The sequence below is a fragment of the Tiliqua scincoides genome, chromosome 2 (genome assembly GCF_035046505.1).
Source record: "Tiliqua scincoides isolate rTilSci1 chromosome 2, rTilSci1.hap2, whole genome shotgun sequence".
Classification (NCBI taxonomy): Eukaryota; Metazoa; Chordata; class Lepidosauria; order Squamata; family Scincidae; genus Tiliqua; species Tiliqua scincoides.
In genome coordinates, this window is record NC_089822.1 from 166,644,489 (window position 1) to 166,787,182 (window position 142,694).

At 46.1% G+C, this 142,694-nt stretch overlaps 2 protein-coding genes across 7 annotated transcripts in view; both read left to right on the forward strand.

The window, feature by feature from the left end:
* Positions 1–6,134: 6,134 nt before the first annotated feature.
* Positions 6,135–73,200, forward strand: NOTCH3 (notch receptor 3). 2 transcript variants are annotated; one of them, XM_066613334.1, is made up of 34 exons: positions 6,135–6,329; positions 25,377–25,458; positions 35,627–35,769; positions 35,980–36,315; positions 36,863–36,985; positions 37,453–37,686; positions 37,947–38,102; positions 38,345–38,530; positions 42,631–42,744; positions 43,963–44,076; positions 45,447–45,680; positions 45,948–46,058; positions 46,340–46,532; positions 46,744–46,889; positions 47,296–47,409; positions 48,436–48,555; positions 48,799–48,951; positions 49,752–49,980; positions 51,623–51,824; positions 52,118–52,271; positions 52,928–53,112; positions 57,180–57,312; positions 58,126–58,377; positions 60,421–60,533; positions 61,162–61,703; positions 62,088–62,408; positions 64,108–64,256; positions 66,614–66,827; positions 67,051–67,135; positions 67,393–67,555; positions 67,800–68,104; positions 68,400–68,547; positions 69,095–69,192; positions 69,756–73,200. In XM_066613334.1, the coding sequence occupies exons 1-34, from the start codon at positions 6,248–6,250 to the stop codon at positions 70,998–71,000; spliced, it is 7,179 nt and encodes a 2,392-aa protein (XP_066469431.1). In that variant the 5' UTR covers positions 6,135–6,247; the 3' UTR covers positions 71,001–73,200. The 2 variants fall into 2 exon arrangements, with proteins under 2 accessions (XP_066469431.1, XP_066469432.1); XM_066613335.1 differs by lacking the exons at positions 66,614–66,827; positions 67,051–67,135; positions 67,393–67,555; ... (2 more) ...; positions 69,095–69,192; positions 69,756–73,200 and adding an exon at positions 65,786–65,888.
* Positions 73,201–101,823: 28,623 nt separating this feature from the next.
* CAMSAP3 (calmodulin regulated spectrin associated protein family member 3) overlaps positions 101,824–142,694 on the forward strand; it is a 44,301-nt gene continuing 3,430 nt past the window's right edge. Inside the window, exons 1-16 of one of the 5 annotated variants that reach the window (XM_066615193.1) lie at positions 101,824–102,204; positions 121,098–121,363; positions 126,530–126,664; positions 127,100–127,198; positions 127,839–127,871; positions 128,834–128,881; positions 130,421–130,559; positions 130,686–130,825; positions 131,346–131,439; positions 132,920–132,971; positions 134,524–134,600; positions 135,143–135,215; positions 137,158–138,880; positions 140,106–140,242; positions 142,238–142,464; positions 142,666–142,694. The exon at positions 142,666–142,694 is cut by the window's right edge and continues 68 nt beyond it. In XM_066615193.1, the coding sequence (XP_066471290.1) occupies positions 102,057–102,204; positions 121,098–121,363; positions 126,530–126,664; positions 127,100–127,198; positions 127,839–127,871; positions 128,834–128,881; positions 130,421–130,559; positions 130,686–130,825; positions 131,346–131,439; positions 132,920–132,971; positions 134,524–134,600; positions 135,143–135,215; positions 137,158–138,880; positions 140,106–140,242; positions 142,238–142,464; positions 142,666–142,694 (3,420 nt within the window). In that variant the 5' untranslated portion in view covers positions 101,824–102,056. The remainder of the gene's footprint in view (positions 102,205–121,097; positions 121,364–126,529; positions 126,665–127,099; positions 127,199–127,838; positions 127,872–128,833; positions 128,882–130,420; positions 130,560–130,685; positions 130,826–131,345; positions 131,440–132,919; positions 132,972–134,523; positions 134,601–135,142; positions 135,216–137,157; positions 138,881–140,105; positions 140,243–142,237; positions 142,465–142,665) is intronic. The other 4 variants (XM_066615194.1, XM_066615189.1, XM_066615190.1 and 1 more) reach the window with 4 other exon arrangements.

Sequence of the window (142,694 nt, forward strand, 5' to 3'; positions counted from 1 at the left end):
CCCACTCAGCTGTGAAGCTTCCTGGGTAATCTTGGACCAGTCACTATCTCTCAGCCTAACCTATCTCATAGGGTTGTTGTGAGTTCAAAAGGAGGGAATTAATGTAAGTACAGCACTCTGAGCTCCTTGGAGGAAGGACAATGTAAAAATTTGAAAATCAGTTTCAATATGGTGCCAATTCTGAAACATCATCAGCTTCCTGTTGGTTCTCTACCCAATTCAAAGGGTTTTTCTTGACCTTTAATGCCCTAAGCAGACTTGGAGGACCTGGTATGATGTATCTGTTTAAGATCTTCTCTGAAGATCCAGCTTCAAGTCCCTCTGCCATCTGACCACTGGTGGGAGGGCCTGAAATTTGTTTTCAAGAGGAAATACATTCTCATTCACTGCTGGGTGCAAGGAAAAACAGTTGTTTCAGGAGGTATCTGCTGCCCTCTGAGTGTTTGGTCTAACTAGGGGATCCTTGTTTTGCTGGTTTTAGTGTTGCTTTTAGTTGCTGCATTTTGGTTTTTTTTATGTTAAACAAGGTGGTTGATTGGTTGGTCAATCTGTCTGTTTTCAGACAGACACTCTCTTATTTTTCCCTTGCACTTTACTAGCAGACACAAACAAGTGGCCGTGTGCATGCTTGTGGTAGACTTACACAGAGGTTACACAAGCTAAGTCACAGTAAAGCCAGGGAGTCTGACACCTAGCTCACAAACTAAAACCTGGCCTCAGTGACTTCACCAGTGCTGACGTATGACTTGCATACCTTTCTTAAGAAGCTATTCTCACATGGTTCTTTGGTTTTGGGAATGGGTTTCTATGGCCAGGACTTGAATGCATTCTGCAATTTCTTGCAAGATGGAATCAGAATGTAGGAGTCAAATGTACCCAAATCCAATTAGTTTTTTTTAATTGCATATTTACATTATACTGTATGTATTTTAAAGCTGATTGTTAGCCTCTTCAAATGGAGAGGCAGGATGAAAATAATTTAAACAAATATACATATTTCACAGCACTATTATCGACACACTTTCAAATTTAGATGTCGGGTGAAGAATTTAGTTATGGTCAGGCTCAGCCCAAGCTGTTTTGGTGCCAGGTTGCTGTGGCTGTTCTGCTTCTCCTCTGTGCCTCTCTCTTAACGGTTTTTTTTTTTTTTTTTTGCCCCTTGTCATGCTTACTACACTGCATCCAGGGCCCCTTCATGGCTTTCATCCCCCCTGACCTCTCCCCCATCCCTTAATGGGTGTTGTCTGCTTTGCCTGGTGTCCAACACTGTAATGTTGACCTGCGGAGCCTGAGATGGTCACTCTGATTTGCCATTCCCAAGGGACACCTCTGTTGGTAAAGCAATCATTCATTTGCTAGGGTCCCAGGGCATGATCTGAGGACACATGATACAGCCCCCTTGCTGAAGCTAATCCAGTCTAGGTTCCGTCAGTGCCTAAATGAGTGACCACCTGAGAATCTCATGTAAACCACCTGGAGGTCCATGACAGAAGAAAGGTGGTAAATAAATGTCATAAATAAAGACTGCATCATGAATCGAAAGTCAGCCTGGATGCAAACAGCACAGATTCTTTCTATGCAGGGTTCTGCTTGCCTTTGTGTGCTGTAAAACCTTTGCATGTTGTTGGCACAAAAATGTACATGATAAATGATGGTAGTAGCAGCAATATGCACTCAGCTCTCATTTTGGTCTTAAGAATCATCAGTCCAAAGAAGTGCTGCTGCTATTGGCGAGGAACAGAACATGGGGTAAAGGGAGTGGTGGCACCCTGTAGTATAGCATGCTGGGCTTTGGAAGGGCTAAGGTCTTACTTAGAGGGTCTTGGAGGTCAGAAGTCCCTGCTCTGAAGAAAGATGGTGTGATCTGAGTCTCTTCCCCTCTGAGAGCCTTGGCAAAGGATGAGTGGGAACCTTGTGTGCAGAGTGGCAGCCTGAACATTCTTGAAAGTCCCTGGCCCCGGCTCTCTCTTCATTCCTATGGAAGGCAGCCAGGCAGCCAGATGTGAGTTGCTTGCCTGCAGCAAAGACTGGGCCTGGCTCATACCAGTTCCACTACTCAGACCTGAGCACCAAGGAGGAGAAAGGAGCCTTTCTCCTGTCATTGGCCCACTGGCACGGGCATTTCTGCAGGCAGAGAAAATGAAACTACGTAAAGCTGCAAGTTTTTAAATTTTATAAGCAGAAATGAAGCACAATACAGTGCCTTTATTAGGACCATCCAAGATTCATGCCCTACAAGCTTTCAGGTTTCACAGAACTCTTTCTTAGGCATGACATTAAACAAAACTCATCTTGCAGGAGGAAGAGTTCTGTGAAAGCTTGCAGGGTATGAATCTTGCTTGGTCCTAATAAAGCTATTGTGCTTTTTTGTTCCCACTTCATTTTTTTCCTAATGGACTTAGGGCCCAATCCTATCCAACTTTCCAGTGCCGCAGCTGCACTGCAGCCCCGAGGAAGGGGAACAAATATTCCCTTATCTGGAGGACTCCATGATTGCCCTCTTACTAAAGGATACAACACATGCCCCCAGTGGCACTGCAGTACCAGCACTGGAAAACTGGATAGGATTTGGCCCCAAAGTGTCTTTTCTGGTGGTTTGCTGCCTTGCCATTCTGGCACTCTGGTATTTCTGGATATACTGTACTTGTCCTCATGCTTATTGCAAGGCAAAGCAGGGACTATTTTCATGGCCAAAATATGGAAGAGTAGGGCCAGACAAGCTGAGTGATTAACATGAGGTCACATTGTGAGTAGGTGGCAGAGATCAAGGAGCCAAGCTCCCTCTTGAAACTCAGACATGCCTGAGTCATCTAATATAATCAAACTCCTCATAAAGCGGTAAAAAAGAAGCTGACTTTTTATGTATCCAATCCCACCCAAGATCAGGGCAGTGTTCCCCATTCCACACCCATTGTTTGGGTGGATAGGACATTCTCCTGGTGAGAGGATCTATAGTCAGTTCTCTTTATATGCGAATTTGCTATCTGGGAATTTGCTTATCTGCAAGGGGCAGAATTGTCAGCTACTCCTGAGACTGTGGTTATCCACAAATACTGTGCTAATGCACTCAGAGTGGGTGGGTGGCTCTTTGAGCAGGCAGGTGGGGTGAGGTTTCGAGAGTAAGAGGACAGTGACCTCCTCATGAGCAGAAGGCAGCACTGGTGCTGTGCAGGGGGAAGGGGCATCTATACAGTATGCAGCTGATGGGGGAGAGGGTTGCAGTAATCATGTCTGGCCAATTATACTCCTTGTTTTTAGAAATTGTCTGGATTTGGTCAATTTTCCGCATCAAATGGTCATTGGTATTGGCCCATGGAGATTGTCAGACACATCTGTGTCTGCTTCCAGACTTGCCCCACCATCTCGGGCACCATCTGAGGAATTCCAGCTGAACCTTCACAACCCTGGTGATGATGAGAGGCCGATGATGATAGGTCTCTGGAAGGCTGCCTGAGAGCTGCTCTGGGGCTAGGGCAAGCCCAGGGAAGGTGCCAAGAGACAGGTGGAGGAGGGTGAGGGGTTCAACTCCCTTCCCACTGCTGTACTCCCAAGGCCTTGTTGTTGGGCCAGCAACCTTCAATGAGTCGAGGGATAGCCAGCATGAAGAAATCATCAACACCACGACCTTCAACACATCAGGGGATATCCAGCACAGAGGAGGAAGCATTAAATGCCGGAGATGTTGATGAGCCCTTACTTTCATCCAGCACCATAGACTTCAAGTTAAGATTCAGATTCATAAAGTTCATAGAATATATGGTGATCCCCTGGAACCTAACCCCATTTTTCCCATAGAGTCAATAATTCAGTATCTGCTAATTCAGTATCCACTAGGTTTTCCAGGAACCTAACCTAACAGATAATGAGAACTGACTGTATGTAGAACAGGAAGCTCAAACCAGTGGCGGACCTGTCCTCATGTCGCCCTTGGGCAAAGGTCCATGATTGCCCCCCCCCCCCACTTACCTGGATCACCACAAAGCCTCACGCAGCACTGAGGAAGCATTCTGAAGCTTCCCCACAATCTTAAACTGTGCTTCCGGCAAACCAGAAGCACAGGTTTCAACCACGTTGGGAGCCTCAAAAGGCTTCCTAAGCAGTCCTAGAGTTGTGCGAGGCTCTACACTCGGGACATGTGCCCCATTCTATCTCTGGTAGGTCCACAAACTTGTTTCATACAAATGGCAGAGGTTAGCTTTTGAGCTGCCTCCTGAGGGCCAGAAGTGACATCATTAAGCAGAAATAAGCATTTTGTTCTCACACAGAAGAGACTCATCAGCTACAAATGACAGAAGAGAAAATGTGCAAATCTTGTTCATAATTTCAAGAAACGAGAGAGCCCAATTATCACACTGGGAGAGCCCAATTACAATGGAGGGGGTAGATAAATTGTTTCCGGGGACTGCATTCAGCCTGTGGGCCTTATGTTTGCCACCCCTGTTCTAAAGTTTTAGCTACTGGCTTGCTTATTTCTTCTCACATGACCCATATGCTGTGGCATGAGTTCAAGTGTTCAGGTGTGTGAAAAATTTAATTTTAAATTTTTGTTATCCACCTTCTTTTTGAAAATTGTTGTTACCAGAATTTAACTCATGACCCAGGGTAGTAAGGCATGCCACCAGTTTAGCTGGCAACATTATGTTTCCCTGTTCTCCCCATTTCACAACAATTTCCTAATTACCCATAATGATCTGTGAACTTTTAGAAATGACAACCTCACATTATTGAACTTGAAGTGAATTGCCACAGATTACCCTAATTTCTGGAATGCTTTGTGATATCCAAAGTTCAGCAGCCTGTCATATTACATCCCCTCTCCCCCTTCGCAGTTAGCACTTTGTTCAGATGAACTTAATATTCGTTATGAATCAGTATAACAAATATTCACCTAGACTGTTGAAAAATTCAGAAACGGATGTGCAGCCCATTCCTAAGCAAGCTACTCATAAGTAGGTTCCACCGTTTTCAGTTGGACTTATTCCCATGTAAATGTGCACTGTATTGCAGTCTTAGGGCCCAATCCTATGCAGGCCTTCTCAAAGTAACACCTGTGGAATTCTATGGTGCTTACTCCCAGGGATGTGCGCAAAGGACTGCAGACTGATGGCCCAATCCTATGCATGTCTACTCAGAAGTAAGTCCCATTGGAGTCAATGGGGCTTACTCCCAGGAAAGCATAGATAGGATTGGCCTGTTAGACTGCCATCCTATCCACACTTACCTGGGAGTAAGCCCCATTGACTACAATGCGATTTACTTCTGAGTAGACCTGCATAGGATTGGGCTCTTAAACCGCAGTCCAAAGGACAGTTACTCGGGAGCAAGCTCCATGAAGGGCACAGGGAATTCCGTTCGGGGCAAGCCTGCCTGGGATGGCGTCCTGTGACCTCCCTTTGCGCCTCCCCGACCCCGGTGCAGCTCCTAGCCGGCCTCAGGGCCGCTGGAAAGAGCAGACGTTGCTCTCTCTGGGCTGCTGCCTCTGCATGGGGGGGGGGGGATGGAAACTTTTTCTCTCCGCGGGGAATTTGGATGTTCAGGAAACAGCCACTTTTTTGGTCACGTCTGGAGACTTTGCTGATCACGTGTGGGAAAAGGCAGGGCGGCCTGGCTGGTGGCTGCGGGTGACGGTGCGAGCCGAGCAAGCCCACTTCCCGGGCCTCGGCCATGCCTCGCCCGCGACCACGCTTGCCCCTCCAGCGGCCTTGATCGCCCTGCCCCAAGTAAGTCTCCCTGCCGGACTGAACTGCCCGCCCCACGCTGGCCCCGGCAGAGAAGCTGCCCAAAGCCCCCCGCGCCTCCCTGTAGGCGTCCAGATGTGCGCAAAGGGGGGCAACTTCTGGGGGTCGCCTTTGGACCCCACTGAGAAGGGGGAGACGGAGAGGAGCCCGCTTCGTGCGCCCCCCGTCCCCGGCTGCGCGCACACTCGCCCCCCGCGTCCAACTCGCGAAGGCGGTGGGGGGAAGTGGGGAGAGACCCGGAGCAGCGCGGGAGCGGCGAGGGAGGGAAGGAGGGAGGGAGCGTGGGAGCCGAGCCGAGCCAGGCCAGGCGGGCTGGGTGCGGACCCCGCCCCCGGGCAGCGGGGTCGCCCCGCCCCGCTCCGCTCTCGCTCCGAAAAGTTTCCCAGGGTCCGGGAGCAAGGAGAAGGAGGCGCCGCCGCGCTCTCGGTATCTTGGCGTCTGGCTGGAGCTCCAGCGCGGCCCTTTTCATGGATCTATAGGGTGGCAGCGGCAGTAGCAGGACCGGGGGCATGGGCTGGGGGTCCCGGCTCGGGGGCCCGTGGCGGGCATGGCTGGGCATCGTGCTGCTGGGGCGGCTGGCACTGGGCGCAGGTAAGGCACCGGGGGCGGCGGCTGCAGCGGGGGGGACGGGACGGGACGTGCGGGCTTTCAGGAAGCCCCCGGGTGCGCCGCAGGGCTGGCCCGGCCTCCTCGTTCCTCTTTCGCAAACTTCAGCAAAACTTCGCCCGAGCCCTTCCTCGGCTCTCCGGGGCGTCCGGAGATTCCCAGCCCGGGGCGGGGGGGCGCTGGAAGCCCTTTCTCTTGTTCCGCGCTCGTTCTCTGCTCCCCCCCCCCGGGAGGGGAGGCAAAAGGGTGACTGCACCGCAGTCCGGCCACAAAGACAATAAATGATCATTGTTTAGTTCTCCGTGGAGGGGAGGAGGCGCCGATGAGAGCGGACCCGAGTGCCGGGGGGGGGGGTCAGCTGTGATTCCCCGGCACTGATTTGAGCTGCAGGGGAAACAATCTTGCGCTTTTTATTTACTTGGAGCAAACTTTCTTCGCCAGCCAGTTCCAGCTCCCCAGCTCGTGGCTGCTGGAAAACCTGGACGCTGGATCGCGGAGTGGGCTTCTCCCCCTTTCGGTCTCTCTCTTCTCAGCCAGGCTGGAAAAAGCTCGTATTTCCATTTTGTCCTGCCCCCGTTGTGGTTTCGTGAGCGTGTGTATGGCGGGGTTTGCTGGTGTGTGTGTGTCTGCACACACGAGTACAGTACAGAGGATAAAGGAGGGAATGGGCATTTGGCAAACTGTGCATTCAGAGCATCATGTACTTGTGCAAGTGCTATGCATATTGCGAGCATCGTGCACACACGTCCATGCGCACCTTTTAGTGTTTAGGAGGAAAGTGCTTCTCTGTGCTCAAGGCATGCTCGTGTGTGGTTATGTAGTAGCTTGGTTGGTCATTGACTGCATTCTGGAGGTGTGTATGTGGATACCGGTTTGATTGTGTAACAGGCTTGTGTGTGGTTGAGTTATTGTGTGTCTAGTTGTGTTGGAGACTGTGATGGATAGAGGGTGCTGCACACAGGCCCTTTTTTCTTTTGAGAGTGTCACGAAATGGCTTCCTTGCAAGAGCAACACTTGAGTTGTCATTGAATTTGGTAGTGCTTTTGTTGTGGCACATTGTATGTGTGGGATAGCAAGAAAGGGGTGTTGATTATCTGGACAGATGTAGCAGCAGCTGTCAGCCCTCTGCCCCCCTCCTTCACATTCTGTTGGATGTACAAAGTTTTATTGTTGTTGTGACTCCAAAGAAATTGCCTATTAATGCCCGTGCTGTAGCCCAAGCATGACTGCTTCAGATCCAAAGGAATACAATTTCTGGCTGGTCTGGAAGTTGCAGATCCCTGGCTTTGGAACTGGAAATGTGTCTTGGAGCCCTGCTAGGGAGTGCACAGCTCAACAACTGGGCCAGCCAGTTCCCAGGCTTCTGGGGAGTCAGAGAGGCTCATCTGCTATGAATGCCGCTTCCCCCCTCCCAGCTTGCTTTTTCCCATTTGTGGTGCTGGGAATAAACTATGATGCAAACAGGAGATAAGATGATTTAATTGGGTGTCATGCAGCGACTTGCTTTGCCCTATGAAACGTGTAGTAGTATGCCAGGGAAGAGATAATTGCTGCAAAAGGTAAATAGAACGTAGGGCTATTATTCAGCAGGGGTTTCACTCTCCCATGAAGCCACCTGACTGGTTTAGGGAAGCCGGCCTTGCTTATTAGACTGTTCCCAGCCAGCTGGTTTGGCGGTGCGTGGGAATGTGTGGCGGGTCCTATGCATGAGGCTGGGCCGCTGTGGATTGTGGATGCCCGGGAATATGAATCCCCTCCTCCTCTCCTCGCCAGCTTGCTGCTTGGCTGGACATAGACAGGGCATTGTTCTTGGTTGAGCAATTCCACCGCAGGGCTGCCGAAGGCCTGGCAGTCTCAAGCCAGACAGGGGCTCAAAGCTGCTGCTTCAAACCACATTTGGACATTTTTAAGGACACAGAAGAACTCAAAATAGTGCTAAGTGATCAGGATCGGGTGGGTGGGAATGCCCTCACTTCTGCGCTGCATGCAGAGGGCCTCAAGGACTGGGTGATTCAATGCAAAACGCCAAATCTGGCACAACTGCAAGAGCTTGCATTGGCGGGATGAGGTTCTTTTTGGTGTGGGCTGTGCTAGATGAGGGTCATACAAGGGTTGCAAGTCTGTCTAGTGGGAAGGGCATTGTGTGGGAGGGCAAACAGACCTGGGTTCAGTTGCTGTTTCTACTATATTGTGCACATAAAACTTGGGACCAGACATTTAGGCCTCATCCAGATTAATGTCTGCAAACCAGACATCTTGTCTCTCCCAGGGCTGCTCTCTCTTTTCTGTCTAGCTGCACTGATAACAATGTGATGATCTGGAGTGGAGTGCCTCATTTGTTGGAGCCCTCATCTGTGGCTTGCTTAACATGATTGGATTCACAGGAGTTTTTCCACTGTAGTTTGGCCATGGCTTCCCTACAAAGTACGCTGTATGCCCATGCTCTGAAACCCATGCACCAGGAGTCATTGCGTATGTGTGTTGCGTTCTAATTCCTTCTGTACAGGAATGTTATACCTTACGAAGAATCTCTTAAGTGTGGTCCAGGCTTTTCCCTCTAAAATGTCTGTAATCCAATGAAAGAACATAAACCCGGGGTGTGTGTGTGTGTGTGTGTGTGTGTGTGTGTGTGTGTGTGTGTGTGTTTTAATCAGTCTTGGGTTGTTCTTGAGTTTGTATGACACAGACCTCCATCCCTCTCCTACATCGACCTGAAATTCTTTCCTTGTTTTTTCATCTCTTAGGGCTAAAAGAGGGGAAGCACTCCAAGAGTGCAAATCTGGGCATTTTATTCTTTCTAGATCTGACAACATGCCAGCTTGTCTTTTGGTGGTCTCGCTTGATACCCTATCAAGGGTTTCGGTTGATGTTATTTTCCAGGGTTTTTTGAACTGAGCTGTGTTTGAGGAAGGGAGAATCCTGGTTCTTCTAGGTACTGAGCCCTGATCTGAGTGAGCAAATGGGATGTATCTAGTTGTGCTGTTTTCTACGTGCTTCTTCCTGGTCACATTAAAGAACTCCCCTGCCCAGATTATGTGAGTTGAAATTGTCTGTACACAGAGGAGAGATCTGTTGAAATACAGCAGCTGCCTCCCTGCTGCAGCCCCTCCAGATGCAATAGTGGGCCAGCCGGCTGGTCATTCAATTCCCTGCCCCTTTATTCTGCCCACATTGCTAGTTAGTTAACAAAGGCAATGCAGGAGCAGCTGGAGGAAACCCCTACACAGCTCTGGGGCATGCTGTCACTTCAGGAGCTTATTTTTTTTAGTATGCAGTTGCTTGGGTTGAATGTGCCTGCACTGAGAGTACTGTAGTCTGGAAACTACAGTGGGCTTATGGATTCTGGGTTATCATGCTGCCGCATGGAACTTCTGGACCCATAAGTAGGAGCTTTGTGAAACCAGAGCTGGTGCATATTCCCAGATGTTGAATGGCATTATCATACATTCATTTAGTCTGGATTGATGGAGTCAGAATAGATTTTTAAAGATGGTAAAACATGTTCTTTTGATTTTGGGTTAGAGCCATAGTAAACTCTTGTCATTACAGTGCCTTGCAGAGAGTTGTGGCCTAGGGTGGCTGATGCCTTTGGGAGGGAAAGGAGGTACATTTCTGTCCTTTCCCTTTCAGATACAGTCCTGGTGGCACAGCCCCTATCTCCAGGGTGCATGTAGGCTGTACAGAGTGGTGACTCCCTTGTAATTGAGAATCTTATTCTCTCCTGTCTGGTGCTGGGACTTGGTGCTGCTGTCTCCAGATGCTGTATAATGAGGCTGTGTATAGTATGTGAATGCACTTTGCAAGCGCACAAATTGTTAGTGGGTGCAGAATTCTATACTCAAGCAGAATCTTGGCTTTCATTTTTAAAAATAGGTTTCTACTTCTTAGGCCAACAAAGATTGCCTAGAAAATGTAACTTAGGTCTGAGGAAAGTCCAGTGAAATTTCAAGACCCAGTGGTCAGGAAGCTTTGGTGCCTTGTATAGAGGTGTATCCCTCCCATGAGTAGGAGTAAATTGTGCAAGAAGGGCAAGCATATGCAAATGTGCTCATTTTGCATACTTATGTACAAGTCATAGTGTTCAGCTTTTCTTGGCTTAGAATTTAGTGTACTTTGGCACGGAATTTTAATTTTTTTTTTTTTTGCACAGAGTATATGCAGCCTGACTTACACAAGCCTGCCAAAAAGGGCCTGAAATCACTCAACCACACCCTACATGGTAACCAAAATCTGTGGGTGGTACACATATCCCGTGCTGTCTGAGCATTCAGGGAAGATTGGGAATTATGGAAGTTTTTCCATAGACTTCTTTCTTTCCCTCTGGGGATATTTGTTTTTTGTGTTATATTTTTTATTTGTACTTTAAATGTTCCTGTGTAAGCCTTTACATCTCTTCAAAGAGGCAGACAGTGCAATGGATGCTTTTGCAGTAGGTCAGTGGTTTTCAAAGTTTTTGCCTTTAAGACATTCTTTCCGGACCAATGTGTTTGTTGAGGAATCCCCATGTATCTGTCATGGAACCTCTGCATGCTGCAAGGGATTCAGTGGGGTGTCCTGGGGTGCACAATATATTTGCATGGGGGGCATTGGGTAAGCCTGTTGAGCCTCATCATTTTGCATCAATTGGGACTATATTGTAGATCACACTCAATACTCCCTTTGTAATGAGCAATTGTAGGGATAATTGGTAGCAGTGTGCACAGTGGCTTTCAGAAAAGCATTACCGATCTACTTAGTGAGGATTCTCTAGGCCAGGGGTGCCCAAACCCCGGCCCTGGGGCCACTTGCGGCCCTTGAGGCCTCTCAATGCGGCCCTCAGGGAGCCCACAGTCTCCAATGAGACTCTGGCCCTCTGGAGATTTGTTGGAGCCCACACTGGCTGACACAACTGCTCTCACTGTGAGTGTGGCTGTTTGACCTCTCACGTGAGCTGTGGGATCTTTCCACTGCTTCTTGTTTCACATCTGTGATGCAGTAGCAGCAGCAAAGGAAAGGCCAGCCTTGCTTTGTGCAAGGCCTTTTATAGGCCTTGAGCTAGGTATTGGTATTGGCAACCTTCAGTCTCGAAATGCGCTCTGAAAGGTGGTTCTGGCACAGCGTCTAGTGTGGGTGAAAAGGCCAATCCGGGAGTGACAATCCCTTCCACACCGAGAGCAAGTGCAGTCTGTCCCTGGTCTGTCTCCCCGGCTATGGGCCTTCCTTCTTTGCCTCTTAGCCTCAGACTGTTGGCAAAGTGTCTCTTCAAACTGGGAAAGGCCATGCTGCTCTTCAAACTGGGAAAGGCCTTGAGCTATTCATTCATTAATATAAGTTCATCTTTAATATATTCATTTATGTAAACTTATGTAAATTTATTCAAATTTTAAATGTAAATTAATTCTTTTTTTCTCTGGCCCCCGACACAGCGTCAGAGAGATGATGTGTCCCTCCTGCCAAAAACTTTGGACACCCCTGCTCTAGACTTATCTGGAAGTAATAGAATTTAAAAACCACTGTAGCAGAGTCTTGAATGATATGGGCCAAAAAGGTTGTTTAATGTTGTCACTAGAATGGGGAACCACTGTGTCTCCTCTTCTGGATCCCTATGTTGTAGCCAGGTGATATGTCTTTGGAGAGTCTTTGATTTTCTTGTAGCTTGTGTTAGGATGAGCTGTGTAGAATTATGGCACTCTCTGAGAATTATACTCCCATTTTTCTCCATTGTACCATATCTCATGCAGGTGAACATCGTTCCCTCCTGCTGGTGATTCTGGCTTGAAATACATTTACTTTAGTAGCAGTTGTGTCACTCAGAAGTAATCAAGACAGGGAAATGTTTTCTTTTTGCAAGTGTCGAGGAAATGGCTCCTTGCTTCAGATAGCAAGGATGCATTTACAAGCGTTCTTCCAAGTTGGAAGATCTGTGGGGAAAGAGGTGTTCTTGCTTCAGGAGTGGCCTGTACAGTGACTGAAGATTGGAATAAATTACCAGAGTTCTGGCTCATAGTTTCTGCCACCCCCAGTGTTAGACAGAACCTGTGAGTCCTGGCTTCCAAATCAGATTCAGTTGGTCCCTGGGAGCTTTGCCAAACAAGGGATTCTGATAGGTTTTGTTCATAGTTTCATTTGAAAGGAAAAGAAGCAATTACATTCCACGTGTGTTATTCAAAGTGTTATTGTATTGCCAACTGGTAAGGTCAAAGTACCATTGTCAAATGTGCCTTTTTCCAGAAGCATGGTTGTCCCTCCACAGTCTTCTTCCTGTTGATGACCTCCTACCCCTGGAGTACACATGTTACATGCCTGTGCTGCTGTTACTGCTAGATGATGCAAACTTCATTATAGAACCTAGCCATCCTTGAAGATTGTTCTGGCCTCCACTGGTGTCTGAAATCATAGTAGTGTCTCTTGCCAAGAATACAAGAATTGACCATCCCTTTTCAAAGCCAAAAGCTTCAGGGAAAACATGGGTTTTGAGTAATGAATTGCTATTGTAGGAGGGACAGGATAAAAATGTTTTGCTCCTTTTGAATACCAGGTTCTGACTGTACATTGAATCCTGGCATTACTGAAGGTATCACTATGTGGGAGGCTTTATTTCTGAGCCGTTTGGTGGAAATCTTTTTCTGTGAGGGACGAAACCCTAAGATGTGGAAAGTCAGATGTGAAAAAGTTGCAAAAGCCGTGGTGGGTCATCAGGGACAAGGAACATTTTAAGGAAACTACAGTACTAGGTTTTGATGTAATATAACTCCTAAATGACTTACTGCCCAGTCCTAAGCTGACTGGCACAGCCAGGCTGCATGACCTGTGCTGCATCCAGTGCAGTTTAGGAGCAGTCTGGAGGTCTCCCTTACCTCTAGTAAAACCTCAGCTGTCCCAAATAGGTTTCTTGGATGAGCGTCAGCTGTATAGCTGGCCCAAATCTGGGAAGCTCTGTGTAGGGCTGCCTGCCTGGAGAAGGGGGTTTGGATGCAGTGTGTGCCACTGCTGCTGAACCCACCCCCTCCTGGGTCTGATCCTCTCCCTGTTCCACCCCTCTACTTCTGAACCACCCTTCCGCCACCCCCTGCGCCACCTGGTGCAAACGTACCAGTACTAGCTTGTATGGGATGCAGCTCTGCTGAACTGGCATGGGACTTCATGCCAGCCCAGCCGACTGTCAAATAGCCACAACCATGCCTTATGGCACATATGCAACACTCTTGAGCTGGTGTGGTTGCTGCCACACCTGCTCAGCTCTAGGTTTAGATCACTCTTTTACTTGTCAGGTGCAGGGTTCTGATCCTAATAGAGTACTTTGGGCCTGCTTTTTGTGTGTGTCTTCCTTTACCTCTTTTGCTTTACGCCCCTGTCTAGATTAAAGAGCTCATGATGGCCTTCTAAATGAGAGGTCTTTACCTAGTCATCCTCTGTTTTAGGGGTAGGGGCAGGTCTCCAGCTCAATAAAAACTACTTTACATGGTTGGGGGTTTACTGCTTGTCTTACCGTGAGCACCATGGTGTGAATTGGTGTGAGATCTGTTTGTAAATATACGGGAGACACAGTGGACATGCCCTGGGATAATTGTGAATGGCTGCATCTCTTTAATATGAGTTTTCAAAGGCTTATGAGTCTCTTTCTAGCATTATGATGTTCTCTATTTGTATCCATAATGGAGACTCTGGAAATATGTCCTCCGCATTAAAACATGAAGTGGTCCCAAAAGAATGTTTGGTGGCTTGACACTTATGCAAAGAGGTTTTACAAGCTATAGGAAACACATTCATTCCTAAGGCAAGGACCAATGTGAAATGGCTCAAAGATAGATAGATCTGCATGGTTATGACTTTTCTGCATAAACTGCCTGTCTAAGCAGTGTCTTCTCTAGCAAAAAAAAAAAAGGTCCCAATTAAGGAGTATCTTAGAATGATCAAAGGTTACTACAGAGTTTTTTGGAGGCGCCTATTGATATGACCATACTAGCTATGATGAAACCATCATGGCAGATCCAACTGAAAACAGCCTTTGGAGCTACACTGGATAACTGGGTTGTAGAGTACATGTGCAATGCTCCTTTTGTTTGTTTGCATATTGAGAAGATGAGTTAATTTCTGGTGTTGCTCAACGGTGAAGCAGAGGAACAGAGAAGTTTGGAATATAAGCAGCTTTTTGGGGGGTACATTTTAATGCCTCCCTTCCTCCAAGAGCTCAGGGTGATGTACATAGTTCCTTCATTCCTTTTGTTCTCACAACAAGCCTGTGACGTAGGTTATGCCGAGGGATAGTGACTGGGCCAAAGTCACCCAGGAAGCTTCATGGCTGAATGGGCTTTTGAACTTGGTCCATCCAGGTCTAAGTCTAATATCATCACTATACTTGCTCTCTTTTGAACGTGGGAAAGATTTTTCTGCAACTCCTTTAGGGATCTGGTCATTTTAGAGAATTGAGAGAATTTAGAGCAGTGTTTCCTCAAACAGTGGGTCGGGACCCACTAGGTGGGTCGCGAGCCAATTTCAGGTGGGTCCCCATTCATTTCAATATTTCATTTTGAATATATTAGACTTCATGCTACCATGGTATGTGGCTGCATTTGGGGAAATTTCCCCTGGGGGCTGGGGATAAGAATAGGCCCTCAGTTTGGCTGTACTTGTCGTAAGAGGCAACTAAACAGCCACCGGGTAGATGGGGCTTGTCAGCTTGGGAAGGCAGCTCATCTGTGAGAAGGAAAACTCTGATCCCAAACCTCCACTGCCTTGTGGCTACATCCAGTTATGGGAAAGGCTTCAGGAGTCAACCTCGAGGCAAAATCCGGAGCCGGAGTCCCTGAGGCAGTTCATGGCTGAACACAGTCACGTTCTGGCAACTCCTGCGACGCCACTGGAACCAGCCGTATTGGCCTTTGCCTTTCCATTGGACCATTTCAGCGACGTGGAGAGGGGGGATTTGCTGCATGGGTAACAGCCTATCCTCCATACCTACTTTACCCAGGCTTCGCGCACTGGAGAGGACACTCTGTTCCAGAACCACCATTCAGTGCGTGACACCATAGTCTTCCAAGACTGAAGGATGCCAACAATGAAGATGCTTTAAACAATGATAGTCAATGGGACTTACTCCTGGGTCAGTGCGTGTAGGATTGCAGCCTAGGATTGTTAAAAATAATCCTGCTTGATGATGTTGCCTCCTGTCATGACATCACTTACGGTGGGTCCTCACAGGTTCTCATTCTAAAAAGTCGGTCCCAGTGCTAAATGTGTGAGAACCACTGATTTAGAGAATTATGAGAACCTGTCACATAGCTGGTGTCACTTTAGCCAACTTTGGAAGTGGCCAGTGGATCTTTGATTTTGTGAACTATACTAAAATAACCCATTCCTGCCTATTTGTTTCTGCCACTACAAATGCCTAATGTGCAAAGTGAATGGTTACATCCAAAATATGTTTAGTTATTGGTATCTGATTCCTCTGGGGGCTGGGGATAAGAATAGGCCCTCAGTTTGGCTGTACTTGTCGTAAGAGGCAACTAAACAGCCACCGGGTAGATGGGACTCATCAGCCTGGGAAGGCAGCTCATCTGAGAGAAGGAAAACTCTGATCCCAAACCTCCACTGCCTTGTGGCTACATCCAGTTATGGAAAAGGCTTCAGGAGTCAACCTCGAGGCAAAATCCGGAGCCGGAGTCCCTGAGGCAGTTCATGGCTGAACACAGTCACGTTCTAGCAACTCCTGCGACGCCGCTGGAACCAACCGTATTGGCCTCTGCCTTTCCATTGGACCATTTCAGCGAGGTAGAGAGGAGGGATTTGCTGCATGGGTAACAGCCTATCCTCCATACCTACTTTACCCAGGCTTCACGAACTGGAGAGGACACTCTGTTCCAGAACCACCATTCAGAGCGTGATACTATAGTCTTCCGAGACTGAAGGATGCCAACAAAAATTGGTATCTGAACAGCAAGTTATTGTGAAGAGCAAAATGGAAAGCTAGATTGCTGTTGTAGAGAATTATATACCCTTAAAGAAAATCTTTGACAAAGGAAAATACATAAAATATTATGTGAACATAAGAAGACCCCCGCTGGACCAGGCCAAAGGCCCATCTAGTACAGCTTCCAGTATCTCACAGTGGCCCACCAAATGCTTCAAGGAGCACACAAGACAAGAAGACACCACCTGCATCCTGGTGCCCTCCCCTGCATCTGTCATTCTGAGGTAACCTACTTCTAAAATCAGGAGCTTGCACATACCTACAAGGACTTGTAACTCGTGATGGACTTTTGCCCAGAAATTTGTCTAATCCCCTCCTAAAGGCATCAAGGCGAGATGCCATCAACACTTCTGTGACAGGGAGTTCCACAGACTAATTACACGCTGGGTAAAGAAATATTTTCTTTTGTCTGTCTTAATTCTTCCAACAGTCAATTTTGGCAGATGTCCTCTGATTCTGGTGTTATGTGAAAGGGAAAAGAGCATCCCACTGCTCTATCCATCTCCTGCATAATTTTGTATGTCTCAATCATGTCTCCCCTCAGGTGCCTCTTTTCTAGACTGAAGAGCCCCAAATGCTTTAACCTTTCTTCATAAGGGAGGTGCCCCAGCCCAGTAATCATTTTGGTTGCTCTCTTCTGCAGCTCTTCCATTTCCACTACAGGTCCAGCCTATTTATACATGGATTTTTTATACACTGATTTGACTCAACATGAATGTCCCCTGCAAATGAGAAGGAATGTGCTGATCCCTGGAGAAGGGGAAAAATGCATCCCTTTAAAATCAGTTTTAAAAACTGAACAGTCATTTAACAATAGACTCCTTAATATGAGAGAGAGAGAGAGAGAGAGAGAGAGAGAGAGAGAGAGAGAAGGCAGCTGGGTGACAATCTATCAGTCCTTCTCTCTCCAGGCAACCCCTCCCTTCTCCCTGAGCACATGAAAGAAAGGTGATCACTTTGTATTGGTGAAGGGAGGGGCTGAGTGAAGTTGCTTTCTAAGCTCTTGGAGGAGTACTGATAGATGAATTGTCTTCTTAATGACTCTTATCACATCACAAAGGTCAGCAAGGCTGTTTTTAAATCACCAGAGCAACAAAACTTTGTTTTTTAAATTGATTTGTTATAGTGCCCATCCAGGTGAGTGCTTGGAATGGAACCCAAGCGAATAATGATGCTCAACCTGTATATCTTTTGAAATGTGGCAACCAGAACTGGGCACAATACTCCAGGTGTGGCCTTACCATCCATTTGTACAATGACATTGTAATATTAGCCATCTTATTCTCAATACCTTTTCTAATGATCCCAAGCATGGAATAAACCTTCTTTACTGCCGCTGCACATTGGATCAATTCTTTCATTGAACTGTCCACCAGCACTTCAAAATCTCTCCCCTGATCGATACAGGCAACTCAGAACCCATTAGTTTAGTCTATATGTAAAGTTTTGATTCTTTGCCCCAATGTGCATGACTTCACATTTACTTATATTGAAACACATGTGCTGTTTTGCTGCCCATTCTCCCAGTTTGGAGAGATTTTTCTGGAGCTCTTTGCAATCTTTTCTGGTCTTCACCACTCAGAAAAGTTTGTTGTTGACCGCAAACTTGGCCACCTTGCTGCTTAGCCCTGTCTCCAGGTCATTTATGAACAGGTTGAACATTTATGAACATGACTGGTCCCTGGACAGGTCCTTGGGGCACACCACTTTTCATCTCTCTCCATTGTGAAAATTGCCCATCGACACATACTCTCTGCTCTCTGGTCCTCAGCCAGTTCCTAATCCAGGAGATGACCTGCCCTCTAATTCCCTGACTGTGGGGTTTCCTCAGCAGCCTTTGGTGACGGACCGTATCAGATGCGTTCTGAAAGTCCAGATAGATAATATCCACAGGTTCTACTGCATCCACATGCCTGTTGACCTTTTCAAAGAATTCTGAAAGGTTCATGAGGCAAGACTTACCGTTACAGAAGCCATGCTGATTCTACCTCAGCAAGGCTTGTTCATCTATGTGTTTTAAGATTTTCTGTTTGATGAGGCATTCTACCGTCTTACCCGGGGCAGACATTAGGCTGACCTGCCTATAGTTTCCCAGGTCCCTCTCCTTCCTTTTTAAAAGAGGGGTGTGGCATTTGCTATCCTCCAATCCTCTGGCATCATGGCTGTTTTAAGGAGCAAGTTGCATATTTTAATCAAGAGATTGGCTACTACTTATTCTACTTGCTCAGAATAAGCTTAGAGTACAACCCAGGAGCTACAGAAGGAGGCAAGGGAAATGGAGGACATTCAGGCAGAAGCATTTTCTTTTACAGAGTGTCAAGAAAGGGTCTAAAATACTTTCAACCACAAGGATGCATTTATTTATTTAGAATATTTCTGTACCCTTTCTAACCAAAAATTGTCACAAAGTGGTTTACGTTCCTGAATGAATGAATGAATAAACGGGTTCCAAAAGGCTCACAATTGAATTACCAAAAAGGATTCAGAAGAAACAGCTGCCCCTCTTGATCCCACAACAGCATATCTTCTAGTGACTGTACCATTAGAAAAGATGCTATGCTGAGGTGAAGAGGGATAGTTACTCTCCTCCTGCTAAATGTATGAGGAGAACCACTTTAAAAGGCACCTCTTTCCCAAGTGAACTGGGGTAGATGCCTTTTTGAAAGAAAAGGGGGGAGAGTAATTTTTTCCTTATTTATTTATTTATTTTTAACACACACAGACATACAAACATATAACATACATTTAGGAATGCTAAAATACCATATACCATTACTCATTAATCATACTGTATCTCCTAATCTACTACTAATCTGCTTCTGCCTCTTATTAGTTTATCCATTATATAATATATACTAAATTTTCCCTAATGCCCTGTACTATATTTTCTAAATTTTCAACTTTCTATCAAACATCAACTTACTTCAATTATTAATATTAAAACAAAATAATCTACTTACCTTGTATTGGCAACCTTCAGTCTCGAAAGACTATGGTATCGCGTTCTGAAAGGTGGTTCTGGCACAGCGTCTAGTGTGGCTGAAAAGGCCAATCCGGGAGTGACAATCCCTTCCACACCGGGAGCAAGTGCAGTCTGTCCCTGGTCTGTCTCCCTGGCTATGGGCCTTCCTTCTTTGCCTCTTAGCCTCAGACTGTTGGCAAAGTGTCTCTTCAAACTGGGAAAGGCCATGCTGCACAGCCTGCCTCCAAGCGGGCCGCTCAGAGGCCAGGGTTTCCCACTTGTTGAGGTCCATCCCTAAGGCCTTCAGATCCCTCTTGCAGATGTCCTTGTATCGCAGCTGTGGTCTACCTGTAGGGCGCTTTCCTTGCACGAGTTCTCCATAGAGGAGATTCTTTGGGATCCGGCCATCATCCATTCTCACGACATGACCAAGCCAACGCAGGCGTCTCTGTTTCAGCAGTGAATACATGCTAGGGATTCCAGCACGTTCCAGGACTGTGTTGTTTGGAACTTTGTCCTGCCAGGTGATGCCGATAATGCGTCGGAGGCAGCGCATGTGGAAAGCACTCAGTTTCCTCACAATTCTTCCACCTACTTCTAACTCTTCTACTCATTTATATATCAAATATAATAGATTTTTCCTAATTCCCTATAATATCTTTTCTAAATAATCACTTTTTGTCATCTCAACTAGTTCAATTACTCATTAATATCAAATAATAATAATCTAATTTCCAAATTGTAATAAAACCAACAATCTCTTATAATATGTTCTTTACCATTCTCCAATCTAATTCTCCAATCTGATTACATTTTTGTTTCTTTTAACATAATAACCACCTATAAAACAATTCATCCACACGCTAACATTTCCAGCTATTTTTTCTAATTCATTCTAATTCATATATATCAATTTCGTATATATTTGTTTTTTAAGTAAATTTAAACCAGTTATTAACTAAATAAAATCCTCCAATTTTCTTTAACCCTCAGGTTTCTTTATCTTTCTTTCCATTTTTTCTCCTGTAATAACTTTAATAATTTATCTCCATAACAGAATCCAATAAGCCCACACTTTCTTGTATAAAGTATGTTCATTCTTCCAATTAACTGGGATATGTTTTCTTCTTCTTGTTCCAACAAATTTTGTATTTTGTGCACCCGTGTTACTCTGTCCATCTTCTCTATTTCAATCTCCATCAGTGTCCCCTCTAAATCCTGTTGATTTTCCACTCTTCTAATTTCTGTATCCACTCTTCTGATGATGATTTCATCCCTCACCATCATCTTTTCCACTTTCTCCTTCTGTTTATCTTCTGTTTTCTTCACATCTTCCAATTGCTCCTTGCACACATCTATCTGTTGAGAGAGAGTCTTTAAACTGGCTTGAATCTGCAAGTACCAACTCAACTGCTGTCTTCTCATTGTGAGCAATTTTTCCAAATTTTTGAGGATCATTTGAGTCCAAATATCTGGAATGGGCTCCATCTTGCAATTTCTCTCTAACCCACAAGATGCCCACAGCGTATTATTCTCCTTACTTCTATCACATGTTTTTTTCAGTCAGGCATTCTTTGAATTTTTCTTACAGATAACAATGTAAAAAACAAAATGAAAGAAACAGTCTCAAGGAGACAAAACTCTTTCAAGTCTAATAATGTCCACAAGTAATTCTGGATTTTAGTCCACACACCAAATTATATTTATAATTATAATCCATGACCGATTTATTCCACTACAATGATAAAGAGCACTTTCAACATCCTTAAAAAGTTTCTCATTAACACCTTCAGTGTGTCCAGTGCTTTTAGCCAAATCAGTCAATCAAAACTGGGGACAATATTAACACATACTTATCTTAAATTTTCATCTTAAACTTTATGCTTCATGCTTTTTCTTCCATATGGTATCTTAGCATGGAGCCAGCAGCTTGATTGCAGACAGTGCACTTCCCCCAATACTGTCCCTGACTATTAGGTTTCCGAGAAGAAAGCCCCCCCCCCCAGGTCGGGCTTTCAAAATCTCTGGTACCTGCACTGTGGAAAGATCTTATCTCTCCTGATAAAGATCTTCAGATCCTCTTCAGACCTACAGTTTTGGGGGAAAACAGACTGTCTCTCAGGAGACCCTGGAGACATGTCTGTTCATCCACTGTTGCTCCTCCTTCTCCAAAAGGGGGGAGGGTAATGATGGGCACAGTCCTAACCCACTTTCCAGCACTGACATAATGGCAATGCAACTCTGAGGTCAGGGAACAAACATTCCCTTACTTTGAGGAAGTCTCCATGAGTACCACCGAACTGCAGGAATCAGCACACATCCCATTGGCACAGCTATGCCAGTGCTGGAAAGTTGGTTAGGGTATGGGCCGATGTCTGATAAAATTCTCTGAGAAAATATTGCACTTGTTCAAAAATCATCTAGTTGTAGCTGATCTAGTAATCAGTCCTTAATTACAGGGTCTGATACCTTTGGGTTAGATGCACTGAAAGGAGTGTGTGTGTGTGTGTGTGTGTGTGTGTGTGTGTGTGTGTGTGTGTGTGTGTGTGTGTGTTTTAAAGAAAAACACTAGGATTCTGTGCCAAGGCCAAATCCTGTGCCAGGAAAGCAGAATCCTGCTTGCATATTTACATACAGTAATCCATATTTGCATAAAGTTATATATTTTGCTGAGTTTTGGATAACTGTTCTATTATTTGTGCAGAGGAGCAAGGAAATAATGCAAGGCACTAAATACTGAATTTTGCAGACCAAATTCTTACCTTGAGTGGTACTTGCTCAGAGTGCTGGCCCAAGGAGCCTCAAATTTGTTTTTGAGGACATTTTAAATGGGTAGCTTATTCTACCCAAATCGTAGAATGGGATAAAAGTACCTATATCGCTATTTATAAAATCCTTATGTTTCTCTCACCTATTTTTATTTCTGCAAGGGTAGAGCAGGTGTTATACTTCTCTGGAAGATGGGAACTCTGTATCTCATAAAATCCTGGCCTCTATCTAGGTTCAGTTCTGGTCTTTGGATATAAGGTTCAGAGCCGACATTGAGTGCTGTGCTATAGAAGTGGTGCCGTCTGTGTTTGAGTGCTCCTGCAAGAATGCTGAAAAGCTTATATGTGATGGAATGTTGGCTGAAGAGATTGTTGAGTGTGTGCAGAGCTGTGAGTTTCAGGTTTTTGTGAGTGCAAAGGGATGCATTGTGAGAGCACATTCCACTGAATCAGACTTGATTCTTTGCGTTGGAAAGGAGGAAATTGTGGGATTATGCTGTATGTGTGTTAGGACTGTATTCAGCAGCTTACTAGCTGGTTGTATTGCGCTCTAGTGAAATTGTGTGTGCACATGCCCTTATGTAGCCTTTTGCTTTTGTAAGCAGGCTGATGTTCAGTTGCAAGGTGTGGTGCTTGTGTGTTTTGGAACTGAGCATACAATATAGGGCTGCGTAGGATCTCTGGCTTTGTGAGGTCCATGAGTATGCATGCTGCGCATGCAAGTGGGCTGGAAATACCAACCAATGCTGCTTCATATTGTACGTGATGAGAGATTTGTAGCAATTGCAGAAAGGTGCATGTGTGCACTCGCAGATACTAGAAGTCATTTTTCTGCAGCATTTGTTGGTTATGTTGTCAAAGTGGTGTGGATAGTGTACGCGACAGCACTGCAGGTTCATTCTGAGTGTAGGGTGTCTAATACAGTGTGTGTGCAAGGGGTTACTGGGAGCACATTTTGCTGCAGTACTGTTGCTGGCTTCAAGTGCCGACAGAGTAAGGGGCAGCGGGGGGGGGGGGAGGCATTGTTTGGGACTGATCTGTGTGCTGGGCACGCACTCTGTTACAAGTGGGTCTCTAGAAAATGGCTGAGAGTGAGTGAAACGCCTGGGCCCCAGCTCCTTCCATCTTCTCTCTGCTCTGAGCGGGGAGAGATTTCAGCCTGCATCCTCTTCCCCAGCTGCATTTCCCTCCTTATCTAGGACTGGAGCGCTAGTCGTGCCTCTTGAACCAGGCAAAGTTTCTTTGGGAAAGGCTGTCTCTTGTTTTTACTGTTTCAGAGGGTGCTCAAGCACCTCACTCATATGGCAGGCAGAGATGGGTGCCGTGGCTCTTTTCCCTAATCTAGGCCCCTCAGCTTAGCTAGGGTGATTTACTAATGGGTTCCTCCCACCCACTCATACCCACACATTTCAGGGATGTGATGGGCTACAGGCAGGAGTCTTCCCTCTTCTTTGTGCCAGTCCTGTTCTTCCATTGTGAGACGGGGGGGGGGGGAATCTGGTAACACTCTGCCTTTGCATATGTTCTTCTTAAATATTAGCCCCCCCCCTGTGCAGGACTGTGGAATCTGAAGCTGCCTTTAGCTAGCCTTTGTGGGGGGAGTCATTGGGGTGGATCTTCATATCCTCTGACTGTTGTGTATTGGGAGCTCTAGTAGGGAGAGAGTTTGGGAAGAGTATTCAGGGATCCTGCTTGACTGCTATAATCCCCAGATGCTTTTTGCCTTCATTGACATAGCCAGTGGTCCCATGAACTGCCACTGGTCTCCTGTGGACCTACGACATGAGGTCCCTGTCTATATAGTATTACGACAAGGTTTTGAACCAGGGTTTGTGTGTGTTTAGGCACTGAAATAGTAGACTTAACTGGTCTAGTAAGGGTTGGTAGAGATCAATTTTATAGATCAACCATGGCCAACTTTTTCAGCATGAGTTAGCTTGTCTTTAGAAACCTATTTGGAACTGAATTTCTTCCGCTTGATAGTGATGTTATGCTCCTGGGTAACTTAGGTGGGAAGGCTCTGGGAGCCTCGATAGAGCACAGTGAGGCCTCAGGCTATCTTCATGCACATGTGTGTGTCCATGTATGCAAATCTGACAGGAAAGAAGTGGTGCACTGGAGACTTAGGGAGTGGCAGGAACTCAGTGGTAGAATACCTGCTTTGCATGTAGGAAGGTCCCTGATGGAATTTCTGGCATCTCCAGGTAATGCTGAGAAAGACATCTGTCTTCCGTGCTAGAGACCTGTAGCCTGTCAGTGGAGTTAACTCAGAGGTACACGGAACAATGGTCATCTGGTACACGGCAGCTTCATAAGATCAGAAGGGTCCACCTGTGGTGGAAACAGGTGGCAGCTACCAGTTGCCCATCTGTAATGCTAACTGCTGATGAATGCAGGTTTAGCTTTGATGTTGCATATGTCTCTGCATTGATCCCTCTGTGTAATTGGTGATGCTTTTTCACGCAACTTGAGGTAAAGGACTAAGAGAAGAGACCACTTTCTACAACTCCAGAATTATGCAAAGTGTTCCCTCTCCCCCCCTCACTCTTGCTGGGGCTCCTCATACCTTTTGACCTTCAGCAGTGAAACCTGACAGTGGACATTGGGCCATGTAGAGTTATGCTCAAGCCAGAACTTGCGCTAAGCCAGTTTGGCCTCTGTGGCTTGTGAGAATACTGGCCAGTTCTTTCATCTGTAAGCGCCTGTTGCCTTATGCCCAAACTGCATCTCTTTAACTTACTGCCTGATGTGGCTTTACAGATTCCTCTGCGGCACATCAGTTGTCTTTCCAACTTTGGGGTGGTTATATGTTCTAGGGCCTAACAATAGTAACTATTAACTATACCACAGTTGATCTTTATTCCTTTTCTTTTAAAGAAAGATCTGTCATGGGCCTGTGGACAAAACTTGTGATGGCAAAGTCTGCCCTCAGTCTTTGCTGTGGTATTTTAAATACAGCACACTCGGGCTTTGCTGTGAAGCAGACCACAGGTCAACAGAAATCAGTGGGGGGGAATTGAAGTGAACAGAAAGGCAGAAGATACCGTTCTGATCTCTTTATTTGTGGGAAAGAGTTGGGCATGAAGGTAAAGCATAAGTATTGTTCATCTGAATCAGGCTGGTCTTGAACAGTGGCTAGATGCCTTTGGAAGCTCATGGCATGAAAATAGTCATTTCTTTATTACCTCTCCCCCAACCCCTGCCCTAACCCCAGCAGCTTGGTTACATGAAGGGTTTCATTGAGCTGTCGTGACTAATTGCTGTTGATAGATCTCTTCATCTTTGCTGGGGTGGTGTTATGCTGTTCTGACTGCTGTGCTGGCCCTAACCAATCTCCTTCTCTCTCCCTGCAGTCATACAGTGCTTGGATGGAGACAAGCCCTGTGAGAATGGTGGGACCTGTGTTGTTTACTCCAATGGGATTGCAGCCTGCATGTAAGTGATTTTTCTGTGCAACTTTGGGCTTGTGGTTTCAGCAACATTTTCTGCATTGGACCAGCTTGGGACATTGGAGGGTTGGATAACACAGGCCTACAAACCTGAGGGTCAGAAAAGTTTTTCCCAAACTTTATGATGGTTTGATATGAATTTGGGGTGCCGATTCCAAAAATGGCATCCGTTTTGCCCTATCACGTCTAGTTTTGGACACACCACATAGTCTCTTTAGCAAATGGTTCAAGCAGCTTCCTCATGAGGAAGCCATGGTGTAGGCTTCCTCATGAGGAAGCTGCTTGAACCATTTGCTAAAGAGACTATGTGGTGTGTCCAAAACTAGACGTGATAGGGCAAAACGGATGCCATTTTTGGAATCGGCACACCAAATATAGCCAGGAATTGGCGTAACTTTTAAGGAAGCAGAATGTGTGCTGGCCTGTGTAATTGCTCACAAAGGAAAGGCTAGTGCTGCAGCTTGGGAGTGGTAAAGCTGTAGTGAACTTTTTTGACTTGAATGCGAGAGAAATAAATTCTGTTTGTGGGGTTCTATGTAACATGGGGAAAACGGGGCATAGACACTTTATAAGCTGCAGTTTTGAGATCTTAGCAACTCTTTGGAAAAGGAATGCATATTGTTGTATTCTGGACAAGATTCTGTATCAGAGGCTGGAGGCCTCTTTCCAGTTCTTCCAGGTTAGGCCTGTTAGAACCAAAAGGTATTCCTGCTGACTGGTAGAAATGGGCTTCCATAATATTCTTCTGACAGCTCTTCAACAAGGACATTGTTTGCTACAGGGCATCTGAGTTATTTGATCGCCGCGTCAGACTGCAGCCTAGTGTAGTGGGTAGAGTGCTGGACTTGGAGTGGGGAAAGGGAAATGTGAATCCTTTAATTGTAAATTGTTTTAGGAGATCTTGGTCCAGCTCTAAACTGCCTCACAGGGTTGTTGTGGGAGGGAATGGAATAGGCACCCTTGACTCTTTGGAGGAAGAATGGGATCAAAATGGGATAAACATTTGTAATAGGGTCAAGAAAGGGAAGAACCAACTTCCTAGTCAAGAGTACAGCAGTACAGGCTTATCAGGTGTTAAGGACCAAGGATAGATGAGGTATAGATCTGTGATCAGAGCTCCCTATTTTTTCAGTTTTACCCAGAAGCAGCCACAAATTCTCCAAATTGAATCAGAAGTGGCACTGGGGATAAAAACAAAACAAAACCTTTTCCCCATGTTATTTCCCAGTCTATATTGTATGTCCCCTTGAAGTTGCTATCAGCCCCACAGCAAAAAAATGTACAGCTAATAAGAGCTGGGGCAGTATTAGATTGAGAATGGATTAATTCCCCCCCCCCCATAGCACTGCTGCACTGATCAAACTAGGAACTCCTTGGCAGCTGCTCTTAGGCAAAAATGGAAACATTGGGCGATTCTATTGTAGATTATCTACCTCTTGTGGGTACTGACTCAGTGAGAGATCCTTTGTGAGGTGGTACATGTGTCTTGTTGGGAAGTTGTAATGGGGAATGGTTAGTATGAATGCTGCTGGTCTCCATCAGTTTCAGAGCCACTAAGAGGTCTTGTCCCCTTGACAAAGTGGTGTTTTGACAGGCACCTTACTGAAGATAGAAGAGCACTCTTGATTCCAGGTTTGTTGTAGGTGAAACCAGTAGTGTTTAGAGCTGATTTGTCTTTACCTTTGCAGTGCAGTTACTGCTTTTCTGTGGTTGGGCCCCATGCTGTTTTGGTAACATTTGAAAGGGGGAGACTACCTAGGATCAGTGGATGTCCTGCTGTGGTTTCAGTAGGAGGCTGCATTTGTGCCTATGGCTTCCTGTTGCTAGCCTGGTCACATGGACTAAAGCTTTCTGGTTCTATAGACCTGGACTTGGCTGGACCAGGGATTCTGCTCTGGCCTCCTTCAGTTGCTTCTGCCAGTGGCAGGTGTAAGAGGGAGTGCAACAAGTTCCTTGCTTGGCCTGGTGCAGCCTGTGTTGGAATTCAGGACAGGTGGATCTGCCTGCAGCTGCCACGCCCAGAACAGGTGAATCACTGGGAGGCCCGACACCTGGCCTGGATCTCTGGATGGGATGAGATAGGACAAGGAAATGCAACCATCAGCTGTATGCCCTGATCTGGAGTCTGATGCCAGAGCTCCGCCATCCAACACTGCAGTGGGCATTTAGCCAAGGTCTCCAGGGTCCAGTGAAATTAGTGGGGTCTCTGGAGAGCGCTGCATGTGTTCTGCTGGGGGCTTAGGAGAGAAGAAGAAAAGGGAAGGGAGTTCTTGGCAGCATGGTTTGAAACCTGTTGGACAGGTTGGGTGGAGAGGCCTGGGAGTGCCCTGAGCTGAAGGGAAAATGCTCTCCTCCCCTTCCTCCTCTCCCCTAAACACCTGCAGAGGCCTCTTAAGGGGCGGTCACCTTTTGGCTTCTGTGGGTTCTGCTATGTCAAGTTGGGGAGAATGGACAATGGGTGGCTCTCATTCTGGTTTGGCCTCCCCCCCCCCCCCGTTTTGTGGCTTGTGTTTTAAAGAAGAAGGTGGGGCTTGGATTAGGGCTCTGTCACACTTGCTTCAAAAAAAGATGTGAATAAACCTGTTTGGGAAATGAAAGGTGTAGCTGCCATAAAGGGAGTACAAGAAGGAAAATAGAATGTTTCTGAAATTGGTGGTGGGGAGGGAAAACTGGGCTAGCATGGAAATGGCTTGGTCTGAGAGGTGGGAGGGGAGAAGACTGAAAATGTACACCGTTTTGTAATGTGGAAAGTACAGAACATAGCATCTATTAGTGGATTTGATCATTGTACACAAGATTGTGTAGTATGTACTTTAGTTCTTAAAAAGAGTATATGTTAAGGTGACCATATACAAAGTGGGACAGAACTCTTGAGATTTAACAGTTATGTGTAACTGCATAAAAAGAGTACTTTGACAAGTGCAGGAGTGATAGAAGCTGCACTTGCTAAAATTCTCTCTACTACCTCAAAGTACAGAAAACTTGTCTTTGTCTTGCATCCGGCTGCCTTAGTGTTTCTTATCCTCATGGAGGGAAACGGGAAAAAAACTCTGAAAATGGGGCCCCCATTTCTACTAAGTGCTTCAAAGTTGGGATTTGGATTTGTGCTCAGCACAACTTTCTCTGACAGCCTTTGGTACTTGTTTTCTTGTCCCTCTGTGTCTATTGCTTAACCAGTTCCAGTCACAAAGAGAAAATTCAATATTCTGGAGGGGGAAAAAAGCTTCTCGGGCTTGTTGCCAGAACAAACATGCCAATTTAATCTATGCAAACTGTGTATTTATTCTAATTGCCAAAATGAGGTTTGCCAGGTTTTGTAGTTCTGGATTTCTGTATCCCTTGTGATATATGACGGATAGTGTGCTGTACTCCAGTAACCTTTTACTGAAGATTTGCGTGAAGCATGAGAAGGCCTGGTTCTTAGGTTGCAATCCTTACACTTGCCTTTCTGAGAGTAAGCCTCATGGAACATAATAGGGATTCCTTCTGAGTAAGCATGTGTGGGGTTGCACTGTTAGGCTATGATGATGTCTTCTTTTTTAGAAGTAAATCCTACTCAGCTCAGTAGGGCTTGCTTCTAAGTAAGGTAGTCGCAGGTACAGGGGCTGTAGAATCTCATTAATTCACCTTTCTCCCAGGATAGGGGTCTGAACCCTTGTGTCTACAGCCTGTGGTTTCATGATACTGTCAGATCGTAGTATGTGACATTAATGCACTGTAGATTCTGGAATCGGTACAGTTTTTCTGTCAGTTTGACGATTTAGTGCTAATTCTTTGGGGAAATGCCTTTCATGCAGTTGTTTTTAATTGGGGCCTTTAGTTGGAATGTGTCTGTCTCACAAGCTAGAATATTTAGGTTCATGGTATTCTTGATCCTCTTGACTGTCTTATGTTGTTTATGAGCTAAAAATGTCCAGAATGGATTCCAGGTAACAATTGCATAGGAGTGTAATGTTTCATTTTACTTCTGCAGTCAACTTAAAGGGGGTTCATGTGATTAAAAGTCGAGTTCTAATATTCCCAGTATTCCTTTCTGCAACAAACCATAGCATCTTTCTTTGTATTGGAGCATGAGGAGACCTGTTCAGGACCAGATCTACCTTGGGATGTTGCTTTGTGGTTATGCTTTGATTTCCTGGGAGTCCATGCTTGTGTGGCTAATCCTGGGGCCAAATCAGATACAAGGGGTCATCATTCGCATCCCTTCCTCAGTTGCATTGAAGGTGCACTGAATCCCCCATCTTCTCATGCCTAATCTCCCCATAGTCCATTGCTCTAAACATTTTTGTCTCTTTGGTAGCTCAAAACTGAAAGTGAGATGGTAATGGGAGAAAAAATGGTTGGAGCAGCAATCTGAAAGGCGGAGGGGGAGGATTCAGCACTCCTGAATCATGTGCTCTTTTTAATGTTAAATGTTTTTTTTTTTTTTATAATGCTTGATGCTTAATGCTTTTTAATGTTAAAACAAGCCCATTGCTCTGCCCTCTTTTTTTAATATAAGAACAGGGTTGACATGGGAAAAGCAACCTGTCTCCAGCCAGCACTGTCATTTCTAGTTTGGTCCTTTACTGTCTCATTGGAATCCCAGTCCAGTGACTTGTATGGTGGTGGTCCTTTATTGTTGGAAACATTGTGTCGTTGTTGGCACTTCCCTGTTCTTCACTCTGTCAGGGTTGTTGGTACCCCAAGCTGACAGAGTCCCAGGCAGCGAGAGTACAGAGCAGTTTACTCCTTAGTTTCTGATGTTGCAGCCCAACTAGGGGTCATGATATTTGAAGGCTTAGTGCAGTTTCAGACATTGCACAGAAACCCAAGCAGGGAATGAGTCACTTGCCTGTCCTCTTGCTTGTGCTTCTTGTGTAACATGCAGAGGTTCACCCCCATGGTGAAAACCAGGAATCTCACACTTGTGGCAGAGCCTGCGCATCTCACAACAAGGCAGATGTGTAAATTCTCCCCCTGAGCATTAAGCACACACAAAGAATGTGAGAGGTACTTCTTTCTGAGTTTCCCTTATTTTGTTTGCTTCCTTTATTGGGAGCCTGGACATGTAGGGAGAGTTTGAGAAAGCATGAACGTTAGCTAGGAGCTCTTCAGCCCCTAGAAATGTTTAGAATCACAGTAGTGGGCTCTCTTGTGCACTCTATCTGTAGCAGAATCCTTATCTGCTTTGCAGTGGGTTATGGCAACAGCAGTGTTGGAGCAAGGTGTGTTGTTATTCCCATTGTTGGAATTATATTTCTAATGCCAGTCCTATAAGTGACTGCAGCTGCCTTTGAAATGGGAAGCAGGATAAGGGAATACAGCAGTGCCCTCCTCCCCAACACCTCAGTTGAGTTTCTGGAATAAACCCAGCAGCCCGTGGAAGAATGGGGTAGACTGGAAGAATTCCTGTGTTTGGTTCCTTTCTGCCCCACTTCTGCTCCTGCCATGCTGCTGACCTTATACAAGTTTTCTTTGGAGAACTGGGGTGGGAAAATTGGTAGTTTTCCCTGCTTGGGAGGGTGTGTGAGTATGTGCTGCCTGTAGGGCCCTGAGAAGGCCTCAGTCATTCAATTCTGGCATAGGGCAGCAGATCTGCGACTGCCACCCATGCAGCCCTGGGGTAAGGGCTGAGTCACAGAGTGTTGAGCGATGTGCGCAGACACAGTTGGTGATTCAGAGCCCCAGGGGAGAGGTATAGAAACCCAGCTCTCCTCCCCGGATGTGAGCAGGCAGGGACTTGGTGCCAGGGCTTGGCTCCCACTGCTGAGAGGCCTTTCTTCCTTGGGGCATCTAGCCACCCCAAGTTGGTGAGATTGTCCTCATATTGCCCCAGGGCAAGAAGGAGTGTTCAGTACATTAACAGGGCCCTACTTGTCAGTAAAGAGAGATGCTTTGTTGCAGGTCAGGGTTCTCTCTCTGTGCCTGTGGCAGTGGCCCACAATAAGACGCAAGACTCTGTCCAGCAACTACAGGTTCCTGCCACTTAGACAAATGGACTGAGACATGGAGAAATAAATTCAGGTTTGCTAGGCCTGAGATTTTATGTGGCTGTTTTTTACTATCTTTCTAAGGGTCAGGCGTTACCAGATCCTCCTGGGATAGCTTGTATTTAATTATGAGTGAATGAATTAAAGCTGCTTCATGGAATCGAAATTGTGGCTCATACTTCTGCCATAAAGCAGAAAAATGAACCTCCCAGCACTTCCCCCCACTTCATCTCTTCTTTAGCATAGAAAACTGCCAATCAAAAGACATCTTGCACTCACTAAGTCTTCCTTTCTGAGTGCTATAAACTTGGCCCATTTGGAAAAAGGCGTGCATGCTTGCTACAGTCTGTTAACAAATTAATAAGCACTTGGCTCATTGGATGCTTCTGAGTTCTGCCAGCCTGGTGCAGGATTTCATAGGCACACATGCATGTAGCTCTTGGCTGCCTGTGCACCTTGATGCATACTTGTCTCTATGTTGCCAGAAGCATGGACTGAGAAAGAAAGCTGAGAAATAGGCTCCTTTGTTGGTGATCTGTGAGAAGCTGTTGCTGTTCCATATACCTTGTGCACTTAACTTTGGGAGTTGAGGACACCCTGGGTCTGTGTGGGCCTGAAATGGCTTTGAATTGGGGACTAGGCCTACCATGGTTTGTGTGGGACATGAGGGAGCCACTGCAAAACTAAGGGTGCAATCCTACCCTGTGCTGGAACAGGCAAGCCAAGAGGCTTGAGCTGTATCCAGCGCAGGATGAGGGGCCCAAGATGGCTCAGCCAGAGGCAAGGGGAAACTTTCCCCTATGGGTCTTCTCTCTTTTCCCCTATGGGTCTTCTCAGACTTGTGCCACCTCCTGAGGGGTGGTACAAGTCAAAGGAGAGCGGAGTGACTTGAAGCTGCTCCGATCCCCCCCCCCCCCGGAACAGGGGTTGGGATCTGCATAACTGCTGGATCCCAGCCCTGCCTCCTGCTCCCCGCCCGCCTGCCCCTGGGGCCTCCCACTGCCCAGGAACACCTCCCTCCCGCCCGCTGCAGAGCCTTGCAGAGGAAGCCGCCATGGAGGCTGGATTCAGCCTCCGTGTGTTGGCACACCTCTGTGCACTGACGCGGCTTACTCCTGAGGAGGCACAAATGTACCTTATGGCACATTTGTGACCCTCTTGGGCAGGCGCAAGGGACTTGTGCCGACCCATGGGTGCTTCAGGATTGCGCCCTAAGCGGAGGAGCTGACATGGCTTGAAAATCAGACCCCTTTTGAGGGTGGAAACAAAGTTTGTTGAAGAAACAAACATATTTTGTTCCCAATGCTTGCTTGGGTGGATATTTGAATGTCGTAGCATGAGTTTTGGCCAGAAACCAATATGCCTCTGGATGCTTCTACAAACAGGGTTTAGCCTTATTTCAGAATTAAGCAACACAAAGTTTGAGTGACCAACACTTTTATAGTAATTCGGTTATTAAAGGACAAATGACTTGTGAGTTATGGCTATTGAGTAGTCATTGTTATTGACCAATTGATCTAAACATGCATACAATCTAAAAGTCCAGCATTTGACTCTTCAATCCTGCTGTTTCTCAGCTGTACTTTACTAGATTCCTGCACTTCCTGCCTGCCTCTGTATAGCTGGCCGGCTGCCTTTCTCATCGACTGCTGCAGGCTGGGAGGCAGCAGCCTCCACAGACTCTGCCAAAATCTTCTCAGCTTTCAGGCACAGCAGTCCACGTGTTTCAGACCACTCTTTCCTCTGTCCTCAGCTCCTAGTTTTCAATAGTCCCTTTTCTCTGAATTCTTGGGTTTCCATGGCAACTGGAACTAGTCAGCAGCCTAACTTTTAGTTGGCCACTCCTTATACAAGGTGGACTATGCATGCTTTAGATTTGGGCTGCAGAGAAGCTTTGGTCAGTTGACAAATCCCTGAGTGTGATGGGGGTTTGGACTGGCCGACTGTCTTTCTCATAGGACAGTAAGTAGGTTCTATGCAGTTGGTTTGAATGTTCCCTGTCTGATCCCTCTTTGGACTGGAAGGCCCCGACTGTTGTCTCAGCTGGTGCCCAGGACTTGCTGTTCAGGCTCGGGCAGAAGAACAAACAAGCTTTCTGTGTTGCCATGACAGTGGCAAGTGGGGGTGGGGGAAGAGGGGTCTGGGGAGATTGCATTTACAGGGCGGACCTTCGAGTCTGGATCAGGAGGCCCCTTGACAGACTCTAAGATGGCCAGGGATTAGGGAAGGGAGCTATGCGATCCCCACACCAGCTCTACTTGTGGAACATCACCTTCCTGTCACACTTGGAACCAAGTTCGCAGAGAGCCTCTGTTTGCAGTAGGCTGCTGGATCCTGCCTGAGTGAACTTGAGATTTGAAAGCTGAAGAGAGACAAGGGAAAAGTTCACCTGAATTTCTCTCTGTCCTTTCTTCTCTCATGTCCAGGTGGTTTCAATCTTACTGCATTTCAGATTGGATTATTCTTCTGTTGGTGCTAAGTGACCACTGTCATTACTATGTTACTGGGCCCCCTTTGTTTGGGGGCCCATAGAAAATTCTCCCCACTTTTCTTAGAGTATTGTGTGTGTGTGTGTGTGTGTGTGTGTGTGTGTGTGTGTTGCTCTCAAACAGTTGAGTGAGAGCAGGATGGAGCAAATGGCTGTTTGGGCAACCAGAAGGGTGCCCCAAATTCCCACTCAGTCTAATTGTTAGCAGACTGCTAACCCTTGTTCATTCAGTGTGGCTTGGCTTAACATTTTGGGCTGGCATTGAGAAAGTTGGGGCCTGAGGAACATGAAATTAGAGGCAATTGCAACCCTCTGACAATTTGAATTTCTGATTTAGATTAAACCGTTTATACTTTTATCCAGAACTGTGATTTAACAAATAAAAACAAGAAGTTGAACAATTAAAATCTTGAGATTATCAGGATTCTCTGAGAACTGCCAGATTTAGTATACATAGACATGCTGCAGTTTTTGGTGTGCAAAGAATTTGTGTCTGCTCTAACCTTGCATTCTGCCTCTTAACAATACTATATGTAACAAAAGAAGCCATCAGGAGTAATTATAGATAAACTGGGCACCTTGACTGTCTCACTTCAGTGTCACTCTGACTTGAGCTCTGCTTCAGAGCCATATGAATGACTTTCAACATTTTGGCCTTGCCTGATGAAGTAGAGCTGAATTGCTTGCCATCAGAACCATCCTTAAGCCAGATTCAATTTGCAACTTTCACCAGTGTTTTGCAACAAGCTCTGCTGACGAAATCATATACTGGGTGGAGAAAAAAGTCTTTTCTTAGATCTGCCTGGAATTTGCTGGTAAGAGGAAATGGTTAGTTGGAACCTGACAGAAAGCCAATGTTTAAGATATCTATTTTCAGCCTGGCAGAGGGTGAATGTGGGCAGATTTCAAACTTTGCAGATGACATGTAGAAGGGTTAGTCCGAGGAAGTGGTCTTCACAGGATTGTTGCCTAGTGGAGGGAAAAGTTGGGTTCATGCTGAGACACTGCATAGAGCTTCTCAGTTACTCAGGTGGGGATTCCTGATTCCCAAAAGACTTGGTGGAATAGTGGAATTGAAAGTATGTGGTCTGGTGAAAGAGAGACCTAATGGTTCCTTAGATTAATTCAGAAGAGTGTGTGCATTGGTCCTTGCATCAAGAAACAACTAGGGGTTTAGCCCTCTATTCCGGAACAATGGAGTATTCAGAGTTTACTGTGACTCATTTTGTTTAGAAATGGTGATTCTGACTGCAGCTTCAGGTAGAAGACCATGCCTCTCTAAAGAAAACTCCTACTCTTGTGAACTTGCTATCCAGATCTTCTCTTCTTACTCTTTAACATCATATTAGTGTGTGACAATTTATATTTGCTTACTCACTTGTAGAGAGAAATATAGACAGGGGAAACTTGAATGAAGATGCTCTGAGTTTTAGACTGATCCTTGAACATATTCCTCTCTGAGATTCCCAGCACTACATGTTCCTCTGAGACTACCAGTGCCAACTACTGCCCCCAATTTTTTTTTTTTACTTAACATCCCTAGGTTGTGTTTTCTCATCTTGTTGCCAACATATCCTTTCTCACATCCTGTCTGATTGCTGTAGGGTTTGGAACTTTGGCCACCAACATAAGACTTGGGGCACAATATGCTTAGGATGTCATCTGATAAACTCTGTCTCTGTCTTCTCTACCAGATGCCAGCCTGGACTGATTGGAGAGCACTGCCAGTTTCAGGACCCTTGTCACCAATCGCCCTGTGCCAATGGGGGCTCATGTGAGAGCACCCTGCGTGATGGCACTGTACACTACCAATGCACCTGTCCCAAGGGCTTCCGAGGTGAGGGCATACAGTGTGGTGGAATAAGGAGACATGGCTGTCTGTTCTAGGACTCTTTTTCTCCTAATGGAAAACTGTGCTGAAATGAAAATGCAGGTCTTGATTTTCGAGGAGGATGTGTCCACAGATGATAAATAGGCTTTCTGGGGAAGAACCATGCCTCCTTTCTTCCAGGCTCAAGGGTCACTTGGTATTTTATTTCCTGTTCAGGTCAAGATTGTTCTGTGCTTGATGCCTGTGCCAGCAAGCCATGTGCCAATGATGGCCGCTGCACCAACTGGAATGGCCGCTTCAATTGTACCTGTCTACCGGGATACCAGGGCCGTACCTGTCGGAACGATGTAGATGAATGCCGGGTGCCCGGTCTATGCCAGCATGGGGGTACTTGCCTCAACACGCCTGGCTCCTTCCGCTGCCAATGCCAGGCTGGCTACACTGGACAGCTCTGTGAGAGCATATCCACACCCTGTGCTCCCTCTCAGTGTCTCAATGGGGGCACTTGTCGCCAGACAGGGGACCTCAGCTATGAGTGTGCTTGCTTGCCTGGTGAGTGAAACTTGCATAGTTTGTTGCTTAGCTTTATTGTAAGGGAGTGAAATCTTGGGCAGGTAGATTTGAGGTGAGAAGATCCCTCAGGACAGTTAGGTGGTGTGGAGATGCACTTGGAACTCAGGCCTACACCTTTTACTGGGATTGACTGTGTTGTTTCAATGTTCTCCTGTCAGGAAGCTCATGGGAAGCTATTGAAGGCTTTGGTGGAGCAGGAAGGAAGCAATATAAGGGGAGGCGTGCCGAGTTGGCAGACAGCAGCAGTGACTGTTGAAGCTGCAGCTCTGGCTGTGTCAGCTAGAATACAGTGGCAGTCTTGGCTAACACTTCCTCCTTGTTCTAGTTTGAAGTTTGGCATGTGACCGGTGCCTAGTTCTTAGGGGTTCAGCCCCACATTTTGTATTATGCAGTTGCTGCAGTCCCTGGTCAAAGATGGAAATGTAATCCACTAGTTGAACATTATGAATGGAATGGAGTGGGGGAACTTTAAAGGGGTCTAAACCATGTACGAGCCAGGCTAAATGCTACTTTTCTCCCTCCTCAGGCTTCGAGGGACACAACTGCGAGATCAACATTGATGACTGTCCAGATCACTCATGCATGAATGGAGGCACCTGTGTAGATGGTGTCAACACTTACAATTGCCAGTGTCCTCCTGAGTGGACAGGTACTGGGATATTGTTCAGAACCAGAACTTGATTAGGGGATTTTAGGGGACTTTGTAAAGAGTGGGGCTCATGATGGGTTTGAGTAGGGGCGAGACATTTCCTTTTCTCTGTTATATAAAAGCTGATTACAGTAAATAAAGTTCTCCAGTTCAAGCTGTTATAGAAAACAGGCTATGGAGTCTTTCCTTAGCCAGTGTTTTCCAAAACTGAAGTTTGTCCTGGTACAGAGAATGGAAGCTCATGTCCTCCATAGAAAGGCCAAGAGATTCACTGCAAACCTTAGCAGGGCAGCCATTCCTTTGGGGAAAGCCATTTGTATTTATCTAGGTCTCAGGTTTGGAAGGCAAGGAAGAGCAGGGGCAACTCAGGGCTGGCAGCAGGAGAAGAAGATGTTGTGGCTGTTGGGCCATCTCTCCTTTTGGAGAACACTTTGCAAAATTTATCCCTCTCCCCTTCTGCCCCCTAGGCCAGTTCTGCACTGAAGATGTGGATGAATGCCAACTGCAGCCCAATGCCTGTCACAATGGGGGCACTTGCTTCAATACTAATGGAGGCCATTCGTGTGTCTGTGTCAACGGCTGGACGGGGGAGAGCTGTAGTGAGAATATTGACGACTGTCAGACAGCTGTCTGCTTTAATGGTGCTACCTGTCATGATCGAGTGGCCTCCTTCTACTGTGCGTGCCCTATGGGCAAGACAGGTAATTGACTACCACCTTGCATATTTTTATTTTGTTCAGGAAACTTGGGATAGAATTCCTGGAGGATGTGGGTAGTGTTGTGAAATGGCTACGGTTGGTTAGTGGAATATTGAGTAAGAGGGACAGGGTGTCTGTCTTGAAAGGGACGATTGTTCTGGGCAAGGTTTAGTGCTCTTTGTCCCAGAATTCCAAACCAGCCCTGTCTCTTCTTTCTAGATACTGTTGTCTTGTGGTTGCCTTTCATGGCCTTTCTCTTCTAGGTCTCCTCTGTCACTTGGATGATGCCTGTGTCAGCAACCCTTGTCACGAAGATGCCATCTGTGACACCAACCCAATGAATGGCCGTGCCATCTGCACCTGCCCACCAGGCTTCACTGGAGGAGCCTGTGACCAGGATGTGGATGAATGCTCCATTGGTGAGAGTTGCACCTTTTTAATCTCATGAACCTTAAGGGGGAAGGGAGGCAGATTCCCTCTCCAACGTGTTATTGAAAATGGCCATTAGCTAGGTCTTCGGTTGGGATACTGACAAAGAAGCTGTTTGTGAAAATGCCTGTGCTGTTATGCCTTTGTTTGGGTTTCTCCTTGAACTAAGCAATGGAGGGAGTATCACTTTGGTCTATCCATGTTCACTCTGTGTGCCTTTTGCCATCTCCAGGAGCCAATCCATGTGAGCACTTTGGCAAATGTGTGAATACCCAAGGCTCCTTCCAATGCCAGTGTGGGCGTGGCTACACAGGTCCACGTTGTGAGACAGACATCAACGAATGCCTCTCCATGCCTTGCCAGAATGATGCCACATGCCTTGACCGCATTGGGGAGTTTACCTGCATCTGCATGTCAGGTGAGTTCTTTGGCCATAACTGATCAGCTCCTGGAAAAGAATTCTGCAAGTTGCAGCCTTGATAGAGTGGGCAGTCTGAAGTGGGGGGGGGGGGGGAAGAAGGTGAAACTGGCCCAGGAAGAGAAGAGTAAGTAGGCAACTGCCTTGTGGAAGCAGTGGAGTAAAATCTTGCCACTGGATAGGCTTAGGCAGGTCCCTTCCTTGGTTCAGGACACTACCTTAAAAGTGAAAATTCCAACAACACATGTGAGTTGTTGTAAAGCGCTCTCTCTCTCTCTGTCCGTCCGTCCGTCTGTGTGCGTGTGTGTGTGAGTAAATGATATAGAACAATATTTGCTTTTAGAGTGACTGATGCTCCTTGGCCTTGCTTGCCAATTAGTAAGCGTATCCTACTAATTGCCCTGAAATGCAAAGAACTGCTTGTTTGAAGAAGCGTCTATCTTTTACACTTTGTGCATTTCAAGCACTAGAGCAGGAGGTGTATCTTACTAGACTATGATGCTCTTGTATCTCACTTGCTGTGCCTACTCTCTATGGTGTATAGAATCAGGAGGTTGTTCTTTTCATAATGTTTGGTCCCTCCTAGGTCTGAGCTGGATTTTTCAATGAGTGGGTGGTATTCTCCAACCTATGGGATGCTGGAGAAAACACAATGGATATGCAGATCGGCATAGCAATGGCTGTGGTGTATTGAGGTGGGGGGGGAGGGTCTAACCTCAGCCTTTCCCCTCACTCTCCAGTTTGTTAGCTTTCAGATTCTATGTTCTTTGCACAGCAAGAGTGTAGTTGTATTTGCCATCTGTATTGAATGTACCAGTTGGTCTAGGAGAGCCTCTGAGGTAGGGTTGTATGTGTAGCAAACTAGCATTGTGAGCACCAGGGCCATCATAAAGGGCTGAGGCTTAGTATAGTGTTGTTTCCCTCCATCTCACTGTTGTGGCATTGCAGTGCAGGCGGGTTAGGGTAAAGAACATACAGAGGTCGTTGAAGGCAACTGTTGGACTTGGGCAAGCAGCAAGGTGTACATGGAGTGATCCTTGGGAAGTAAGGGATAACTATACAGCTGTCCTTCCTCCCATTGCAATGGTGCTGTAGGACTGGGGTGCAGGGCAAAGGAGTACAATGTTCATACAGACAGTGGAGTGCAGCATTGTGCTTGGAATATTAATGGTGGAGCTGGCCTGGTGGGTACTGTGAATTGGCTGTTCTTTGTGCTTCCGTTACCCCATATAGGGAGAAACAGTCTCCTTTCTTGCTCACCCATTGGCTAATGCTTGCCTTTTGTGAAAAGCAGGGGGAGGGGAGGCCCTGCTAGCTGGGAATGACTTTGGATGAGGGGATAGAAAATTTGATTCAGTGTTGCAATTCTGTACTAACCCAATATTGCCATATCCTGAAGCCACTCCTCTTGGGTTCAGGACGCCGTGAGAGGTTTGGAGCACCCAGCCTAGATCCTTGGCAAGCAACTCTAGAAATTAGGGTCTAACGTGCAGTGGCATTCCAACATTTTTCTCCCTTCCCGCAATCATAAACAGGCACTCTTCAAAAGTTTTTGATTGGGAAGTTAGGCATTAGGATTCCTGTTGCAGCGCTCCTCTAAAACTGTTTGAGTAACACGCTCCTTTCCAGATACTCCCCCTTTCCATTCCTCAAAATCCACATTACAGCATGCCATATTGCTTTAACTTGGACTTTTATTCTCCTGTTCTGTTAATTTTCCATCTCTGCTCTGCTCATCAGGACAGACCAAAATGCCATACATCTGTGACCAGGCTTTCCCAAGATCCTGTACGTGGCTTCAATTCCCCTCCTCTTTCACTGGTGCGAATCTCAGTCTTGTGTGACCTCCTTGGCTCTTCACATGCCACCACCTCACTGTGCCATTGCAACCTTCTGTCACAATTCCCAGCTTTGTTCATTTTATTGATGGGAAAAGTAGGGCCGCCTTTCTTTTTCCCTCCCATTCCTGCCAAGGGCTTCAGTGTCTTCTCCCCTCTTTCCCCAGAGGTTGCAAGGGGCTGAAGGTGCAAAGGATGTGGGGTGAGATACCTTTATAGTAAAAAGATTATCTGTGGGGGGGGGGGCAGGCGAGCTGCATACTGCACAGGAATGCATCATTCCCATATGCCTAGGTCTTTTCCCCAGTATCCCTAGGAATTTGGGAAATGAGACCCTGGTGGGCTAGAACAAGTAGAGACTGCTGCACACATACCATTCTTTTTTCTGTCTCCACTTCCATGGTAGCTATCGCCCTTCTCCTTTCCTGTGTTGGAATGAAACGTAGGAGTGGTATCTTCGTCTCTGAGGGAAGATTAAGAATGCGCAGTGTGTTTGATTTTCTTCCTGACGTTGATCAAATGCCCATTTAAGTGCCATCTTCCAAGTCAGCAAGTTCTGTTCTTTCTTCCTCTTCACTCTGGCAGATGTAGGCAGACAAAGTAGCTTTTTCATGGAATAGCAGTGGTGTTCTTTCCAGAAGCAGATCCTATAAGACCATAACCATTCCAAACTTTCATGAGGCAGTGGGAGTTGGGCCTCAGTGACTTCCTTAGTGTTTCTTGCCAGCATCATTCATATTCATATGGGAAGCAGATTTGGCTTTTTTATGGTAGTGGGGAAGGGCAGGAACATTCCATGTGACTTTTTACAGCAGCAGGGGTTTCTATGCTTATTCCTGTCGCTTGGGAGCAGCCCAGATGTGATGGGTACATTTGCAACAAAACCTGGGATCTGCTGAGACCCTTCCAGCCTTGAATACACAGGTTTGCCACTCCCCTATTGTCTGGAGCCTGGTTATCTGGTTATCTTCTTCAGTTACCCTGTGCTATCCTAACGTGTCTAGTGCTGCTTTCTTTTGACCCTTGCCCCTTTCTGGATTACAGTTTCCTTCCGCATTTTCATAGTGTACCCCCTTCCCTAAAAGAGGAGAGAGGCTTATAGTTCAGAGGTAGAGCACATGCTTTGCATGCATGTTCAGTCCCTAGTAGCGCCAACTAAAAAGGGATGTTAACAGGATTGGGGAAGACCTTAGGGAACTACTGTGGTTGGGGAGGTGAGCCAGCGCTCTGGCTCATGCTCCAGTGCAACATTGTGTTTGCATGTGTATCACCATCCCAGGCTGTACTAAAAAGTTCAGCTTATTTATTTTATTTATTTACTGTATTTCTATCCCTCCTTTCTCCCAGAAGGGACCCAAGTTTAGTTTCTTTTTATACCAGTGGCTGCAACAGTTGGAAGATACTGTATTTTTCACTGTTTATTTGATTGTATTCCTGAACTTCTTTTAAAAGAGCATGAACAGATTACTGCAAATTTGAAATGTAAGTTATGCAACTCAGAAAGTCAAATTTGATTTGAAAATAGAATAAACTAAGTGATTACACAATTTATGCAAACATAATTTTTGATTAGCTGATTTAATAAGTTGATCAGATGTGATGCATTAGATATCACTTCTCCCAATGATGAATGAAGTTGTAACAATTTCCTGGAAATAGTTCACCAGTGTTGATTGTTCCGCCCTGATTGCAAAATGGGGATGTGGTGAAGTATGTGTTTCAGAGTTTGTGACCCACTTTTTTCCCGAAGGACCCACGGAGACCAACAGCATATTTAAAAAGGGGGAAAAGAAACTACAATAACAAGATAAAAACAGTGAAACTATATTAGAGAGGGAGGAATGGAACCAGTGGCTGTTGGGGGCGCTAGGGACAAGAATGGTGGGACTGAAGTTCATGGCAAAGGACCAAGTTGTAAAATAGAAAGAGAAACCATCTACTGGGTATCCTTGGCAGAATTTTCTGATGGTGAGAACTGTATGACAGTTTTAAACCCCCCCCCCCCACGCAACAATGAGAGCTAGTCACTCCTATGTTCTTGTTTATTAAGACAAAAATCCTGAATTTTCAGGGTTTTTACGAATGCCCTGGATGCTGCACTAGAAGTGAAATTCCATGATTTTTGGTGTATCTGGTCCTATAGTAAACTACTATTCCTGAACATGAACCTGCCAGGATGGGATGGGCCTACATAGTGTTTTTACTATGTAAGGCTCATGGTGAGGCTTGGCTTTGTAACACAAATGGTTCCTCTTGTTGCAGGTTTCAGTGGCACTTACTGTGAGATCAACATCAATGAGTGTGAGAGCAATCCCTGTGTCAATGGTGGTGTCTGCAAGGATATTGTCAATGGATTCAGCTGCACCTGCCCCTCAGGTAATCCTAGACTTTTGTCAGCATAGTAGGGTTCGTTCTCTCCTCTCTCTCATCATCATCATTGTCATCACCATACCAGCTTTTCACTGGGAGTGGAGTGAAGTTGGATCATTCTCTTCCTTATCCATCTTTTCCTTCATAGCACTGGAGATTATATGCCCCATGGGTAGCCTTGAACCCATTCCCTACAGGGTTCATACTCTATTCATGTGAAAATGCTGTGTGCGTGCAAGTATACACGAATGCAGCCAGTTCCCACTTTAAGAAGGCTGGGGAACATCTGCCCTTTTTGGAGGAGCTCTTGTTTCCAGCCCTTTTACCCATCATTTCTTCTTCCAGTGGTAGTCTGTCCCTTGCATGAATTCACCTGCCAAATCTGAGTCTTGTAATGGCGTTCTGCAGGTGCTTTTTGCGAGCTCACACTGCCCCTTGTGCTTCCTCTCATCCCTTGCAGTGTGGGGCAGTTTGCATCGAAATCCCTTGCTAGGAACCTGGCTCAGGCAGTTGCATGATCAGTGTCTGAGACACAACTGCAGCGCTAGCGAGGTGCTTTCAGCTCATTCCCCAGGCCCTGCCTAGCCTCTCTGCTACTGAGCGAGTGGGGGGCCCTGTCCTCCATTCAGTTGCTTCTAGGGTTGATTGACAGACAGGCCTATAGCTTGCTGTGTGGGAGCCAGGACAATGGCATCTTTGTTCCCCCAGCCTGTTGCACAGGCCCCTGAACCCAATTTACATGTGGGGCAGACACTGCAAAGCCCCCTGTGGAGAAGAGGGAGAGACATTAAGAAGTTTTGCTATAGGCCTCTGGTGGTAGGGCTTTGCTTTGCAATCAGACTGGTGTTGGAAGAGCTCTGTTTTGCAGATTTTTTCCTTCCATTGCAAGCCTATTTCTCCTGTCTTGAAGTGTTCAAATTGTTAATTTAGACCTGTTTGGAGCCCAGCTGGGCAACAGAGGCACTATTTGGGCAGTATTTCTTATCATCCGAGTGCAGGACTGGCTCTTCACTTGCTTACTAATTATTTTGTATAGATGCTAGTGCAAGTTTCCTATGCCTCAGGAGCAATAAGAATGAGTGGTAAATCTGTGTTTGGTGGGATGATGGCCCTTGTATTTGTTTTTACAGGGCACGTATGTAAATGTTGCCAAGTTAGATGCACACTCTGTGTTTCATTGGTCCATCTGGTCTCTGACCCCTTTCTCTCTCTTTCTGGCCTCAGGTTTCTCAGGCTCCATGTGTCAGATTGACATTGATGAATGTGCCAGCACACCCTGCCAGAACGGTGCCAAGTGTGTGGACCGGCCCAATGCCTACGAGTGCCGTTGCACAGAAGGTGATTGGTCTTTGATCTGCTGCTGCTGTGTTGCAGGGGTGGAGTGGGCTGCTGGGGTCATTGGCTTGTTTGTAGTGGTGTTTGTGGAAGGGTTATTGAGTGCTTCCCAAAGTGTGCTCCTAGGAGCCCTGGGGTTCCCTGAAACCCCTTCATGAGCACATCATAAGTGGCCACTGTATGCTTGGCATTGCGTCACTCCACACATGTGTAGGTGCTCTGGGGCTCCCTGAGATTCTGCACTTGTGCCAGCAAGGCTCCATTTAGGGGTATGAAGGGCTCCAGAGAACTCCAGAACATTTGAGAACTGTTGGGCTTTTAGAACCTGGCACAGCAGAGAGAAATAGTCCTTGACGTCTGCCTGTCTTGGATGTGAGCCTTCTCCCCAATCCTTCCCTCACATCTGTGAGCAACTTTCAGAGGAGGGTATTGAAGTTTGAGGTTAAGTGGTTCATGGATCATTAATTTTTGCCTTTGGGCATTTGTCAACACTGGTAAAGTTATTCTGTTTCTGATCCTGAGGTAGCTGTGGAAACGCAAGAGCAAATCAGTTCTTGCAGAGGTTCTAGTTCCTTTCCCTGTCATGAATTTATTATAATGAGCACAGGCTGCTGCATTTCCCAAGCCAAGGAAGTGTCATGCTTTAAGGCTTATTAGTGCATGATGCACATCAACACATTATAAAGAGTGCTAAGAGTTTCCTGTGATTTAAAGAGCCATGGGTCTGAGGAAAGCAGGTTTTTTGAACTGATTGCAAGAAAACTCTATGCAGAACTTTATTTCAGGGTAGAGGAGAAAAGGTCGGGAAGTTGTGGGTGACTCGTGTTTCAAGGGAGAAGTAGCAGCTTCTTATTCTACTACTGACTTGAAACTATTTCTGATAGTTTTCAAAATTATTCCTATTGGATGCCCAGAAAACGTTGAAGCACCCGGGGGGGGGGGGAGAGAAGGAACGAAGGAAGGAGAGACACATACTGTACCCGATTAATTTGTGAGACATTGCCATGGTGCCTGTCTCTCCTGCACTGCCCGTCCACCTCCTCACAGTTTTAGAGGTTACCCAGTAAGTTCAAGGGCTTGTGCTGAGGTCCGGCCATTCCTCTCCCCCTGCATTGATGGCAGCAGAGGCAGAGGCACTGAGGGTAAGTAACTGATCCCGGACAGAACGTTTGAGCTTTTGGAATGCAACTTTTCAGAGAAGTCATAACTTCTAGATCTGAACCATCAGACTGTGACAGTATTTTGATCACTAGCCCCAGATGGACCTTGCACTCTGAGAATGGAGGAGGAAGTGAAACAGTCTTTCCCAATATGCTGTGCCTGAGCGCAAGGTTCTGTGAGCCCTGCTATGCTGTTTTCCTTTTCCCTTGCAGGTTTTGAGGGGACTTTGTGTGAGAGGAACATTGATGACTGTTCACCAGATCCCTGCCACCATGGCACTTGTATGGATGGCATTGCCAGCTTCACTTGCACGTGTCTAGCTGGCTACACTGGATATCGCTGTGAGAATCAGATCAATGAGTGCCACAGCAATCCCTGTCAACATGGGGGCAAGTGCATTGACCTGGTCAATAAGTACCTGTGCCATTGCCAGCCAGGTACCTCAGGTAGGATATCTCTTTCCTCCACCATCCTAGAATTAGGGAGTGGATTCGCCATAAGCAAGGAATAATTTACAGCCTCACCACTTACAGCAAGTTGGGCAGCATCTTCAGGTGATGATGATGAATAAGGAGCCTTGTGTCTCATTCTGCCCCCTTAGCTCCTGCCCCCTTTACTCTCAGTTCAAATAAGAATGAATATTCTTGCTGAGAGGCCCTGAGGTGGTGGTGTTGCATTGTTGCTCAGGTCTGTGGTGTGCCATTCTCCCCAAGGTATGAACTGCGAGATGAATTTTGATGACTGTGCCAGCAACCCCTGTGATGATGGCATCTGTCGTGACGGCATCAATCGTTACGACTGCATCTGCAAACCTGGCTTCACAGGTGATGGGTGGATGGAGTTGTTTCTGGGAGGGGGTGGAGGAGGGTCAGAAAAAGAGGATCCGATATTTTGGTTGCAACATTGGATCAAAGCAATTGCCAGGCTTGCAGGTAGATGACAAGACTTGGCTATGCAGGCAGAGCTTGAGACTTGCCCAAGAATGGTCTATGCATATTATTTAGTACCTTTAGAGGAGATCAAGCTAGGTTAATTCAAATAGCATGAAAGCTGTGAGAAATGATCATGACCCATTCCTCTGCTGAGCTGTCCTTCTCCAACTTAGGTCCCTTGTGCAACATCGAGATTAATGAGTGTGCATCCAATCCCTGCAAGAATGGCGGCACCTGTGTGGATGGTGAAGACGGCTTCTCTTGCTTTTGCCCTGAGGGTTTCCATGGTCCACACTGCTATTCAGAGGTGGACGAGTGCAACAGCAGCCCCTGTGTGCATGGCACCTGCCATGATAACATCAATGGGTGAGAACCAGTTCCCAGGATGCACAGATCTCAACAGGATGGGACAAGCTGCTGGTTCAGGAGTTGTTAGATTTTGCTTCTGTTATTGCCTTGGGGTGGTGGTAACAATAGGAGTGGTTTAAGCCATTTCCTCCAGGCTGGTCAGATGAGTTGGGGTAGCAGTGGGTGGGGTCCTTGGAGGAGGTAAGACTTTATTCTTTCTCTCTTGCAGGTACCAGTGTGAGTGTGAGCCGGGCTGGGCTGGCACCAACTGTGATGTGAACCGCAATGAATGTGAATCCAATCCATGTCAGCATGGAGGCACCTGCACTGACTTTGTCAATGGCTATCGTTGCAAGTGCAAAGAGGGCTTCCAGGGTATGCCTTCTTGCGACTTCATTGCCAATACCTTGCCCTAAAGGTGTACATTACACCTAAGCCCTTTCTCTTACTGCTATACCCCTGTATATACCATCCGCATCATGGTTCCCAGCCCTTACTTTCTTGAGAATACTCTCGGATACCTGTAGCCCTGCTCTCTTTAGAACTCTCAGAATTTGGGCTGTACATGTATGTGGTGTGGACTATAGATATCTCCTGTCTCCCTTGACTTTTTGTGTTCTTAATCCACACCACTCTCAGGTAATGGATATCTTGTTTGCTGCAGGGTAGCAGATGACAAAAGGAATCTTTTGTGAAGCTAGTGTTGGATGGTGTCAGGAGAACAAGCCCTCTCCATTTTTTTCCACTGGGATTCTAAAGATTTTCCGCTCTTGTTCTGTAGGGATTTACTGCCAGACCAACATAAATGACTGTGCTTCCAGTCCGTGCCTCAACAAAGGCACCTGCATTGATGGTATTGCCAGTTATGCCTGTCTCTGTGACTTACCTTACACTGGTGAGTTCTCTGTGGTGGTTGGTGGGCAGCCAGAAAGGGTGTGCCTGAGATTGTCATCTGACCAAAAACACATTTGTTAGGAAAACTGAGTGCCACTCCACCGCTCCAGTTGAGAACTGTATAGTGAAATCTTCCTCAGCTGGGGAGATGTGTGAGTGGGAAGAAACGGGTAGGGACTGATAAGCAGTAATCTGTGCTGATGACTGTTAAAAGCTGGAGGGCCATGATTTATATTAGTAGCCTGCACTGTATGGGTTAGTTCTGAGTAAAGAGCATGTCTAGAGACCATACATAATGAAGTGAAGGATGGTACTTCATATTGTTCTTCCCTTCCTCTTTGAAGTGTGATGTGTACTTAGATGCATAAGAAGTGAAGTGTTTAGGCAGGATCTGAAACTGATGAGTGTTGAAGCAAAGGCTAAAGATATGTTTGTGTGTGTGCATGGGGGGTGGTCTGTGAGAGAAGAACAAACTGATATGAGAGCCACACTGTGCCTTTAGTTGAATTATTTCGTGCATGTCCCCTCTTTGCAGATGGTCAGAACATGATGGGGTGGGAGAAGAGGGAGCTAAGTTGCTGGTCAGTGATGGCCCAGGCATTGTCTAACAAGATCAGTGAGATTTGCACTGACATATTCTAAACAGCATTTTGAATTGCAAGGGCATCTGTTTGGTTGTAGGCAACAATAAGGCAGTTCCTAAGCAGAGGTATATTGTTGGTTGGATACTGGGAATATGTGGTATAAACAAAGTGTTTCCTTGAAGAAAAACATCTGGATTTTGTGCAGCAAGTGATTGACAGCTGAGTACTTGTTCTGTAAGCTGGCTGTTTTAGAAATCACTTGAACTAACTTAATTATATTTGCATTGTACCAAAGCAACATTCCCATTGATAGCACTATATGGTTAAATGCTGTGTGTTGAGCTTCATATGTATTCACTTTGAATCTAATGCATGCATATATAATTAAGGATATTCTGATTAGTGGAAATCCTGATATGACAAGCCTGTCCCTCTCTGCACAGGCCGGAACTGTGAGAACGTGCTGGCTCCCTGCTTTCCTAATCCATGCAAGAACAATGGTGTCTGTGACCACACGCCAGACTATGAGGGTTTTACCTGTGGTTGTGCCCCAGGCTGGCAAGGTACTGGAACCTGTGCATTTCTTTTATTCCCTTACTGAGTCTGACCAAACTTAGTCTCTACGTCGCTTTTATAGTTTTTGTTTTGTTTGTATTTTTGTGGTGGTTTTACATGTCAAGGCATCTGTACTTGTGAGTAAGTTGAATTAGTATTGTGCACTGTCTTGAGCACCCTTTGGACTGAAAAACAGTAAAGAACTGAAGTAAAAGACAACCGTTGTCATTTTCTTTTCCCTGTCCCTGTAGGGCAGCTATGTCACATTGACATTAATGAGTGTGACCAGAACCCGTGCCGAAACAGGGGTACCTGTACCAACCTGCATGGTGGTTACAGGTGTGCCTGCCGTCCTGGCTATGCTGGCACCAACTGTGAAATGGATATTGATGACTGCACACCAAGTGAGTTCATTGAGAGTGACGAGCAGTTTTAACTCCTGTTGACTTTTATGGTTGAGATAGTATTGCAAGAGAAATACGCTGGAAGTTCAGATAGGTGCATTGTACTTCAAAGTGTGGATTAGGATGGGAAGCCCAGTAAAGGGCTGGAAATTGGAGGTTCCCTGTCTTTCCAAACCATGTTCCCAGTCTCATATTCATGCAAAGGAATGTGTTTCACCCTGAAGACAATGCACAAGTTCATCATACTTTATGCTCAAAAAAAGTTAAAATTTTAAGGCAAAAGAAATGATGTGAACTAGTGAGGTGTTTCGCAAATTTATATTGGCACTTTACATTTTTAGTTTAAGTTTTGTAGAATTTGGATTTTTTTAAACTAGGACTGGTGTGGTACTAAGATACACCGTATGACAAATTGTTGACTGACCACAATTAAGAGTAAATCAGGCAGTGCATGTCTTTGCTGATGTAGTTGTCGTATTTAAATGTGATATTGCAGTCCTATTCACGTTTATTGGGTTTTAAATCTCCCTGGTGTTCAATAGGGCTTACTAGTAAGCATGTTTAGGATTGCAGCCCAAGTTCTGGTAGTTCATATGAAATGTAGGCCTACCTAATCTTTTCTGTACTGTGTCCACTGCCTATATGTATAATCAGTTTTGAGGGTTAGAATCTTCTAGAGTTTGTGCATAATTCTGTATGCCATAGTTTCTAGGAAAAAACAAGTTTGGCTTTTTTTGTGTGAGAAGTACCTAGTAAAGGAATTGAGAGATTACCCATAATATGCCCTTCTCTGTTGACAGACCCTTGTCTGAATGGTGGCTCCTGCCAGGATGGCATCAACTCCTACACCTGCACCTGCCTGCCAGGCTTCACCGGTGCACGCTGTACAACTGAGACCAATGAGTGCCTAAGTAACCCCTGCCGGAATGGGGCTACCTGTACAGACTATGTCAACAGCTACACTTGTTCTTGTGCACCTGGCTGGGCTGGCCTACACTGTGAGCACAATGTGCAGGAATGCACAGACAGGTGAGTTGAACTGTGACTTAAAATGGTCATGAGGGCAGGTGATTTGCCTGGTGTCTGTCACAAAATTTGGGTTGCTCAGTGGATGCAGCTTGCAGAATGGGTGCAAAGGTTCTGTTCATACAAAGTCAGACAGCAGTATATAGGAGCTATTCAGGAGTTATGCCTTGCTTGTGTACTATTCACATGCTTTACATAGTGCATGCCCCATTTTCTCCTGTAAGGAGTGTTGGATTTAGTGAAGATATCTTACGGCCCAATCCTCCCTGGGCCGGTCATTGTCACAATGTCTCTTCTGCTGGCACTGACTGCAGTAAAGCAGTCAATGCCAGTTGTACTAGATGCTTTGGCAGCTTATTACTTGGCACACTGCCTGGGACGCTGTTAGGAAGGCCAGAGCCTTCCTGCTGGTGCCAGCGGAACCAGAGCCACTTACTGCTGAAAGTAAGGTGGTGGGGGAGGGTGGTAGGGCAGCAGTGGGGTGGGGGAAGGATGGATCAGGTCTAGGAAGGAGGTGGTTTTGATGGCAACAGCTCAATCCGAATGCCCTTCCCAAACCTGATCCTGTGGTGAGGGTCCATGCTATCCTGTGCCAGCTATTTAGCTATTGGAGGTCCTAGTAGACACTTTCCTCCCTCCACTCCACGTGCCATGGAGGCTTACTCCAGACATCCACAACTACCTCCCTGGCAGGATGAAGTGGTAGTCATTTTGGTGCTGCTGCATCGGTGGGGTGGGAAAAAATAGGATTGGGCTCTTAGTGGTTTTTTTTTGTCTTTTAAGATAAAAGTAGTTCTTGTTATAGGGACTGGAAACACTGTGGCAAGGGGGTGGAGGGCACTCCATTCCAGTAATGTTCATATAGAGAAATGGCTTTTACATGAAGAGCTGGTTCTCCTTCAGTTCTCCTATACAAGTGGGGCCTCTTTATCCGCTGATTTGCCTCACTGCGGATGCCAAACCCCTAGGTCACCCCCCTGCAGACCTTCCAGACGCGACTGGAGCCTTGCTCTCGTCATGACTGGGAGTCTTTCTGAGCCTCAGAGAGGCCAGGTGCCACCGCACGTGGCCTCTCTGAGGCTCAAGTGACTCCTGGAGTGTTTTTTCAGTGTATTCAGGTTAAACTGGTGTCACTCTAAAAATGCTCCGGGCATCATTAGAATGGCTCCAGATGCGACCAGAACAAGGCTGTGGTCATGTTCGGAGCTCAGCTGGGCTCCAAAAATTGCAGATTTTGTTAGCTGCAGTTTTTGTTATCTGTGGGTGGTTTGGGAACGGATCCCTTGCAGATACAGAGGCACCATCTGTATTGGTATCCTCTCTTTGCTTTTAATCAGTGAAGGCAGTACAGAACTGTTAAACTGAATCTGCTCTTTGTGTGAACTTGACTGAAGGGTAGAAGAAGCATTAATTACTAAAGAACTTCAAGAGCCAGATTTAGTTCCACTGATTCCACTGTCAGATCCAAACACTGTCTAGTTGAAAATAATATCCAGGTGTTGAGCAAGGAGGGAGATAACTACTGGGTTATTTCATAGGGTTTCAGGATAGGTGGGGGAGAGGTTCTTCCTTCTTTTTTAATCAGGTATTAGCTAGGTATCAGGCTAGGTGGTTTCATGACTGATTCCCTTGTCTGTATTGTCAGTTCCTGCTTCAATGGTGGCACATGCTTGGATGGAGTGAATTCGTATACATGCCACTGCCGTGCAGGCTTCACGGGTTCCCACTGTCAGCATGAGATCGATGAGTGCCAGTCACAGCCCTGCCTCAATGGTGGTGTATGCCAGGATGGTGTCCAGTCCTATCGTTGTACCTGCCCTCAAGGCTATACAGGCTCTCAGTGTCAGGTAATCTTCCCCAGGCCTCATTTAAAGGGGATTCTATTTTCTCTTTTTCTTCATCTCTTTTGTATCAAACTTCTGTAACCAAACCAGAGCTGATATGATTGGACAGGTTATGCATCACATTACCTAAATAGGTAAAGTGCAGTACAAAAACCCTGCAAACACCTCCCGGGGGGAGGTGCAGTATGGTGACTCAGTGGGAATGGCATGGGAGGGTACCTGAGTGTCAAGAGTAGGGTGCTTCTCATTCACAGACTCTCCCCCTGATTCTCTCACTTTCTCCTGTCCCTATCCAGACCTTGCTGGATTTGTGCAGTCGCTCCCCTTGTCAGAATGGTGGCCGCTGTTTGCAGACAGGCACCAGCTTGTCGTGTGATTGCCCTGGAGGCTGGACTGGTCGTTACTGTGACATCCCCAATGTTTCTTGTGATGTGGTGGCCAGGAACAGAGGTAAGGGTGGCCTTTGCTTCATGGTCACTGAAACTGAAGTCCTCCTTCTGTAACCAAGGGAAGACAATCTCTTCTTTATTAATCCTGTGTCCTCAGTGAAAGTGCTCATGCAGAGGAAGCTTGAACGTTTGACTAAAAGATACAAGCATTTGATTCCGTGCTACGTTTCTTATCAGCAGAAGTGACAAAATCTTATTTGAGACTGTTTCTACCTAATTTAGTAGGAATCTATCTGAATTTCAAAATAGTGTGATAATAAAGGGATGGAAACTGAATGAGAGCTTGGCAGGCAATTGATGGTTAGTCTGGATTCCCTGGCACTACTGTGGTGGCAGCACATGTCGCATTGTTTTTTCTTTTTATTAACATCATCCAATACTGAGGATTAGAAATATGCTCTTTCAACAGAAACGAAAATGAGAATCAGACTAAAAAATGTGGAATAATTCCTTAGGGGGAAAAACATGATTTCTTTGCACTTCATTTTAGTGGTTAGGAGTTGGAGCAAGATCTTTTCTGCTTCTGGTTGATTGTACAATCTTATTTCAGTTTTGTCCTATCTTGTTCTTGGTGACTTTGTCTACTTCTCGGAAAGACTGTGTGCAGGAAATGTGGGTGGTCATGTAGTGTGCAACTTTGTCTCTTCTGTTGGATAGGTGTGACAAAGGATCAAGTGTGTCGTCATGGTGGTCGTTGCGTGGATGCTGGCAATACTCACTACTGTATCTGCAAGAAAAGCTATATAGGCAGCTATTGCGAAAGCGAAGTCAACCACTGCCAACACAACCTGTGCCGGAACGGAGGCACCTGTCGCAGTATTGTGGGGGACTACGTCTGTGCGGTAAGGGCGGCTGTGTTAAGTAAGGACTGCAGCAGACCAGAATTCTTTTCAGAAATCTGGGAAAAGGGAGGAGGTTCAGGAGACCTGTTTTACTATTTGTAAGAATTTTGCTTGCAAGTTTCCTGATGAGCTGCTATGAAACATAAGGAACTTGCAGAAGTCTACAATTTTTCCAGTAATTCAAAACCAGATTTGCCCCCAGTGTTACAGTTTCCCTTAATTTTGCTTGCCATTTTTGATAGTTAGTTGCTTGGTGTTGCTATCCCTCCAGCAGCACACATTACAAAAAAAAGGGTATGAATCTCGTTCTGAGTTGTTGTTAATTATATACCTTTCTGCAGAGGACCCAGAGCAATTTACAATAGGTAATTTTTTAAAAAGAGCACTAAAAACACACACACCTCATATCAAACCAGCAGTGAAACAGAGTGTCAAAACCAAATATCAAAATACAGGGGAGAGAGAGAGAGAGAGAGAGCGAGTTGGAAGTACAAGGAGCTTCTTAACCACTGTCGATCATGTAGGGTAGTGATCAGAAATTTCCTTCTGTAACCAAAACTTTTGGAATGATTTCTTAAACTTGGACTCAGTGTCATTTTGTAACTGAATGAGGCTGCAGTCCTATCCACAATTTTCCTGGGAGCAAGCTCCACTGACTATAATGGGACTTACTTCTGAGGAGGCAGGCATAGGATTGAGCCCTTCCTCCATTTCCCCAAAGCACTCAGTATCTGAAAATAGATTTATTACCCTATCTGGAATTTCTTTCAAAAGAAGATCCTCAAATTGCTCAAACATATTGAAATGGTCACAAAAAAATCTGCAGATCGTATCTTTGATCCCACCTTTCTCTTCTAACTCAGATAGGCTTGGATATTGGTATAGCTCATAACAGCTATTTTCGCTTGAATAGAGTTAACTTTAAAATGACAAATTTGGCCTTAATAAGAGTGACCTCATTTCCTTGCAACTGCAAAGTCATATTATTGAACTTTGCAAATGGTTCTGACAAATAAGCAGTGTCATGTCTGATCTCTTTGTGTTCATCACTGAGCAAAGCATTTGTGTCTTCAAAAAACTCCACAGCAAAAAGATTGCAAAAGTATTTTACTTTTGCACAGTTTGTCACAGTTGCCTTTTGACAGCCAAAAAACTTTAAATGTTCAATATCTTCATCATTCACAGTACAGAGTTCCTATGCTGTTGATGATAGTAGATCATCAAGAGTATTGACTTTAATTGTATTCTGTGCAGTAATGACAGTGTGTAATGACTTGTGCAGGGGATCACTGACTTTTTTGCAACCGAATGTTGGCAATGAATAGTAAAGGCATTTGTAGAGGTGTTTGAAAATGGTGTTATTTTACTCAGAATTAAGCCCATTGTATTCATTAAGATGTAGACTGTAATCCTCTCTTACTCACTGGAAACAAACACCTCTAGACATTTGGCACTGCTTTTTTCAAGTAAGCAGCGCACCCACAGTAGCGACCAGTTATTGATGGTGCTCTATCAGTTTCACAATCCAAGTATCTTGGTAAGCAGGATTTCCTTGTCTTTGAAGAACTGCTCAATGACATGAAATGCTGACTCCACTTTAGTATCTGTTCTTAGTTGTCAACAACTCTTGAACCAAACTTCCATCTTTTATAAAGTACGCATAAGCGAGAAGCAAAGGTTCATTACCTGGGAAAGTTGACACATTCAGCTGCAGTGGAAATCCTGTTCTCCTTAGTATGCTGCACAATGTATCTTTTATGTTCCACAATATTTCATCTATGCATCTTTGCATTGAATTGTTGCTAAGAGGTATTGCCTTAATTATATCCTCTAGTGACTTATGCAAATCAGTGCTCAGAACCTCATTAACAGCAGGTAGGATGTGTTCTTTACCAATTGTACGCGGCTTTCCAGACTTCACAATAAACAGTGAAAAATTGCATGATGCACGCAAACAATCAGTGTTTTGTTGTAAAACGTTGCAAAATATGCTTGACAGTGTTGGCTTCTTTTGAAATTTGTCATGAAGAGGTTGAAACAAAATTAGGTATTGTCTGCCTTGTCAGAATATGCCTTCTTCCAATGTTCAATAGGTCTGGAAGGCTTTGTTGCCTTATTAGTAAAGATCTTTTTGCATTTTCTGCATATTGGCAGCTGCTGGTTTTTAGTGCTGATATAAAAGCATATTTCAGATACTCAAGTACATTGTTTTACATTTTGATTTTACTGCTTCTGCTTCAGTGAACAAGAGAAAAGCACACATACAGTGTGCATCTCAAAAATACATCTCAAAGCATCTCAAAATACAGTGTGCTGGTCTGGCAAGAGCTTTGGTGGCATATTTACTAAAAATTCCAATAGTTTCCACCAGATTTCAGCACTATGCAGAGGCAGAAACTTGGAGCTTGGTGCCACAATCCCACTACCTCCATCTTATGCTGGGCTTCCAGTTTATGAATTTATGTTCGTCCCCTTCCCCCAGGTAAGGAAAGCAGCCCTGCAATGGGGCTACTTGATTCTGCAGCAGCTCTGCAGAATCAGAGTTCTGTGTTGGGCCACATGGCCTGACATGGAGCTCAGGATCTAGGGTTGCTGAGCAACACCAGTTCCATCCTCCTCCCGCCCTGCTCCCTCCCCCTGGCACACCTCCATCCCCCACCTCCCCCTACCCTGGAACACCTCCCCTCACACCCCCACCTACCTCACCTCCTCCCTGCAGTTCGTGTGACTGCCAAACAGTGGAGCACCAGCTTTCCACTGGCGCTAGTCCAACATGAGCTCATGCTGGGCTAGCTATGGTACTGGGCTAAGTACTGTGCTAAGCCTCACAATCCTTAAAAGCCTCACAAAACCTTACAGCACGTTTGCAACAGTGCGCGCTGCCGGTAAGCCAGTGCGCAGAGCTCAGGATTGGCTCTTAATCAGTTATCTCAAGGATTCACTGTGTTCACAATGTGACCTCATAGCCCTTGCTAGCAATTCTATCTTGAAAAGCAAAAGAAGCAGACCTGTTACACTTTGAGTCATAGCAAATTTTTCCAGTTGTGATTCACATCAAAAATGCTTGCCAAAGGTAGATGTGTTTTACATGACCTTGCCAAAATTAAAGATATTTTCTGCTTTCTAAAATGAACATTTTACATTAGTTTTGACTTTCAGCATCTAAAAAGAACAAGGCTGCTGAAGTATATGATTGACCTGCATTTTAAATTAAGTTTTAATACTTTCTGTGTGCTGTCTGGTACGTCTCTCCATCTTGTAAATCCAGGTCGATCTGTATGTATCTGTCATGGCATAATTCAGTATACAGGTTGAGACTAATTATTCATGTGGGTTCCATTCCAAGCACTCACGTAGATGGCAAAAAACCATATAGCAAATCAATTTGCTAATTTGATATAGCAAATAAATTTAAAAAACAAAGTTTCTTTGCTCCGGTGATTTAAAAACAGCCTTGCTAACCTTTTGACTGTAAGATAAGAATCATTAAGCAGGCAATCCATCAACCAGTCATCCTCCAAGAGCTTAGAAATCTTCACTCAACCCCACCCTTCATCACTGCAAAGAGATCACCTTTCTTTCACGTGGTCAGGGGAAGGGAGGGGTCCACTGGAGAGAGAAGGATTGATGGATTGTCAGCCAGCTTCTCTCTCTCTCTCTCTCATTAAGGAGGCTATTGTTAAAGGACTGTCCAGTTTTTAAAACTGATTTTAAAGGGGTGCATTTTCCCCTTCTCCAGGGATCAGCACATTCCTTCTCATTTGCAGGGGCCATTCGTGTTGAGTCAAATCCGAGTATAAATAGGCTGGACTTGTAGTCTGTTTGCTAGCAGTCCTGTTCAAAAATCTTGACTTGGCAAAAGCAGTGGGATGATGAGACTTAACTCCTGAAGCACCTTTACCTTTCCTATAAATAGTTTTCAAGTTTTAAGTACCCTTTTCCAAACTGATCTTGAGTAATTTTCACAGAACTGGGAGCTGAGAATCTGTCAAGGATCTGAGTTCAGAGACCTACTTGCTCTTTCCTGTTTGTTTCAGTCTTTCTAACTTGTTTCTCTTTTATTCCAGTGTCCACTTGGCTTTGAAGGGAAAAACTGTGAATATGACGTTGATGAATGCCTGTCACATCCCTGCCAGAATGGAGGGACTTGCATCGACCTTGTTGGTCGCTACATTTGTTCTTGCCCACCAGGAACTCTGGGTAAGTGCCAACTCTTGGGTAGAGAGGGAGAGAGAAAGCTGCCTTGGGAAGGATGTGTTTTATTTTGTTATCTCTGTAGTAGGGAGACAGACCAGGGACACACTACACTTGCTCCCAGTGTGGAAGGGATTGTCACTCCCGAATCGGCCTTTTCAGCCACACTAGACGCTGTGCCAGAACCACCATCCAGAGCGCGATACCATAGTCTTCAGAGACTGAAGGTTGCCAACATGATCTGTAGTAGGACAGTGCAAGACCAGGAGGGGGGAGGGAGCTTTGGGTTCTGCTGGTGCAGTAAGGGTTAGGCTCTTCCTTGAGAGTGGTGGTGGTGAAGGTGCCAATTTCCCCTTGAGACATGGGATCCATAATATGGGCTCTTAGTTATATAAGAAAAGCCCTGCTAGATTAGGCCAAAGGCCTGTCTAGTCCAGCATTCTGTTTCCCACAGTGGGAAATCTGCAAGCAGGAAAAGAAAGACATACTCCTCTCATGCCATTGTTTCCCTGCAGCTGTTATCCATTGACATACTGCTTCTGAACATGGAGATAGTGCATAGCCATTGATAGGCCTGTCCTCAATACATTTGTCCAATCTCCCTTTCTCCAATTCTCCTAGGGTGGTTTAAAGGAGAGTAGCTTCAGAACTGGTCCCTCTAGGGCAGTGGAAGAAGGAACTCTAACCCATGGGTAGAGCACCTGCAAGGATGGGAAAATAGGTTCTTGTCTTTCTGTGGAAGCAATAAAAAGGGTGGGAGGAGCTGGTTTTGCTTCTTAGAGTTGGGCCCTTTGGTAGGATGTCTTGTTATCTTTCTAGGTGTCTTGTGTGAAATAAATGAGGATGATTGTGCCATGAATCCTGGCAGCCGTGTCCCCAAATGCCTCAATAATGGGACATGTGTGGACCGTGTAGGAGGTTACCGGTGCAGCTGCCCACCAGGCTTTACAGGGGAGCGCTGTGAAGGAGACATAAATGAGTGCCAGCCCAACCACTGTCACCCACGCAACACACTTGACTGCGTTCAGGAAGCCAGTGACTACCAGTGCATTTGTCGGCCAGGCTACACTGGTGAGTGAGAGCACAAGGACGGTTGGAACATGCAGGCTAGGTTGATGAGCTGCATGTGAGAGGTGGAGAATTGAATGTGAGTTGGCATGCAGTGATGAATGTGGAGCTGGGTCACGTGTGCCTTTTATTTATTTTATTTTATTTTTTTGCTGATGATATACCAACCCTTTCCAATGGTATACAGTTAACTTTAACAAAAGCTGAAGCATTGAATAAAGGCATATACACTTTCTAGGTAGGTTGGTTTAAATCACTGTATTGTTTGCATTCTACTATGACCTTTAGGCCCAAATCCTAACCACCTTTCCAGCACTGACATAGCTGTGCCAGTGGGGCATGTGCTGCATCCTGCAGTTGGGTGGCAGTCATGGAGACCTCCTCAGGATAAGGCAGCGCTTCTCAAACTCGCAGGGCGTTTGAGCTCCGCAGTAAGTTCTTGAGAGGGAGGGGGAGGCAGTGACTCAATTGCCAGGATCGTGTTGCTTTGGAGGGGCGCAGGGGTTTGGCTGGACTCACCACAGCCTACAGCAACCTTCCAGGGGTTCAGGGAGCCCCGCACTAACCTCTGCAGGGCTCCCCAACATGCGGTGAAAATAACGATTGTGCCCCATTTCAGTTTCGCAATCGTAAACCGGAAGTGAGTCGCAGTCATTAGGTTTACATTAGATTGCTAGTTTTACATCCTGGCAATCATGTCTCTGCCTCCCCCTCCCCCACTTTAAGGGGGCAGAAGCCAGGGCTCTCTGGCTCAGACGTCCTGATGCCCCCAGTTTGAGAACCACTGTGATAAGGGAATGTTTATTCCCTTACTTCAGAACTGCATTGCCCTTTGAGCGGTTGGTTAGGATTGCACCGTTAATGTTCTTTAATGATGAGCTGCTACATCAGGAATGTGCTGTAACCCTTCATTTCTTTGATGAGCTGCATATCCCAGGTGGTTTATTTTCTTTTCAATCTCCTGATAATCCTGGTTGTGAGTTTTTTCTTCTTCTGTATAATATGCATCCTGCTGCTATTCTCACATTGGTTGCATAGAGTTCTTTGCTCTGTGTGGTGGGATTTCTAACAGTGTGCAGTTCTAACAGTATACAGTTGTTGCTCCTTATCCACAGGCTTGGCACCCCTGGATATCACTCGTTGCAGGTACCAACCCATGACTGGAGGGGTCTGAGAGACCTCTTGGATGTGAGGTGTTCTTGGATGTGGGAGACCTCCAAGAGAGACCTCTTGGATGTGGAAGGTGTGATGTGGTGCGGGGAGACCTCCCAGAGGCTTCTGAGATGCACTTTGGCAAATTAAAAATGTGCCTCAGAACACCTCCAGATGCAACTGGAAGGCGCTTCCGGTTGTGCCTGGAGGCCCTCTGAGGGCGCCCCCCCCCCCCAGATCTGAATATCCACATGAGGTCCTGGTACCGAAGGCCCACTATATAGACCGCCTGCACATTTTGAAAAGTATATGGTTACTACAACAATGTTACAGTGTTCACAGCATCAGTTTCAATCTCTTTGTGTCTAGAATCTTGTTTGGTTTATTCTCTATCTTACTGTTGTATAGCAGTATTGTAGTAACTGTTGTATTTCTGAGGTCATAGATTTTACACACTTGCAACGCTTTAAGGCTATGAGATTTTTACCTTAGGGGAGTCCTATTGCAGATAACTGATTTTCCATGTAAAGGTTGTAGAGCTGAAGTGCGGGAAAAGGGATCGGGTGTGAATCTGGCTGCTCAGCTAAGAAGTGTGCATTTGTGAGCCAGGAGGAAAAGGTTAGGAGTTGTGCCTCCTGGGCTGAATATGTGCCTAAGCTGGACCTCATTGGGGAGAAAGTATTTCTACAAATGAAGAGTAAGTTTGGAAGGTGGATCTTGTTTGCATTTTCTGATTGGGGAAAAAATTGCCACCTATAGGAACTGCTACTAACATGTGAAGCCAAAGGTGATGGTGCAGTGATGTTCGTGACCATGTTCAGTGGACGTGTATGTGTTTGTGGAAGCATTGCAGGCAAACCACCACAACTGATGCTCTGTTTTTCTTCTCCTCAGGGCGCCACTGCAAGAGCACTGTGAATGCCTGTGAGTCTCATCCTTGCCAGAATGGTGGACAATGTAAACCAGCAGTAAATGTGCCCCCAGGATACATCTGCCACTGCCCCAGGGTAAGTGCTCTAGGGCACAGATGCCCACAACAAGCGTATTTCACGTAAACAAAAAATTACAACAGTCTAGGTTAGGAAGATGAAAATAGTGATTTGGGGGACTTGAGTGGGGGAGGGGATGACGACAACTGTATGATACATATAATAAAGATGTACTTTGAATGGATTTCAGTACTTATTAGGAAAGGGTTCTGGCATTCATATTTTGGATAGAGAGTCTGCTGCTCTCAGTGGATGGTTTTGGCTCTCAGCCGGTTATTGTGGGAAAGAGTTCTATTTCTAGGTGGCAGTGGTGAGGAACGGTTCTCCTGTGTGGTGTTAGCTGCATAGCTGAAGCTGCTGGTTGGGCTACCCGTAAGAGGAAGTTTGGTATAGTGCTGGAGCAGGATGCAGAGTTATAACTAAGAAGGGGAAACTGTGTTGGCGAGCCTAGTACTGGTGAACATTTCAGTTCATGACAGCTAAGAATGTGAAGAGAGCTGTCTGTCAAAGGATAGGATTCTGGTGCTAGACCTTGAGCTGTGCGAGGGGAAGAGGAATGCTGTTGGGTAAGGGGTTGTCTCTTGCTGTACCAGAGATCAAAGGGGTTTCTTCCTATGCTCTGATCCTTGTTGTTGTCCCTCCCCAGAGCTATTCGGGCATCAACTGTGAGCGCAGCGTGCTCTCCTGCCGGGAGCTCTTCTGTTTCAATGGAGGCAGCTGCCAGTCCACACTGATTGGGGCTCGCTGCTACTGTCTGCCTGGATGGGCTGGACCTGACTGCCGCCTGCGTGCCAACAGCAGCTGTGCAAGCCTGCCCTGCCACAATGGGGGTGCCTGCCTGGAGATTTCCAGGCACCCTTACTTCCAGTGCATCTGTCCCGATGACTTCACAGGCATCCGTTGCCAGACGGCTCGCCCGGTTCTACCGCCTCCACCCCCTGAGCCCCACTGCCCCCTAGAGGAGTGTGCTGCAAAGGCTGGAGATTCTTACTGTGACAAGATGTGCAACACTCCAGCATGTCACTGGGATGGGGGTGACTGTTCCTTGTTGGTGGATGACCCCTGGAAGCAGTGCAAGATCAGCCAGTGCTGGCAGTACTTCAACAACAGCCATTGTGATGAGCTGTGCAACACTGTTGAGTGTCTCTATGACAACTTTGACTGCAAGAACCAGGAACGCAGCTGCAAGTGAGGCCTGAACCCGCATCTTGGGGAGGATCCTAGTTGTACATAGTGTACATGATTTTAGGGAGCTCCAGGGAATGTTGGGTTTCACCATAGGCTAGCTGAATAATACAGCAAGATCTCTAAAAAGGTGCTGTGCACAAGCACTTATTTCCTACTAGTGCATTTCTGTGGGTCCCTATGGCCTGCACCATCCCTAACGTGACTGAATCTCAGTGGTAGTAGTGGGGTATACATGTACAAGGCATCTCCTATAGGCTTTCACTGTCTTGGGTTGCTCCCTTGTTGGAGACTGGCAGTACATAAGTTAGATGTATCCTGGGTTAGCTGAGGATGACTTGGGCAGGAGCAAATACAGTACAGTCTACTCCTTTTTTCTCTCCACAGCCCTGTTTATGAAAAATACTGCTCGGATCACTACTCTGATGGGCGTTGTGACCAGGGCTGTAACAATGAAGAGTGTGGCTGGGACGGATTGGATTGTGCCGGGGAAGTGCCTGAACATTTGGCTAGTGGCGTGTTGGAAATCACGGTGCTGCTGCACCCCGATGAACTGCTCCGCACAAGCACTGTCTTCCTGCAGAAGCTGAGTGCCATCTTGCGAACCTCCCTACGCTTTCGTCTTGACGAGAATGGGAACTACATGATCAAGCCATACTATGGGTCTGGTGGCCGACAACGCAGGGAACTGGAACGAGAGGTTATTGGGTGAGTCACACAGCAGAGCGTAAAAGGAGAGGTTTGGGGAGATCATGTAAGTGGGATAAGAACTTGTAAGTGGATAAGATCATGTAAGTGGGATAAGCCCTGCTGGATCAGGCCCAGGGCCCATCTAGTCTAGTTTCCTGTATCTTGTAGCAGGCCACCATATGCCTCAGGGAGCACACAAGACTATGAGATACTTGTGTCTCATTGCCACGCCTCTGCATCTGGCATTCTATTTACCCTCACACTGTTGCAGATGTGATGGCATCTGGTAGGTCTCTGGCTTTGGAGATCATTGAAGGGGAGATATGTGGGGGGTCTGAACAACTTGGAATAGCAGCTGGTAATCAGCTTGTTTGGGGGCACAATTTAAGATGCTAGCTATTACTGTTTTAAAGCCTTAATTCATAAACAGTTTAGGATCCAGGTACCTTGTCTTCAGAGGCTCATTTTAGAGGGATACATGAGTAGGCTTTCTCTGTTGACGGAAAATTTACCTTTTCAAGCAGACCTTTCTCAATTACCTTTGATCACTTTTCCTTTTTCCCTCCTGCTGTGTTACGGGGTTGTCTTATTTTATTGTTCGGTTTTTCCTTTGGATGCTTGGAAGAAAGCAGGGTATTCTCCCCCCCCCCCCAAATAAATAAGAATGGCCAGGAGCTTACTTATTTCCAGATGCCTTCATAAAAGAATTGAGCTATTCATCTGACAATCCCAAGGAAATTCCCAAAATCAAAGCGGCCACAGAAGAGGCTTTTGGGCCAAAGAGGGAATTGTAAATAGCTCTAACTAGATGAGAATTCATCCAAGAGTTCTTTTAAAAACTCCAGCATGATATTGAGTGGCAGTCCTGGCCACTGGGGCGCTCAGGAGCATGCCTGAAGGGGCCGCCCCCTGCACCTGCTGCCTCCCCCCAGAGGCATTCTGAGGGCTGGGGAAGCCACACATAGTGCTCCTGGTCCTCAGAAGATCTTATAAGACCACCTGAGGAATTTTCCACATAACTTCCTGTTTTCTGCCAAAAACCAGAAGTGACATGTGAAGGCATTTGAGGGCAGGGAGGCCATGCACGACCTCTCCAGTCCTCAGGACACCTCTGGGGACAAGCAGTATGCGCAGGCAGCTCTTGAGGCAGCACATCTGGGGTGACAATGGTGCCCACCCAGCCATGCCACCCAGGGCCACTTGTACCTGTGACCCCCTCAGGTACGCCACTGATGATATGGATCATATTCTAGTGTGTAATTGGCTTCACAGCCATAATACTGGGATTTGGCTAATGAAACTTTCTTTGGAAAAAAACAAAACAAAAAGATTCCTGAGATGATCACAGGAGACCAAAAAGCTTGGTTTCAATGCCAAGTTAATGCACTGCATGCATGGTTAAAATCAAATAGGAAACTGTTATGGAAGCAGTCGTATGTATTTTGAAAAGAGAGATCACTGGAATTCTTAAAGCTGTTGATAAATCTTGGGTGAAGACTGTCATTTGTATAACACATGCTTGGATTTTTTTTATTTTATAACTAAGCCTTTGATAATTTTGTCTCAAAATGGCTAATAAAATTTGGTGTGAAAAGCTTGGCCTGAGCATACATTGAGGGCTGAATGGAACATCTTTTATTGATATATGAGTAGCCTGCCCTCGAATTATGGATGGTGCTAGATGAGGTGTTCTAGTCCCATGTAACTCTCTCTCCAGGTCTGTGGTCACTCTTGAGATTGATAACCGCCTCTGCTACCAGGCTTCAGACAAATGCTTCCCTGATACAAAAAGTGCTGCTGACTACCTTGCTGCCTTGTCAGCTGTGGAGCGCCTCGACTTCCCATATCCTCTCAAATCTGTGAAAGGTGAGGGCCTTTTCGGGAGGGGAGACTGGAGACATTTAGAAGAAACAGGATTTTTCTTTTAAAATACATTGTAGACATTTGTAAAGGCAGTAAAACAGAATAAGAAAGGAGTGAAGAAATGTTAAGAAAAAAAATGTGCATGCACGCACAGCTTTACAACCCTGCAATCACAGCAACTGATATATCACTGACGTTTAATGCATATTGTTATACAACAGAAAAACCAAGAGTGAATCAAAACATTAGCTACTGTCCCAACACTGCCCTACATAGCCCTAGAGATTACCAACCTTTTGTAAGTCTGGGCCTATAAAAAGCAGAGATAGCATTACGTTGTCAATTAGACATCATACGTTCTGATTTGGAGTAATTGAGTTTAAAACAAGAGATTGCATGGTAGTCTGCAAAGATCTCAGTAGACTCTGGTAAATATTTTCTGGGTCAGAGAAATACAGCACCACATCATCTGCAAAGAGACTGACAGCATGTTGCTTCCTGTCAGTCTCCACACCCATTAGCCCATTGCATGTCCTAATGGTTCTACTGACAAGGCGAAAAGGAGCTGAGAGAGTGGGCACTTCATTATGTTCCCCTAGAAATTGTATTCCTGTACCTTTCAGAGCGCGATACCATAGTCTTTCGAGACTGAAGGTTGCCAACAATGAACAATGAATGAATGATACCTATTAACCTTAACCTGTACCATTAGGACTGGCATATTGCCTCAATCTGGAGGGTTCACTGTCCCTGGGGTGTTTGACGCAGAAGTGCCATTGAGCAGGCTCCCTCCAGATGATGTAAAGTCTTGTCTGCATTCAGTGAAAGATTCAGCAATGGAAGATTTTTGCTTTGGAATAATGTTCTATATTGAGCATTGTCCAAAAGGATGGCTGTCAGAGCTAAAGCCACTCTAATAGTATTCTTTTGTGAAACTCTTTTAAGTTTTACTACCAAAACAGAAGTAAATAGTTTCCCATAATTTTAGCAGCAAAATAGGTCTATATGATTCAGCCTTGATATAGTGTTGATCTGCTTTGAGAATCATTATAATCTGTACTGCTTTTCAAGTGCCTGTTATTACTCCTGTTTCACCAGGCAGTCTCCTATCCAGAATGCTATCTGAATCTGGTTCTTCTAAATGGTATAGCCACATTAAATCAAAAATCGAATCAATTGGTTTTTCATTGGATTTTTTTAAGTTTCTATCCATTTCCTGGAGTTTATCAAAGGGTAAAGCAAAGAATGCTAGACATTGAGGCACAAAACCTCTTTGAACTTGCTTCTAGAATTTGCTCCCCTCTTAATTTCTCTGTCCCGCTAAAGTATGGGCAAATGGCTCCTTATCTGAGTATTCTGATCAATCCTTCTGAATGTCATGCAATCTCCTTGGCAAGATTCAATGTGTTTCCATCCAAGGTCACAGAAGGCAGATATAGGCAAATACCATACAAAGAACGCCTCTGCCCTTGTAATTTGGGAAATGTTGAATCAATCATACACATTCTTTTTTATTGTCCTCGGCACACTAGATCTCGCCACACTTACATGACTCCATTTCTCGGCAAAATGAATGGGCTTTCGGATGAGGCAAAACTGAAGTGTCTCCTAAATGACTGCTCACCAGATGTGCTAGAGGGAGTTTCTAAATTTTTACTTTTGGCGATTTCTAAGCCTTCTTAATGTAATTTGTCAAAAATGTTGATATTTTATGTTGAACTGTAAATGTTTTATTAGTAATTTAGTATCTTAACTCCGTTTTTGATAAACGGGATTAGGACTAATTATGTTTGCTTTTATGATTTCTCTATCTATGCCTAATAAAGGTTCATTCATTCATACTCCTGTTTCCAGTGCCTGGTTAAAAGTCACTCTTATGGGCTTAAGAGCCCAATCCTATTCATGTCTACTCAGAAGTTCCATGAGAATCAGTGGGGCTTACTCCCAGGTAAGGGTGGAGAGGATTGCAGCCTAAGAGCCCAATCCTATCCAACTTTCCAGGACTAGTGCAGCTGCAATGCAGCCCCGAGGTAAGGGAACAAATGCTCCCATAACTTGAGGAGGCCTCTGTGACTGTCCCTTCACTGCATGATGGAGCACATGCCCCATTGGCATGGCTGCACTGGCACTGGAAAGTTGGATAGGATTGGGCCCAAAGACATCTTGAAATGTTTAATAAAATGTGAGAGTCCATCCCTCTTAGGAGTTTTATGTCTGCCTTGTTCACTGATGTTAGTGCCTCCCATAAGCATAATCCTGCGGAAGGATTAAGGCTTTTTTCTTACTTTGGAAATGGGATCACTAGTGAAATTTATAACAAGTTGTATGATGAGTCTTCTAATGCAGTGGCCTTGCTTCAGGTGAAAAGTTGACAGACCCATCAGACATGAAGCTGGTGCCACTGCTGGTAGTAGCAGCTGTGATCCTCCTGGTGATCCTTGTACTTGGAGTGTTGGTGGCGCGGCGGAAAAGAGAGCACAGCACCCTCTGGTTTCCTGAAGGTTTCAGCCTGAAGAAAGAAAGTAGCAACAAGAACCGGCGTGAGCCTGTGGGCCAGGATGCGCTTGGCATGAAGTAAGGGACTGCTCACCCTCCTGCTGCTCAGAATTAGTCTCCAGTCATTCTAATGGCTTTGTAGCTACTGCAAGAGGGTGGTTAGCCATAGCTTTCTGTTGTGCTTCAATTAGCTGGTGGCAAACTTTTCTCTTGTGAGGAATGGATGCAATAGAGCAAGATGGTGTAAATCAAATGCCTCTCTGCTAGAGTTTCACTTTTCAACTTCCTCTTTCCATTGCAGGAATATTGGCAAAGGGGAGAGCCTAATACCAGACAGCTCAGAAGATTGGCTGGAAGCAGAGTGCCCAGAGGCCAAGCGACTGAAGGTACTGCCTTGTCTTGACCTGCTCCTTTTGAACTTGGTTGGCTGACTTGAGAACAGGAGTCGCAAAGGGATCCTAGCTATTCCTACCTTCCTTCCTTTTTCCTAAGTGGGCATGATTGTTTTATGTGGCTATCTTTTCCAGGCTACTATGGGCTTGGCTCACTTATCTAACAAGGACATTACAAGAGCAACATATTAGGTTAATTGAAACAGCTGACTTTCCATGGTTAACTACAAGTTTGTCTTCTTCCTTCCCAGGTGGAGGAACCAGCTACGGACTGCGAAGACCCAGTGGACTGTCGCCAATGGACACAACACCACTTGGTGGCAGCAGACATTCGCATGCCACCATCTATGGCCTTGACACCACCCCAGGGTGAATTTGATTCTGACTGCATGGATGTCAATGTCCGTGGACCAGGTAATTGGACACTCTTGGACACTCAACTGCAGACTAGAGTTGTAGCCCCTGTGTGATGCTCTGTGTTCCCAGTGGAAATTCTTTGTAGGTAACTCCAAAGAACAGGCTTGGTTTGTGACTCTCTTCATGCGCCAAGTCCCAGCATGCATTACTCCAGCCTAGGTATATAGCTGATTGGGAGAGGAGAAGCAGAGAAAGTAATTATTTCTTTCTAAAAAAATCTTTTGTTTGGATACCTTTACAGACGGTTTCACTCCACTTATGTTGGCCTCATTTTGTGGTGGTGGCATGGAGCCTGACCTGGCTGAGGAAGAAGAAACAGAGGACTCCTCTGCCAACATCATTTCAGACCTAATTTGCCAGGGGGCTAACCTGAGTGCCCAGACGGACCGCACAGGCGAGACAGCACTGCACTTGGCTGCCAGATATGCACGGGCAGATGCTGCCAAGCGTTTGTTGGATGCTGGTGCTGATACCAATGCCCAGGACAACACAGGACGTACACCGCTGCATGCAGCTGTGACTGCGGATGCCCAGGGGGTCTTCCAAGTGAGTCTTTTTCTTCTAATGCACTCTTGTGGAGCAATGGGGTCTGTATTATCTGCCATGCTTTCCTTAATGATATTTCATTTTCCATGGAGGGCCACTGTGATAGTTAACACTTAGCAGTTGTTCTGGTGTCTTTGAGCCTCAGAATCCCTCAGAAAGTTAGCCCTGGTTGTGCTTCTCCTTGATGGAGTGACCGAGAATGTATGCGGTCATTCCCAGTACACTTACACATGCATGTGCTACCTTGGATGATACTTTGGCACCACTCTCATCTGATATCCCACTGTATTTCCAGATCCTGATTCGGAATCGGTCTACTGACTTGGATGCCCGAATGGGTGATGGTTCAACTGCACTGATCCTGGCTGCGAGGCTGGCTGTAGAGGGCATGGTAGAGGAACTGATTGCCTGTCATGCTGATGTCAATGCTGTGGATGAGATGGGTATGTAGCAACTAGAGTAAATCCGGGAGCCTGAACAGCTCTGAGGTTCACCCCCTTTGTTTGGATATTCTCTGACAATCTTTAACTGCTTTTTGTTCCCTGAATCTACTTCTCAGCAGAAATGTGACCATTTTCCCGACTTCAGTCCTTTCCCTCACCCCTACTACCCAACTGATTTAGTGTATGTTGATGAGCTTGCCTGGGCATTCAGTGACAATTGAGGCTGAAATCCTGTGCACACTTTCCTAGAAGAAAGATCCATTGAACACAATGGGGCTTATTTGTGAGGAGACATGCATAGGTTTGCACTGCAGGTTTGCTCAATGGGTATTTCCAGACATAAGAAGACATAAGAAGAGCCCCACTCTTGTTGATAGTCTCTGCCCACACCTTCTATCTGGCATGGTAGTGGGGTGGGAAGTGCTTAAGATAGAAGGCATCAACGGAGCTGGTGTAGCAGGATGCTTTTGGTGGGATCTGAGACTTCTTAGCAAAGGAGCGACTGTGTCTGAACTGGTGACAACTAGCATGCTGTCATTTTTCCCAGGTAAATCTGCCCTGCACTGGGCTGCAGCTGTCAACAATGTAGAGGCCACAATTGCACTGCTGAAGAATGGGGCTAACAAGGACATGCAGGACAGCAAGGTAAGTTTTTGATGGCACTCAGCCCTCCCTTTCCATCTGGTGTCTTCACTCCTTCATGTGTCCCCGTAGTTTAAAGAACACGATTTCTGTAGGAAACTTCTACAGATTCCGTTCTTGTAAGGCAGCAGTTCCTAAGGGTCACGGCCCTCCAGGTACCACATTTGAAAAATCCTCTCCCCTTAAGGGGGTGGAAATGCCTCCGCTTAAGGGTGGCAACCGGCAGAGACCCATAGGTGACAGCACCTGTCACTTTGGGGTTTTCTCCACCACTGCCAACTACAGGGAGGTAAGAAAAGGATTTTTACAGGGCTTCTTACCTCCCTGTAGGTGGGGGTGAGGAGAACCCAGAAATGATGCCAACTACAGGTCCTCTGAAGGTTCCCAAACCTGTCTTAAAGGGACAGGAGATTGGGAACCACTGCTATAAGGTATCCTGATTGTTTCTCTGCCTATGCACATAATAGAGGAGGTTTAGAGGTGGCAAAAAGCTTTCTGCAAGCAGTCACTGACCCTGTTCTAAAGCACTTGTAATATGTGTCCATCAATCTATTCTCTTGTGGTAGGAGGAGACACCACTGTTCCTGGCAGCTCGGGAAGGCAGCTATGAGGCAGCCAAAATCCTGCTGGATCACTTTGCCAACCGTGAAATTACAGACCACATGGATCGGCTGCCACGAGATGTGGCTCAAGAGCGCCTGCACCACGACATTGTCCGGCTTCTGGATGACTACAACACTGTGCGCAGCCCACAGGGGGCTCTACCTTCTGGCCACACCCTTTCCCCTCTCATGTGCCCTCCCAATAGCTTCTTACCCAGCCTCAAGCCCACTCCTCAGGGCAAGAAGAACCGACGACCCAGCACCAAGAATGCCACCGCAGGCAGCAGTGCAAGCCTGGCACGGGAGAGCAAAGAGGCCAAGGCACGTGCCAAGAAGCTTAACCTGGAGTGTCAAGGCTCTCTCTTGGAGAGCTCTGTCACCCTGTCGCCTGTTGACTCACTGGACTCCCCGTATGTGCCCAACCCTGCCTCGCCTGGGGTCTTCCACACAGCCAGTGCCTCATTGTCAGTGCCCTCCACTCCCATGGTCCATGGCATGATGGAGGCCCCCTTTGCTGTCAGTCTGGCACGCCTCAGTGACCTAGGGGATGGCACACTTCTCTCCATGAACCGCCTCTCGGTGCCACCTGGCCGCATGGGGCTCAGCCTGGGCATGGTGAGCCCGGTGGCCATGCCTTTTGATTGGCATGCCCGTGTTCCCACTTCCCAGTGCCAGCAAATAATTGGGGTTGTGCACCCTGCTGCCTCTCACCCCAATCTGCACCAGCCAGGGCAGGCTTTCCCACCAGGGCTGCTTCTGCCTAACCACATGACCATGGGCCACAGTTCCCAGGGGCTGCCCAACCAAGCTTCTGCGCCAACCAAGGAGCCGGCCCAGCCCATGCCCCCACCAGCAACCACCATGCGTACCAACCAACCTGTCTCACCCCAAGAGGGCCAGGGCCAGGGAGCGCCCCGTACAGGGCCCCCACAGTACTTAAAAGCAGCAGGGGTGGAGGATTACCCAACACCACCCTCTCAGCACAGCTATACCCAGGGGCAGGACGCAACACCCAAGCATTTCCTCCACCCCCCAAGTGAGCACCCCTACCTGACCCCCTCCCCAGAGTCTCCAGAGCAGTGGAGCAGCCCTTCCCCCCACTCCTTGTCTGATTGGTCTGAATCCACCCCCAGTCCTTCTGTGCTGGGGCCCAGCCACACTCAGCTTTCATCGGCTGAGCCATCCGCAAAGATGCAAGTGTTTGCATGAGGAGCTGGATGGTGAAACAGATCCCAGTGGCCTGTGGCCCCCATTGGGGCCTGTGCCTGCCTTGGGGTCCTGTTGTTGTTTCCCCTAACGGTGTTTTTTATAAGAAAAAACTCAAGTGTAAAAAAGATTTAAAAAAAAAAAGAAAAGCAGCCTGATCCGGGAGGGGAAAGGCATGGCCTTCCCTTTCTCTCACTGCCACAGAGCCCAGGCTGGCCCTTTATCCCCTCTCGTGTTGCCATGGCAACTACATTTCTGGGGAGACTTTTTTAAAAGTAAACCCTTTTTGTATAAACCCTGCATTTACTCCAAATGCTTTATTTTTTACAATGTATTCAGTGTCAGTGCCGTTCTTCTCCCTGTGGGTCTTGAGCTGTGAGGAATGGAGAGGAAGCTGTGCCCCCCCCCCCGCTTTCCCTCTGCATGGCACTGCCTGTTGGGCTGAGCACCCACCTCCCCTCCCACCATGTTGGGGCGGGATTCTGCTCACTGTATTTGTGTACTGGGTACGCAGCATTATCCCAGACAGGCACTGTTATACAGAGGGTCGAGCCCCAAATCCACCTCTGTCGCGCAGGGAACCAGGCCCCCAGCCCCTACTTGGCACTTCATCACATTCCAGGTTAATTTATTCATCTTAACTTCTGCAGCATTCCCCTGCCTCCAGCCCCCTTGAATTTCCAAACTGCTTCACCTAATGCTGATGCTTCATGGGGATTTTCCAGTCTCCAGGGTGTTCTGAGCCACTCGCGTGTTTTTATGCCTATCCCCTTCTGCCACCCTCCTCCTTGTTGTCCGAAGCTGCTTTAGCCCATGTTTAGCAGCTGTGCTTCCTCTACAGGGCAAGTTCCCTGCCCCATGGTACTGTGGGATCTTGGGGCAGCCACAGGCACCACTTTGGCATAAAAGGTACTAAGATAATTCAGAGTAATTTTCATTCAGACTTTTGGCCCTGCAGTTAATTGTCTGCCTTCCCAAATCCCTTCTTCCTCTCTCCACTGAACATTCCAGCTATCCCTGGCTGTAAATACTGCTGGTGGGAGCAGTGGCCAGGCAGGACCTCGGTCCAGTCATGGCTGCCACTTCCTGCTCCCCCCTCCCCTCCCCACGCTGTGTAGTCGCCCCTCTGCCATAGAAGGACCATTTCTAGCTCATTTTAAAACCTTTTTTTAAAAAAAAAAAAATCCAGTGTAAACCAAGTAGCTTTAAAGCAGCTGGGTGCTTTGTGTACAGAGCGGCTTAAGCCGCGGCATAATAAACATAGCTAATAAGGAAACTGCCTCTGCTTCCTCTGTGTCATTCGTTCATTTATTTACTCAAACTGAAGAGCTCGGCTGTGTTACAATATATTAAAAGTAAGAAATATATTTCAGAACAAGAAATTAGAATTTGGTAGATACTGTCCTTCTGTCCAAATCACTGTAGAATAATGTTCTTCCACTACCACCCTTACAAACTGCTTGTCCTCTGACATGTCAGATACAAATGTGACTTCTGGGCAAGCTTTAGAAAAGAGCTGTGTTGGCTTGTAAGAGCTTGTGTTTCAGTGAAGGAAGCGTGCAGAGACCAATGTGCATAGAAGGACAGGCTCACTTGACTTAAATGATGTTTTGAGTTTTGTTTTTTTTAAATAAAACTTTCTACCTTTTCAAAGAAACCCTTTTGGTGCTAACTTGCCTGCCATGGAAACTTAGCATGATTCTAAGGCTTCTCAAAGTGTGGTTCTCTGCTGCTGTGGCGTGTCTCCTGGCTCTTCCTTCTTCTGGCTTTTCAGAGTCACCTGAGGTTTGACATGTGACTTGGACATAGGCCAAGCTTTATGAAAGGCTCTGGAAGTTGGAAGAAGGAAGCAGGAAATACCAGGTAAGCCCATGTGGTGCAGACCACCACTCTCTATATAGTGCCAGCTTGGGGGAAAAAACTGCCACTCGGTGACAGCAGACCTTCTGAATAGCACTGTTCTAGGTCACATTCTCAGTTCACTGGGGGCCAGTGCTCAGGCACTGCATCCTTCACCGTCGTCCCATATGCACCGAGAAGAGCAAATGCTTTCCTGCAGCTGCACACTGCAGGGGGGTTTGGTATTGGTGGACACACTGCCTCTCAGGAGAACTTGTCTTATCTCTGATCTCACAGCAGGAACCTCTGACAAGCTTCTAGACCCCAGACATAAATCATCAAATTTTTATCAGCAGAAGTAACATGGAAAAACTTACTTGGTTGTCACAGTTCAGAGAAATAAAGCCATACTTGCCTCACAACCTTCTGTTTCTTTAGCAGGTTCCTTTATCTTTTCTTGTATTTTGCCTGGGTAACAACTTTCCTCAGGTTTGTATTGACCAAGCCTTTGAATCAATGGGATGCAGCATTTTAACATGGTCTACAGATGGGGGGAGGGTTAAAATTGTGTGTGTGTGTGTGTGTGTGTGTGTGTGTGTGTGTGTGTGTGTGTGTGGTCTTTTTTCATCTAGGCTGTAGATTTCATCTAGCCCTAAATTCTAGGGGAACCAGTTTAAGATTTATCAAGCTGGAACTTAACTTGTACTTACAATTTACCATGATTTAATCTTGATTATGTGAATATAATGTAGTGCCATCCACAGAATGGGCACAGTGTACAGCTAGCAAGTAGCATAGTCCTGAAGTTACACGGTTGGAAAAGAAGTTAGAATACCCCTTGATGTGTAGTATAACAAATATATGGGCAGAAAATAGCATTGTTTGGGGTTCATTGGAGACTTCTTATCCTCTCGTGTCTGCCTCTATTCTTTTGTCACTCTGGTCAAGTGGGGTTGATGATGATTCACATGTATATGCTTATCATGGAAGCTGGAGGCTGAACAAGAATGGTGTTTTAACACTCAGTGCACCTATCCTGTTCTCCTTCCTGGATTTACTGGGTTAGTGACTGAATGGGTGGCAGGGGAGGGGGAACTGGTAGCATCTGGTATTGCCAGCATCTCAAGTTAAGATCAGGGAAAAATCACCCCTCCTAGTTAGTATTGCCTCTAACAATTCCCTTCTGTGGCTCCAAAGCAGTGGGGTAGGGCCACTGGACGTTAGGTGGTGACATGTCATTGCCAACTTCCAGGTAGCTGAGCTTCATCGAGATCTGCTTCAAGCCGTACAGCGAGAGTGGGGGAGTGCACCTAATACAGCACAGAACTCAGACATTCTTGGTTAAAACAGAATCACATACTATAGTGCCTGTGAATGGTCAGATATGACAACTCACTGAATTAGCAGTGGATATTGACAGGCAGGCACAATATAAAAACCAAAAAGAAAAAGGAATTGAGAAAAAGGAATAGAAAAAGCATAACAAGCAGGTTGATGAAGACTGCTTGCACTTGACTGGATCAACAGAAGAGTTTGACCAAACCAAAGGCAGTAACTAGTACCACCCAGCAGAGGGAGCTGGGTAGCTACTTGAGAGCAAAGAATACAAAGTCCCACTGCCAGTCTTGCAGGCTAGCTTGGAGGAAAAGAGGAAGCAAAACAAGATTAATTCTTTAATTATGTTCAACCTGCAATACCATCCCTATTGCTAGTTACTTACCTTGTTGCAGGAATCCTGGGTGTCTGCATTTATTGGAGAGTAAGTGGATATGCTTTCTGCAAACCACCACTTGCGTCCATTGGCAGACTTGGTAAAACACATCCAAGCATCCTCATGCTTGATCTTAGGACACCTTGGTTTCATGATGTCACAGCGTTCCATGACTGAATGAAGAGAAATAACCAGCCTGTCTCACTCCTTTGCCTAGACAGGTGTTTTTGGCTGGCCAGTGCATGGGCACCCACCACTCTCCATAGGAGGCTTGGCTCGGAAGCTATTGTCTCTGGGGGAAACCCAGACATAAAAACCAGTACTCATCTAGCCATACCACTTTGGGAATAGCATTTCAAACAAAGGCTTCTGCTAGATTTGTCCCAGCAGTTTTTAGGATGCTGAGACACTACAGAAGCCTCTAGGGGAGTAGATTTGGCCAAAAATAGAATAAGCAAAAAATGGGGGGGGGGACGGGACAACATCACAATACCACCCCACCTTCAAGATATCTGGAATGGCGTGCATGAGTTTTCTTTTCTCCTCCCAACGCACAGGGCAGGTTTTTTGGGTTTTTTTAAATTGTGAACATTAGTGAATGGCCAAAGCTCACCTCATTCATGGATATTTTGGGTCAATACTCTAATCCAGTGGTTCTCAAACTTTTTACACCGGGACCCACTTTAGAATGACAATCGGTTGGTACCCACCATAAGTGATGTCATCTAGATATGATGTGATATCATCATATCTAGTGATATCATCTAGAAGGAAATTTTTTAACACCCCCTTATGACAAATCAAATCAAGTAAATTAAATGTTTATAATAAGTATGTTTCAGTGGTGTAGCTAGCGAGGAGTGGGGGGGCGGTCCACTCTATATACTAGCCTTGACGGGGTGACACCATGAGTGACCAAAATCGCTAAGATTGCAGTGGTTCACAATAATACCATTATACTATATGCAGTTTGATGCGGAATTTACAGCAAAATGCAATTTTTTTTAAAAGAGTGAAATATCTCCATTCTATCAAAAGTTATGGCCAAAAACCAGAAAACAAAAATGCATGGAGCCCTATGGAAAGTGAGACTGAGCCATATCGTGTGTTTAGTCACGAGTAGGCAAACTTGCCATAGAAAGGGTAGGCTGAGAGGTATCAAACAACACCAGAATGATCTGAATCCAATGAACGAAGCCTCCCAAAAACACCGAGAAGGTAGTTCCTCCCTCTAAGTTGACAAATGCCTTGAACCCTATGGAAAGCAAAACTAAGCATTTACTCATGAGTAAGCAAATATGCCTTGGCTTGTGGTCAGGTCAGGCAAAGGGGAATGCAAGACCACCAGAATAGTCCTGATTTGATGAATGTGGAGCTGACAAATGCTCCAGAAGGCAGCTTTCCCCCCCCCGCCCCCATAAAAAGAATAAAATAGAGGCTTCAGCTGATAAGGTGCATTTTTTCTATTTTAGACTTGTAAAACCAGGTGGGTCCTGATAGTGATATGTTTGAAATATGAGAACTTGAACTGGGCAATGGGTAGGGCTGAAAATCTCTAGGTAAGGTTTTGTGTGTGTGTGTGTGGGGGGGGGTGTTTTGCAGGGCAGACTACAGAGAAAATTCACTTGGTGGAACAGGGATGCTTCCCCTTATTTAATTATTTGTTTTTCTTTATTTATCATTTATTTTAATTGGCTTGATTATGTCACTTCCAGCCGTGACATCACTTCTGGTGGGTCCCAGACACATTGTCATTCTAAAAAGTGGGTCCCGGTGCTAAAAGTTTGAGAATCACTGCCTTAACTCAAATCGGACCAATGAGACATCCTCGGGGGTGGAGGGAGTGACACCCTAGTGACCAAAATTGTGGAAATTGTGACTTTTAGGAATAATACCATCACGTTATATACCATTTTATGCAGAATTTCATCCATTGCTTGTGGGGAAATATTCACTGCATTTATTTATTGGCCTTTATTATTCATTTCATGTCATGACTATTACTATCTCTCAGTCTCACCTAACTGACAGAGTTGTTGTGAGGACAAAATAAGGGGCGGTACCATGCACACTACCCTGAGCTCCTTAGAAGAAGAATGGTTTAAAAATGAAAAATTAATCATGTTAGATGGGGGTGACAAAAATGTATGGGCCCCAAGTGTCAAATGACCTAGTTACGCCACTGATAAGTTTAAACATTTATTTAACATAAAGAACACTCCTAATTCTTCCAAAAAGTTGCTGATCTGTTTAAAAAAATTTCCCAAACATCCAGAAGACTGAAATGCTATCTACACTTACCTGAGAGTAAACTCCATTGACTATCATTATTTAAAGCATATACAATGTATCCTGTTAAAAGTACAGAACAGTAACTTTTCCTCAAATGCAGTCACATACTATAGTAGCATCGGTTCTAATATATTAAAACAGAGTTTCTCAAACTATGGGTCGGGACCCCCTAGGTGAGTCGCGAGCTAACTTCAGGTGAGTCCCCATTCATTTCAATATTTTATTTTTAATATATTAGACTTGATATGCCCATGGCATGTGACTGCATTTGGAGAAATGTTACAGATCTGTACTTTCAACAGGTTACTATGTATATACTTTTAGCAATGACAGTCAGTGGGGCTTACTCCTGGATAAGTGAGGATAGGATTGCAGCCTAGGATTGTTAAATATTTTTCTGCTTGATGATGTCACTTCTGGCCATGACATCACTTCCAGTGGGTCCCGACAGATTGTCATTCTAAAAAGTGGGTCCCAGCGCTAAAACGTTTGAGAACCACTGTATTAAAAACAGAACAGACATTGAAATGAATGGGGACCCACCTGAAATTGGCTCACAACTCACCTAGTAGGTCCCGACTCAGAGTTTGAGAAACACTGCTCTAACCACTATGCCCTCATCAAGTTGCTATGCTGGCTGTTCATTACGAAAACTTTCCTTTTGGCTGGAGATATACAACTATGCTTGTGGAAGTCCACACCATCCTACCTCCCAATTAGGTCCCTATTAATCCTGTTCTGTCAATCTTTGCTAGGCTGTTTTTAGTTCCCTTTTTTGGTTAATTTTTCTGTTTCCTTGTTTGCAGCAACTGCTGCTGGCCACTGTGTGGCAGCAGAGATAAAGAAAATGCAGAAAGTTGGGTGCTTAGAACACTCCAACGGAGTTGGAAACTTTTCTATGTACATAAATTTTAAAAAGGAGTAATATTGTAGTGTCTTTTGGCACCTTGAAGACTTGACTAATTTATTGCAGCAGAAGCTTTTTGAGAGCCTGAACTAACTTCAATGGCTGCATGAAGCGATCGTCAAAGAGGGAGGGTATCTAGACTGTACAGAGAATAAAAGAAAACGTAATTTGTCTGGAACAAAGTGAGGCAATCACTATTTCTACTCTTACAGTATCGTCACTTACCCCCTTAGATTACCACTTTGTGTATCTGCTGAGTGTATCTCCTAGGCTTTGACCCACACAAGCTCGTGCAGTAATAAGTGTGCCACAAGTAGCCCGAGATGGCAACTCCTCTGGAATTCTAATTCTCCTTTGACAGCAAAGTGTAGTGATAAAATATAACTGGAAAAGGTGTCAAGCGTCATGCAGCCTACCCTGAGCTCACTGACTTGTAGGAATGAAGGACTTCAAATTAGTGTTAGATGCAATTTGGTGAAGGTAAAAAAATGCATGATATGACCATTGTAAAATTGCTTCAGGTGGTGGCCTGCTATGTGGTGAGCAGGCAATGGCTCCAGGCACATGTTAGCATTTTCACCATATCACTGTCAAGATTTAAGAAAGAGGTTTTTGGTAACATGGTGGGGCTCGCTCCCTGCACACAGTGTGCTCCCCACATGGTAACTACTGTCTAGTGCAGCAAAGCTCCCTTCTTGTGATGTCTAATGGCACAATCCTATACATGTCTACTCAGAAGTAAGTCCCATTGTGTTCAATGAGACTTACTCCCAGGAAAGTATGGACAGGATTGCAACCTAAGATAGCTATGGGGCATCAATCTCCTTCCTCAAAAGGAAGAGAGCTTCCAGCGCTTATGTTATATACTCCTGAGGTAGACTGTCCAGATCAGACCCGCTGCTCCTTCAATTGCCATAGGCAAACGTTTGCTTGCTCTCATCTGAACATTACTGCTTGGGCACAAATCTCCCAGGGAGGCTTTAACTGGCAATCTCAGTTCCCTGGAGCACAATAGAACTGCCTGCTTCTTGACTCTCTTTAAGCTCTTTAAGAGCTCTTTAAGGCTGTGCCTATAAGAAAATCCTGCCCCTCATATTGACCTGTTTACCTCAGCCCCCATTAGTTAAGCACACTATAGTTCATGTCCAAATGTGATCAAGAGAGTTAGCGCACAATCCTAACCCCTTACGTTAGTGCTTCCCAGCAGTGACATAAGGGCAATGCAGCTCTGAGGTAAAGGAACAAACATTCCCTGACTTTGAGGAGGCCTCCATGAGTGACACCCAACTGCAGGATGCAGCACATGTCCCATTGGCACCGCTATGCCAGTGCTGGAAAGCACTGACATAAGGGGTTAGGATTGCACCCTTAATGCATGAAAAATAAAGCAGTTTGGTTTGATGGAGGGAGGGAGGGAGGGAGAGTTGAGAGAAAAATTAAATTTATAAGTGGAGATTCAGTATTGTATTGCAGATGGGTAGAGTGGTTATCTTCTGTTGGTACTTTTAACCACAGAAGATAACCACTCTACCCATCTGCAATACAACCCAGCAGAAACCCAAGTCAGCCTAGTCCAATTCTGTGGCAGCCAATTCACATTTCAGTTTCCTCTATAACTGCACTTAAACAACCATATTCTTGCAGGGATGGGCAGGTGCTGCATGGTGGAGGTGGAAGGTTATTCAGGAGGAACAAATATAAGCACTAAGAAATGGGATAATTTCCTCGGTAGCTACCATTTAGGATCAGAAAAAAGTGGGGAGCTTGCAACATAGTCATCAACTCAGCTTTCCTCAATTTTTTAAAGCACATGAGCAAAATCCAGTCAACTGAGAGGATGCTCCAGTCTGGATTGCACAGGTACACCGGTAAGCAGGATGCCTTGGGCACAAACAGGATACTGCTTTAAACCCCTCTTCAACAGATTCAGAGGAGGAAGTGGACCAGTAGTGATCTTTGGAGGCTGTCAGGACAGCTGTGGAGGGAAGTCCAAACCAACACAGGAGTGTAGCATGTCATGTGAAGCAAACTGTCCTGCAGTGACAGTTTGCTTCCCAAAGTGGTGAGTTGCAGAAATAGTGATGGCTTTTTTTAAGACCTCCAGGTAGCAGCCCTCTGTCTCCTTTGCCTCTGGCAAGTAGCTTAGCTGAACTACGAACCCCTCCTGCAGTCAGATAAGCAGAGGCAGGTTTTCTCAGTCAGGATATCGATCTCCTGTTCAAATGGCATCTTAAAGGGCTGATTTCACACAAACATGACTCAGGAGCACACATCTCTGCTGCCACTACACAAAAGTCTTGTGAGGGCTGGCTATATACATGCAGATACACATGATTTACTTGACTTCAGACATGCTGCTTCTCTCACAAAAGACTTGGAAGGATCACTGACACATGGGTGAATTTATTTATCCAGTGGTAGCTTGCCACAGATGCCTTGCCACCCATAGGCACTTACCACTAGGTTGAATGTTTTACCGCTTACCCCAAGGCATTTATCACTAGGCTGAATGTCTCGGCTATCCCTAAAGTTTGGGGAGCAAGTTGCATGGAGAGTTGACTATCACAATTGTATAGGCAGTAAATGAAGAAGCAAATAACAATATCTTAGTGAATTGCATTCTATAAGTAGCAGAAAAAGACTACTTTTTTCTCCCCATCAGGAGAGGGGGTTTGTATATGTGTGCATCCTTATTTACATCAGAATCAGAGGAACCTGTTTGAAACCACTGCAAGTGAGGATGGAGCCAAAGAGAGACCAATCCAGCACTACAACTTTAAGCTCTTTATTGCCTTGAAAATAGATTCTTGGAGGAGTGGCAGTTGAAGATCCAGCTTCCAAATGTGTGAATTTGCAAAGCTCTGCTTTTTCCTGGAAAGATAGGGAGAGTCCAGACAGAACTCAACCCTCTAGGAGACCCTTTCCATTGCTATCTTTTCCTTGCTTGCAGAGCCTTAATTGGACATGTCTGGGCCATTTAATCTTCTTACTTTCTAGATGGAGGTGTGCACATCACTTCGTTGGTACAGAGCCTAGGGGATGTGAACCTCATGCCAAGGAACTAACCTTCACAGGCCCCTGCTTGCAGTTTGCAGACAAATTAGATGTGTCTAAGAACATCATGCAAACATGGGCCAGGGTCTTGCAAAACTCCCTCTCTGCTTGCATCCTGGCTGAGCTGGGTGGAATAGATGGATCTAGGATATGGCAGTGGAGATTATCTTTGTGACCATATAATGCCACTGTCTGAGGGCCCCAGACAGTAATGCTGTTGCTGCTGTAGCTCACTGGTTGAGCAGGCCTGTGGGGTGTGTTTTAGTGTTATTTTCATGATGTGTGTATTGCAGGTCAGCTGAGGCTGCCAGACCAGAGTAGGGAACTGGAGGACTATGCACCCTTTGCAAGAACACCTGTTGGATAAGAGCGGCACACCTCACAAGCCTGTTGGTTGGGAGAAGGAACAGCCAGTAGCCCCCAGGAAACAGGCTTTTGGCAACACGCCAAGGGTGTGCCAACATGTTTTTTTTGGGGTGGGAGAGAAGCTGGTTGCTAGGGCCTGCTAGGACCTGTATGGCCCAGGCGCCTGCACAGAGGATGTGCTTGTGTGTGCCAGGGTGGGGTCAAGCTGCACGTGTTGGCAAGTCTGTCACATAGTTTATAAAAAAATCCTGATCTCAGTAGTGTTGCCAGGAATTCTTTTAAGGAAAGGTTTCTTCAGAACATCTGCTGAGCTCACTGAACAGAAATGCAACAAATGAGCAGAATCAGAGCTGCCCACCACACCCTACCCCAACTTGGGAAATCACTTTTGTGGAGGGTTCCTGTGCCATGGCTTGTCTTGTGTCTCTCTGCAAGAAAGGGTTAGAAGACGCATTCATCAAGGCAATGGCAGTTGAGCCCTACCAAACACACTGGACAATTGCAACAGCATTTGTGCCACCACCCATTTCTTTGCTGGTGCTTGGATTTGGCTGGCTAGGTGGCTGACCATCTTCAAGCTTGGCAGTGAATGTTTGCCATATTTCAAAGTTGTGCTTGAAGTGGCTACACTAAGATCATGCATATGTGTTTTATTAAGTGCAAAACCCATGCATGTGAGTAGTTATGTACATGAGCTATAAATGGAAAAGGAGAAGTTGTGTGAGACTGAAGTTGCTCCTCTAAAATTAGGAAAAATTAATGTATGCTTATTGGTATGTACAAGTGGGGATCCACAAGGGGAGAAAGGCAGAGCTAAATTATTCATTCCTTTTGTCCCTCAGTGAGGAGTAAATGGGGGTGGGAAGGTCAATGAATGTTTCCTTTGAGCCCAATTTCCCTCTTCCCTTGTAGGTTACTTCAGATGCAAAGGGGATGCCTACTTTTGCCTTGAAGGAACAGTACAGGAGGGAGAGAGGAGTTTGGGGGAGGAGATGGCAGGTGGAAGGACATGGAGAAGGCCTGTGTGGAGTTTCCCTACAGTGGCCCAGGGAGAAAAGTGTCTCCTGTTTTGCTGCTAGTGTAGAGGTGTCTCTGCTATCCGAAGCTCTACCCTCTTCCCAAAATGACAAACAGAAGAAGCAATTATCATGCCATGATGGACTAATAAGGGACAGCTGGATGTACAAGGAAAGTACTCAAGTATGCCCCCCCCCCCAGGCCTATGTGATAGCATTGCTTTTCAGGACATGTTTGAGTTTGGCATGCAGGAGATGGGGACCATTGCAAGAGAGTAAGCTTTCAAATACAAGTAGTAAAATACACTTAACGTGCTTTAACTTTAAGAAAACTTTAAGAAAAGTTAATACATTTTACAGCACTGGGAGCACACTGACATTTTACTATTCAGTGGAGAGAAATATCCTTCTGCATGTTTTTCCTTCTCCCTAAGTAAAAAGAACAGCTCTCAAAGTTTTGTAAATGAAAGATTAAAAGGCTTGGAATATTTCTGAGTTGGCCCAGACTTCAGTGACTCCTCCATGGCTCAGTCCTGATCCGAGACCTGATACTATAACTAGTTCCTAGTTTTGGAACTTACCCAATTAAGCTCTGATGGATCAAGTATTTCATGATTGGTTTTTTTTTTTTAATGAGTAAAAAAAAAAACCTCCTCAGAGGTGACAAGTAATTCCTGATGCTGAATTTGAACAACTGGCAAGAGCTGCCTGCAAAATGATTACAGTAAAAGAAACTTCTTCTATAAACAGCCCCCACCATTCGCTTGTAATCAGGAAATCGAGTGTGTGATGAAGTTACTGATGTGCATGCATTGCAGTTCCAATGGCTGAGTTGAGCTTACCACATTGGCACCATCTGTCCTAGCACTTTCTGCTATTGCAGAATCCAGCTATACCATCCATGGAGAGATCATTGCTTCTTCATTCAGAAACACTGCAAAGTTTTGAAGGAACTGGAAAGAGAAATGGGAGGCTCCTTCCTGGTCTGTGAGTGAGAGGCCACCCTAGAAATAAAAGACAGCACAGAGCCAGTTACAAGGGACTTGAAGGGTGCAATGAATGCCCTGTTTTTCCCCTGATTTTTTTTTTTTTTTTGGGGGGGGGGGCTGTTTTTCCTTTCTAGCTTCCCAGAAAGCTTTGGGAATCTACAGCTTCCCAAAGAGACTCTCTAGCATTCTAGATGCCAGAGCCATTACCCTGGGATGCTCCTCTGAGATTTTTTTGTTTAAAATATCATCTCCAAAAAAAGCCACATGTGCAGATTGCGAATTGCTCTGTTTTCATATCTGAGATCAGCTGAAGTCAATAGCACCGAGTTAACCCTACTGCAAAGACCGGCATGCGCCCTCCAGTTGGGCAGTCAAGCCTATCTGTCTGGGCAAAGGGGTGGGGTGAAGAGATCAGGTGGTTTTCCCTCATTCAATCAGATGACCTGATGATTTAAGGTCAAACACAAGGATGCTTGCATGTGTTGTGGCTTGGCTACCTCAGAGAAAGCATCTGTGTGGGGTCAAACCCTCACCCACCCCTTGGAGAGCAAGGCGGTGTGATGGACTCTTTAAGCTGATCTTGGGGTAATACCAGACAGGGAAAGGTGAGATTTAATTTTTAAGTTTGCTTGTAACTGCCTGTCTGTGGGTTTTGCTGCAATCCACCTGGATAGTGCCAATGCCCAGACTATCTTTTGGCATGCTAGTCTGTTCTTCCCACCTTGTCATTAGCTCCCCCCCCCCAAACTTTGTTTACTTCCCTTTCTTTAAGGTTTTACTGAAATGGTTATATTTTGATTCCTTGTCTGCCTGCTTTATATTCACTGGTCACTGAGAGGGTGGTCCCATTTCAAGAACAGCTTGTGTTCACTATTGCAGCTTAGTTCTAAACAGAACTAAGGCTGCAATCCTAATCACACTTTCCTGAGAGTAAACCCCATTGAACAAAATAGAACTTTCTTCTGAGTAGACCTGGTTAGGATTGTGCCCTTAGAGTTTCTACACAACCCTGGGAGGGAAAATCCCACCTGATTTCCCCAGTCAAAAATAGTGGCAGTGGATATCTATCTGTTGTCAGCTGTTGACCCAGTAAAGCAGAGAAGTTGAGAGCAGGAAGGGGTGTGCAGGCCACTAATCACAAAGCACGCCTCCCCTTGGTCAGCCAACCAGATATGGAAGTACAAAATGGTATCAATCCCATCCACTCATCTCAAGCAGACCCTCATTGTCCCAGATGTCCCAGATTTTAATGCTGTTTGTGAGCTTCCTCTTGGTCCTTCATTACACCAAAATGCCTCCCATTATGTCCATCATTTTTGGAATTTGCCTGCCATTGTGCATACATAATAGGTGCTAGAGACCATCTTGGTGCCTGCTGGATTAGCAACAAAAGGGTTCTTTACTCAGCTACATTCAGTTTTTGTTTTTACAGCAGGCACATTAGAGAAAGAGAGGCGGCCAAGACTTTGACCTTCAGCAGCCTGGTGCCAATAACAGAGAAGGCTCTATCATGGGCCCTCACTTCCTGGCACAGGCTGTTGGCCAAGTCTTCACTATGGGGACAGCACTTGCCATTAAAAGAGCCTGCCCAAGTGCCACATTGCTCAGGTGACAGTCTCATTCAGAGAATACATAGTGTTGGAAAAACAGCCTTCATTTCAAATAAATGTCTCCACCTCGGTAAAGTCTCTCAACAATGACACTTGCATAGTTCCTCAGTTCTCACAGGGAACCACAAGACTTTTCAGTTCTAAAACTGTGAAATGTCTTTGCCTGAAAAGCTGCAAGGTGCCTGTAACTGCAGGTGAGGGATAGCAAGTGTGGAACCTACAGAAAGAGGAGCAGGAGCTAAGCAGAGTCCCTTTCTCCCAGAAGAAGTGCTCTCTTTCTGAAACTCGAGGAAGAGAACCTTCTTAAATAATGAGTCAACAGTGAGATTAGACAGCCAGGCCCCATCTCAGCTTCTTTCCTCTTTCCCAGTCCCCCAGAGCCTATTCACCTGCCCATATGGAGCACATGAAGAGCTTTTACCCTTTTGTACTCATTTTAATTTACCCTTTTGCTACCCTCTCCCCTTGTGTGAACTTTTACAGGATTTGAATTTACTGGAAAGGCCTATTCCTAAGCATGGCCTATCTATCACCAAATTTGTTGGGGTCAACTTGGATGTCACTAAGTGAATACAAGATAAGAAAGAAGAACCACTTTAAGGTCACCAGTCTACCCCTACTAAGTTCTTTTAGAAAACAGGCATGAAACAAAGCAGTGTCTGCAGAGAGGAGCAAACAGGTACTGTACTAGACAAAGCTACTGTTAAAATAAGGGCTATTCAAGTCAACCAAAATAACAAGACACACAAAGACTTTGGTGGACACTTACCTGCACTGTCTGGCTAAGATGGGAATAATGCGCAACTTCAGAAATATATAGCTTTGTGGAGATGCCCTGAATGGCCACATACAATCAACAAAACAAAACTCTGCACAAATGGGCCTTTTCATGTGATAGTGTTGTCACCAGTTTTTTTATTCCTGGAGCCACTCAGTGCTTATCATATTCACTTGCTAAATTCTGCATGGAAGTGAGCTAAAGCAATTGTAAAATTTCATGTTCCCAGGTCCAAACCACAGTGAAAATAGCAGCACAGCTATGATTTCCACACTGCCTCCAAACAGTGAGGACTTCTCAGTCGCCTGGCCTCTCTCCTTCCTGCCACTCCATTTACAGGACAATCTCATGCGAGTTTACTCAGTACTAAGTCCTATTATGTTCAGTGGGGCCTGCTATCAAGTCAGTGTATATAGGACTGTGGCCTTAATCAGGCTGCGATAAGCACATCTGTTTGCTATCCATAACCATGCAAACAGGCAGCTGCTTTCAGGGTAATATAACTTTTGGTGCATTTCTTTCATAGTTACATTAACTCCACATATGCTTGTAACAGGCCGAGTAAGGTTTCCTTGGAAGGAGGCGAATGCAGCCCGAGTTGTATGATGGCTGACAGATGTGTAGAATTGCTAGGAAAGAACGGGTGGGGTGGAATGGGAGGAAGCAAGAAACAGAAAAGCTATTGGCTTTTTGGTTCTTGAGTGAAACTGTGGAAACCATAATTGCATTTCAATTTTTGTGGAACATTTGGCTTATAGAGTTGTGGCTTGCGGAGTAGTCGAAACACAGGCTGAATTGAGTTGTTTGTCAGTAAAATTCCCCATTTTGACTTTTCTGTATGCTGATGTTTTGTTCTTGAACTAGCTTAAGTACATAATACTAGTAGTACTTCATGCTATTAGCTTACTAGCTTATAGCACAAACTCCTAGGACAAGTACATTTAAAGCAATAACTTTTTTTTCCAGTTTACAGTATCTTAAAAATTGCTTATGTTTTAGTTAATATATATTGTGAGCTATTTTTGCTTAAGGTGAGCTAGATCAGGTATGGGCAGAAGATAGATTGGAATCTACTTGTAATTGCTGAATAATTTGCAACAGGTGAGCAAGGGTTTCTGACTCCCAATTGTTGAAAAACAGCAACACCAAAAAGGACCTTCTTATCTGAATTAAACTGTAAGAATCCCTCATCTCTATGTAGTAATTCAATATATTTGGCCTTGTATACAAAAGTCATCCCAGTGTATGACTCACAGGTGCATAATACAGTACTAAGAACTGGCTCTCCACTCTGTGCCACCATTCCGCATCTGGGTCCAGTTGGTGGACCTTGGGGTTTAGTTAAAAACCAACAGTATAGAACTCTGAAGCCTAGACACATGCTAAATAAGCTAGTTTAGCAAACGATTGCTAATGTTTTTATAGTGTGTAACATTACACCAAGCAAGCTATTGCTCTTTCTTCCCAAACTGGCCTGAGTAACTTTACTTGCTCTTTATCTAGTCATCAGGGACCAACCTTGATCTTTCTAAGCAAGAAGCACCTGCTAGTTTTTCAGCTAGCCCTGTCTTTTCCCCACCCAGAGCAGAGAGCATTCTCCAAGCAGCAGGCATTTGGGGATCTGTCTGAAGTATCTGTCTGACATTCTTTGGAACAGTGGACCAAACTAGTTTGTGATTATTCTACACCTCATTGAACAGCTAACACTTCAATTCAAAGGAGCTTCTTTAAGAAGGTTCTAAGTGTCAAATGTTAGTAAAAAAAAAAGTATTGTGCAGATTTTTAAAAAGTTTGCACTTAAATGCATGCTCAGTTTGTAAAGTCCTTCATAGTTTTCTTAAAACTATTCATAGGTCCCAGTTCAAAATGATTTAATAGAACCCCCATTTGCTGCAATGGTGCTCATGCTCTTTTTAGAACTCTAGATTTTAACCACTGTGTGATGCATCTGCCTTTCTCAGTCATGACATACCATTTAATTTTCTTGTGACTCCTGGTAGACATTTTCAGGCCAGGTTCTTTCCTCCTTGGACTTAGCTACCAACAGGTGGGACCATTCATCTTTATAGGGCTATCTGTTGAGAACGGAAAGACTTCTACTGTGAAGGATATCTGGGTAGAGAGAAACCTTATTTGTTCAGTTGTAAGTCACAGCCTGTCTGCCCAGACCAGAAAACAGAACAAAGTGGATGGGTGATTTGTCATGTACCATCATCCATCACCCCACCCATACCAGAGGCCTCAGTTCTGCTCCTAACTGTTATCTTGTCACAGTGTGGTATTTGCTAATTTGCAAAATGGGTTAGGTACTTATGTTGCTGCAACTTGCAGAACAAGTTCTTAATCAAAAACTCAATAACAGGTCTATCACAAAGCAGTCACTGTGTCTTATAAGAGCTGCTCTTGTGAGTTGCACAAACAATCCAACCAACACAGACTTTCAGTCTGGGTAAGGAATATGCTACCACCAGCAGAATTTTCTTTTACAATCTGGCAACCCTGGAGACCTGGACAAATGTCCTTTCCAGCCCAGAGCTCTATACAGCCTCCAAGATTATCAGTGTGAAGCTTAACAGATGTGTAGCTGCTGTTCATATGTTATGAAGGATCCAGCTTTTCCCAAAGAAGGCACTTTTGCTTTACTGTACCTTCCTAGCACCTAAACCACAACATTTTGCCCGTATAACAATATAATTCTGTCCCCAACTTGTGATGCCAGTGTAATTTGAAATGTTTTCTCAAAAATGTTGAACAAATGTGAGTAGCATCTATTGGATGGAACCAATGCAGTCAATATGATCAGTAACACAACTCCCCCACGGTATGACATGCTGTGATTTAACATCAGTGTTCAGCCCACGAAGAGGGACTTGCATGGGAGCTGAAACCACAGCTTCAGGTTTACTTACTAGCATTAAGCAAACAACCATTCTCTCAGCAATTTAAAGAGAATAACTGCCTGCCTCGCAGTACTTGGAAGGATTGTGCACATAACGTTTAGCACTATAATATTTTTAACATTTAATATTAGAGCCATTAGTTATTTGATTTTTCTCTGTAAACCGCTTTGTGAACTTTTTTGTTGAAAAGCGGTATATACTGTTAATAATAATAACAACTATATAGCTCATTTTATTATTAATAGTAAGACAGAGTGTGCAGAAGATCCTTGTCTGTTTCACACATGTACACATCCCACCTGTGCAGTAAGTCTTTCTAGACTTATATTACTAGACAAAGCAGGCAGGCCAATCCTGCATCTTAGAAATGCCATTCAGATAACTGTAGGGTATGGTGCATGTCCTTTGACTCGAGCTCAACTACAGCCTCACCAGCCAAGCTGAAGCCTACCCTGACACAGCTCCAGTTCCACTGGTGGATGTACCCTGGATACTGGCAAACGCTATACTGTCACTGCTAGCATAACTTCAGTTGACAGGAGCCCCAAAGCAGCGTGCACATGTGGGCAGGACAGAGAAGAACAGGCAGCTGTCATATCCTAACCCCTTCCAGATGACAGACATACCTTAAGTATTAGTGGAACACTACGCCAACACTGGAGCTGATGCACAAGCACCCAAACCCTCAGGAACAGTGGCGTCGCTGGGGGGGTGGGCCGCACCGGGTGACGCGCACGGGGGGGTGACGCACACTGGGGGGGGGTGACACGCTAAAATAGCGGTGGTTAGAGGTAACCCTATCATATTGTACAACGTTGGATGTGGAATTTCGAGCAGAATGCAATGCAAAAACCCTGAGTGAAATATCTCCTTTCTATCAAAAGTTTTGGCCAAAAAACTGGAGAACAAAAAATGCATGGATCCCTATGGAAAGTGAAAGTGAGCTGTATTGTGCGTTTACTTGTGAGTAGGTGAACTTGCCTTAGTCCATTGAAAAGGGCAGACTGAGAGGAATCCAATGACATCAGAATGGTCCTGATCCAATGAATGCAGCCCCCAAAAACACCTAAGAAGGAAGTCCCTCCCTCCAAGCAGACGAATGTATTGAGCCCTATGGAAAGAGAAACTAAGCCTCACAGTCACATTTACTAGTGAGTAAGCAAACGTGCCTTGGCTGGTGGTCAGGCCAGGCAAAGGGGAATGTGAAGCCACCAGAATGGTCCTGATCTGATGGAAATGGAGCTCAACAAATGCTCCAGAAGGTAGCCTCCCCCCCCACTAAAAAGGATCAAAACAGAGGCTTCAGCTGATAAGGTGAACTTTTTTGAGACTTGCAAAGCCAGGCGGATCCTGACAGTGATCTGGTTGAAACAGAAGTTCTTAAATTGAACTGGGCACTGGGTAGGGCTGAAAACCTTACTGATTTTGGAGGGGGGTGTTATTGCAGGCAGGCTACAGAGGAAATTCACTTGGTGGACCAGGGCTGGCTTCTGCTTATTTATTTGTTTTACTTTAATTATTTATACTTATTCATTTTAATTTGCCTGATGATGTCACTTCCACCATGACATCACTTCTGGTGGGTCTTGGGTAGATTGTCATTCTAAAAAGTGGGTCCCAATGCTAAAAGTTTGAGATCTGCTGCAATTAGTAAGTTACTAACTAGCTAACTAATTAGTATTAGTAAGTTGATACCCTGGGAGAGGGTGTGTGACACCACTAGTGACCAAAATCATTAAAATCACAGTTTGGAGGAATAATACCATCATGTTATATATCAATCAATGCATAATTTCATGCAGAATGTGTTCTATCAAAAGGTACAGCCAAAAAACCACTGGGGGCGGAGTAATGGTACATCACCATGCCCACCATCTGGGGCCCCGCCCACTGCATGGGGGTGACGCGCTGGCATCCCGCACCGGGTGACGCGAACCCTAGTGATGCCACTGCTCAGGAGCCTATGGGAGCGGGAACAGAAAATCCAAATCTCCCACTATCCCCTCTAACCTGCCCATTTTCTTGCAGTGGAGCACAGAATACAGACTACAATCCGCAGCCAATCACAACACTCTAACCCCAGCACTTAAACCCCTGCAGGGATACCTCAGATAACAGGGTGCAAGGCAAGGGCAAACCTCTCTGATTTGAGGTTGTGAAACCTTAGAGCACGTACACAGGAACTTAGTGACAGGAAGTGTGAGAACACAAAGGGAGTGTTTTGCACAAACAGCTGACTGCCCTCCCAACATGTCTTTCAACTTTTCCCGGTTAACACTGGTTTTCTCAGGATTCATATTGCAGGACTTCTGCAATCCCAGGAGGACTCCACACACAAACACCCAGGTGGAGCCTCAACTTCGCCACCCCAATGGGGTGCAAGGACAATGCATCCCACACAAGTGAGCAAGGGAAGGGTGCGAAGTCCATGACTCAATGGATGGGTGCTGCATATCTGTCACCTTCCCTCCTTCAGTATTATAAAAAGTGCCTTTGCTATAAACTGGGTTGCCAAACCATCCTTCTGTTTTGCAACAGCTAATAGCAGTGACTATTTGCTCTCTCTTGGTGAATGCCAGGGACTCCAGTCATTGCCACAGCTGGTCAAAGGCCTCATATGGAGGCCTTTTTTTCAGGAATGCAGCATTGGCATGTGGGGCAGAATCATCATTTTCTGCAGTTTCCCCACAACTAGTGTGATTCCAGTTGTCCCTCTGCAGGGCTGCTAACTTTTCCCCCCAAAGTCCCTGGGAGACAATGAACCAACTGGTGCAGCCAGGCCTCCCTGCACCTGCTATTTGGCTATCTGTCAGATACCTTGTAAAGGCACAAGAGCCCTGCTGGGAAGAGATGGTTGGCAGCCTGACTTGGGTTGCCATCTCTTTCAGATGTTGCTCTGTCACAGTTCAATATACAGCTGGTACTCCCTGTTGAAGCCATGACCTGGCCTATCACTTGGCTTGAATGCAGCCAGGCCAACATCCTACCCTCACACTTGTGAATGGTAAGATCAAAGGGCCAAAGGTGATGACAGCAGCAAAGACTGGTTGAGTAGACAAAGCTGGGGCACCTGGCAGAGCACCCCTTGATGCTAACCAGAGCAGCTGGTGGACGAGGAAAAAGAGTGGCTCCCAATGAACATTATGCAGCCACTAAAGGAGTGGGGAAAATGTGCAGGCTACTGACAGTAGCTAGGTAACACTTCCTCAATGTCCCAAAGAGGGGTAGAAAGACTCAAGGAGCTGCCCTAACACCCCAAAAGAGGATGCCCTACAATAATTGAGTTTAGCCTCCTGCCAACACAGGCTTTCCACAGTTACAAAATCCCCAATAGGTGATTATCCAACCTCTGCTTAAAAACCTCTAGCAATGGAGAATCAACCACTTTTCAAGGCAGACTGTTCCACTGCAAAACTGTTTGCATGATCAGAAAGTTCTTCCTAACATTTAATCTCATTCTCCCTTGTTGTAACTTAAACGTAACTTGTAACTCCCTTGTTGTAACTTAAAATGACCCTTTAAGGCACTCTCTTCAGTCCCAAGGCATAACATTTAGTTTAAATTGAGACAAAGAAATATTTATTGACGTACAAAGCAAAATAGCCTTTGAATATAAAGAAAGCATAAAAAGAAGTCATCTCTAACCTTATTACTAGCTGCCAATGATATTTTTTGTTAGGGTACTAGTACACAAGTCAAAATTAGTTTTCACAGTAAGGTACCAAGTATTCTCCTCTCTTAGTGATAACAAGCCAGCCCTTAACTGTGAAATGGACTAAGGATTAATGTTTCTCCATAAACCATTTGAAAACTTCTATATTAGAAAAAAATGTGAATTTTTTCCTTTTACTCCACTCCACTCATCACGCTGTACAAGAACAAAGGTGACAGGGGTGACTGCAACAACTACCGCGGCATATCTCTCCTTAGCGTTGTAGGAAAGCTGTTTGCCCGAGTTGCACTAAAGAGGCTCCAGGTACTTGCAGAGAGCATCTATCCAGAATCGCAGTGTGGATTCCGAGCCAACAGGTCCACCACTGATATGGTATTCTCCCTTAGACAACTGCAGGAGAAATGCAGGGAGCAACAACAGCCACTCTTTATAGCCTTCATAGATCTCACAAAGGCTTTCGACCTGGTCAGCAGAGACGGCCTCTTCAAGATTCTTCCCAAGATTGGATGTCCACCCAGGCTCCTCAGCATCATCAGATCTTTCCACAAGGACATGAAGGGCACTGTTGTCTTCGATGGCTCCACATCAGACCCCTTTGACATCCGAAGTGGAGTGAAGCAGGGCTGTGTTCTTGCACCAACCTTGTTTGGGATTTTCTTCGCTGTCCTGCTGAAGCAGGCCTTTGGAACTGCAACAGAAGGCATCTATCTCCGGACCAGATCAGATGGAAAGCTCTTCAACCTCTCCAGACTGAGAGCAAAGTCCAAAGTCCAGCTGAAATGTCTGCGTGACTTCCTCTTTGCCGACGATGCAGCTATCACTACCCACTCTGCCAAAGATCTCCAGCAGCTCATGGATTGTTTTAGCAAGGCCTGCCAAGATTTTGGACTGACAATCAGCCTGAAGAAAACACAGGTCATGGTTCAGGATGTGGACTCACCTCCCTGCATTACAATCTCTGAGCATGAACTGGAAGTTGTCCATGACTTTGTGTACCTTGGCTCAACGATCTCCGACACTCTTTCTCTCGATACCGAGCTAAACAAGCGCATCGGTAAAGCAGCTACCACGTTTTCCAGACTCACAAAGAGAGTCTGGTCCAACAAGAAGCTGACGGAACATAACAAGTCTACATACAGGTCTACAGAGCTTGCGTCCTGAGTACACTTCTGTACTGCAGCGAGTCATGGACTCTTCACTCACAACAGGAGAGGAAACTGAACGCTTTCCACATGTGCTGCCTCCAATGCATCCTCGGCATCACCTGGCAGGACAAAGTTCCAAACAACACAATCCTGGAACGAGCTGGAATCCCTAGCATGTATGCACTGCTGAAACAGAGAGGCCTGCGTTGGCTCGGTCATGTTGTGAGAATGGATGATTGCCGGATCCCAAAGGATCTCCTCTATGGTGAACTTGTGCAAGGAAAGCGCCCTACAGGTAGACCACAGCTGTGATACAAGGACATCTGCAAGAGGGATCTGAAGGCCTTAGGAGTGGACCTCAACAGGTGGGAAACCCTAGCCTCTGAGCGGCCCGCTTGGAGGCAGGCTGTGCAGCATGGCCTTTCCCAGTTTGAAGAGACACTTGGCCAACAGTCTGAGGCAAAGAGGCAAAGAAGGAAGGCCCATAGCCGGGGAGACAGACCAGGGACAGACTGCACTTGCTCCCGGTGTGGTAGGGACTGTCACTCCCGAATCGGCCTTTTCAGCCACACTAGATGCTGTGCCAGAACCACCTTTCAGAGCGCGATGCCATAGTCTTTCGAGACTGAAGGTTGCCAACAACTCCACTCCCCACCTCACACTACAGTTGATCCTAGGAGATCCACAAGTATACAAATCTGGGTTAATTAAGTAGAGAAAAAGCTGATCACACCTCAGCAAAGAACAAGATTTCCAAATGGGAAACTGTGGCAGAAGTCTGTACACTAGCAATTTCATTCTGGTCTTCTAGGAGATTTCCACAAGAAAGTAGGATTAAAGATTTACATTGATATGGCACAATAATAATAATAATAATAATAATAATAATAATAATAATAATAATAATAATAATAACTTTATTTCTACCCCGCCTTTCTCCCCGAAGGGACTCAAGGCAGCTTACAACATATTAAAAACAATTTAAAAACAAATAAAAACATATTAACACATACTAAAAACAGTAGTCAGAGTAAAAATAGGTAAAAAGAGCATAGAGCAGCAGCAAGTCATAAAAGAATCAGGCCTGTAAAAAATATTAAAAGATGTTAAAAAGATGTTAAAAGGCCAAGAACTCAGAAGGCCTGTTTAAACAGAAGGGTCTTCAGGCCTTGCCGAAAGGTCTCAAGAGAGGGAGCCATTCTTAAGTCAAGGGGAAGGGAGTTCCATAGCGTTGGTGCCACTACTGAGAAGGCCCTATTTCTTGCAGCCGCCCCACGTACCTCCCTAGGCGGCGGCACTTGTAAAAAGGCCTTCTCTGATGACCTGAGAGGGCGAGCCGGATTGTACGGGAGCAGGCGATCTCTAAGATACCCTGGTCCAGAGCAGTATAGGGCTTTAAAGGTCAATACCAGCATCTTGAATTGGGCCCGGAAACGAATGGGCAGCCAGTGCAGCCGCTGGAGAAGCGGACTGACAGGGTCGAACCGCCTACCTCCAGTAACCACACGGGCCGCCGCATTCTGCACTAGTTGCAGTTTCCGAACCGTCTTCAAGGGCAGCCCCACATAGAGTGCGTTACAGTAATCTAATCTCGATGTCACCGAGGCATGGATCACCGTGGCCAGGTCTGCACGATCCAAGTATGGCCGCAGCTGGCGCACCAGCCGAAGCTGAGCGAAGGCCCCCCTTGCCACAGCCGCCACCTGGGAATCCAGGAGCAGCTGCGAGTCCAGGTGGACCCCCAAGCTGCGGACCTGCTCCTTCAGAGGGAGTGCAACCCCATTCAGCGCAAGCCGATAGTCCAGCACCAGCATCGAGGATTTCCTAACCAGGAGAGCCTCTGTCTTATCCGGATTTAATTTCAGCTTGTTAGCCCCCATCCAGATCCTCACTGCCTCCAGACAATGCCAAGCTTCAATCCTGGATGTGCGTGCATTAGATTCCAAGGAGCATTAAAAAAACCTATACAATTTCATCCATTTGTTATAAGACTTTTAAAATTCCTACAGCTCCTAGATTCACCACACCAGAGTCAATAAATGTGAAATTCAATCTCATGCTGCTTCTTGATTCCTTCTGACTTTGAGTACACTCCTCAAATCCTCTCCTCCTTTAAGTACATTTGACCAATTTCATTGCCAGTGTTTCTCATTGCCAGTGCTCCTCAACAGAGAATGAGTTCAAAAGAGAATGAACTTGACAAAATATAGACACACAGGGGTTTGAGGGCAAAACAAAATGTGGAAGATGTGTATATAGAGGGAACTGTGTAAATGCAACAACTGGGTGAGAAGGAATAAGGGCCCAGTCCTATAAGCACACTGTGCCACCAGAACTCGCATTTGAGTGGTGCAGTGTAGTTTATGGTCATTGCAAAAGGCAATGATGAGTTATTCCATGCAGCCAGGAAAGGTGGAACTGTACTAATCATTACAGAGAAAAATATTTTCCTCTCTTTTTCTGTTCCTTCAACCTTGATCTAAAGAGCATTCTTTCTCTACTTAAAAGTATAACTGCACTACTGCCCAGTTACAACAAATGTACAAAATAAACAATTTCAGACAGACATACCTTGGCATGTTGTCCTTGCCTCTGCAAACAGCTGGCAGTCTTCCATGAGCTGGTAATTTCATGTCTGAACTAGCACAGTAATAAATAGGAACACAAGAAGGCTGCAAGGTGTCTCAATCAGCAGGGGGCGCTCTACCAGAATAGATATAAACACATCAAATATGTGGGAAAGCTAGGACTGGCCATTCCTTTCCAGCTTCCATTGACTGGGCTGCGGTGCTGTTGAGATCTGTAAAGGGGCAGTTGGATCATCACAATAGAATTAATAGTGATCTGCAATGTACAGTCAACCTGGTTCTAGTACAGTGTCTACTATAACTCAGACCTTGACCAGAATCCGAAGAAGACAATTTTATTTTACCTTCCTGTTCTGAGATAGAGTGAGGAGTAAACTGATTAAGGACTACTGAAGTGTTTCTTCCAACACTTGGAAGGATTATTGTGACCTATACCATGGATCAGGTGACTTCTAAAACTTCTCATGGCACTCCACAGTGGTAGCTTAAGCTAAATACAGTATCTGGTGGTTTGTGTGAAGGATTGCATATGGCTGGCCTCTGCATTGGGGCTGAACCTGAAGTGAGCAGGTTGTGGCTTTTGGCCACTGAGAAATCCACCTGTCAGCAAGATCCTGAACATGTTTACTCAATCCACCTGAATTTAATAGAACTTCCCCATCCCCAAACAAATATGATTTCATCTGATGATACAACTCTGTAACAGGAATGAGGGAAGAGTTCACCGAAGTTATGGAAAAACACAAAGGGTCAGAAAAATGGAGCAATGCTGGGCAGGCACTTGCAGGAGGTAGTTGGCTACATTTAGGTGGAGAGGGGAGAAGGAGGAAATGGGCATGGCTTACCATCCCCTCTTCTTTGGTAACATGGTGGCATCAAAGTATCAAATGGTTTTAATCTGTCCGAGAGCTGATCTGTGAGATATCTTTTCAAGAAAACGGAGTCAAAATTACCCTGACGCAGAGGCAAAAGCTCAACGCTGAAATAAGTCTTCTGTCAACCTCTTATCTGGCTGTTGCTGCTGGAGGAAGAAATGGAATATGCTTCCTCTGGCCACATGCTCCTGGTAGGAGGATAGTGTTGTGTTCCAAAGTGTTTGTAAATGTACCCGCAGGAAATAATCCAGAGGACAGGCTCACTGGTTTTAGGGAACACTAAAGGCCTTAGTGTTCGCTTTGACTAACCTTTCTCCAGATCTGTTGATGATTAACAGAAAGGAGTTCTGTACTACATGTCCACAAGATCTCTATCAGACTTCCACTGGTAACAAGAGGTCCTCTGCTTTCCTGATCTTACGAGTGAGCATGTGTATACTGCTGCAAAGGAAATGGAATGCCTAGGTGCATTTCTCTACTACATCATGAAGCCCACAAAAGCAGTGTAACATCCTTGCAGCCCAGTTCTATCTGGACTATGCACTAACTGTGCATGGATGCCAGTGCAATGTTTGTCATAGTTTAAGGCTAAGCCCATCCCGGCAATGCCATGCTGATGGCACACTGATGCCAGTACAACAACAATCATATACCAAGTCCATCCTGGCAAAGCAACACTGGCACAGTCCTTCCCAGTAACACCCCCAGCATCCGTGAAAACACTGACACAGCCTGTTATCCATGGAGAGGTCGCCTGATGTCAACACATAACTGGCACATCGCCATGACATTGTCACATCACCACTGTAACATGACGGCAGATAAGCATAATGACATTGGCATGTCATTGGTGTGATGCTCATGTGTAATTGTCATGACTGGTGGCCACAGAAGCACTGCCAGGGCAAACTGAGCATGGGGGAGGGACAGGGGCACAGACAATGAGCAGCCAGTGCTGGGGCGACACCCACTGCTAGCCACTTGGAATGGGCAACACAGCAACAGACACCAACCTGGTTGTTGGTTGGTCGAACCTGGATGGTTTTAGTGCACTTGGAAGTTCCACTGCAAATAATGAGATTTATCTGCAAGTAAATATGTGTAGGATCAAGGTATACATTCTTTAAATGCTATGATTCAAAGGAACCTTCATTGAGGACCATAGTCCCAGATATTCCCACAACATCCAATGGTTGTTTTATAAGCAAAATTTTTAAAGTAACCAATAACTTCTATGATGAATAAAATTATCAAAGATTATACCAAGATAGAACAAATACAAACAAGAGTATGCAACTCCACAGAGCTGGTGGTATGGGGTACTGTTTCCATGGTAATGCATGGAAGTCTATTCCCTGGGACCCTATGCTGAGAAAATTGTTCCTAGGAGTTCCAGGATTTTGATATATGGAATATCCCATAACTTAAGACATCTGGAAAACAGGCCGTCTGTCCCAGATGAGAATCAAACCCCACCCAATGAAAGTCTCAAAATACATTCCTCATTTAAAAAAACAAACCCCCACATATTTTAAGCATTTGTAGCTGAGGAAACGTATCCTGTGGTGAAGAGGGTGGGTTGCTAGGCCCCACAGAGCTCTAGGCAAGGTGGCAAGGAAGAAAGAGGTGTGGCACAGGTGTGTGTTGTCTTAGGAGGTGTGTGTGATATGAGGCATCATAATTACTTAAAAACCGCACTAAAATTTATCCACATGTACCTACAAGCAGGTAAACGAGGTATGAAAATACTTTCAACTGCAGTGCCACCCGTCCATTCAAAGCTCCATTAAGTCAAGCATCTGGTGGCAATTTCTACCACTGAGCTACTAAGGAAAGATTTTGCGCATTCTCCAGTAAGTTCAGCTGTTGCTTGTTGGGACATTTGAGCATCTTTATTAATATCAATGAGCGACTAAATCATCTAGCTGGTGGTGGTTTCAGTTAAATTTCCTAACAGAGGTTAGACTGATCTGCATGGAAACCCTCCAGCCTAATTCCAGATGTGCAGGGATTTGGCCCGTCTGCACAGGCCCAGAGGACACTAATCTTACTATACATGTTTCTGGGCTGTCTCTTGGTACTGATGACAGATGCTGTGGATTTAATGCCCTGTTTCCAGTGAATTCTCAGGGCCATTTCATAATTTATCTTTTTCTACATGGAAATCATTCTGTATGAAATAAAGTGGATATAAACTGTGCACATTTTGCTGCATGTACACACAGTGTACATATACAGTGCATCCCAGTACAGCTTTCTGCTGCACGTGTCAGAAATCTGTACTCGTGTGATCAGCAAATGCAGTGATGTGCACTATTTCCTGTATAGAAAAATGGATCATATTATATAAAGTATATAAAGCAACCGATTCACATACTTTTAATTACTGTCAATCATCCAGTGCTGTGAGATTTAGGTGTTGGTTCTATGCACTCTTCTGAATAAGTCCCACTGAATGCAGTGAAATGGATTTCAGAGTATCCTTGTACTGGACTGGGCTCCAAAAATTTAATACCGTATATTCATCTTTTCCAAGGGCACAAAAGGGGCAGAAGTCTTTACCTGTTTCTGCTGCTTGCCAGATCTGCTGTTACAATTCAGAGATGCTCTTGCATGCTCCATGGTTGCCAGGCTTAGCTTGTGGTAACACATGACAGGACTTTTTCTATGGTGCTCCCACCTCGTAGAACTCCCTGCCACTGGAAATATGGTTGGTGTCCTCTGCCTTCCTGACTGCATTTCATATTCTTTCAAGGCAGATTGCTTTGGTGTTTTGTTCTTTCCATTTCTGTTTTCAATATTTTGCTCTAATTGTTGTGTTGCTTTTGATTATTGTCTTTTTGCTGTTTTTAATTATTGTTATAAGCTAGCTCAAATCTTTTTGGGAGAAAGGTGGGATATACATTTCAGAAACACATTAATAAATGGAAAGATCTATATTCCACCTTGCTATTTAAAAGTGCTCCAGGTAATTTACAATATATGCGGTAAGTATATACAATAACAATGTTCAAAAAATATTAAAACACAAGACTATAAAAACAGACAAGGGAAGACAGATGACCAATTAAAATAACAATATCCTGGCTGTCAATTAAAATCATCAAATCCACAGAACAAAAACCTATTGGGAGGAAAAGGTCTTTACAGGGTCGTGGAGGCAGACTAGAGAAGGTAGCAAGATAAACCTCCACTGGAAGTGAGTTCCAAAGGTAAGGTGTTGCCACAGAGAAGGCTCTTTCATGCATTGCAACCAGCTGAGTCTCAGATGTTGGTAGCATGCAGAAAAGGGTCTGGAATGGCTGTCATGGTTAGCTTACCTGATAGTTATTAATAGACCTGCCTTCTCTCTGTTTGTCCAATCTCTTTTAACACGATCTAAGGGCCAAACAAGATGTGATGGTGGAAGATTTGTGCACAGAATTGAATCTGCCACTAAATCCTTATGTAGCAATGAGATGGGATGAAGGATTTAAAATATAGCATGGTGGGGAGAAGGAGCTCCTTCTGCTTATGTATTCTTCCTGAAATTCATGATTTTTTAAAATTTTCATCCACTGGGGCTTGAGTGGGGCTTGAAAGATAGCCCCAGTCAGTGAATCTTTGCTTCACAAAAAAAGTATTTTCAGATGGAATTAAAACACAGGCAGCATAGGGGTCTGGTTTCACTGTCACCATGCTGCTCTTTATATTGTGCTCCCTCACCTGTGCTGCTTTATTTCAAACAGTAGGATCCTACTGCCATTGAGGCTGGTTGTACTCACACCTGTGGAGATCAGCACATCTTGTGGCAGTGAATTCCATCAGTTAATTACAAGTTCTGTGCAAACACACTTCCATTTTTGTTAGTCCTGAATCTACTGCCCCTCAATTTCACAGGGTGACCCAGAGTTCTACAGCTGTATGAGTGGGAGGAAAAATGTACCTGTATCCACTTTCTCTATCACCAGGCAAGGGGGGGGGGGAGCATTTGGCACACCACCTGAGACACCAGGAGTTTTTGGGTCAGCCCTGCATTTATTCTTTTATAAACCCCCATTGTGGTTTCATTTGTTTGTCTTTTTATTTTTTGCTAAACTAAAAAGCCCCCAATACTGTCCTCATGGGAAAGGTGCTCCACAACCTCCCTCACCATTCATTTGGTTGTCGTTTTCTGCCTCCCTTTTCAGTGCATCTCTGTGGATTTTCTAAATCATGTTTAGTACCTGGATTTTTAATTTAGAGGGAAAAAAATGACCAAGGGCACAATCCTGTCCGACTCTTCAGCACCGGTGCCGCAGCAAATATTCCCATACCTTGAGGAGGCCTCTGGGACTGCCTCCCCACCACACTGCAAGCCCCATTAGCACAGCTGAACTGGCACTGGAAAATGGGATAGGACTGGGCACTAAGGGCACAATCCTAACCAGGTCTACTCAGAAGTAAGTCCTATTTTGTTCAATGGGGCTTACTCTCAGGAAAGTGTGGTTAGGAGTAAGCCCCAGTGACTATAAGAGGACTTATTTCTGAATAGACATGCACAGCATTGGGCTGCAATCCTGTGCACTTTCCTGGAAGTAAGCGCCACTGAACACAATGGGGCTGACTTCCGAGTAGACCTGCCCAGGGTTACACTGCAAGTGAGACCTTCCCCAAATGATAAGCAGCGGATTCAGCTGGATGGATGCGCGTTTCCTGTGCTTGCTGGGAGGGGCCGAGGAGAGCAGTCCAGCCACAGCCCCCTGGCTGCCCGCGAGTGGGGGCGCATCTGGGGCGACCTCGTCCCCGGCCTCCCGGAGGGCCGGCCCTGCCTCCAACATGGTGGAGGTGTGCGTGCCAAAGTGCGGGCACGCGCCTGCTCCAGCCCGGGCTGCGGATCCTTTGTGTCTCTCCAGGAGGAGGGGCCGGGGCGGGGGGAGGGAATCCCAGTCTCCTCCGTGTCCTCGAGGCCGCGCTTGTGCGCCGAGGGATCAATGGAACCGCAGGCAGGCCCCCTCCCCCACCCAGGGCGGCCCGCTCGCTGCAAGGCGCGCACGCGCCCCACCCCGCCGCCTGCGCCCCCCCCGCCCCGCAGCCGGGGCAATTACCTGTGCGCAGGCCCCGCCCCTTCCTGATTGACGGCCCGGGTCACGTGGGGAGGGGAAGGCGGAGGACGGCGGGGCGGCGCTCGCACCTGGAGCCTGAGCGGGGGACGCGGGACGGGGATGCGCTCGGCTGGGGCCACTGCTGCCAGCCTCTCCGCCGCAGCAGCAGCAGCAGCAGCCGCCTTCTCCTCCTCCTCCTCCTCCTCCGAGCCAGGCCGCCTCCAGCCGCAGCGCCAGCCCCGGCGGGGGTGCCATGGTGGCTGCCGCCCCCGCTGCCGCCGCGGCCATGAGGAAGAGCTTCCTGGTGCCCGAGATCAAGCCCCTGGACCAGTACGACTTCCCGCGGGCGCGCAGCGCGGCCAGCCTGGCCTGGGTGCTCGCCAAGGGCTACGGGGGCGCAGGTACCGCGGCTTGGGTCCCTTTCCCGGGCGGGGGGGCGGATCCGCAGCTCTCAGCAGCCAGACCCAGGCAGTGATTTTCCTCCCCTTCGAGGCGCTGTTGCCACCCGAGCTCTCTGGCCGGGCCGTCCCCGGCGCCTGCTTCCCAGCCGCGCTCCTGCCCCTCCTCCCGTCCCCTGGGGGCAGCCGGAGCATGACCTCCTTCTCCTCCACTGGGGGCTGCCAGGGCTCCCCTGCCTGCCTGCCCGCATCTGGTCGGGGGTGAGAAGGGGGCCGCCCGGCCACCTCCTGTGCGCATCCCACCCTTCGGCGCTAACAATGGGCTCGGCTTCGTCGCCGCCTTCTGGACCAAGAGCCCCGGGTGGGGCTGGCAGAGCCTGCGTGGCTCTAGGGAGCAGGTGCTGGTGCCCCCGATGGAGATGGGGAGGGTTTGCCCTGGGGCTAGGCGTGAGTGTGAAGGGGGTGCCATGGTGGGGGTGGATGCTGCTGCCATGTCTGTTGTCCCTCCTTTCCCAGGGCTGCCCAGTGTACATGCTCTTCCTTAAGCCCAGTTTCTCACCAGCTTCTCTGGGCTTTTGTTGTAGCGTCAGTGTGTGCATGTCTAGGGTGTTGCTGGGTGAGATCAGAGGCGGAGCACCCCGGGGTCCATTTGGTCTGTGGAGCCCGAGGGTATCACTGGTGCCCCACCCTTGGCAGATGCTGGGAAGAGGATGTCGCTGGAGGTGTTTACCTTTGTTCACTGGCACCTCTGCTGATGTCAAATTCCTTGAGGGGAAGCCCTGCTGTTGGGCACAAGCATTTCACATTTCCCCACCTATAGAGCTCCAGTCTCTTCCTTGTTCCTAGGCTAGGCAAGGCAGTGATTGCTGTAAAGGGAAAAAAAGATCTGGTGTCATTTATGCTGGCCTGGGATGCCACGCTAGTGCTTGATCCCTTGGTCTTTCTTTGGCATAGAATGTCCACTTCAGGGCTATATTGTATCAACTCGTTCCCTTTCAGCTCCTTTGGAAATGTTGGGCCCAAGCCTCGGCATCTTGGCAGCTCCAGCCACTGTTCTTCTCTTTGTCTCTGCCAGGCCTAGCATTAATGTCTTGTGAAGATTTGCAGATGCTCCTGATGGGGAGCAGAGGAGGGGGTAGTGAGTGGGTAGTAGACACTCCCTGGTGGGGATTGACCTTGTTGTTGCTGCTGCTCACAAAAGTGAATGCCTTTGTCACTGCTGGGGTGCCCCCCTGCTAACCTGGTTCTGCTGCTTGCATTTTTTCACTCTCCTTGCTGCCAAAAAAGCAACATGACAGTGTGCAGGTTGTTATAACAGTATTCTTAAGCTTCCTTAAGATGGGTCCATATCTGTCAGTCTAGAGTGGCTGTAGAGGGAATGGGGGTGGCCTGCTCATGTTGGGGATGAGCTGCAGATGAACTATCTCTTTGAGCTGTGGTAAGATGGAGATCTGGGTCTGTTGCAGAGCTCTTGGCTAAAAGTATAAGGAGCTCCATTGCCAGCGCACCTGCGGTTAGCAGGTTGGACTGTTGGTTAGAGGTGATGGATCTTCCTCTTCATGTGTGTTAAGTGGGAGTTGTTCCTCTGGGTGTGTTAACCTGGAAGTAACATACTAGGGTTTGAAGCCTGAAAACTTGGATTGGGGGTGGGTGGGAGGGAATGGCTTCTGAGCACCTGTGGGAAAAATGGAAATACTGTATCAACCTCTGCTTTCTGCAAGGACCTCTCTTCCCAGAAGCTGTTCTTACCCTGTGAATGAAGTGTCACCACTTGTGGAGTACAAGGTGCAGCAACAATTTCATGAAGCAACAGGAGGAAAGGAGCAGATTAATTGCTGCACTTGGTGAATGTCGAAGTGCTGTGTTTGTGTTATGCTTGTACTCATGGGGGGTGTAATTGGGTGCACAGTTCTCTAGCTGTGTAAATACATGATTTGGCAAAATCCAAGTGAGAACAGGTTCCCCTTGTCCCTGCCCTTCCTGGTCATATTGGTGACACACAGCAGAAGAACACTGCGATGAAGAGAGAGCCTTGTCATTTGCCTTGGGTGGAGGCCAGCATGCCTTTGGTGAGCCAGTGCTGGGTTCAAAGTCCAGGGAAGTGTGGTGAATATACCTGCTAATGTTCACAGGCGCTCCAGGCTGGAGCCTTAAGGAAACTTTCAGTCTGCGAGTCTAGCCCTTCTGGGCATGACACCCGCTACCCCCCATACCAGGAAACACATGTGACACTGTTAGCAAATGCTTCTGAAATAAAGCAGTGGTGATGGTGGGAGTCATCACTGGGTCTCAAGCCAGGAGTTTGTGAGACTGGAATGATCTAAAACTACCCTGTTTGTTGAAAGTCAGTGTGAAGCAGCAAAATAAATAAATAAAGCACCTATATAAAAGTAGTCCAACCTTCAAATTAATTTAATCTATTTACAGTACCGTAGTTCTTAACATTTTCATAATAATTCCTAAGTACTTGTTGGACCTTCCAGTCCTTCTTACCAAATAGCCGGGCACTTATTTTATTATATTTGTATCCCACCTTTCTTTTCCAATGGGAAACCCAAGGCAGCTTACATCAAATTTAAAACAATAAAATATAAAAGGAAACAAACCAACGTTAGCAATATCTAAGTACAAGAACTCACAAAAATTATTACAAAATAATAATTACAAAACTTAATAAGCCACTAAACAACACAGATGAGCAAACAGATACAGCTAGGTAAAACTAAATTTAAATTAAAAGAATAGATACTAAGAACTAGTTGAAAAGTTTTCAAAGCCTTGAAGATCACAAGGATTGAGGGAGCAGTCCTGATCTCTTATGGGAGGGAGTTCTATAGGCTAGGTGCCACAACAAAGACGGTCCTGTCATTAGTTACTGTCATCCACATTTCTGAGGGTGACGGCACCTGCAGCCTCAAAGGACAAGCAGACTTGAATGGGGAGAGCTTCTGCTGCGCTCACATTTTTCAATTAGTAGATAAACCTGATAGAAGCCATCTTCTTACATACAGAGAGCCAAACATTTAGTGAAGAAACCTTGAATATTTCTGGGGATCTGGACACTATCGCTATGCAGTGTGGGTTGGGCCCTGTTGGCCACCTCGCCCAGAAACTGTAGACTTCTCCATAACTGGTTCAAGAACTAGCTAGCCATTGACAGGGTTTCCTCCCTGACATTGCTGTGTATGTTGCATGCCTGAGACAACCAATTTGTGTTATCATAGCATCCTGAGCCTTAATAACACTATGAATTTGACTCTTCTTCGGGTTCACAAACCAGGGCAGTCCTTACCCCTGAGGGTTTGAATTAGGAAATGAGGGAGGAGTGGGAGTCACTTGAGCAAAGTCCGCCAGTGGAGATAAGAGCGCAAATCAGTTGCTTGGCGGCTGGTCCAAGTGGATGGACCTGAGTGAGTCTTGCTGTCCACTGTCACTATTTCAGTGCCACTTACTATTTTGTGGGCCAAACAGAACATTTGGGTATTGGCTGCTTTAGTGCTTTAGTTCAAGTGACAAGATTTTCTTTCAACAAAGCTTCTAGGAATAAAGTGAAATCTCGATAAATAGTTGCACTGCTCAACCAAGCAGTTCTCTGGTTTTGCAGCACAGCACTCAGAATTAAAAACTGTGTCTGGGCCACTAAATTGGCAGCTGAAATATGAAGGGCAAAATCAAGCCCAGTTGAGTTTCATCCAGTCTCTGGGTGATAACAGGTTGTTGTATCAGCAGAGATGTTGTGCAACTGAGCAAGGCTGTCAAGAATCTGATTGAAACATAGTATATAAGACTGCAAATTATATGTGCACCACCCAGTGTGAACTCACAGAGGAAAGAAATGAAGGTAGTAAAATAGAAGATACATGAGTATCATTTATTTTTTTTCAGAAAAAGTGGGATATAAATCTTTTAAATAAAATGAACATAAATAATACCCTTTTCGAGGTTCTAGGTATTTTTAGGCTCTTTATCCTTGTAGAAAGATGCCTAAAGCTGTGCTCAGCTTGTCTAGCTCAGTTCAGAGGCAGGGTTCCTTCTAGTCTTCTTGAAGGTTTTCAGGGAAGGTGCTTAATAACATCCTGGGTAGCTTGTACTGCTGCTCAGCTGCCCTTTGTCAAAAAGCTGTTCCAGATGTCCCACTGTAAGTGCTGTGACTGGGATCCATGCTTGTCTTTCCTTCTTTTGTCCTTGTAAATGGGTATACTGTATCCCTTCATTTTGTGAACTTTTATACTTTTTTTTTCTCAGTAGATACTGCTCATAGGTTGAAGAATTCTGAGTTCAGATTGTTGCTCAATCAGGAAGCTCACAGATATTGCTTTGGGAAAGTTGCCCTCTTTCTCAACCGAACAAATCTCATTTGGTTGTTCTGAAGAAAAATAAGTGAAATCCATGTGCCCTGCTCTGATTTTCTTGGGTGGAAGGCAGTACATAAGTATCTTCTTTCCTTTTACCTTTACTACAAGTTAGATATGAATGACTCCTTTAACCTTTCTGTGTATCTTCCTCTGAATCATGTCTTTGTTGGCTTTCTAGAACAGAGGTGTAAAACTCATACAGCAGGCCAAATAGCATTAATGGTACCACTGAGGGCTGAAGTGCAGTTAAGCAGGAAGTGACATTGTTAAGCAGGTGATGATCAGAAATAAATACTTTTTTCCTCACTTACAAACTCATTAGCTGCAAATGACAGAAGAGAAAATATGTAAATATTTACCATAGTTTCAAGATGTGGGAGAGCCCAGTTATCATGTGGACCGCACTTTTCGTAGCACTGCTTCTACTGAGGGATCAACTTGCAGCTCAGCAGTTGAAAGGTATTCTGCAAACTAACACCACAGCAGAAAGAGTGCTGCTGAAAGGGTGGCCCATGTGACCGTTGGGTTCCTGCAGTGCATCCACAGCTTCTCCCTTTCATCTTCCTTTTCCCCTGTGTTGTTCCATGCCTTCTGAGGCCTCCTTCTGTCTCTCCTTCCCAGTGCCTCAGCAGAAGTGTTGCTGTTGAAAAGATGGCGCTGGGAGAGCCCAATTATCATGCAGGCCACCCTTTCAGCAGTGATACCTCAGTCCTGCTGAAAGAGTGACTTGCATGCTATTGGGCTATCCCAACACTGCCCTTTCAGCAGTGCTGTTCTGCCAGTGTATCACTCTGCAGCTCAGGTTTTGCTGGGAAAGCCTAATTATCATGTGGGCTGGATAAAGAGATTCCATGGGCTGCATCTGGCCCACAGGTCTTACGTCTGACACTCCTGTTTTAGGAGGTACAGTAATTTCTAGATACTCAATAGAGACAAATACTCCAATAGAGTACAGGGAGACCCTTGTTATCTGCAGGATTCCGTTCCTGGAACCCCTACAGATACCAAAATCTGTGGATGTTCAAATCTGCAGATTTGGGCACCCCCAGACTCTCCAAAAATACCTAGAGCTGTGCTCCGGTCAGTCTGGAGGATGATCTAAGGGCCTGGGCTGTGTGCAGAGCTGCACATGCAGGGCTTCCCCAGACCGCAGAATGCCTTATAAGGGCATAAAAGCATCACTTCCAGTTTATTGTCGCCCAAAGTGGACATTGCAGCTTCACTAGCCCTCGGATCACCCTCGGGACCCAGGTTCCCATTGGGTTCACAAGGTTCAGATAGGCCCAAATCCACAGATTCTGAATCCATGTATATTGAGGTCCCAGTGTATTTCTGTGTAGCCAATTTCACTTGTGAACCTTAAAAAAAAAATAGCAGTTACTATGAGCTTCAGTTTCTAAGTTGTGTCTTAGTGCTGCTAAATCCTATCCAGTTTCTCAGTTTTGTAACTATACACTGGCTTTAATCCAACTCTAGTTGTATGCCATAATTGAGGCCTTGGATGGGAATGTGAAACTGCATCAAAAGACATGTCCATGCAGTTCAATGGGACCTGAATGGGCATCAAGAAGATGCATATGTTAGATACATTTCACAGGGTGAAAGTCGGTTTTTTTGCTGTTGATGTATAAACACTGTGAAATTTTTTTTACTCCTTGCACCTAAGTGATCAAGTTTGCTAAGGTCATTGCGTTCTAATTCTGTCTTCCATGGAAGATGTAAGGAGACTTCAGGCTCATGAGATCTACTGTGTTTTTTATTAGATTCCCAAAGTCCACCCACTAAAGTAAGTTTCAAGATAACCATAAAATGGTAGGTAGCCATGTTGGTCCATAGACAGCATTCAAAAGTGTTGATCTGGTAATTCCTTTATTTAGGACCAACCAAACTGATCTTGCTACACAGGACTTTGTGTTATTTTGTTGGTCCTAATAAAGAGATTACTAGATTTTGGTAGTTTCATAATAGTGGCTCAGGGATAGTCACACACAGAAGGAACAAGGTTATGGTGGCCCCAGCTGGTGTCCCCCCCCCCAAAAAAAAACAACAAACAGCAGTGAGTGTGCTGCCCGATCTCCCAGTTGTTTTCATCGTGGGTGCATAACCATGCACACCAACATCCCACTCCTTATGTGACAGCGCTCAGCAGCAGATCAACTACAATTAATTTGCCCCAATCATTTTTGTTTTGCTGGTTGGCCTGCACATTAGTGCACACTTCTTGTTGCTGCCTCCTTTGAGGTGGCTGGATCCTGCCTGCCTGGTCAGGCAGTAGGATGGTAATGGCTGTCTTTGGCAGTGGTGCTGGAGGCAGTCCCATCCGTTCACTCACTTGCTGTCCCTTCTTACCTTTTTCCTCTTCTGTGGTCATTGCTTTGCTGCCCAGTTTTCAAATAGAGCATCCAAGTGGGCTAAAAGAAGGTAGCTGGGAAACTCACCACCTCACTTCTAGTGAGGAATTTTTTTCCTTTTTTGGAAGCAGAACAATGCTTCCAGCTTCTTCCTCCTGACCTACTCAGTTGTTCAATTTGTAAGCAGGGCAGTAGAGCAAAATCCATGGCGGAGATGAGCAGAAGCAAGATGAGATGGCCATTGGGCCAGTGGTTCTACCTGTACCCATCTGCTGCTTGAGGCAGCTCACCTCGTGGATGGCAGCCCTAAACAGGGTACATCTGAACACAGGCACATGACTAAGGAATTTGTTTGCAGCATCAGAACTGAGCTTGTGATTCCTTCATATAATTCTGGTTTCTCCGTAAGCTTTCTTCATTTCACCACTCACATTTGCTGCTATAGTCAAAACAACTGAAAAACAGAATCCCCTGCTGATCTTCTGCAAATCACCCATAGATCTACCAGTAGGTCCTGATTAACCTTCCAGCTGCCCCTCCTCTGTGGTGTTCCCAGTTTTTCTGAAGGTTTATGTCACCTCCAGGCTTGGAAAAAAAAAAGGAATATGTTTGTTGCAGTGTAATAAAATGGTACTTAACCCAAGAGAGACTCCTGAGAAATGTGGAAATATCATCTTATAGCTTCATAAACTTCTGACAGTTCAACAAGTATCATGAATGTTTTTCCCTCTCAGAATGTCATGTTGAATTGTCAGAAGTTTATGAAGCTATAAGATGATATTTTGTTTTGGTATGGCTTAGTTTTGGCAAATCCATGTTGGTTGCAGCTGATCACCTCATTTTCTTCTGTTTGCAGTTTTAAAAATGGATGGATAGATAATAATAGATATAGATAGAAATTAGGCCTCTAATTCTTTGTAATCTTATTAGCCCAGTGATATGCAAACACGTTTTTTGCTTATCTGCCTGAATCTTACATGTCTTGTGAGATTTATCAAAAGATGATTGTTAGTGGCTTTGAGGTTTCTACCTCTAGTCCCTTTAGCTCCTCAGGGTGTCATTTTGCAGGACATGGATACAAATATTTCTAGCACTTCTTTACTTGGCCTGGGGGCTACCTTTCTCTTCGTGTCTGTTTGATCTCCTCTGGTAATCATTACCTTTTTTTCCTGAGAAAACTGAAACAAAGTAAACATTTAACAGCTTGGCTTTCTTCTGAAAATGACTTTCTTGTGAAAAGTCCAGGCCTCACTCTTCTCTGGTATGTTATGATTCCTCTTGTCAGTGTTGAATTTGTGTATTCATCCATGGAATCAAGATCTGTGTGCATTGTTTGACCCTATTCTTGGGGAGGGGAGGTATGCCTTGTAATGTCTGGCTAGAGTGTCTTAAATTGAATCCTTGGCCAAGTGCTTGCTGTTGTAACCTGATTGAAGTGGTGCCAGGTAGTTCCTGCTACCATCTTTTGCAGTCATCTCTTTTTAATTCTTCTCTGAAATCTTCTGAGTCTTTCTGGCTGTGCCATAGATATTTGTGACTAATGTCTTGCATTTTCCTTGGGACAGGCCTAGTGCTGACCTGCCAGCATCCTTAGCTGTGCATCTTGTGATCTATATAGAATTCTATTCAGTTGTTTAAGAACTTTAAACTTCCCAGTGTTTCTCAATGTTTGTCCTCTGCTGTACAACTTCACAGAATCTACCTACTGGAAGTACCACCAGAAGTAACTGGCGATGACATCATCGCCAGTTACTTCTGGGTTGGGAGGACAAATGTGATGTGACAAACACCAGTAAGAGGCTCAGGGTGGACAAGAAGTCTTTTTCAAGCACAGAAAAGCATGCTTTGCAGCTCTGCCCACCTTCAGCGTTCAACCAACCCTTCAACCACTATTTGATGTTTTGCATTTCTGGTCCTGCTGCTAGGCGGCAGGTGTCCAGGGATCATGTGAGTACCACCAGACATAATTTCAAGCACCATAGGTGGTACCAGTACCACTGGTTGAGAAACACTGTTCTAGTCCAAGAATAGCACCTTTTAATTGTTCTGTAGACACAGGTGCTTAAAACTGTCTTAGACATGTCGGGATGTATTTCTGTCTTCAATTGTCATGGGAGCAGGGCTGACAACCCCTGTGTTAGATAGGAATGGGCTTGTTGTTGCCACTATATTCCAGATCCTTTAAGGACTCCGAATATGCCATCTTGTCTTAGCTAAAATTTGCTTCTAGAACTAGTCCAGGCTGTGCCTGGCATAATAATCATTGCTGTAGACATGTATTCATCTCAGTAGGTTTCAGTGGAGAAAGAGGTAAGAACGAATCTTTTTAGACCTAAGATCTTTCTTGAATTCCATTCTGAAACCTGGGTCTGTCTTTTTCTTCCATCATGGAACTCAAGGTGGTGTATGTGGGGTTTCTGGGTGGTCACTGACCCAGGCAGTGACCAAACATTCTCTGCTTTGCTTCAACAAGATGACTGTATCTTTTGTCCTCAGGCAGTGTCCTCAGGCCCAAGGATCTCATTATACAACCTGCCTTTTGTTGTGTTGAAACCCTGTTGGCCATGAGCTTATGATCTACCATTCAAACCTAATATCACAAAGGGACACTCATTCCCATAGAAGTAGTGTGTGTGTAGAAACCTGGCTTGCTCTCTTGGCTCATAGTAGCCATATTCAGGCCCACCCTGCTACTTGCAGCACAGTATCAGCTGGAATGCTCCATATAATAGCTTGTGCTGGTGTCTCCATAACTGTTGTGGGACTGCCTCACCTGACCACTGCTTGTGTAGTCTCTAGCCCTGTACATACATAATCTATCCCTAGAGATGGATGGATAACATTGTGGGTGCGCCAGTAAGCCATGCCTTGCTAGGTGCTCTGTCCTACCATGCCACTTGTCACAGGAAGTGTTTGTCTGTGGAGATGTACTCTATCCTCTATGGAGGGAATATTCATCTGATTTTAAAGACTTGGGTTCAGCATTCTGGATTACATGAAATGCAAATTAATGTTCTCCCCATGGGGAGAGGGGAGACAGGACATTGCAGGTGGCAAGGGTGTGGCTTGCTGGTGCACTCATCCATCCAATGTTATCCATCCATAGAGAGTCCCCATGGGGTAGATACTGGTACAGTATATGGCTTCTAATGTGTCCTAATGATGTCACTAGACTTGTTATACAGCAGTTACTTTCTGGTAAACAAACTGGAAGAGGCCAGAGATCACTGGAAGGGAAAGAGGTTCTGAAGTGGTTACAGTTGTAGAGGAGGTCTGGATTCTGCCCCATCATCAAGCTGGAGTGGGGTGAAAGGTTATTGCTCCTGTGCTAGGACTCCTTGGCTTCATTCCCAGCTTCATTTAACCTGTTGGTAACCAGCATACCCACATGCTGATAGTTTAGGCCTATTGTAGGCTTAGTTTCTTATGGCTGGGAATGGCATTTGGACATTGTGGCACAATATTGACCTGCTGCAACAGCATCTCTCAAAATGTCGCACATACTTATTCCTGTCAATGGTAGTGGCATGGAGCGCAATGACCACAGCTCTACTTTTCCCAAGCCACCCTCGCTCCTGGTAATCTATAGAACTCATAGGGTATTCTTCCTGTGGAGTTCTGTGGAGTAGGATGTCTTGAAATTGAGAGCATATGACCACCCTATGGCCTGATGCAGTGCATGACAGTGGCAAGACAACGTATCTTTTGATTCCATTGGATACCCTGATAGGCTGCTTGTTAGCTCGGTGTTAAGGTTTCCAGTCACTGAGCTCCTCCCCTCTCGCCTGGCTGTAACCCTGCTGTAGAGCCGGAGCTGTGTGACCTTGGCTTTCTGAGAGGGTGGGGGAGGTGACTGCTGCCCTGCTTGTGTTTTTCTCTCTAATCCGGCTGCTTGGCTAAGTCTCTTGCATGTGATTTTTCAAAACGGTTTTCTGGCTTGAGTCAAGCCCCTTGCCCTCTGAAACCCATGTCACTCTCTACTTACTGTGTGCTTCAGAGTCCTGAAGCTGCTCCCCTGCCCAGTCTGCTTAGCGAGACCCAATACCAGTATGGTATCGGCAGCCCATTAAGTTTGCAGCTCTATTCCTCAACTGGAGAATGACTCCAGTCCTCAAGCAAGGGAATTGTCTCTCTGCCTTACCAGAAGTGGTGGTGGTATTACTGTTTTATTTACTATTATACTGTGCTGTACTGTCTTTCAAACCAATTATTGTGTTCATTTTAGGCCCCATGTGCCTAGTGAGATCCTTTAAAAATTAACTTGGGCCTCAATACATAATGTAGACCTTATTCATGCAAATAGCAGAACGTGGTAGTAGACTGTTGCTGGTACAACTTCTGTTCCTCTTTGTGAAGAAGTTCCTGCAAGTCAAAAAGCAGTATATTGTGAAGAAAGATTCTAGCCCTGACTTATGTGCTAGCTTTCTATTTGCTGAGAATTTTCTTTTTTACATAAGGGCGCTATTAAAGGTGTCACCATCCACACAGTGTCTGTTTCCATATATCTTAAGGTGGACAATACAGTTAGTAATTGTGCTGCATATGCTGGTCCAGGTACCGTCTGTGTAAAGCAGGTGTTCTACCATATGGCTCCTTGATCTAGTTGGGCTATATGTCATTCTCCCCCCCCCCCAATGTTGATCCCAAGGCCTTTGACAAATGCTGCTCCAGATTGAGGACAGACACTCTGTCCTATCATTTTGATGATGAGGTTAGAGAAGGGAATCTATATATGTATGTCTACTTTTTTTGTGACAGGAGGTTCTATCTCCTGTGAGCTGGTGAGTTTTCCAAGGCCCTTGATGTTATGTTTTGCCTTTTGAAGTTTCTGCTTGATCCAGCCTGTTCTCTTTGAAATGCAGCCTTTATTATTGCACAGAATGTTATGAGTGAGGCCCCTTTCAGCTGGGTTGCTACCTGAATGAATGTGTTAGGAAACAGTTTGTGCCTGGGAAATGGCCTTCAGTGATAGCAGTAAAAACATGTCAATTCTCTTCCTCCCCTCCCCCCCCCCATCCAGTGTCACTTCAGGCTACAGCACTTCCATTCTGGGGCCTCTACTGCAGTTTGTGGCTTGTTGTGTATGTGGGTGTGGTCTTGTGTAGGAGTCATGTTTTGCCTGAGTCCATCTGGCTCCTGCATAGTTCTTGGGATCCTCTTCTCACGTGTGCTTACACAAGCCCCTACCGTTTCATCCTGCAACGGAATAGGCTTGCTGAGATCTGTGGATATTCTACAAGAAGGCTGAGAAATTTATGACGGGGTGGAAGAACCCTCCTTGGCTCATTCCCTTTCCAGTCTTACCTGCTGGAAGGGGTGGGAAAAGCGGAGCCAGGGTTGTGAGGCACATAGTTGGCTTTGTTTGGATTGAGTTGCCTCCAACAGGTGTTGTCGGCTTCCTGTGCTGTGCAGTCATTAACTTGTGCCTAAGTTACCATTTCTGCACATTCTTATGATTACACAGCATGAATTGGTATATGCTCAAGGTGTTCTAACCACAGTTCTGTTGACAAGTCTGTACTACCTCATTCTCAGGTGACATGATACATGCAAACACATGTTATCTGCAGCCTGAGGGCTCCTTTAGAACAGAAAAATGTACGTCTAGTGGGGGTGATAAAAGAGTGGAAAGCTAGGAGGAGGATGGCTGCTGAATCCTTTCTTGACCTTTGGTTTCTTCCTCAGCATTTTCTGCAATGACTTGTCCTTCAGTGGAGGAATGTGTGTGTCAAACTTTTGTTTGTGAGGGAAATTATGTATTTGAAATCCCAAATAGGACATTTTGGAGCAGGGAAGCGGTATGCATGGGAGGAGGTAATAAATGTCCCCATCATTACTTCTCTTTCATATTACCCCTGACCAGGTGACAAGTGTACCATCAGGGTACGCTTACACAGTTACATATAATGCGGATTTTGGGCCTGAATAAAAGCTGCATTAAGTTTTGTGTTTTTAAACATATGTTCTTATCACCCCATATTTGGTTATGCCGCTCTTCCATGATCACAAATGCAGATTAGAATGAAAGCTTCACTCTAGTGCCCCTCTGAATAGTGGAAACTTTCCATGTGATACCATGGTTAAATGAACGCGACCTTTTTATGTGGTTTTAATTCATCTGAATAAGTTGATTATTGAAATAGTTGTCTGAATTCAGCTTGCAGCTCTAGGAGAAGAGAGAAGTTGGTACCTGCAGCATTCTTACAGGGGATATAGGGCTTAGAGTGGTGAATTCTACTTGCTTTTCCCAGCCTTGGTAATGTCCACTTCCCTTCACAAATTGCAGAGGCTGTTTGAAAAGTGCTTTCCTTGAACCATGGTGTGTGTCTACTGTGATAATGGATTGTTTGAAGGAATTGACAAAATCACTTGAATGAGGTTTAACCTGCATTTGGGCTCAAGCCTGTTTACACAGATCATGGGATGCTGTGCCTCTGACTATGAGTCCTTGTCTGGAGGACAGTTTTCTCTTTTGCATCCTTTGTGGTCAGTGGCTACACGTGTAACTCAAGGTGCCTGACATGCTGGGATGTTGCATAGCATCATTTTTGCTGCTAATTAAAAGCGTTGAGGCTCATGCCTGCTAGCAGTGAGCAAGGGAGAGCCTTCCACTTAATTGCTGAGAGAGCTTGTTTTGTTCTCCTTGCCTTATGTGATTTAAGTTTTTCTTTTAATCTGTAGCCTGCCTGGTGCAGTAATTTCTGCCCTGGGAGTTGGGCTGACTCCTTTCTAGCAACCGCACTGGTGTGCCAGATTAGTCCTTAGTCAGACATGCATGTGGGGCTGATGATGCCTTTCCTCAGGCAGCCTTCTCATGTGCTGTAAAAGTACAAAGCCACTGCATTTCTTTGAGCTTGATGGGTCAGACTAGAGATGCAGTGATGCCCTGAATGTTTGCACTCGCCTACAAATGCCTCAATCCTACCTGCATCCTCAGTCAGGCCTTTCTCTTTTCTGTTATCTGTTCTGATGTGGTAAGAAGCACTAGGTCAAACTGCCATGGCGGCCTGATGTTGGAGCTTGATTTGGAGGGCCATGTTTCTGTCCTTTCTCTTCTCTTCTCTTAACACCCACGCAGGCACTATTCTATCCAAGAAATTTCCCATAATGAAAGTTAGTTCCTTCTACGTATCCAGCAATCATCATTTTATGTTTCTTCTCAAAAGAGAATGTGGCCATTGCTCCTTGTCATGTGACCAAGGAACCATTCCCTGTTTCCTCAGCTGTGCACAGAAATGAAGTGGTTCAGCACAGAAAGCTGAGTAGACTCATGCTCCATGCATGTGCCTTCTCACAGTTACATGATAATAGGGTGTTCAAATTGAGTGTGGCTTTACACTACTAAGGTATGTTTAATGCTATGATTAATTTGGTGCTGGTTAACTGCAAGGGAGAAGGAAGTGCTGGGAAAGTTTCAGTTTGGAGTTCAGTCATTTTAGAGTGGACTTTCCAAATTTTGTTGCCTCTACCACAATCCCATCACTGCCACGACCATTTCATATTTACCTACGGCTACCTTTCCTTTCCTTGTCCAGGTGAAGAAATTGGTTTCTTGTGTTTGTGTAGAACACTTTGGGGATCAGACTTAGTGCACAAATGCACAAAGCCCCGCCCCTTACCTTCATGGTAAATGAAAGAATCCCTGCCAGAGACTAGCACACTTTTCTTCAAGATGGAAGAGTTCAAGTTAAAACACCAGTGCGTATTGGGATAACTCCCAGCTAATAGCAGTTGTCGTTCTGGCTCCAGGATGTGAAGATGGTTGGGGCTTCCTGGCCTTGGAAAAGGGGTGACTGTTGGTGTTAATGCAAAGTGAGCCACTGAAGTTGAGTTCCAGGTAAAGCCTTGGCAGCCAGAGCTCTCCTGCCGGGCCTGTCTAGATAAATAGCTCTGACTGCCAACAGGAATAGTTCCCTGCACCAGCCCACATGGGCCAGCTTCCTCCTAGACTGGGAGGGCTTGCTGCTTTGGGAACTCATGTGACAATGGAGAGTGAAGGAGGGATATTGGTAGACACCCCCCCCCCCCAAGATCTGACTGAGCTGTTTGGCTGTCACTGTTGTTAACTGCTCCAGTCCTAGTATATCTGGAATGGTTCCTTCCTTAAGGGGGTAAAAAGGACTGTCCTGATTATCCTTGGAGCTGCATTGCTTGCTTCCCCTGTTGGTTGCTCCTGCTGCAGTCTGCCCATTTTTACTGCAGCTGGGCAAAAGGAAGCAGGTAGCAACAAACATGCTGGTCCTTGGAAGCAACAGTGAAGCGGGGGGGGGGGAGGACAGGTACCCACAGTAGAATATTGCATGAACCTTTCATCTCTGGGGTGGCCTCTCTTTTTGTACTGTCTCTTAAATCTTGTGGTGTTTAAGCTAAGCTATATTTTATTGCTTGCCTGAGCATTGGACTGTGCATTCTGTTTGGTGTATTTGGTGGAGAGAAGGGTTAGCTCTGCAACAAACTGGTGTCCTCTGTTATACCATGCCTCATTTATTGACTGTGTTTCTTGGTCATAACATGTGGCCACCTTCTGACTGAAGCCATGCTTGTCAAAGCAGCAGCCCCCTCCAATTTCAACTCCCTCCAAAGCAGGTTGTTCCCTTTGTCAAGTTGCCCTGAGGACCTGAAGGTGGGTGTGGGCTCTGCCAAGATGGGTGGATGGTCTTGTTTTGTCTGGGCTATGAGCCATGGGGTGGGAAGGAGCTGGGACCGTAGCCACAAGTCTGGTCTCGTGCAGTTGTCGTGGTGATCAGGTGATGCTGAATCAGCTGGTGAAGCTGTTCCACCTGTTCCCCTTGTGCACTTGCAGGAATGTCAGTCCCTCCCAGTAAAGTCACTGGCAGGAGCTGACACGTAGCTCTGGAGTCTCGTGGCCTTGCCTCTTGAGGAAACTACCTTGAGAGCGCGCGTGCGTGTAAGCCCTGGCATTATCTCTCTGTCAGGGAGAGGCATGTAGGAATTTCTTGTTCTTCCTGTACTTGCCATTCAGAGCCCAGTGTGTTGGAGACCCTGGGAGAGGAGTTAGTTCACAGTTCACTGTGTCAAAACGGGAAAGGAAAGCCTATGCTACTGCCACTTGTTCTTGAGTTTATGGGAAGCCTGGTTTTCAGCTTCCACTAAATTCTACTGCTTTCCCAAAGCAAAAGGTAAAATGTCAGCAGTGAGACTCCTGATCTAACACATTTAATGCCAATTTTCCTCTTGCAATCGAGGTTCAGGACTCCTATCTCCTTTCTTGCTTCTTCTGTTCCTTGTAGTAGTCATACTAGTAGTCCTGGATCCCTTTCTGATGTAAGCTGGAGAGGATGAATGTATCTGAGGCTGCTGGTGTCAGTTAATTAAGTTTCATTTATGGCTGGATGCCTACCCTTGTAGTGGGTGCTCCTAAGCTGTCCATCTGCACTAGACTTGCTTGGTGGGGTGTGCATGTGTGAGAAATACAGCTCTTCCCCTATCCTGCAAGGCTGTGACTCAATTTTGGAGTCCTCAAGCCTGACACTCCAGTATCTTGCTCTGATTTTGAGAGCTGCTGGCTCAGCCAATTCCCTGTCCATGGTGTTTGCCATTTTCCTTTGTTTGCTTTAGAGGAAACATGCTGGTGTTTCTTTAGAGGAAACACACCTAAACATGCTGATAGGGGAAACCCCTCATCTCGAAATGCTGGTCTTGCCACATTGCCTGCCTCCGTGGATGCTGTGCTAGGGTCTGTGCATGTATGTGTGCGTGTGCTTGTCTGTGCTTATGATGCCTGAAGCATAGTCCTGCTCAAGTACTCGGGGATTAGTCTCACCCTTGCTGCTTCTACTTCTGCTTAGATGCTGAGTGTGCCGTGCAAGTCTGTTCCCATCTGCGGTTCTGACAGAGAGAATCATCATACCTTTAGTGGCGTAACAGACTAGAGTACACACACACACACACACACACACACATAAAACCAGTAAACAAAAAAATATAAAATCCTAACCTTACTTTACATTTGCGTTTTATTGTCTCTCCTTCTCTTAACAATTAAATTCAATAGAGATGCCACTTTCACAGAGATTTTCATTATCCCCTGAAAGGATAAACCGCATTTTTTTGGAGTCAGCCCAACCCACCCTTTTGTCCAAGAGACCCTCAAGAGAGGCTGAACGGAGGTCCTTATAAGGGGACAATATAGAACAGGGGTGCTCAATAGGTGGATCGCGATCTACCGGTAGATCGCGAGGCAAAATGAGTAGATCGTGGAGTGCCGACCTCCCCCCTTCAGGTGCCTCTGGGAGGAAACGCCGGGAGTAAGGCCCATTGTACTCAATGGGGCTTACTCCCAGGTAAGTGTGGCTAGGATTGCAGCCTCACAGCCTAATCCTAGGCATGTCTACTCAGGAGTAAGTCCTGTTATACTCAGTGGGGCTCAAGGTACACCAACATACATTGTACGCATAAATGTTATATGTTATGATGTCGCGAACATTGTAAAAAAAACTCTGGTAGATCTCCGGGCCTTGCTAGGTTTCAAAGTAGCTCTCGAGCCAAAAAAATGTGAGCACCCCTGATATAGAATCATGTGTTGTAAAGATTCTACCACACCTAAGGAGCGAACGTGACAGAATCATGCTGTTCACCTTTACAGGAAAGGGATCTGGGAAAAGAATATTGTCCAGATTCCCAGGAAGTGGCTTATTTGTATAGCTGTTGCTCTATTGGATGGACCAGTAATGGAATGGGAAAAATAAATTAGAATCATGAATCTGTGTAGCATGTCTTGGTTCTTGACCCCAAATGTCTGGGTGCGTTATACACAGTGTGGTCTTATCCATTGTTACTTGGAACTATTATTGTTTACATTTATATCCCTCTGAGAAGTTCAGGGTAAGCATATATGGTTGTTCTCTCCCCCCGCGCCCCCATTGATCTTTGCAATAACTCTGAAAGGATGGTTAGACTGAAAGATGGTGACTGGGCTATAGTCACCCAGTAAACTTCATGGGTGAGTGGGAATTGAGTTCATGGAGGCTTATGCCCAAGTAAATGTATGTGGAACTTCAGCCCAAGTTCTCCAAAACACTGGGTAGGATAAGATTGCCATGTGGAATAACCCTCCCCTTCCTATAGGAATCTGCATGTCCCCCTAGGCAAAGGAAGGCAATGAAGATGCACCTTCAGCTGACCCTTATGGTATGCTGAGGATGTAGTCTGAATTATGTCTGACTACTAAAATGAGCTCAGAGCATGTATATTGAGGATTCAAACTACACACATGGGTGCCAGAAGTGTCCAGGGCATGTGAACCTGAGCCTGACTCTGTAGATCTACCCTTGTAATCTAGGATACTATATGTGTTGGAGGGGACAGGGCAAGACAATAGTGTAGTAGGTATTGAAGGGCCCTAGAGAAAGCGGGCAGGGCATCTATGGTGCTTTCTCTTGGGTTTTTCACTGAGTTGAAAACCCAGGATAACATGCCTAGGATCTCTCATTAGCTATCTTTTGAGGTTAGTTTAGACCAGCCATTTTCAACCACTGTGCCGTGGCACACTGGTGTGCCACAAGTGGTCCACAGGTGTGCCACTGGAATTTGGGGGAAGGTCTTTTATTAGTAGGGCCAATGGGGATGTGAGCCCCCCACTGGCAGCATGGTGTGCTTTGTCAATTGTAAAAAACCTGATGGTGTGCCTTGACAATTTTAGTGGCCTTGTCAGTGTGCCATGAGAAGAAAAAGATTGAAAATCACTGGTTTAGACAGTGAGTGACATGTTCAGAGATGTCCTATTGAGCTTTGTAGTAAATGGGGTGAGGTTGAACTTAGGCCTCCTTGCATTGGAATCTCATATTCCAACCACTGTATCTCACTGACGGAACAGAGAAGGTGGCAGAAGACTTTCAGGGCTACTGAAGATCAAGCTGACTCTGGAATTTGGAATGAATGTTTGGAATGAAAGCAGACGTCTGGTTTCTACTGAGTTGGATCCTTAGTCTATCTTGTCCAATATTGTCTACACCTGGCTGGTATTAGCTCTGTAGTGTTTCAGTAATGGTCTTTCCCAGCCCTACCTAGAGATGCCAGGTATTGAACCTGAAAGTTTCTGTGTGCTGAACATGTTCTGCCACTTGTGGGTCCCTCCCTTAGAATGTAGAGGACATGTTTGGGTAGGTGTGGTATTCTAGGGAAACTGAAAGTGTGCATAAGAAGTAACATGACTGCTTATCTCTTGCAGAGCATGTCCCAGCTGAGCTGCACGAACCCTTCTATACAGACCAGTATGAACAGGAACACATGAAACCCCCCCTTATCCGCCTGTTGCTCTCATCTGACATCTATTGCCGTGCCTGGCGCCAGGCCCTGCCCTCTGGACCTGATAATGCTCCTGCCCCCAAGGATAATGCTGCCTTGCTGCAACTCCTAGCACATCGGGGCCTGGTGCCCACCTTTCAAGACAAGCCAGTCAAGGAGGCTGACCTGCACCACAAGCCCATCAGGCTGGTAAGTCTGTGGGTAGGCCATGTTTCCTAAGAGTTTTTGTACTGTTGAACCTGCTGCTGGTCTCTCTTGTGGATGAAGTGGGGAGAGGCCTCCTGTGCCAAAAAAGAGAATGGATGAGACGCTTTCCAGGTTGTCAGCTGAAGCCTCTAACGGAGGCAAGGGTTATTTGTAGTATTCTCTTCCCAGAGTTAATTGATAGAATCATTCCTCTTAGTTGTGAGGGTGCAAAGTATGGTACACTTGTAAGGTATGGTACACTTGTAGTTTAAAGACCTCTGCTTCTTTCAGAATTGTTTAGCAGGGCTATATTCAGCAAGAACAGTTTTCCCATTACTTCAGCACTGTGATGGGAGAACCTGGTGGCACTCTGGCAGTGCTTGAATTATGGGAGGGAAAAGTAGGGGGCTGTAATGAAATTCACAAACCCCCCTTTGACACCCCTCCATCTTAAAAACAGCATTCCTCCTGCATCCTTTGGATAGCGGTAGTTAAATGGGTTGTTGTAAAATGTAAGGGGGTCATGTCCCTTCTGCTCTTCCCTCACCTTGCAATTCAAGCGCAAACCTAGAGTATGTAAATAAAAAAAATAGTTGACTAAATTCACATTTTTTCACTGTGAAAGGATAGTTATGTTGGTCTTAAAGGAGTGAGAAGATATTGCTTGAGTATCTGTTCTGCAAAATGCTTCCTTGCCTCAGTCTCTCTCTTTCTCCCTGTTAGTATTAGGTGCGTCTTGTGTGGCGCCGCAGCATCAGGGTGGGGCCTTTACAAGCTTAGATCCCAGACACCTTGTGGGAACCCCTTCCCTCATCTCTCAGTGGGTGGAGAGGGCCGAGGTGTGGCTAAAGCAACTCCAGGAATAGTTTTTCCCAGGAGTTAGATTACCACTTGGGAGAGAGGAGCTTGCTGTCACTCCCTGTAAGTGTTCAGTACTGATATATCAAAGAGTCAAGATGAATAATGATGGGCTACAGATGGCTGGTGTCAGTCATGTGTGAATTCTTCCGTACAAGGCACAGAACTGACATACAGAGAAGTCCAAGAATTTAGGGTGCCACAATAGCAGTTGCAGAGCAGCCTGTATATGTAAGGAAGAATATACTGGAGGGGTGTAGGTTTTGCTTTTCTGCCACAGTTGCACCAGGCAGTCCGGTCATATATCTGCTCCTTTGACCCTGAAGCTCCTATAGCAGCAAAGCATGGAGGAGGGGATTTCCTTCTCTCGTTCTTCCTTCCCATTTTACCTGTGTGGTTTGCAAGCAGTGCCCCTTGGAGAATTGAGTGGAAAAAGCACAGTTTTATTTATTTAGAGAGGGTGCCTTAAACCCCTTTGAATTATGTCCAGTGTGAGCAGTTGCTGAAATGCTAAGCTTGCTGCTGCCTGAGAGAAGGTAAAGGTACAGGAGGAGGTCAATTTTGAGTTTCCAGTCCTTATTCACCCCACCACGTGTGAATTTCAAATTAAAAATAAACCCAGGAAGACTATTGAAGGTCTGAGATGAGAATTCCAAATCGATAATCTTGACAATACTGTAGATGGCCAAAATTTCCTTCTGTCAGTGGCGTATCTAGTGGGGGGGTGCCCCAGGTACCACCCTGGGGGGTGACACCACAAATACCCCAACATCGCTAACATCGTGGAGGTTCAGCATAACCCCATCATGCTATATACCGTTGGATGTGGAATTTCCAGCAGAATACAATGCAAAAACCTGATTGAAATATCTTCTTTCCATCAAAAGTTATGGCCAAAATACCGGAAACAAAAAATGCATGGAACCCTATGGACAATGAAACCGAGCCATATCGCGCATTTACTCGCAAGTAGGCAAACTTGCCATAGTTGGTAGGAAAGGGCAGGCTGAGAGGAATCCAATGACACCAAAATGGGTTCCTATCCAATGAAAGCAGCCCCCTAAAAACACCCAAGGAAGCTTCATCAGCCTTCTGTGGTGGGGTTTGGTCAGTGTTCATGAGAAGAACACGTGGGGTGTGGTAGCCATGTTAAGCCAGAGTTACTGCCTTCCCAGACTTTTCTAGCTGGTGCTAGGAAAGGATGTTTGAATTGATGGGGCACTGTAAGTAGGGATTTCTACTTTCTTCTCCCATGACCCAGTAATTATAATTCTGCTGCTGTGTGGGTAGTGGAAGGAGTGGGGGAAATCCCAGCTGCTGCTGGTGATGCCAGCAGGTGTCTGATGGCATTGTACTGCAGTGAGTGGGTAGATTGCTGTTTTGCCTTGATTTTGTGGAGACTGGGATGGATGGGAAGTTCTGATTAGCTGAAGGGGAGGATGTTGTTTCTCCTCAGTTTCCTGTTATGCTAGGGAATGCTGTCAGCTGAGGAAGCTGGTAAGTGAAAATTTGATCTTGAGGGATGAAGAAACGTTGCTGGCAATGCTTGATTCCAATTGTAGGCTTTTAGATACCCCCTTTGCTCCCTCCCTCCCTCCAGGAAGGCATAGGTGTGCCCATGGGACAGAATGCTTCCATAGTGTAGAGGCATCTCCCTTGCAAGAGCAAATGGATTACTCTCTCCTCCCCTCCCTAAACGCCAAGTATGGAAGAGCAAAGCGGTGGATTAATGGCTCTGTGGAGGGAGATGGTAGCAGCAGCCATGTTGGCTTCCTGCCAGCCATGATATTGGAAAGCAAGCATCAGTCAGAGCTGAGCCATAGCTGTTATCCTACACCCCTCAGTCTGGTCTAACATGGTCTCTCCGTATTCATGCAGCACAGCCTGTATTTGGTGCTGTGTAAGTTGATGATCTAGGGTTATGCCTGTTTCCTGGTGGGAGTATGCCCTTGAAGTGGTGGTGGGGGGGCAAGGGAATGAAGTTTTGCAGCCAGATGTCTCCAGGTGTTGGGTATGGCCCTGCACTGATGTGGGGGAGGAAGGATGGCACCTGTTTTTGGTGCTTCCTTCAGGCTTGGTAAATCTCATGTTCTATGTTCTCTGAATATGAGTTGTTCACTAATGCTCTTCTAGTCATCCCTCACTGTCCATTCAGTGCTTCTTCCGCTCCTGCAGTTCCCTCAGTTATGGTATGGAAGATGATATTGCCAGGAAATCTTGAATGTGTTGTGGAAGGACCTAGGTGCCTATATCTGGTCTACATTTGTTGTTGCTCCTTCTGCTTTTGAAATCCAGTTGCTGTCAGGTGCCTGTTGAAACTACTCTGGTACTTCCTGCTCACTTGGTATGCTATGCTCCATTGAATGATATTGACACATGCCCTCCCATTCACTCAGGCTAGAGCTGTAGTCGTCTAAAAAGCCATGCAATAAAGCAGTGAAGTTGTCCCATTATCTGTGTAGCCAGTTTTTCCAAAGTTCCCCTTGTGTCCTGTGACCTGGTTTCAGGGGCATGTTCATCCCCGTTTACAAGTGTGGACTGTCTTCCCAGAGTTTGTCCTGGAGTTTCAGCTAAACTGTGTATAAGATGCACCAGTTTATATTACCAGTGGGGAAATAAAGAAACTTCACTTCATGGGCTGCAAGTAGGGGCTCTGAGTGCTGCCCTGCTGCATTCCTTGTGTGTAGGAAATGAATGTTCGGGAGAAGAATTGGTCCTTAGCACATTCTTTTTCTCAATGCAGGAAATGTTCTTGGTGGGGAGTATTCAGACATGCAACCCTCACCCTGCAAGCTGAAAAAGCTGAGTCCAGCAAGTGCTTTACTTCTTGATTTTGTTGATTGTTTAAACTGGCCCTTAGTATAAATGTCATCTTTGACTCAGAGAAGTGAGCATTGTTCTGTTCTTGTTAACAGACTGTTTCCTGTAGAAAGTTCTCCAGGGCTGCTTGTGCTGCTCTTGCTGTGAGGGTCGTGGTCAAGTTCTCCATTATTCACCATTTGGAGAATCTAACAGGCACAACTGCAGTTCTATAGGCCTGTAATCTTCTTTCAGATGGAAAGAGCTAAAGGTTTGGGCGCCCACCCTATGAGTCGAGAAGATCCCTGCTCAAATCTGTCTTGGGATAGAGAGTCTCAGCTAAGCACGGGCAGACCTTGGATGCCCTTCAGATTGAATACTTGTACCTGCTTGTTCTCTGTGTAGACAGAAAACTGTGTTCCCCATCTACTTCCTATATTGTGTTCCCTAACTACTTCCTATATTCCTATATTATGTTGGCGGCAGCAGGTATTCTGGAATTTACCTTGGTAGTTCACTTTAGAGTCACTGGATTAAAGGTGGACTAAAGGTTGGGATTCTCCTACAAGGAGAGGAATTCTCTGTTCCCTATTTTTTTTCTTTTAGGGTACCCCTGAGGCCTATGGCATTGCTGACAGAGGCTGTGCCAGGGTCTTTCAGGAGATAATTGGCTTATAAGGATATCCTATTAGGTCTGTCCAGGAGCTGAAGAGGCTGCTAGTCCTGGACCAGTAGTTTTTTGGATTCATTTCTCCTCTGCAGCACTGAGAGACATGCAAAATTTGGAGGGTTGGCTAACAGGCAGTCTGCTTACTTGATGTCGACCTTGGGAATACAGATCCCCCTATTCCTACACTGAGCTCTGGTTGCCTCTGCCTCCAGTCCCCTCTCAGGTTCATCTTAACCGCATTAAAAGCTTAAGGCAACTAATCCAGCTCTCCTGTGGTGTAAGACTGGGTTAAGGTGGGACTAAGCTTTCTCAGCCATGCAAAACGGAGGATTCCAAAGTTACCATGATCTTCGATGCTTGGGTCTCTTTTTTTTTCCTGTCTCAGACCTCCATCCTATGGCACTGTGCATTGCCCATTACTGTTGATTCACCACCACCACCGCCACCCTGCCAGTAGTGTCTCAATATCATACTTCAGGACTCTATTTTGCCATGTTTATGCTGGCAAAAAACAGTGTCACCTATGCCAAGTGAGCTAGCTGTTGCTCCCTAATGGCAGAGCAGTGTATAGCTGATCTGTTCCTTTGAACTGCCATGAACAAACGGAAAAGTAAGCCAAGCTTACCACAGTGCCTCCGTCCTAATTAAGGCTTAAGCTTGTGTCCACCTGCCCTAGCATTTGAACACAGACAATTCTTTCTTTCCACGAGCAAGACAGAGCCCATGGGGATGGTATTGGGGTGTGCCTGACTTCCCTCGTGGTGCCAGGACACTCTCATGCATTGTCAGCATGCATTGTTTCACTTCTCCCATCACTTTTCTGTTCCTTGCTGCAATTACAGGGCGCACACCTGGCATTGATTGACTCCTTGATGACAGCGTTTGCATTGGAAGCCACCAGCTCTCTGAGTGTTGTGCCAGGCACTGATTCAGCAGCTACTTCCTGGGACCAGAAACTTCTGCACTGGATAGCCATGGTAGTTTGTGTTTCTAGGCACTTGTGAGGAGCTCGGGGTAGCATAAAAGGACTAAGCTACTTGATCCATACAGCAGCTTTGTGAAATAGGTTAGGCTGGGAAAGCAAATGTGAGCCTGTGAAGGACTGAGATAGATGCTAATGAAGTGGCTACATGTTGCCCTAAGGGTTTAGGGCCTATACCCTTGGGAAAAGGAGGGTATAAATATTATATTTTCGTTAGCCACTTTGAATACAGTCTTATAGAAAAGTAGAATGAAAATCTGTTAAACAAAAGATGGAGGGGCAGATTCTTGGCTCTGTCTTGTACTGGGTTGAGGGGGTGCCTTGAGACACGTGCGTGCTCTGACCTATGGGAGAGGAGGGAGGGAAGGAGGTTTCAGCATCACATGGGTATGGGGTGATTCATATTGTGTTCCTTGCTGCCTCTCTGTAGATCATCCACAAGATCCAGCAAAGCGCTGAACAGGAGTACTCTCAACGATCTGCTCCTGGTGCAGACGGCCAGGCACAGGCCTCCAATAGCGGTCCCAAGGTGTGTGTACCTTGCGATTAACGGTGCCTTCTGAGTAAAGAAGGGAGGCTTGGGGGACTTGTGCTTAGACTGTGGTGTGCCTGTGGGGTAGGGTGGTGTAGGGCCCCTCTCCCATTAGTCCAGATGCGGTGGGGCAAAGAGAAAACAGTGAATTTCTCCACTCTGGCTTTATTGTGTGTCTGAACTGCACCCATTTTTGTCCTGTCATAGAGGATAGAATCTGTTTCCCACCTCCCAACTCCGCATCTACCTCAGGGTTGGGACTTCCAAATGTGTAAATCTGCAACTTTATCCTTGTTCTGTGGGGCGACCACTGTCTGCTTTTATCCTTGCTTTGCCCTGTGGGCAGCTCATTTTTGTCTGCCTGGGTAACCAGTGATAATTCACTTCTCCTCAAAGCCATTTTGTGAGGCTGGCTGGCACTGCTAGGCTGGGGCTGTTGAACCCCTAGGGGTGGGACAGGGTGCCTGCAAAGCTGTCCCATCTCTGTTCCTGATGGGCATGATGTCCCAGCCAAGCTGCCTCTCGGGCTGCCTGTGCTGTGAGTGCAATATAGTCAAGGTGTGCTATGTGACAGAGCTGTGTTTTTCTGCATCTCTCTCCTTATCTTCCCATGGCCTCTTTCCTTCCTCTGCTTCAGTGTCCCACAAGGTGGTACTGGAAACTGGTTCCTGTAAGTGGGTGGCTTTACTTATTATCTCCCTGCTGCCTTGGCTCCTGTGCTGCATGCCGGGGGACCCAGAGCAAAGGATGCTGGGGGGTTAGGCCCTTGGAGCAGAGGTGCCTGTGTGGTGCAATGAGAGCTCCCCTTGGGAGTGGTTCCAGGTGACTTAGTTGCTCTGCTCTGTTTAGGGTGGGCACTAAACACCTGCCTAGACTGGGAGACTTTGAGGGCAGAGGGATGCCTGTCATTTGGGGAGTGGGACACCAGCTGCTGGGATGCTGGTATATCCCAGCATCCTTTGTTCTCATCTCCCTTCCCTCCAAAATATGTCCCTGCTTTGGTCTCTCTCAGCTCCATGTGCCTTCCTGTGGGGGCACTTGAGGGGCAGGTTACTAGTTGTATGTGTGGATGGGGGAGTTAATGCCTCTCTTCTTCCTGTCTAGATCACACAGTCTCCATGGGGTTACAGGTCCGTGGGGTCTAGCAGACAGGCAACAGAGCCTGCCTCTGAAATCAACAAAAAGTAAACCTGTCTTTATGCGGAGGGGCTAAGAGACAGCCAGAGCAGGGCAGCTCATGCCCAGAGCTGCCAAATAGGAACAGCATGCTAGTTATGACAGGCCTTTATCCCTTGTCCTTTCTGTGTTGCCTTTTGCCCCCTCCCTTTTGCTTGCTGTTCCTCTGTTCCTGCAGCCCAAGATGTACCCAGAGGATACTTTGTCCAAAAAGGTCTGGATAGGATGCAGTATAGTCATGTGTAGAGGGGTGTGGGGTATTCCAGAAGAGAGGGGGCCTCTCAAGGTTCCAAGTGCATGCTGGGAGGCATGAATCTAGGTGGGGCATTAGGTCAAAGCTAGGCCCTTGGTGCCCCCTCCCCACAGTCTTGCAAGGCAGCAGCAGCCCTTCCCTCCTTTCTCCTTCCTTGCGGGTGCATTGATCAGGCTCTCTCTTTTCTTTGCTATTGCATCCAGCATGCCATCGCTTTTTGTTTGAAGGAGTCGGGGAATAAGCCTCCTGTGGTAATGTATCCGTCGGCGCGAGCGCTCGCCCGCCCGCCTGCACCACTTTGCCATCCACTTGGGTTGCTGTTCTTGAACTTCTGGCTGTTCCTGCTGCAATGGGCCCATCCCCTTCTCACAGACTGCCAGCTTGCTTGAGGCTTTCTAGGGCCCTTCCCTGTGTTCTGAGCAGCCAGGAGCTAGGATTCATGAGTGTCATGGAGTGAGAAATCCACCACTTGGTTGCTGCTTTTGGGAGTTGGCCCCATTTTAGTTCCCGTACTCCTGAAGAGATCTGAGTGCTCAAGTAAACAGTAGTGAGCCCCTTTCTTTTTCTAAGTCCACAGAAACGAAACATTGTATTTCCCCCTTTTTATTAGGATACCTTTAGGTTTCGGCATACAGATGCTTTTTCCTTCAGGATTATAAGATTCATCCATGTATTGGGAGGAAAGCAGGGGAACACCAGCATAAACCTGCACGCTGCAGACACTCCCCATACACTGCTGGGTGTGACTCTTGCCAGATGGCTTCCGCTCCTGTTTGTCTTCTCCCCACTTCTTTTTCCCATTTCCCCCCCCTCCCCACATGAGTTGGCAGATGTAGCCTGGCAGCAGCGGGAGGGAAGGGTCTGCTCTCTGAATTCCTGGCTCATGTGGGATGAGAGTAGGGAGGCTAGGAGGTAGGTATCCAACATTTGCTGTGTACAGTCGGGTCCATCACACTTTCCCTGTGAGCTTCACTCCAGCTCATTGCAGCAGGAATGGTGGTGCTCCATTCAGTTATTTGCCTCCTCTTCTCTTCTTCTACTTCTTTTTTGCTGGCCTGCTGGGTGTCTTCTGTGTCTGTCTGTCTGCACCTCCTCCCTTCCCCCTCTTTGCCCTGTGCACTGTCAACGCACGGCCTGCCCTGCTCTGTGTGCATCTCTGCTGTGGGGGCTGCCTTTGTCTTGTCTGCTGTGTCCTGGGGTGAGGACAAGCATGTCTGGAGTGGGGAATAACTTGCTTTTGCTGAACAGAGGGCAAAATTGACTGGCAGCTCCTTATCTTCTCTCCTGCCTAATGAAGATCTTCTTATTTTGCACTCCCCACCACCGTAGTGCTGCTCTGTGTGTCATGGGGCCAAGACCTCCCTTGGGGTAGCATTGAGGAGAGGACTCTTGCTCTAATGGGTGACCAGACCTCCAACAGAGGGGGAGGGTGGCTGCTTCCTTCACCTCCCTCCTGCTTTCCTTTACGGCTGCTATTGAAGGGCTCTTGCCAAGGTTCTTGCTTGCCCACTCCTCCCTGCTTTATACCCTTGTCCCTCCCAGCATGCACTCTGCTCTTGGCATCTGGGGGGAGGTACCATATTGTGCGTGCACATTTCTGTTTGGGGAGGAGCCTAATTTGGGCTGGTCCTGAACCCACTTGATTGTTCATCCCTGGGAAGAGTGAGGGCTGCTGAATGGGAAAGTTGGAGCAGAATAGTGTAGTGTGTGGAACAGTGGGCAATGAGAGCACTGTGGGGCCAGCACATGCCTTTTGTACTAATCCCTTCCCACATCTCTGCTTTTCTCAGATCCGTTATCGAAAGGACAAGGCGTTGCCCAAACAGACTCCCTGTTTCCCTACCATCACGGGCATGAAGGATCTGGCCAGTGGGGGTGCTATTGCTGCAACTGTCCACTACTATTGCCCTCAGCTTGTACGTCTGGAGGGTGAGCAGATCTTTGGCCAATTGGTGGAGTCCAATGCTGAGCTTGGGGTGGCCTCCTGGAGATTTCCGCTCTTGTGAGTGGGTGCCCTGATGTTGACAGCCAATGTGTACTTCCCTTGTCTGGCAGATGTGTGCCTGAAGGAAACCATGTCGGTAGCAGACAGCCTGTACAACCTGCAGCTGATCCAGGGCTTCACTTCAGACTACCTGGGTGGCTGCTGTTTCCTCTCTTTGGAGGACCTGCTGTATATGCCCCCTGCATTGAGGGTGAGTTGTAGAACTGGGAAAAGAGAGCAGCAGTGAGCATCCTCAGCCAGGAAGAGGCTGAGTGTTGCAGGCAAGTGTTGCAGGCAGGATACCAGAAAGGAAGCCTGCATTCAGGGAGAGTAGTCACTGGAAGGAGTGTGCTATCACTTGGGGCAGAGGGGAGAGTCTGGCTCTGAGTCTCATGTAGCTGCTCATGTGGAACAAGTGGGGATTAACAGTTGGTACAAATGCCCAGCCATTCTTGGCCCTAATGAGACTTGGCTGGTGTCTCCAGTTGCACTAATTAGAGGCTGATGCTGCAGGGACAATGGAGCCCTTCTGTGTTGGGTGGCAGAGGGATGCTTGCAAGAAGTGGGGAAAGAGGGTTAGAATGAAGGAGTTCTTATCCTGGGCTGTTGCAGCAGTCTGGGAGAGATGTGTTTCAGATTATATTCAGATGTGCAGGTGATAAGTAGAGACTTGTGCTTTCTCTCCCCCACCCCCCAGTGCTTAGTGAATTCACTGCTCTGCTTCCTCACAGATAAACATTGGGGTGTTCCTGGCAGAATTGTTTCTGTGCTTTGAGGTACTTAAGCCGGATTTTGTGCACCCCAAGGAGCTTCCTGGGCTTGCAGGTAAGAAGATGGCATTTGCATGCACACTCTCTCTGTGGTGTCATCATCCTCTGTCCTAGTGGTAGTTAACTGATTTGAAGAGGAATTGCCCCAAAGTGAATTCCTAACTTCTATGGCTATTATCCTTTTGCTGTCTTACAGCAAGTATTTTACAAAGTGGAAGCCACGTAGACACATTCAGGTTGACATTGTTATCATAAGAACATAAGAACATAAGAACAGCCCCACTGGATCAGGCCATAGGCCCATCTAGTCCAGCTTCCTGTATCTCACAGCGGCCCACCAAATGCCCCAGGGAGCACACCAGATAGCAAGAGACCTCATCCTGGTGCTCTCCCCTACATCTGGCATTCTGACTTAACCCATTCCTAAAATCAGGAGGTTGCGCATACACATCATGGCTTGTACCCCATAATGGATTTTTCCTCCAGAAACTCGTCCAATCCCCTTTTAAAGGCGTCTAGGCTAGACGCCAGCACCATCAGGTTTAGGTATCTCATGTGCCAATATTTCCCAGTAGTGTCCCAGGCCTGCAAAGGAAGGTACTCACAGTATTGTCACTGGCACAACATTAGAATATTTTGAGAAATTACAAGTTGTGTGTCTTTAGAATTTTTGCAACCCCAAGGCCTATACTTTCTATTTTGCTCCTTGTTTTTAAAGATAAGGTTCTCAAGGGTTTGAAAAAAAGATGCCAGGCTTGCACAAGAAATCATCTTCAGTTTGTGCAGGTTTCTGAACATGATGATCAGTAATTGGAGCATTTCTCCCAGCGGGAAGGGGTGTGCTGGGGGCAGTACATCACTCCCACTTTGTGGTATTAAGCTGACAATGTAATTGGCTGGTTATCCTTGACCTGAACAGCAATCCTTTTTGGTGATTGATCAAACATATTTCTAGTTCCCCTCCCTTCCAACTGCTGAGTCTTTATGGTTAGTAGGTGTAAATTGCACTTTCATTGCCTCTTCCTGAATTCTTAGGTTGCTTGCTTGCTCTAACCCAAGGATTTGTTAAATCTTGTCCTTTCCTAGAAAGTTTGTATTTTGATGTTGTGGATGCTTTAGTGGTCGACTCATGTAGGCAGTAACCTTCGAATGCACTCTTGACCCAAGTTGGTCAATTACATGCCTAAACGTTAAAGAGAGACCACATTGTACAACAGGGTGCACATACTCACCCTATCCCGTTAGGGCTCTGTTCTTGGACTTCAGTCCCTCACAGTGCTTCTTCCCTTCCCCCAAATCAGTGCCCCAACTGAGTAAGTGGAGCAGCAGCAAAGGCTGCTGGGACCTGGCATTCCCCAGTCCTAGAACAATAGCCTCCTGTGTGAGCTGAGATCAGAGTTGGTTTCTCTCCTGCACCTTGGTACACGTGGCTGGCATTCCCACCCTCCCCTGACCTTCTGCTGGCTTAATCCCCAGCCTGGGCTTTTTGCTCCTTCCCTCCCTGCTTGTTCACTAAAGTGGCTGTTCTCTTTCAGAGTCCCCTGGGGTGAACGACCCTCTGACTCCCAACAGTGGGAACAATAACAGGTGAGTCGGTCTTTGGTATTCTTGCCACTATTTTGTACCTATCCCCATCTTTCCCTTTTTTTACTTTGGTGGGAGTGAGATTTGGGTTCTGTGTTCTGAAAAAGCAAAGTGTAAGTACTTCTAAGGGGCACCCTCAAATTGTCACTGCAGTGCTAGAGGGAATGGGTGAAGCCTTCATAGTGGTTGGACTTTTGCAGGGTAGTGGTGCCTTTTTCATTAAGGGACCCACCCAGCAGAACACTGAGGGTGGGCCTACTATGTCAGCTACAGTTGTTGACCCTACAGTGAAACTGACTTAACAGTGTATGTATTCTGCCATTAGCATGGTAGCCTGGTGACCCACACCCTTGAAAACAAGCCTTCTCTTCCATTTTTGAGTAATTGACATGGTAGGGGAATGCTTGGATGGAGACCATGCCCAGACCATAATCTGTCTATGTGTGAACCTTGATGATCTAAAGCAGCTTCGTAAACTTCAAGGGGAGCAACTGGTGGATCACCAGTACCCAAAAAGTCACAGCATGCTTTAGGAAGTTGATAAATACCCTCTTTTGGAGGCTAATGGAATGTCTCTATTTAAGAGACATTGTGGAAGGCTGAGCCAGACAGCCCTTGAGGTTCTTTACCTTTTATGTGCTATTGATGTTGGAGTCCACACACTCAAGAGACCTGAGGAGCCCTAGTGCTCAGTCCATACCACTTCAGAAGAGACAGCACTGCTAGGTTCAAAGACTTCGCTGCAACTGCCTCTGTGCTGACCTAAGGGCCTCTTCCCAGGTTAATTACTGCTTGGAGAAACTTGATTAGGACAGAGCTATTCCTGCAGTCTGGGTGGGAAAAGCACTTGTGTGTTGTGGTGGTTCAGTGTTCGGGTTGCTGAAACCTTCCTTTGCTCCAGGAAAGAAACTGTGCTCTGACTGATCTAGGGTGGGGAAGAATATGCTCCCTTTTCTTGTCAGCTGTAGTAGTTGCTCAGGAGAGACTTGTTGGTTTACCTTGAGTGAATTGTGTTGGTAGAAGAGAAAGGAGTACCAAAGCAGCTGTTCTCAAAGAGCTCCAGGCCAGTCAAAATAATAGGTCCTTTTGGAGGACAGGGAAGCCCTCTGATCTTAAGGAGACAGAGATCTCCTCCCATTCCTGCTATGGGAATGCCTTTAGGCAGCAAATTACAGGAACTTGTTCTCTCATGTTTGTGAATCCATGTTAACTTTATTTGCAGAAATCTACAGTGAATGAGCATATCATAATGTGTGTGTAGTGTCATGTATAATGTCTTGTAGATCTCTCCTTGGGTTACTCACACTCATTCACACATTCTCTCTCTAAGAATACTTTCCTTTGGCACAGACACAGCTTCCCTTGGTGACCTTTCCCTATATGCTGTCAGGAAATTTGAACCCCTGTCTGGGGGTCCTGGTGCTCATAACTGGAGACATCTGTTACTGTCCCCCTAGCTGCTGAACTATGGCATTGGCGTTCTTGTATGTGGCTCCGAGCTTAGTGACAATGCCTTTGTCCTCATCCGATCTGTTTGTCTCTTCTGTTCATCCAGCAGCTCCCCGGTGTTCAACTTTCGCCACCCACTGCTGCCTGGAGGGCAAGCACAGTCCCCTCTCTGTGGTTCCTTGGGTGAGACACTCCTTCTATTCTTTCTGCTGCAGTACAATCCCCCCTACCCTGGTAAAATGTGGGAAAAGACAGTCCTCTGTTAATACATGGTTAAACAAAATTTAAGCTTCTTTGAGCTTTCTTGGAACATCTTTATAGTATCAGTATTTCCAGTTATCAAGCTGGGCTTATTTTTGTGACCACAGAAGTGCTTGATGCTGATTAACCTTCAAGTTGTCCCTCAGCAGCTGATGTGTGTTTTTCAAGAGTTATAGGACCACAGTAAACCTATAGCAGAAAGCACAATTTAAAGAGGTTTCTGAAAAGTGTGCTAGTCTTGTTGATTACTTGCACTAGTAAGGATGAGTTAAATTGCCATATGCCTGTTCGAGGTTTAGTTGGAGTTGGTCTTCACTGGATAATAGCCTGTGTTTACTCCTTATTTTGATTGAAGATGAGGGTTCCTTCCACTCCCCAGAGGGAGAGCCTTTAATCCTGCTTGGAGACCTTGTGGAATTGTTGGTTTTGTGTCCTCAGTTAACTTTGTCTTGGTGTTCCCATAGGCTCCCTACACCATTCCACATCCATGTCCCATGTAGAGGGCTTTGGTAAAGCATGGAGCAAGAAGCCACTCAGGTAAGAGGGATGGGGAAGCGCTATGGGATAATAGACTTGACTTGAGGGTTTCTTCGTTAAGAGTAGGGAATCATTAACTGCGTGATACCTTGGAAGTTTGCATGAATTAAAGGGTTGATTAAGCGCAAGTTCAGTTGAATGTGCAATGTACTTGACTTCACACATTTTTATATACAACAGGTATAATATTAATATGTACACACATACATACGTATAGACTATTTTAAACAATTCAATTGTCAATACATATTAGACAGTCAAAGATACAAAATGTACTAAACAGTCACTGAAGCCTTTTATCTGAGATGGGGAAGAAACTGAAGCCATAACAAAATGCCAGTCAAATGCCCACTGAAAACATTGAAGGTCTCCTGATTCAGACTATGACCAGGGGAGAAAGTACCTGGTCCTTCTGTCTTTTGGGTCACAGTGGTTTTCGAGGACAGCAAAGCTCTCATTAATTTTTCATGCACATTATTTCAGCTTATTGGGAAAACATAAATGGATGTTTTTTAAAAAATCAGGGAATATCCACTTTGCTGGGGTGTGTGAACATAAATAGAATGCTAGATGCAGGGAGATGTCAGCGAGATGCAAGTAACTTGTGGTGTTGTGTGTGCTCCCTGAGGCATTCTGGTGGGCCACCGTGAGACACAGGAAGCTGGACCAAGTGGGCCTTTGGCGTAATCAAGCAGGGCTCTTATCTAAGTTCTGTAGTAAGGTATTGAAAAATAATTTTTTCTCAACAAAATTTTGTGAAATGTAAACAAATTTAGTAGACATTATTTTGCACAATTTATAGTTTGTCTTCTGAATCATAGGGAGTAGGCAGGGCACTAGGCAGATCTCTGAAACTATTTCCTGGACCACCAGAAGTCTCTCCCCCCCCCCCCCCAATTCTCCTCTTGGCTTTTGAGGCATCAGTGTGCATTATTCACACACTCCCAAGTCTCTTCATACTTTCAAGGGTTAGAAACTTGTCTGTTGGGGGGCTTCTTTGCTTTCTAGAGAGGTGTATGCTGAGATGCTCAAGATGCAGAATTCTGAGTCCAGTACTATATCTTCATTTGTGCCTTGTGTTCACAGAATACAGGTTAAGACTCATTATTCGTGTGGGTTCCATTCCAAGCACTCACATTGATTGGCAAAAAACGCACCTTAGCAAATCAATTTAAAAAGAAAGTTTCTTTGCTCCAGTGATTTAAAAACAACCTTGCTGACCTTTGTGATGTAAGATAAGAGTCATTAAGAAGACAATCCATCAATCAATCTTCCCCTTCACTCAGTCCCTCCCTTCACCAATGCAAAGTGATCACCTTTCTTTCATGTGCTCAGGGGAAAGGGAGGAGTCATCTGGAGAGAGAAGGATTGATGAATTGTCAGCCAGCTGCCCCCCTCTCATTAAGGAGGCTATTGTTAAAGGACTGTTCAGATTTTAAAACTGATCTCCTTCTCCAGGGATCAGCACATTCCTTCTCATTTGCAGTGGCCATTTGTGTTGAGTCAAATCCATGTATAAAAAATCTGTGTATAAATAGGCTGGACCTGTACATAATGGGGACCAATGAGGGTAGAGAAAGAATGTGTAAGCCTAGGAGTGGAGCCAGGGAAAGGATATCCTATTGGCTAGACATGAATGCAAACAAACATGAAGTCATCTTAACCAGAGTCAGATCATTGGCCTATCTAGCTTAGTACTGTCTTCACTGACTGGTAGCAGCCTGCAGGGCTGGACTTGGCGGGACTTATACATGGACTTGGTAGGGATTGAACCTGGGACCTCTTGCATGTAAATTGGATGCTCTACTACTCATCTGTGCCCCCTCCTCTCTTTACTGTGTACTTTTGAGGGAGGAGGTATAGGAAATTGTGGGTTGGAGATGGACCTGGGTTATTTCCCTTTCTTCTGTTTCCCTAAAGTATTCTCATCCCTTTTTCCTAGCCACCCATTGTCACAGGCAGTCTCATTCAGCATCCCATTTGGTCTGGACAGTGATGTGGACATTGTGATGGGGAACCCAGTTGGCATCCTCCGCTCTGTCAGCTCTGACAGCCTGGCACCAGCCCTCTATTCTTCCTTGCCTCGCTCTCCTCGTTCAAGACCCAGTGATGTGGCAGAGACCCCCAATGGCTTAGTGACACAGTCACACCATGGGGCAGGGCACAAGAGTCAAGAGGGGCTGGCTCTAGAGAATGGGCTGAATGATGGCTACTCGGACTTGCCGACAATTGAGGAGGCACTACAGATTATTCACAGCACTGAGCGCTTGCTTCCTGAGGGAGCACCTGATGGCTTTTACCTGCACTCACCAGAGCCACCCAAAGGTTCAGTGTCGGAAAAAGCACCCATGGCCACTGTTTACCGCTGCCACAATGGGCCTCCCAATGGAGCAGAGCCAGCCCAGGATGGTAGCTTGGACTCTGATGCGGAGGAGCCCACACGGCCAGCAGGGGGCCCAGATGATTCCACATCATGTGTGAGTTCATTGAGCTCGCAGCCTGACAGCACTGCTTCCTCCACCTCTGGTGTGCGCATGACCAGCTTTGCAGAGCGTAAGAAGAAGCTGGCAGCCACGGACAGCAAGTCCAGTGGGATCAGCTCAGAAGGTTCAGAGGTGGGGCCTGTACCCCCCGATGAAAGCCCTGCCCAAAGCCCCGCTCTCAGCTCAGAGATGAACCAGTTGGGTGCACGACTGGAGGAGAAGCGTCGTGCCATTGAGGCTCAGAAGAAACGCATAGAGGCCATCTTTGCACGGCACCGCCAGCGTTTGGGCAAGAGTGCCTTCCTGCAGCTACAGAAGCCCCCTGATTCCCAGCCCCAGACTGAGGATGGCCGACTGTGCCTGGAGGAACGACTTGCCCAGTTGGAAGCTGAGGAAGAGGGTGGAAGCCCCCGCAACCGTCAGGAAAATAAGCAGGTGACTTTCTCCCCAGATATAACCAAGGGAGCCCTTGATGAGAACCTGGGTGACTACAATCGGGCTGTGGCCAAGCTGAATACTGCTCTGAGCTCCCTACAGATGGACATGCAGCGACTGAGTGATCAGCAGAAACGCCTCATGCAGGAGAAGAAGCCGAGTGCACAAGCCTGGGTGATCCCAGCCCCCAGGGCTGGCCGTGAGGGTGCTCCGCCCCGCTCTTCACTGGAGCTGTCCTCTCCATCACCTTCACCATCCCCTTCCCGCAAGTCTCGCTCGCCTCAGCCCACCCCTAAGAAGTCTCCAGCCCCAGCACCTCCAAAGAGCCCCAAGCACACACGGCCTGTGGAGCTCAAGCTGCCGCCCCTGACACGTGTCCTGACACCTCCCCACAATGTGGACACCCTGCCACACCTCCGCAAATTCTCACCAAGCCAGGTGCCTATGCAGACCCGTTCCTCTATCCATTTTGCTGAGGATGAGGAGTTGCCTGTGCCAGAAGCAGAATCCCAGGGCAACCTACGGCCTGTGGCCTCAGTACCTCCACAAGGTGGCAATGCTCGTGTCTCTGGTGATGGCACCAGTGACGTCTCCTCACCGAGTGACCGGCGCAGTAGCCTGATTGAGATCCCCCTGTCCAGTCTGAAGGGGGAAGAGGAAGATGTGGATGGGGATGACTCACTGGAGGAGTCCATCACGGAGGCACTGGATTCGGAGCCCCGAAGTGGTCTTGGCTTCTTCTTCAAGGTGAGAACTTAATTTTTACTGCTTACTTGGAGTCTCCTACTTTTTGTAGATGCTTGAATAGAAATGGAGTTTTGGGAGAAAGGGAATTGTCTTGGAAGAAGGAGGTGGATATAACTCTTCTTTTGAATCTGCCAGGTCTGGAATGGTCTTCATTTCACATTGGCCCTCATTTCACGAGGCTGGAGTTTTGAGGGACCTCAGTTTGGGGAGGGGGCAGGCAGAGGAATATAAATAGCACAGGCCTACAAAATTGAGGGTCAGAAAAGTTTTTACCAAACTTTATGGTGGTTTGATATGAATTTGGGGTGCCGATTCCAAAAATGGCATCTGTTTTGCCCTATCATGCCTAGTTTTGGAGACACGGCATAGCCTCTTTAGTGAATGGTTCAAGCAGCTTCCTCATGAGGAAGCCATGGTGTGGGCTTCCTCATGAGGAAGCTGCTTGAACCATTTACTAAAGAGGCTATGCCGTGTCTCCAAAACTAGGCATGATAGGGCAAAACAGATGCCATTTTTGGAATCGGCACCCCAAATATACCCAGGAATTGGTATAACGTTTAAGGAAGCAAAATGTGTGTTGGCCTGTGTAGTTTGCAGATCCATGGGTTGGGGAAGGTTCATGTTTCAGAGGATTTGTCTGCTCTGCTGCTGACCAGGTTGAACTGGGCCAGTAGCTGCTTCCCTCTAGTGGTGACATGGATCTTTGCAGCCTCTTGAACTGGCACTAAAAGATTAGGAATGCATATGCATGAGCTACGGAGACAGAGCCCCACCTCAGATTAGAGGCAATGGATCATTTGTGCACTGACCTTGGCCAGGATGGCTTGGGTGTTGGAGCAGGAGTCCAATGGAGTGATTTGTGGGCTTTCTGCTTACTTGAACTGATTTTTGAGACAAAAAATCCTGTAGCTCTAGGCACCAATACAGTGTATTATCATCACCTTTTGTTGGTATCGCATTTGGTCCCATCTGCAGATGCTGAGATTTCTACTTTGGTGGTGCCCACAGCTAGCAGGATGTAAGCATGCTGTGAGCAGGAAAAGGCCCGACAGAAACAGCAGGGGGTAGACTGAGACAGTGTTCTGAAGAAGGTCCTGATGTGGGACCTAGTTTTTCCAGAGGAGGAGAAAGTGGTTTTCTCCATCTTGAAGGGAATGGAGTGGCCCAGCTGTGTGTCTGTGCTCTCTGGAACCCTCTTCTATTCTGACCCGCCCTGTCTGTGCAGGATGAGGAGAAAGCTGAGGATGAGATGGCGCAAAAGCGTGCCAGCCTCCTGGAGAGGCAGCAGCGACGCAGTGAGGAGGCACAGCGCAGAAAGCAATGGCAGGAGGCAGAGAAGGAGCAGAAAAAAGAAGAAGCCAGGTGAGGTGGCATGGGGTGGGCTGTGTACTCTCATGCTTCTGGCTCCCTTTGTGTGGGCATGGGCACATACAGAGGTGTAGGAGCTACTTTCTTGTGTGCGCGTGAGTGTAAGAGAGAATATTGGGACTAAGTGGGTTGAGCCAATTGCATAGGTGATTCCCACACCATTACCCTTCCTCCTGACTGGGTGGCAGCAGAGGAGGAAAGAGTCATGCCCTTGGCCCTGCCCACATGGTTCTACTATTCTCATGCATACTGTCGCCATGTGGGAGCACACCAAGGGGATCCCGTTCCACTATGTGAATGAAATAATGGACAAATGATGCTTCTTTTTCTGACATTTTATATCGAGAGTGAACTCCTGAGTGGTTTGTTGTCATTCTGAGTTTCAGGGCCTGATTTATTTCATACATCTATGTCCTGCCCTTCCTTGAAGGAGCACGTGGCAGTACATAGAGTTCTTCCCCACTCTTTTTATCCTCCCAAAAACTCTTTCAGGTAGGTTTAGACAAGCCTTCTGAGTTCCTGGCCTTTTAAACATCTTTTTAATATCTGTTAATATCTTTTAAAAAACCTGGTTAGAGGCCTGATCCTTTTATGATTTGCTGCTCTGTGCTCTTTTACCTGACTACTTTTTATCTGACTACTGTTTTTATGGTATGGTGTTAATATGCTTTTATCTGTTTTTAAATTATGTTTTTAAATTTGTTTTAACCTTTGTTGTAAGCCGTCTTGAGTCCCTCTGGGGAGAAAGGCAGGGTAAAAATAAAGTTAATAATAATAATAGGTTAGGCTGAGAGATTGTCACTGGTTCAAGGTCACCCCCTGAATTTCATGGCTGAGTGGGGAGAATTATGCAAATTCCAAGAATGTCTGGATTTTTCTTGGAATGAAAGGGCTGCTCTTTTGTAGCATGAGGCCAAAGAATTTGAGGATTAAGATTCTTGAAATGCTGCACCAAGGGGGGGGGGGGGCTGAGAACCTTATCAAGGGCAGAATGTTGTAGGCATTAAAGGGACCTTTAAGTCAACACATTGGAGCATATCACTATTCCGAATTTTATTAAAGATTGTCAATGCTGGCTTTTGGCCCATTAAGGGATTATAATATAATATACAGTATTTGTATACCGCCTTTCTTGGTCTTTATTCAAGACTTTATTCAAGGCGGTTTACACAGGCAGGCTTATTAAATCCATGCAGGGATTTTTACAAATTGAAAGAAGGTTCTCTCTTTCAAGAACCACCACATTCAAGCTGTTACACTCCGATCTGGTTTAACATTCTGGCCTCCATCCTCCCACGCTCCGAGCAGATGGAACAGCTCAGCTGCAGCTTGCCAGCTGCTTCAAGGTCGCACGGTGCCGGTGGCCTCGAACTGGCGACCTTGTGGATGTTAATCTTCAGGCAAATGGAGGCTCTACCCTCTAGACCAGACCTCCTGCCCAAGGAGGAAATTATCAAGGTGAAAATTATAAAAAATGAAAAAATACAAAAAATGAAAATTAAATCGCAGTACCGTTTTAAAACAATAACACCTAAGTGCCCAAAAAACAACCTATAACAGCACATTCACTTTCCTAAATAGTGGTCTGTCAAGGAAGGTCACTAACATTTTGGATGATCTGGTCAGTGCTGAGGCACTCTGATACTCAGTGTTTGTGGATTAGGTCCTGGTCAGCTGTTTGATTCACAAAAGTGAATCTTGTGAACTGATACACTGCTTGGTTGGGGCTTTTGTTTTTACCAATTGTGAGCTTAGGAATTTCTCCTGTGCAAGCCTCACTGCTTGGGATGAGGCTTGTGTGTATAAACAAGAATGTTCAACTTCTGAAGGCCAGACCTCAGGGTCTGCAGTTTGGAAACTTCTCTAACCAGTTGAGACTTCCTAATGGTAAAGAATGTGCAGTAGATTGTTGGCAAAGAGAAAAGCTTCCTGGACTGGGTCAGGTGAATCTGTGTTCCCCTCTAACCTCCTGCATGTGCCTGTCCTTAGGCTGCAGGCAGAGGAGCGGCTCCGGCAGGAGGAGGAAGTGGGGTCAAGACGTGGCGACTTTACACGTCTGGAGTACCAGCGGCGTCATCAGCTCAAGCTGATGGAGGACCTGGACAAGGTGCTGAGGCAGAAGCCCACCACTGTGCGCGCCTTAAAGAAGGGGCGGCCCAAGACGGTCTTCTGTGATGACTCTGCCCTTACACGCAGCCCAATTAAAGGGCTCCTTGGTAAGGCTTGTGGCTGAGTAGAGCCCATGGTGGGCAACGATGCTAGGCATACTCTGAAGGCAGGCAAGACTTTGTAAATGGAGTTACTGGGTCTCACAGGAGATTAGAGAGATGGTTTGGGAAAGGTATAGTCTTTGCTTTTGCTCTGGGTGGGTATGTAGTAGGGTGCTGTGCCCATTTCTGTGGTATATTCCTTCCTAGGCTCAAAGCTGAGTAAGGTGTATTCCCAG

Coding starts and splice junctions, on each gene's coding strand:
- NOTCH3 (XM_066613334.1), top strand. CDS start 6,248: ATGGGCTGGGGGTCCCGGCTCGGGGGCCCGTGGCGGGCATGGCTGGGC. Junction 36,986..37,452: donor GTGTCCTCCTGAGTGGACAG/GTACTGGGATAT, acceptor TCTGCCCCCTAG/GCCAGTTCTGCACTGAAGAT. Junction 48,952..49,751: donor TATTGATGACTGCACACCAA/GTGAGTTCATTG, acceptor CTCTGTTGACAG/ACCCTTGTCTGAATGGTGGC.